Source organism: Mustelus asterias, chromosome 5 (genome assembly GCF_964213995.1).
Source record: "Mustelus asterias chromosome 5, sMusAst1.hap1.1, whole genome shotgun sequence".
Taxonomy (NCBI): domain Eukaryota; kingdom Metazoa; phylum Chordata; class Chondrichthyes; order Carcharhiniformes; family Triakidae; genus Mustelus; species Mustelus asterias.
This window is the reverse complement of record NC_135805.1, coordinates 138,741,168-138,885,346: the sequence shown is the minus strand read 5'-3', so window position 1 is coordinate 138,885,346 and position 144,179 is coordinate 138,741,168. Positions and strand designations below refer to the sequence as shown.

General features: G+C 43.3%; 2 protein-coding genes across 7 annotated transcripts in view; both read left to right on the top strand.

Annotated features, from left to right (window-relative positions):
* The window catches only part of heatr5b (HEAT repeat containing 5B), a 94,551-nt gene extending 80,524 nt beyond the window's left edge, over window positions 1–14,027 (top strand). For all 3 annotated transcript variants that reach the window (XM_078213381.1, XM_078213383.1, XM_078213382.1), the window contains 4 exons: window positions 8,190–8,414; window positions 9,213–9,364; window positions 11,008–11,221; window positions 13,313–14,027. In XM_078213381.1, coding sequence (XP_078069507.1) covers window positions 8,190–8,414; window positions 9,213–9,364; window positions 11,008–11,221; window positions 13,313–13,620 — 899 coding nt within the window. In that variant the 3' untranslated portion in view covers window positions 13,621–14,027. The remainder of the gene's footprint in view (window positions 1–8,189; window positions 8,415–9,212; window positions 9,365–11,007; window positions 11,222–13,312) is intronic.
* A 23,461-nt stretch (window positions 14,028–37,488) lies between these two features.
* strn (striatin, calmodulin binding protein) lies at window positions 37,489–132,878 on the top strand. Of its 4 annotated transcripts, none has more exons than XM_078213376.1 (18): window positions 37,492–38,025; window positions 78,516–78,619; window positions 87,909–87,982; window positions 96,002–96,080; window positions 97,397–97,567; window positions 100,381–100,531; window positions 101,455–101,593; window positions 109,417–109,527; window positions 111,452–111,595; window positions 111,751–111,887; window positions 116,222–116,397; window positions 118,370–118,417; window positions 118,516–118,637; window positions 120,881–121,048; window positions 121,809–121,946; window positions 124,612–124,716; window positions 128,168–128,254; window positions 130,220–132,878. In XM_078213376.1, the coding sequence occupies exons 1-18, from the start codon at window positions 37,780–37,782 to the stop codon at window positions 130,387–130,389; spliced, it is 2,370 nt and encodes a 789-aa protein (XP_078069502.1). In that variant the 5' UTR covers window positions 37,492–37,779; the 3' UTR covers window positions 130,390–132,878. The 4 variants fall into 4 exon arrangements, with proteins under 4 accessions (XP_078069504.1, XP_078069502.1, XP_078069506.1 ...); XM_078213377.1 differs by having other exon boundaries at window positions 37,494–38,025; window positions 111,781–111,887; XM_078213378.1 differs by lacking the exon at window positions 109,417–109,527 and having other exon boundaries at window positions 37,489–38,025.
* The last annotated feature ends 11,301 nt before the right edge of the window (window positions 132,879–144,179 follow it).

Genomic DNA, 144,179 nt, shown 5'->3' with positions numbered 1-144,179 from the left:
TGCCTCACAGTGGTTAGTGCTGCTGCCTCACAGTGGGTTAGTGCTGCTGCCTCACAGTGGTTAGTGCTGCTGCCTCACAGTGGTTTGTGCTGCTGCCTCACAGTGGGTTAGTGCTGCTGCCTCACAGTGGTTTGTGCTGCTGCCTCACAGTGGGTTTGTGCTGCTGCCTCACAGTGGGTTTGTGCTGCTGCCTCACAGTGGTTTGTGCTGCTGCCTCACAGTGGTTTGTGCTGCTGCCTCACAGTGGTTTGTGCTGCTGCCTCACAGTGGTTTGTGCTGCTGCCTCACAGTGGTTAGTGCTGCTGCCTCACAGTGGTTAGTGCTGCTGCCTCACAGTGGTTAGTGCTGCTGCCTCACAGTGGTTAGTGCTGCTGCCTCACAGTGGGTTTGTGCTGCTGCCTCACAGTGGGTTTGTGCTGCTGCCTCACAGTGGTTTGTGCTGCTGCCTCACAGTGGTTTGTGCTGCTGCCTCACAGTGGGTTAGTGCTGCTGCCTCACAGTGGTTTGTGCTGCTGCCTCACAGTGGGTTTGTGCTGCTGCCTCACAGTGGGTTTGTGCTGCTGCCTCACAGTGGGTTTGTGCTGCTGCCTCACAGTGGGTTTGTGCTGCTGCCTCACAGTGGGTTTGTGCTGCTGCCTCACAGTGGGTTTGTGCTGCTGCCTCACAGTGGGTTTGTGCTGCTGCCTCACAGTGGGTTTGTGCTGCTGCCTCACAGTGGGTTTGTGCTGCTGCCTCACAGTGGGTTTGTGCTGCTGCCTCACAGTGGTTTGTGCTGCTGCCTCACAGTGGTTTGTGCTGCTGCCTCACAGTGGTTTGTGCTGCTGCCTCACAGTGGTTAGTGCTGCTGCCTCACAGTGGTTTGTGCTGCTGCCTCACAGTGGGTTAGTGCTGCTGCCTCACAGTGGTTAGTGCTGCTGCCTCACAGTGGGTTTGTGCTGCTGCCTCACAGTGGTTTGTGCTGCTGCCTCACAGTGGTTTGTGCTGCTGCCTCACAGTGGGTTAGTGCTGCTGCCTCACAGTGGTTTGTGCTGCTGCCTCACAGTGGTTTGTGCTGCTGCCTCACAGTGGTTAGTACTGCTGCCTCACAGTGGGTTTGTGCTGCTGCCTCACAGTGGTTAGTGCTGCTGCCTCACAGTGGTTTGTGCTGCTGCCTCACAGTGGGTTTGTGCTGCTGCCTCACAGTGGGTTTGTGCTGCTGTCTCACAGTGGGTTTGTGCTGCTGCCTCACAGTGGTTAGTGCTGCTGCCTCACAGTGGGTTTGTGCTGCTGCCTCACAGTGGTTTGTGCTGCTGCCTCACAGTGGTTTGTGCTGCTGCCTCACAGTGGTTTGTGCTGCTGCCTCACAGTGGTTAGTGCTGCTGCCTCACAGTGGGTTTGTGCTGCTGCCTCACAGTGGGTTTGTGCTGCTGCCTCACAGTGGTTTGTGCTGCTGCCTCACAGTGGGTTAGTGCTGCTGCCTCACAGTGGTTTGTGCTGCTGCCTCACAGTGGGTTTGTGCTGCTGCCTCACAGTGGGTTTGTGCTGCTGCCTCACAGTGGGTTTGTGCTGCTGCCTCACAGTGGGTTTGTGCTGCTGCCTCACAGTGGGTTTGTGCTGCTGCCTCACAGTGGGTTTGTGCTGCTGCCTCACAGTGGGTTTGTGCTGCTGCCTCACAGTGGTTTGTGCTGCTGCCTCACAGTGGGTTAGTGCTGCTGCCTCACAGTGGGTTTGTGCTGCTGCCTCACAGTGGTTTGTGCTGCTGCCTCACAGTGGTTTGTGCTGCTGCCTCACAGTGGTTTGTGCTGCTGCCTCACAGTGGTTAGTGCTGCTGCCTCACAGTGGTTAGTGCTGCTGCCTCACAGTGGGTTAGTGCTGCTGCCTCACAGTGGTTAGTGCTGCTGCCTCACAGTGGGTTTGTGCTGCTGCCTCACAGTGGTTTGTGCTGCTGCCTCACAGTGGTTTGTGCTGCTGCCTCACAGTGGGTTAGTGCTGCTGCCTCACAGTGGTTTGTGCTGCTGCCTCACAGTGGTTTGTGCTGCTGCCTCACAGTGGTTAGTGCTGCTGCCTCACAGTGGGTTTGTGCTGCTGCCTCACAGTGGTTAGTGCTGCTGCCTCACAGTGGTTTGTGCTGCTGCCTCACAGTGGTTTGTGCTGCTGCCTCACAGTGGTTTGTGCTGCTGCCTCACAGTGGGTTTGTGCTGCTGCCTCACAGTGGTTAGTGCTGCTGCCTCACAGTGGTTTGTGCTGCTGCCTCACAGTGGTTTGTGCTGCTGCCTCACAGTGGTTTGTGCTGCTGCCTCACAGTGGGTTAGTGCTGCTGCCTCACAGTGGTTAGTGCTGCTGCCTCACAGTGGGTTTGTGCTGCTGCCTCACAGTGGTTTGTGCTGCTGCCTCACAGTGGGTTAGTGCTGCTGCCTCACAGTGGGTTTGTGCTGCTGCCTCACAGTGGTTTGTGCTGCTGCCTCACAGTGGTTAGTGCTGCTGCCTCACAGTGGGTTAGTGCTGCTGCCTCACAGTGGTTTGTGCTGCTGCCTCACAGTGGGTTTGTGCTGCTGCCTCACAGTGGGTTAGTGCTGCTGCCTCACAGTGGGTTTGTGCTGCTGCCTCACAGTGGGTTTGTGCTGCTGTCTCACAGTGGGTTTGTGCTGCTGCCTCACAGTGGGTTTGTGCTGCTGCCTCACAGTGGGTTTGTGCTGCTGCCTCACAGTGGTTAGTGCTGCTGCCTCACAGTGGGTTTGTGCTGCTGCCTCACAGTGGTTAGTGCTGCTGCCTCACAGTGGTTAGTGCTGCTGCCTCACAGTGGGTTTGTGCTGCTGCCTCACAGTGGTTTGTGCTGCTGCCTCACAGTGGTTTGTGCTGCTGCCTCACAGTGGGTTTGTGCTGCTGCCTCACAGTGGTTTGTGCTGCTGCCTCACAGTGGTTTGTGCTGCTGCCTCACAGTGGGTTTGTGCTGCTGCCTCACAGTGGTTTGCGCTGCTGCCTCACAGTGCCAGGGACTCGGGTTCAATTCCCAACTTAGGGAGTCTGCACGTTCTCCCCGTGTCTGCGTGGGTTTCCTCCGGGTGCTCCGGTTTCCTCCCACAGTCTGAAAGACGTGCTGGTTAGGGTGCATTGGCCATGCTAAATTCTCCCTCCCTCAGTGTACCCGAACAGGAGCCAAAGTGTGGCGACTCGGGGATTTTCACAGTAACTTCACCGCAGTGTTAATGTAAGCCTGTTTGTGACACTAATAAATAAACTTTAAAAAAACAAAGAACTCAGTTGACCCCTCAGCCTTCCCATTTCTCTTGGGGGAAAAACTCCCAGCCTATTCGATCAATCCTGATAGATCTAACCTCTCAGTTTTAGTATCAAATGTGTAAATCAGTTTTGCGCCCTCTCTGGTACCTCTATCGCCTTTCTTACAAAATGCAGAGCAGAACTGTGCAGCAGAGAGCTGCACATGCTCCAAAGAACGGGTGTTCCATACGGAGCGACTATGCCTTGTGGTAGTGAGTTCCACAAAGGACTATGCTCTTTTCTCATTCATGAACTTATCAGGTTATTAAGCAGTGGATGTTTATGGTTTGTAGCAGAGAGTCACACTGCAAGACTGACTCAAGATCTTGGAATGCAGCACGCTGAGTCGAGTTGTTTGCTGGGGCAGGGATCACGAGATTGAACTTATCTAGTTGGCACGTAAGATGAGGAAGGGAAATGCGAACCATGTTCTCGGGTTTCTTTCTCAAGCTGCAGAGCAAAACATCATCTCCAGTGACTGAAAGAATGGAGGGATGAAGGCAAGTGTGTAAAGAAAAAGTACCTGCATTTACAACATGCCCTTCGCGATCTCAAGCTGCCTCAAAGCATTGCAGAAGTGTAATTGTAATGTAGGAAACACAGCAGCCAAATAACCAACAGTGAGTGAGCTCTCCCATAAACAGCAATAAAAAATTAATCTGCTCTTTACTGATGTGATAGGATCATTATTGACCGGGAAACCAAGGAGAGCAACCACCTTCTTTCTCATATCCTTGGGATCTTTTGCGTTCACCTGAGGTGAACGGTGGGTGGCACAGTGGTTAGCGTTGCTGCCTCACAGCGCCAGGGACCCGGGTTCAATTCCCGGCTTGGGTCATTGTCTCTGCGGAGTCTGCACGCTCTCCCCGTGTCTGCGTGGGTTTCCTCCGGGTGCTCCGGTTTCCTTCCACAGTCCGAAAGACGTGTTGATTAGGTGCATTGGCCATGCTAAATTCTCCCTCAGTGTATCCAAACAGGCACTGGAGTGTGGTGACTGGGGGATTTTCACAATAACTTCATTGCAGTGTTAATGTAAACCTACTTGTGACACTAATAAATAAACATTAAAGCTAAGCTTTAAACTCGATGCAAAATATCCCATGGCACGACATGAGAAAGAACACGGTCGTTCTCCTTGATTTCCCAGTGGGTCTCAGTTTAACAGCTGAAACAAGGAGGTGGTGGCTTAGTGGTATTGTCACTGGACTAGTAATTCCAGGGTAACGTTCTGGGGACCCAGATTCAAATCCCACCACGGCAGATGGTAGAATTTGAATACAGTCAATAAGGGTTTGGAATTAAAAGTCTAATGATGACCATGGAACCATTGTCGATTGTCGTTAAAACCCATCTGATTTACTGCTCTGGTCTACATGTGACTCCAGATCCATGGCAATGTGGTTAACTCTTAAACTCCCCCTTGAGACACTCAATTGTATCAAACTGCGAGAAAGGCAATAAAGGCTGAAACTGGGCAGACTACCTGCTATCAATCTAGACACCAGAATAGAATCCCTACAGTACAGAAGGAGGCCATTCGGCCCATCGAGTCTGCACCGACCACAATCCCACCCAGGCCCTATACCCTCAACCCCACATATTTACTCCACTAACTCCTTGACATTAAGGGTCAATTTAGCAGGGCCAATCAACCTAACCCGCACATCTTTGCACTGTGGGAGGAAACCGGAGCACTCGGAGGAAACCCGTGCAGACTCCACAGAGACAACTCGAGGCTGGAATTGAACCCGGGTCCCTGGCACTGTGTGACAGCAGGGCTAACCACTGTGCCATCGAATGACAACGGCAAACGCAGCCCTATCGACCCTGTAAAGTCCTCCCTACCAATATCTGTGAGCTTGTGCCAAAACTGAGAGAGTTGTCTCAGACTAATCAAGCAACAGCCTGACATTGCCAAAATACACTTGACCTCATCCTCGCCAACCTGCCTGTCGCAGACGTATCTGTTCATGACAATAATGGGTAGGATTGACCACCGCACAGTCCTTGTGGGGACAAAGTCTCGCCTTCACATTAAGAATAACCTCAACCGTGTTGTGTGGCGCTATCACTGTGCAAAATGGAATAGATTTCAAACAGATCGAGCAACTCGAGGCTGGGCATCCATGAGGCAAAAACAGAAAATTCTGGGAAATCTCGGCAGGTCTGACAGCATTTGCGGGGAGAGAATCGAGCCAGTGCTCCGAGTCTGGATGACCCTTCGTCAGAGCTGAGAGCCAAGAGAATCAGCAGAGATTTATACTGTGAGGGAGGAGTGGGGGGTTTGAATGGGACAAAGGGAATGTAAATGATGATACAGAAGGCTAAGAAGGTGCTAAAAAGTGTCCATTAAGTGATCAGAATGCACGAATGGCAGAACAGAGGTACAGATTGTTAAAGAAGGAATGTGGCAGTTTCCTCAGGCAGCCCTTTAACAATCTGTACCTCTGTTGTGCCATGAGGCGCTGTGGGCATTGGCAGCAGCAGGATTCTACTGAACCACAATCTGTAACCTTACGGCCAGCATATTCCCCATTCTGCCATTACACTACCACAAAGCCAGGGGATCAACTCTGGTCCAATGAGGATTGCAGGAGGGCCTGTCAGGAGCAGCACCAGGCAGACTTAAAAATGAGGCATCAACCTGGTGTAGCAACAGCACAGGACTAACTGCATTCCAAACAGCAGCAAGTGACAGACGGAGCTAAGCAATCCCACAACCAATAGATCAGATCCAAGCTCTGCTCTGCTGCATCCAGTAGTGGACAGTTAAACGAATCACCGGAGGAGGAGGTTCCACATATATCCCCATCTTCAGTGGTGGAGGAGCCCAGCATTTCAGAGCAAAGAAATTAAGGTGGCACAGTGGGTTAGCACTGCTGCCTCACAGCGCCAGGGACCCGGGTTCGATTCCCGGCTTGGGTCACTGTCTGTGCGGAGTCTGCACGTTCTCCCCGTGTCTGCGTGGGTTTCCTCCGGGTGCTCTGGTTGCCTCTCACAGTCCAAAAGATGTGCTGGTTAGGTGCATTGACCCGAACAGGCGCCGGAGTGTGGCGACTAGGGGAATTTCACGGTAACTTCATTGCAGTGTTAATGTAAGCCTTACTTGTGACAAATAGATAAAAGGCTGAAGCATTTGCAGCAATCTTCAGCCAGAAGTGCCGAGTGGATGATCCATCTCGACCTCCCCCAGTGGTCTCCAGCATCATAGATGTCACTCTTCAGCCAATTTGATTGACTCTCTGAACTCCCACTATCAACTTCTGTGGGGGGGATGGCCATTTACCAGAAGCTGAGCTGGACTAGCCATATAAATACTGTTGTTACAAGAGCAGGTCAGAGTCTGGGAATCCTGCGGCGAGTAGCTCACCTCCTGACTTCTCAAAGCCTGTCCACCATCTACAAGGCCCAAGTTTAGAGTGTGATTAAATACTCCCCAGTTCCCTGGATGGCTGCAGCTCCAACAACACTCAAGGAGCTTGACACCATCCAGGACAAAGCAGCCCGCTTGATTGGCACCACATCTACAAACATCCACTCCCTCCACCACCGACGCTCAGTGGCAGTAGTGTGTACTATCTACAAGATGCACTGCAACAACTCACTCCTTAGACAGCACCTTTCAAACCCATGACAGCTTCCATCTGAAAGGACAAGGGCGGCAGACACGAGACACCACCACCACCTGCAAGTTCCCTTCCAAGTCACCCACTCCTGATTTGGAAATATATCGCCATTCCTTCGCAGTCGCTGGGTCAAAATCCTGGAACTTCTTCCCTAACAGCACTGTGGGTGTACCTACACCACACGGAGTGCAGCGGTTCAAGAAGCCAGCTCACCACCACCTTCTCGAGGGCGATTAGTGATGGGCAATAAATGTTGACCTAACCAGCAATACCCACATGACAAGAATGAAGTTTTTAAAAAACACACCTCTAACAATGTGGCACTCCCTCAATACTGCACCGGAGTGTCAGGGTAAGATTTTGTGCTTCAGGCTCTGGAGTGGGGCATGAAACTACAATCCTCAGACTGACAGGTGGATTGTGCTGGACAATGAGCCATAGTGACACTAAAATATGGCAAAGTTGAGTGGTCAATTAATCAAATCTTCCAACGGTGATCGTTCTGTGTCGATATCTTGTTAGATTGACTTAGTGTGATATGAAATTCTCCCAGATGTTTCCTTTTGAGAACGGGGTTAATGTGAGGGCTTTCTACCTTTTAGTCATTTAAATTGTAGAACAATTTTAGCAGCACGTCTTCAAACTGAGGGCGGTACCTGTTAGTGTTCTCCACTTGATTCAAGCTCCTCGCTTATTAATGCGTGGTATACACGTGCGGATGTCCACTCATATTTTTATTCACTTTTGCTGCCTCAGTCTAATTTTACTCCACAGAGTATGATTTTTTTAAATCTTCCTGTGTGCCACAAATGTTTCCAACACAACAGAAGAAAGCCACTCAGTGCTCAGTTTCCACGTTGGTGTAAGCTCTCCCGCTGGACCCGTGTACCTTTATCCCCTTTACCTGCTCCTCCCTGATGTCTCGTTACAGAATCATACAATGTAGGAGGAGGCCATTCGGCCCATTGAGTCTGCACTGACCACAATCCCACCCAGGCCCTATCCGTGTAAGCCCATGCATTTACCATAGCTAATCCCCCTGACACGAAGGGGCAATTTAACACGGTCAATCCACCTAACCTGCGCACCTTTGGGAGGAAACCGGAGCACCCGGAGGAAACCCATGCAGACACGGGGAGAACGTGCAGACTCCGCACAGACAGTGACCCAAGTTATATTTTTCCTTTCAGTTCAGTTCTCTGTAGAAGATGTGACAGTGCCTGCCTCGACCACTTGTGGTAAAATATCCAATTTTCTTCACCGTGTGTACCTGCTAATGGCTTGCATTTGGTTCACTTTTCACAGGAAGCATGACTGTACTACCCACAATACTTTATCTGATCACCGCTGTGCTGAGGGAGACAGCAGTGAAGGTGGCTGATAACCACTTGTCACTGCCAGTCAGTGCCGCACTGCAGGGGATCAAAACTATCATCACATCTCCACTCGCCAAATCAGATCCCATCCAGAAACCGTGGAAAGATCTTATCTGCAGCTCTCTGGCTTCCATCTTGGAGTATTCCAAACCAGGTAGGGCGCACAAGGTGCAGCCTAATGAAAGATGTTAACTTTATCCCGCCGGCTGGTGTTTGAGAATTGTGGCTCCCCTTCATCGCGCACTGTGACCAGTGAAGGGGTGGCTGCTTTTTGCAATGGATAACCCAACATTCGAGGCCACTCACTTTCTCCAGCAGCCGTGGCCTCGCGCCCAGCCAGAGGGTGAGATATGGGGTCGGCAGCATTTCCCATACAGGGAATAGTGTGTCAGGGTGTTTGCTCAGCGGCCCAGGCACGGAATCCAAGGGGATTAGCCATCCTGGCTGATGATGGATGTCAAGCCACATTAAGATGATGCAAGGGATTTTGGGATTGATGGTGAGGGGCGGAGGGGGGGGAGGGAGACACTAGGATTGGGATTGGTGGTGAGGGGGGGTGATTGGGATTGGGGGTGAGGGGACACTGGGATCTGGACTGGTGATGAGGGTGAGGGGACACTGGGATCTGGATTGGGGGTGAGGGGGGATTGGGATCGGGATTGGGGGTGAGGGGACACTGGGATAGGGATTGGGGGTGAGGGGACACTGGGATAGGGATTGGGGGTGAGGGGACACTGGGATAGGGATTGGGGGTGAGGGGACACTGGGATCTGGATTGGGGGTGAGGGGGGATTGGGATCTGGATTGGTGGTGACGGAGGGGAACACTGGGACACAGATTGGGAAGTGGCTTTCCAGTCTCTTGTCCTGGGGTTTAGTGTGAATGTGAGTTGGGGGCCGTGTCCTGTGCTAATTGTGTAATGCCCCGCTCTGCCCCCCTCTCTCTCTTGTAGATGAATCAAAGCCCAGTATGGATGAAGTCAGCATGCTCACAGCCATTACCCTCTTCCTGCTGTCTGCCAGTAACGAGATTGTCGGGATCTCCTCTCTCCAGAACTGCTGCATCGAGAGATTCGGTAGTGCTTTAAATTCCAGAGACCCCTGGGTAAGAGGATTGTGTTTAAATCCCAGCACTGAGTGAATGAAATGGAAGTTGACGTTCGTCTCTGCCTGGGAAAAGTAATCCTTGGATCGGGCAGACTTGTGAGGATCTCCGCTCGTATTTTTTATTAACTTGTAGTGTCCCTGTCTCATTTTACTCCAAAGAATATTCCCATGGGGATAGATCCTCTTCCCTCTAACTCCATGGTCCCCGTCCCCCCCCTCCCCAGCCTGGCTGCAGCCCTCTTTGTCCTGACTTGATTCTCTGACTCAGCACAGTCGCAGCTTCCAGATGTACACTGATGCTGCTCTGCTGCACCTGCTCTCCCCTAACCGTGCTCCTGTGATAGCACAGTGGTTAGCACCGCTGCCTCACAGCGCCTGGGACCCGGGTTCGATTCCCGGCTTGGGTCACTGTCTGTGCAGAGTCTGCACGTTCTCCCCATGTCTGCGTAGGTTTCCTCCGGGTGCTCTGGTTTCCTCCCACAGTCTGAAAGACATGCTGGTTAGGTGCATTGGCCATGCTAAATTCTCCCTCGGTGTACCCAACCAGGTGCCAGAGTGTGACGACTAGAGGATTTTCACAGTAACTTCATTGCAGTGTTAATGTAAGCCTATTCCTGACGCTAATAAATAAACTTTAAACTTCCCTCTGTTCTGGAACATCACCTGACTGTCGGGCCCACTAGCCCAATGTCCTGTCACGGACAACAAAAACCTGTTGCTCCTGACTCCCAAATCCATGTTATCCAGTTCTTTTCCACCCACACCCAATCCTTGTCTCTGCTGCCTCGTTTGGGCTAAAGCAGCTCAGAGCCAGCCTCTCCGCCCTGGGGCCAGGCTCTAGCCCCCCCCCCCCCCCCCCCACCACTGTCCTGGGGCCGGGGCCTCCCTCCTCCTCCCTCCCCCCCCCCCCCCCCCACCCTCTGCCCTGGGGCCAGGCCCTCCTCTCTGCTCTGGGCCCAGACCACCCCCCCTCCCCTCCCCGGGGCCGGGCCCTCCTCTTCCCCCACTACGGGGCCAGGCCCTCCTCCCCCCTCTGCCCTGGGACCAGGCCCTCCCCCCACCAGCCTTATGTGGGATAATCACGTTTTCAGCCAATGTTTTCTAAGCAGCCTGTTAATAAATTTTGTGGAACTTCTCGGACAATCTCCTTATGGTAGTGGGGGCTGTGGGGTGGGGAGCGATGGATGCATCAGGCATGAAGTGTAGGAGGCTGTTCAACTTCAGTCAATCTGGCAAGGTATTATTCACTACGACAAATACTTCACCCATCCCTTACATCACTGCTAGAAACAGAAGGAGGCTATTCAGCCCCTCGAACCTGCTGTGAATTTCCACTGTCCTTGGTGTGAAAATGCTTTTACACCTAAACAGCGGAGTTCTAATTAAAGATTACGCCCTTTTGTTTTCGATTCCCCCACCAGAGGCAAAACTTTACGTGCATGCATCTCCTTCCAGTGCCCAGGCCAGGTCAGGAAACATTAACTCTGCTCCCCTCTCCGCAGATCCTGTCTGACCTGCTGAGTGTTTCCAGTGTTTTGTTGGTTCTGTTATTAATACGTATATAATGCTGATTTGACGTGCATGTAGGTGCTGAAAGCCCCAATGTGTGGCACAGAATTAAGAGCCTCTTGTCCTTTGTAGGTTCAAGCGAAATGTTACCAGCTTCTGCTCTCAGTCTTCCAGCAGTCGAACCGAGCCCTCTCCTACCCCTACATTCACGCCTTGGCTCCACTGGTGGTGGAGAAACTAAAAGCAGTGGGGAATCAGAAACCAGACAACAGCGCTGAGCTTCAAGCGATACAGGAAGGAATCAAAGTCCTCGAGACACTAGTGAACCTTGCAGAAGAGCAAAACAGTAAGTGGATCCCTCCTGTTCGGTACCTCTGTGTGATCTGTCTATCAGACCAGGAGCACATGGCAGGCACAGCATTCTGCAATACAGGTAATGCCCAGCGTAAGATGTTGTGAAGGGAGATCATTAACTTCTGCAGGTAACGGTGTTGTGTAATGTGCCCAGACCTTCAGTCCAAAACATCTCTGTCACTGCTCCTCCGCTCCCCTGAATATCTCCAAATATCCTCTTGACTTTGATGAGTCCGTAAGACATAGGAGCAGAATTAGGCCACTCGGCCCATCGAATGTGCTCCCCCATTCAATCATGGCTGATATTTTTCTCATCTCCATTCTCCTGCCTTTTCCCCATAACTCCTGAGCCCCTTATTAATCAAGAACCTATCTATCTCTGTCTTAAAGACATTCAATGACCCGGCCTCCACAGCCTCTCTGGTAAAGAGTTCCACAGATTCACCACCCTCTGGCTGAAGAAATTCCTCCTCATCTCTGTTTTAAATGATCGTCCCTTTAGCCTGAGGTTGTGTCCTCTGGTTCTAGTTTTTCCTCCTCGTGGAAACATCCTCTCCACATCCACTCTCTCCAGGCCTCGCAGTATCCTGTAAGTTTCAATAACATCCCCCCTCATCCTTCTAAACTCCAATGAGTACAGACCCAGAGTCCTCAACCATTCCTCATACGACAAGCTCTTCATTCCAGGGATCATTCTCGTGAACCTCCTCCGGACCCTTTCCAAGGCCAGCACATCCTTCCTTAGATACTGGGCCCAAAACTACTCACAATACTCCAAATGGGGTCTGACCAGAGCCTTATACAGCCTCAGAAGTACATCCCTGCTCTTGTATTCTAGCCCTCTCGACATGAATGCTAACATTGCATTTGCCTTCCTAACTGCCAATTGAACCTGCACGTTAACCTTAAGAGAATCTTGAACAAGGACTTTCCCTTAAGGAGAACAATCCCATCTTCTCCAATCTATGTACATAACTGAAATCCATCATCCATGTAAATTTTCTCTGCACCCTCCCAAAATCTTCACATCTCTTCTGAAATGTGATGCTAAGAATTGAGCAAAATACGCAGGTTGAGACTATTCATCATCATACTTTTGCAGACAAGTCCAGGATCCCAAATGTCTTTTTTAAATCTCTTTCTTTACCTGCCCTGATACCTTCAATGGTTGAAGCTGTTGTTTCTCCCATGTAAGGCACGATATAGACACGCATACAATGCCAGCAAGCTGATGGTTTCTAAGGCCTGTCTTCCCAGCACTTGAAATGAAATAATTGCAATGTAGGCAGCCAGCATCACAAATAGGCTTACATTAACACTGCAATGAAGTTACTGTGAAAATCCCCTAGAGGGGAACAGAGTTAATGTTTCAGGCTGCTGACCTGGCCTGGCCTGGGCACTGTTCGGGTACACAGAGAATTTAACACGGCCAATGCACCTAACCAGCACGTCTTTGGACTGTGGGAGGAAACCGGAGCACCCGGAGGAAACCCACGCAGACACACGGAGAACGTGCAGACTCTGCACAGACAGTGACCCGAGCCAGAATCGAACCCGGGTCCCTGGTCCTGTGAGGCAGCAGTGCGAACCACTGTGCCGCCATGATGTCCAAATCTTGAAGGTTATGAAATAGTTTAATAGGATAGATGCAGAGAAAATATTTCTGCTCATGGGGGATTTCAAATGTAAGATCAACCCAACAGAGAATGAAGCTTCTTTAACCAGAGAGCAGTGAGAAGGTGGCACTCACTACCACAAGGCATGGTTGTGGCAAGTCACGTAGATTCATTTAGAATAATAACAGGGAAAAAGGAACAGGGCAGGTGGGTCTGGAGTCACATGTAGGCCAGACCAGGTAGAGAGAGCAGATCTCCTCTGAAAGGCAGCAGTGGAGCAGATGGGTTTTGACTACAATCTGCCAGTTTCATGATCATTATTGAGGAAACTTGTGTCTCCAATCATTAGGCAAGCCTGAGAATTATTCGTTATGCGAGCATTCTGGTGATTGTATGCAGTCACTGTCACGGGTAGATGTGATTTAATGATTATTACCCTAACAAAAGCCTCCTTCCTTCATTCTCAGGAACCCAGCTGCTTGCTCTCTTGGTTCCCACTCTCATCTCATACCTGCTGGATGAGAAGACTTTCAGCTCAGCCTCCACAGCTTCCAATGGTCTTCATGAACTGGCTCTGCAGGATCTCATGCGCATTGGCCCCCTCTACCCCAGCGCCTTCAAGGTGGTGATGGGGGCAGCGCCCGAACTCAAGTCCAAGTTGGAGGCAGCGATCCGAGCCAGCCAAGCCAGCTCGCGGGCAAAGGCTGCCTCCCAGCAAGCGAAGCCAGCCGTACAAGCCGCGCCCACCATCAAGCTGAAGACCAGCTTCTTCTAGAACAGGCGGAGGTGTTTTCATACTGACTTTAAAGACCATTGAATGGTTGTACTTCCCAATACTGCGATGCGAGTGTGTGTCGACCCCACCCCCCAATGTCCTCTGTACAGGTTTATGGTTTCTGTTAGCTATGTAAATGGTTCAATAAAGAAAGAAATTTGGGTTGATTGGTTTAAAAAAAAACTGTTTTGTGTATAGGTATCACAATTATATCGCAAAGTATGTTATAAATAAAGATGAAAAGAGTTTTGTAAAGGAAGAGAACTGTAATATTTTTTATCATTTACAGTGACCAATCTGCTTCACTAAAAATTCAGTGCGTTAGTTACTCTCTTGATGATATATTTAACTTCGTACATGGAAAACTTTCCTTGTAGAAATAAAAATATCCTCCGTGGCTCCCTGTAGCACAGTTGCCTGATACTGTTATCTTTTGCTCACATTTTCTTGGTATCTTGTTTTAATTCAAGATCAGTTACATTTCACCCTAAACACTCCACTCATCTGTTTCATTATTTTTCATATCTTTCTGGCTAACTATTTTCTTTAAAGTTAAAGTTTATTTATTAGTCACAAGTAAGGCTTACATTTACACTGCAATGAAGTTACTGTGAAAATCCCCTAGTCGCCACACTCTGCACCTGTTCGGGTACACTGAGGGAGAATTTAGCATGGCCAATGAACCTAACCAGCACATCTTTCGGACTGTGGGAGGAAACTGGAGCACCTGGAGGAAACCCACGCAGACATGGGGAGAACGTGCAGACTCTGCACAGACAGTGACCCAAGCTGAGAATCAAACATGGGTCGCTGGCGCTGTTGAGATAGCGGTGCTAACCACTGTGCCGCCCTTACCATGTCTCAGATTTAACGGTTCCACCCAGAGGTCTGAATATAAATGCTACAATTGAAGCATACGCCATTTTCCAGGATGTATCAGTAGCATTAAGTCTGTTGAAACACTGATTATTTTCCGTGACTTATGACAGTTTGTGCTGTGTATTTTCTTTGAAAAAAGGGGAGAAATTTCAAAAGCTTTATTCATCAACAGCAACTTCCATTTGTATAGCACCTTTAACCGGATAAAACATCCCAAGGCTCTTAGAAACATAGAAACTAGAAGCAGGAGGAGGCCATTCGGCCCTTCGAGCCTGCTCCGCCATTCATCTTGATCATGGCTGGTCATCGAATTCAATATCCTGATCCCTTCTTCCCAGATCCCTTTAGCCCCAAGAGCTATATCTAATTTCTTCTTGGAATCACACAATGTTTTGGCCTCAACTACTTTCTGTGGTAGTGAATTCCACACATTCACCACCCTCTGGGTGAAGAAATTTCTCCTCACCTCAGTTCTGAAAGGTTTACCCCTTATCCTCAAACTATGACCCCTAGTTCTGGGCTCTCCCACCATCGGGAACATTCTTTCTGAATCTACCCTGTCTAACCCTGTCAGAATTTTATTAGTTTCTATGAGATCTCCTCTCACTCTTAACTCCAGTGAATATAATCCTAATCATAGTCTCTCCTCCATATGGCAGACCTGCCATCCCAGGAATCAGCCTGGTAAACCTTCGCTGTACTCCCTCTAGAGCAAGGACATCCTTCCTCAGATTATGACACCAAAACTGCACACAATGCTCCAGGTGTGGCATCACCAATGCCCTGTACAATTGCAGCAAAACATCCCTATCCCTATACTCAAATTGTCTCGCTATGAAGACCAACATATCATTTGCCTTCTTTACTGCCTGCTGTACCTGCAAGCTTACTTTCAGTGACTGATGCACGAGGACACAAAGGTTTTGTTGAGTAGCCACCTCACTCAATTTACACCCATTCAAGTAATAATGTCTTACTATTATTGCTACCAGAGTGAATAACCTCACATTTATCCACATTATCCACATCCCTGCAGATGCCCACACACTCAGCCTGTCCAAATCAGGCTGAAGCATCTCTGCATCCTCCTCACAGCTCACCCTCCCACCCAACTTTGTATCATCTGCAAGTTTGGAAATAATGCATTCTGTTCCCTGTTCCAAATCATTAATATATAATGTGAACAGTTGGGGTCCCAGCACAGATTCCTGCAGAACCCCACTAGTCACTGCCTGCCAATTGGAAAAAGACCCATTTATGCCAACTCTTTGCTTCCTGCTAACCAGCTTTCTATCCATCTCAAATCCCACGTGCTTTAACTTTATATAGTAGTCTTCCCCGGAGCATTATCAAGCATGTTTTGACAACCACAGGAGATGTTGGGACAGATGATTAAAGCTTGGTCAAAGATATAAGTTTTAAGGGGTGTATTAAAGACAGAGAGCGGGGTGCCTGCGAATTTTACACCTTTAGGGTTTCGGCAGCTAAAGACCTGCCCTGTCGTTGCTGCAGCAATTAAAATCGGAGTTGTGCACAAGGCCAGGATTGGAAGAGGGCAGAGATTCCAGATGGGACTCCAGAGATTGGAGCAAAGCCATTGTGCGATTTAAAGGAAAGGATGAGAATATCAAAACCAGCCATTGTAGGTCACCCAGACAGATATACTGAGTGAACAGGACTTGATTCAAGTGAAGCTCATAAAAGAAGAAAATTATTATTTTTTTATGACAATCTAATAGTGCCGTGGACTGGATTTATTTAATTAATTGAATTTAAATTGCCCAGTTGCCATGGTGGGATTCAAACTCATGTCACTGGATCATTAGTCTAGGCCTCGGGATTACCTTTCCAGTAATTACTGTGTTGCCATATCCATGAAGGGGTAGTGAGGAGGGTGTGGGCAGAGGATTGAGAATGAGGGGAAAACAAGGATGGATGGGGAAAGCTAGAATCATAGAATCCCTACCATACAGAAGGAGGCCATTCGGCCCATCGAGTCTGTACCGACCACAATCCCACCCAGGCCCTATTCCCATAACCCCACATAGTTACCCTTCTAATCCCGCTGGCAGTGGGGTCAATTTAGCTTGACCAATCAACTTAACCCGCACAGAGTTTCAGATGCACATACAAAGGTAGGAGACAGGGCTAGAGCAAAAGCAGGGTCAGAATGGGGGGGGGGAGTGAAGTGCGAGGAGATCATTGAGGGCCAATCTTTTCTATAAATTACTCTTTGAAAGGCAACTTGAAGTGATTCGTGGCTCATTGTACTGCTGTGCTGTAACAACCAAAAGAAAAGTGTTGTACAGAAGGACGAGAGAGAAAGAAAAACAGCGAGACAAAACGCGGAGAGAAAAAAGAGACCATATTCTTGCCTGGAGATTCACCAGTAATTATGAAAGTAATCAGCACTCCGTCTGCAGCACTAGATTCAGTTTTGGGAACTATGCCTCAGAAGGATACATTAGCCTTGGAGTAGGTGCCTCACTGATTCACAGGAATGATACTGGAGTTAAATTGAGAACAAATTGCACAAACACTCTTTATATCCCTTCGGGTTTTGAAGGTTAAACCCTGGGGAGAGTTTAAGCTAACTAGGCAGGGTGATGGGAACCAGAAGGAAGCAATAGAAAGGAGAAAGACTGTGCACAAAGGATTGAGAGAGACAGATAGTACTAGAGGTAGAAATAGTGAAGTGTTAGGTTGGATTGGATTAAGAGGGAATACAAGAAAATGTACATAAGTGCATGAAGCATGATACATAAGATTGGTGAGCTGCAGGTACAAATGTTCACATAGATATGTATTGAGGTGATTCCTGAGACTTGGCTCAAAAGAGGACTGAGTGCTAAATATCCTGGATGCAAGGTGGTCAGGAAAGAAAGGAACGGAGTAGCGGTATTGGTTAAGGACAATATTACAGTTCTCGAGAGAATGCCCAGGAGGGTCAAGGACATAATCTATCTGATTAGAGTTAAGAATCAGTGGAAGAGTTGGATTGGTTGCTTTGCCCTAATGTTTATAAGTCATCAGGATTGGATGAGATGCATCCAAGGATACTGAGGTGTAATGACTTCAATCAGGCCATTGAGGTTGGCCTATGTTTATCAGGAATCAACTGATGGGCCACTCAGGGAGTTTTGCCTTGTATTTAACCGGGAGTGTCAGTTCCTCTGGCACTCCCGAAGGTAGACTGCTGACTGAGAGCACTCTGTACTGCTGTTGGAATCGTAAATAAAGGGATTTTGGTGAAGGGACTTCTGCCTCCGAAGACTTAATACATGAGGGGACTAAGGGTAGAAATTGTAATGTAACTGGCCATAATCTTCCAATCCCCCTTAAATACAGGAGTGGTGCCAGAGTATTGGAAAGTTGCAACTGGCACACCTTTATTCAAAAATGTGTAAGGATAAACCCAACAATGGCAGATAGTCAAGTTAAACCGGATGGTGGAAAAGTATTTTGAAAGGATAATTAAGGGACAAAATTAACAGTCATTTGGATAAGTGCAGATTAATTAAAACCACACGGATTTGTTAATCACAAATCATATTTAATTAAATTGATTTGAGTGATTTTATTTTATTATTGTCATACATATTGGCATACAGTGAAAAGTATTGTTTCTTGCACACTGGAGATAAGAGGGTTGATCAGGGGAATAGAGATGATGTGCTGTATATGGATTTCCAAAAGGTGTTTGATGAAATGCCATTTAAGAACATAGGATACAGGAACAGGAGAAGACTAAAACAGAAAATGCTGGAAAATCTTAGCAGGTGTGACAGCATCTGTGGAGAGAGAATAGAGCCAATGTTTCGAGTCTGGATAACCCTTCGTCAGAGGAGGAGAAGACTATATGGCCAACCGAGCGAGCTCTGCTATTCAACACAATCATAGCAGCTCTTGGGCTTCAACTCCGCTGTCCCACCTGCTCCCTATATTCCTTGATTCCCTGGGAGAATCTGTTTATCTCAGCCTTAATTATATTGTAAGAAGTGTCACAACACCAGGTTAAAGTCCAACAGGTTTATTTGGTATCACGAGCTTTCGGAGCGATGTTCCTTCATCGGGTGAGTGACATCATCGGCATCCACAACCCCCTCGGGTAGAGAATTCTAAAGATTCACAACCCCAGTGATTAGCACTGCCGGGTTCGATTCCCGGCTTGGGTCACTGTCTGTGCGGAGTCTGCATGTTCTCCCCGTGTGTGCGTGGGTTTCCTCCGAGTGCTCCGCTTTCCTCCCGCAGTCTGGAGGACGTGCTGGTTAGGGTGCATTGGCCGTGCTAAATTCTCCCTCCGTGTACCCGAACAGGCACCAGAGTGTAGCGACTAGGGGATTTTCACAGTAACTTCATTGCAGTGATAATGTAAGCCTACTTGTGACACTAATCAGTAAACTTTAAACTTAATTATATTGAATGAGGCGGCATCTACAACTCTCTGGGGTGGAGAATTCTAAAGATTCACAATCTCTTGAATGAAGGAAATTTCTCATCTCAGTCCTAAACGATTGACCCCTGAAACTGTGCTCCCTTGTTCCAGACTCACCAGAAGGGGAAACATCCTCTCAAGCCCCTTTATAATCTTGAATGCTTCAACAAGATCACCTTTCATTTTTCAAAACTCCAGAGAATATAGACCCAATTTACTCAGCTTTTCATCTTGAGGAGATGGGGGGATTCCCTCATTTTACCCCCAATTTAGTTAACATTGGCTGCACTGCCTCCAATACAAACATATTCTTCCTTAAATATGGAGATCAAAAGTGCACACGGTATTCCAGGTGTGGTCTCACCAAAACTCTGCAGTTTCAGCAACACTTCTTCATTCTTATACTCCAATCCCCTTGCAATAAAAGTCAAATTGCTTTCCTAATTACTTGCTAACTTTCTGGGGTGGCGCAGTGGGTTAGCACTGCTGCCTCACAGCGCCATGGACCTGGGTTCGATCCCCAGCTTGGGTCACTGTCTGTGCGGAGTTTGCATGTTCTCCCCATGTCTGCGTGGGTTTCCTCTGGATGCTCCGGTTTCCTCCCACAGTCCAAAGATGTGCGGGTTAGGTGGATTGGCCATGCTAAATTGTCCCTTGGTGTCAGGGGCACTAGCTAGGGTAAATCCATGGAGTTATGGGGATAGGGCCTGGGTGGGATTGTGGTCGGTGCAGACTCGATGGGCTAAATGGCCTCCTTCTGCACTGTAGGGATTCTATGATAACCTTATTTGTTCCTTGTATAAGCACATCCAAATCTCTCTCAACATAAACATTTACCAGTTTCATGCCTTTCAAAAATACTCTGCCTTTCTATTCTCACTGGCAAAGTGAATAACTTCACACTACCTCACATCTGCCCAATCGCATAACCTGTCTGTATCTCTTTGCAGCCTCTCTCTCTGTCCTCCTCAGAGCTTGTATTCCCACCTAGCTTTGTATCATCATCATACTTAGATACGTTACTTTCTGTCTCTTCGTCCAAGTCAGTAATGTGGATTAGAATTAGATGGGACCCCCAGCACTGTTCCATGTGGTACATACGGCCTGCCAACTGGGAAATGCTACATCTATCCCGACTCTCCGCTTCCTGCCCTTGTCAGTGAAGTTAACGCCTATAGAATAAAAGGGAAAGTGGCAGCATGAATTCCAAGTTGGCTGAGTGACATGAAACAGAAAGTCATGGCGAATAGAACATAGAACATTACAGCGCAGTACAGGCCCTTCGGCCCTCGATGTTGCGCCGACCAGTGGAACCAATCTAAAGCCCCTCTAACCTACACTATTCCAATATCATCCATATGTTTATCCAATAACTATTTGAATGCTCTTAATGTTGACGAGTCCAGTACTGCTGCAGGCAGGGCATTCCACGCCCTTACTACTCTCTGAGTAAAGAACCTACCTCTAACATCTGTCCTATATCTCTCACCCCTCAGTTTAAAGCTATGTCCCCTCGTGTTAGCCATCACCATCCGAGGAAAAAGGCTCTCACTATCCATCCTATCTAATCCTCTGATCATCTTGTATGCCTCTATTAAGTCACCTCTTAACCTTCTCTCTAACGAAAACAACCTCAAGCCCCTCAGCCTTTCCTCATACGATTTTCCCACTATACCAGGCAACATCCTGGTAAGTCTCCTCTGCACCCTTTCCAACACTTCCACATCCTTCCTATAATGCGGCAACCAGAACTGTACGCAATACTCCAAGTGCAGCCACACCAGAGTTTTATACAGTTGCAACATGACCTCCTGGCTCCAAAACTCAATCCCTCTACCAATAAAAGCTAACACACCGTACGCCTTCTTAACAACCCTATCAACCTGGGTGCCAACTTTCAGGGATCTATGCACATGGACACCCAGATCCCTCTGTTCATCCACACTACCAAGTATCTTACCATTAGCCCAGTACTCTGTATTCCTGTTACTCCTTCCACAGTGAATCACTTCGCACTTTTCCGCATTAAACTCCATTTGCCAACTCTCAGCCCAGCTCTGCAGCTTATCTATGTCCCTCTGTAACCTGCCACTTCCCTCCGCACTGTCTACAACTCCACCGACTTTAGTGTCATCTGCAAATTTACTAACCCATCCTTCTACACCCTCATCCAGGTCATTAATAAAAATGACAAACAGCAGTGGCCCCAAAACAGATCCTTGCGGTACACCACTAGTAACTGAACTCCAGGATGAATATTTCCCATCAACCACCACCCTCTGTTTTCTTACAGCTAGCCAATTCCTGATCCAAACCACTAAAAATCACCCTCAATCCCATGTGTCCGTATTTTCTGCAAAAGCTTACCATGGGGAACCTTATCAAACGCTTTGCTGAAATCCATTTACACCACATCAACCGCTTTACCCTCATCCACCTCTTTGGTTACCTTCTCAAAGAATTCAATAAGGTTTGTGAGGCACGACCTACCCTTCACAAAACCGTGCTGACTATCCCTAATCAAATTATTCCTTTCCAGGTGATTATAAATCCTATCTCTTATAATCCTTTCCAATACTTTGCCCACAACAGAAGTAAGGCTCACCGGTATATAATTACCAGGGTTGTCCCTACTCCCCTTTTTGAACAAGGGGACAACATTTGCTATCCTCCAGTCTTCTGGCACTGTTCCAGTAGACAATGACAACCCAAAGATCAAAGCCAAAGGCTCTGCAATCTCCTCTCTAGCCTCCCAGAGAATCTTAGGATAATTCCCATCCAGCCCAGGGGACTTATCTATTTTTACCCTTTCCAGAATTGCTAACACCTCCTCCTTATGAACATCAATCCCATCCAGTCCAACAGCCTGCATCTCAGTACTCCCCTCGACACTGTCCCTCTCCAGTGTGAAACTGACGAAAAATATTCATTTAGTGCCTCTCCTATCTCTTCAAACTCCACGCACAACTTCCCACTCCTGTCCTTGACTGGCCCTAATCTTACCCTAGTCATTCTTTTACTCCTGACATACCTATAGAAAGCTTTAGGGTTTTCCTTGATCCTACCTGCCAAAGACTTCTCATGTCCCCTCCTGGCTCTTCTTAACTCTTTCTTTAGGTCCTTCCTGGCTAACTTGTAACTCTCAAGCTCCCTAACTGAGCCTTCACGTCTCATCTTTACATACGTCTCCTTCTTCCTCTTCACAAGAGATTCAACCTCCTTAGTAAACCACGGTTCCCTCACACGTCTGCTTCCTCCCTGCCTGACAGGTACATATTTATCAAGGGCGCGTAGTAGCTGTTCCTTGAACAAGTTCCACATTTCAATTGTGCCCATCCCCTGCAGTTTCCTTCCCCAACCTATGCCAGCTAAATCTCGCCTAATCGCATCATAATTTCCTTTCCCCCAGCTATAACTCTTGCCCTTTGGTATATACCTATCCTTTTCCATAGCTAAGGTAAACGTAATCAAATTGTGGTCACTGTCACCAAAGTGCTCACCTACCTCCAAATCTAACACCTGGCCTGGTTCATTACCCAGTACCAAATCCAATGTGGCCTCGCCTCTTGTTGGTCTATCTACATACTGCGTCAGGAAGCCTTCCTGCACACATTGGACAAAGACTGACCCCTCTAAAGTACTCGAACTATAGCTTTTCCAGTCAATATTTGTAAAGTTAAAGTCCCCCAGTACAACTACCCTGTTACTTTCGCTCCTATCCAGAATCATCTTTGCAATATTTTCCTCTACATCTCTGGAACTTTTCGGAGGTCTATAAAAAACTCCCAACAGGGTGACCTCTCCTTTCCTGTTTCTAACCTCAGCCCAAACTACCTCAGTAGACAAGTCCTCATCAAAAGTCCTTTCTGCCACCGTAATACTATCCTTGACTAACAATGCCACATCTCCCCCTCTTTTACCACCTTCCCTGCACTTACTGAAACATCTAAACCCCGGAACCTGCAACAACCATTCCTGTCCCTGCTCTATCCATGTCTCCGAGATGGCCACAACATCGAAATCCCAGGTACCAACCCATGCTGCAAGTTCACCCATCTTATTCCGGATGCTCCTGGCGTTGAAGTATACACACTTCAAACCACCTTCCTGCCTGTCAATATACTCCTGCGACCCTGAAACCTCATCCATGACCTCACTATTCTCAACCTCCTGTACACCGGAGCTACAATTCAGGTACCCACCCCCCTGCTGAATTAGTTTAAACCCTACCGAAGAGCATTCGCAAATTTCCCCCCCAAGATATTGGTACCCCTCTGATTCAGGTGCAGACCATCCTGTTTGTAGAAGTCCCACCTACCCCAGAAAGAGCCCCAATTGTCTAGGTATCTGAAACCCTTCCTCCTGCACCATCCCTGTAACCACGTGTTCAACTGCTCTCTCTCCCTATTCCTCTCCTCACTATCACGCGGCATTGGTAACAAACCAGAGATAACAACTCTGTTTGTTCTAGCCCTAAGCTTCCACCCTAACTCCCTGAATTTCTGCCTTACATCCCCATCTCTTTTCCTACCTATGTCTTGAGTACCTATGTGAACCACAACTTGTGGCTGGTCCCCCTCCCCCTTAAGGATTTCGAAAACACGATCCGAGACATCATGGACTCTGGCTCCTGGGAGGCAACACACCAACCGCGAGTCTCTCTCGTTCCCGCAGAATCTCCTATCCGTCCCTTTAACTATGGAGTCCCCAATGACTAATCCTCTACTCCTCTCCCCCCTTCCCTTCTGAGCCACAAGGACAGACTCTGAGCCAGTGACCTGTACACCATGGCTTACCCCTACTAAGTCTCCCCCCCCCAACAGCATCCAAAAGTGTATTTTCACCAATTTCTGCTACATTTCTTGTTTCTCCCCCCACTTGGATGGCTCCCTGTACCTTGGTGCAGCGGTTAGTTTGCTCATCCTCCCTTTCCCTACCCTTCTGAGCTGCCGGGCCGGAGGCACGGCCACTGTTGCTTCCCCCAGGTAGGCTGCTCCCCCCAACAGCACTCAAACAGGAATACTTATTTTTAAGGGGCACAGCCACTGGGGTACTCTCTAGTACCTGACCTTTCCCCTTCCCCTTCCTAACCGTGACCCACTTGTCTGTCTCCCGTGGCTCCGGTGTGACCACCTGCCTCTAACTCCTCTCTATCACCTCCTCATTCTCCCTAACTAGACGAAGGTCATTGAGCTGCAGCTCCAGTTCCCTAACGGGGTCCCTTAGGAGCTGCAGCTCAACGCACCTGGTGCAGATATGGACGTCCGGGAGGCTAGCTGACTCCAGGAGCTCCCACATCCGACACTGAGAACAACAAACTGGCCTCACAATCATAATTCCCCCTTTCTTCCAATGACACAGGAAAAACTGTCTAAACCTACCCCACCTCTGCCTGTCTACGCCGAAGCCCGATGAGCCAAAGCCCGTCAGCTCCCACTCCACTGCCCGCTACAACGCTGCCCGCTTAATAGTGCAGCCTACTTATATACCTCGAGCGTGCTGAAGAAACATTTAGACCCTTCCCACAACCCCCAGCGTCCTACTTCCGGGTTAGAGTTCAAAGTTTTTTTCTTAAAAACACCCGCGAAAAAGTACTTTAAACTCAATTAAAAGTATTATTTTTTAAATTAATAATATTTTAAAAGTAGATCTCTTACCCCAGCACTCCTACAATAAATCTCTCCTCTGTCTCACTCTGGCTGAACAATGAGAATGGTTGTCTTCAAACTGGAGGAACTGGATATAGCCTGGGGACCCCCACTTCTTTTTAATCGATATAATGACCTAGACTTGGGTGTATAGGGCACAGTTTCAAATTAGTGGATGGTATTGTGAACTGTGAGGTGGATGATGTTGTGGAAGTTGAGTTTGTGAAGATGTAAAGAAAATGCTAGAAGGACAAAACGTTGTGTGGTCCCATTAAAAGCTGGTTTTGTTTCAGTGCTTGGAGGTTTAAAATGCAAAGTACACCCAAAGTTCCAGGCTGAAATATTTGTATCCAAGGCAAGACAGCAGGGTTGTCTTGGTAACAGGATTCAGGCATTTGAATGTTAGAAGAATCTTAGAAACCCTACAGCACAGAGAAAGGCCATTCGGCCCATCGAGTCTGCACCGACCACAATCCCACCCAGACCCTACCCCCATATCCTTACATATTTACCCACTAACCCCTCTAACCTACGCATCCCAGGACACTAAGGGCAATTTTAGCATGGCCAATCAACCTAACCCGCACATCTTTGGACTGTGGGAGGAAACCGGAGCACCCGGAGGAAACCCACGCAGACACGAAGAGAATGTGCAAACTCCACACAGACAGTGACCCAAGCCGGGAATCGAACCCAGGTCCCTGGAGCTGTGAAGCAGCCGTGCTAACCACTGTGCTACCGTGCCGCCCCAATGTTTTGAATTTTACCCAATCAATTTAAAGCAAGCACTCAACTACCAAGAACCTATAAGATTTGAATTTGATTTTGTTGACCAGTCCTAGGGTAGGAAAATTGATAGGTCATCACAGGTATAAAAGAAAGGGCAAGGGGGAAACGTGGGAGTTAGCAACTGTCACCTCTCAAGTTGAGAGGGAGAGAGCAGCTCTCCTCCCTGCCAGCTGTGTATATCTCTTAAGAGAATGCACTATCTAACCAGCGAAAGGTACCAATTTTAAAAGAACTCTCCGACGGGGAATCCGCAGAAGAACTCCAAAAGTTTCTGAAAGCCACAAAACCTGGTTGTATTTTCTGAGAGTGACAGAATTCCATGATCATATTTTTGGTCATTGAATTAGTATTGTATTTATTTTATACAATACAATCCCTACAGTGCAGAAGGAGGCCATTTGGCCCATTGAGTCTGCACCAACCACAATCCCATCCAGGCCCTATTCCCATAACCCCACATATTTATGCTGCTAATCCCCTGACACTAGGGTTAATTTATCATGGCCAATCAACCTAACCTGCACATCTTTGGACTGTGGGAAGAATGATGTGGAGATGCCGGCGTTGGACTGGGGTAAACACAGTAAGAAGTCTCACAACACCAGGTTAAAGTCCAACAGGTTTATTTGGTAGCACAAGCCACTAGCTTTCGGAGCGCTGCTCCTTCATCAGGTGAGTGGGATTTCAGTTCACAAACAGGGCATATAAAGACACAAACTCAATTTACAAAATAATGATTATTGTGCCATTATTTTGTAAATTGAGTTTGTGTCTCTATATGCCCTGTTTGTGAACACAACTTCCACTCACCTGATGAAGGGGCAGCGCTCCGAAAGCTAGTGGCTTGTGCTACCAAATAAACCTGTTGGAATTTAACCTGATGTTGTGAGACTTCTTACTGTGGGAAGAAACCAGAGCACCCGAAGGAAACCCACGCAGACACGGAGAGAACGTGCAAACTCCACACAGACAGTGACCTGAAGCCGGAATTGAACCCGGGTCCCTGGCGCAGTGAGGCAACAGTGCTGCCCACCGTGCTGCCCTTATTTGAACAGCATTCCAGTCGAATCTTATTCAGTATGTTACTTGTTTAGTTAAAGTTCCCTGTTAGTTAAATAAATAAATTGTTAAATGTTCATTTCAAAGTGAGTGTCAGGTATTTCTGTTAGTTAACCACGAAACGTTACTGAAGAACAGTTCACACCTTCCCACACACTTTTAACAGATTACGAGGTGAAGTATTCCTCTTTGGGAGATTCGGCGTTACGTCTTAAAGGGGAAATACCTCCATGTCGTAACAACTGTAGTAGACATTGGCAAACCCCCCCAGTCCTGTGCCACAACTTTCAATGTTTGAAAGATTCTGGTCAGAGCCTCTGCTATGTACTCACTGACTCAACTCAGCATCACACCCACTTTCACTGCCACCAGTACACTCAATACTGCTTTCAGATCAATAGCCCATCTGATCTCATTCTTGCCGCTCTTGTAATTTCTAATCCCCACCACCATGCTATTCTATAATTACTAAGACAAAACCTTCATTCAATCTCCTTTGCTCACTATCAGATATCCTTTATCATCTTTAATCATCCTTGCCCTTTCCTTAAAGTATTATTTATTAGTCACAAGTAGGCTTACATTAACACTGCAATGAAGTTACTGTGAAAATCCCCTAGTCGCCACAGTCCGGCGCCTGTTCGGGTTACACTGAGGGAGAATTTAGCACGGCCAATGCACCCTAACCAGCATGTCGTTCGGACTGTGGGAGGAAACCGGAGCACCCGGAAGAAACCCACGCAGACACAGGGAGAATGTGCATACTTCACACAGACAGTGACCCAAGCTGGGAATTGAACCCGGGTTCCTGGCGCTGTGAGGCAGCAGTGCTAACCACTGTGCTGCCCTCTAGTTTGGTCCCCTTAACTAATAAGAGGATATAATTACATTAGAAGGGTCACACAACAGCTTCCTGGGATCAAAGGGTAATCCTATGATAAAAAGTTGGGCAGGTTGTATCTGTATCCATTGGGAGAATTTAGCACGGTCAATGCACCTAACCAGCACGTCTTTCAGACTGTGGGAGAAAACCGGAGCACCCGGAGGAAACCCACACAGACACGGGGAGAACGTGCAAACTCCACACAGACAGTGACCCAAGCCGGGAATCGAACCCGGGTCCCAGGCACTGTGAGGCAGCAGTGCTAACCATTGTGCCACCATGCCGTCCTTAATGTCTGAGGCCTGAATGATGTTTGTAAGGTACGGTATATTTGTTACCACAGAAAACAGTTGAGGCCAAAACATTGTCCTGTCAAATTCAGTCCTCCCATTTCTGGTTTTTCATCATCAAAGCCACGACTTTCCTCTCGCTGCCTCTCTGCATCAGTTCCACCAAGTCCCCATGCGGAGTCCCTTTAAAAAGGAGTTCGATAGAGCTCTTGCGGCACAGGGAACAAAGGATATGGAGGGGAAAGCGGGAAGAAGCTATTGAGCTGGATGATTAGCTATGATCATGATGAATAGCAGAGCAGGCTTCAAGGGCCGAATGGCCTCCTCCTGCTCCTATTTTCCACATTTCTGCGTTTACTCATTATATGTTTAGAAAGTGCATCAAAAATAAGAAAGAAAGACTCACCATTATACGGTATATTTCATGAGCGAAGGACAACCCAAAATGCTTTGAAGCCATTGAAGTATTTTTTTTACTGTAACGCAGCAACCAATCTTAGTGTACACAAAATCCCAAAGGGAGCAACTTGGCAATGACAGGGTAATCTGTGTTGGTGATGCTGGTTAAGGGATAAATATGGCCAGGATATTGGGGAGGACTTTTCAGCTCTTCTTCAAATCGTGGCTTTGAATCTCTAGCGCCCACCTGAGAGGGCAGTGAGGGATCCTCTGTATGCTTAGCTCTATTTGTTTCATTAATGCAAAGGCTTCACTTTAAGATATTTCTGTCTACGCAATTACATTTAAATGCTAAGCTTTTAAAGTTAACTTGACCACATTTTAAAACTGGCATGCTGGGATTAGCTAGAAAGGTTGACTGCATTTTTTGAAAGTACAATGCCAGCAAAGACAGGCTTTTTCATAAGCCAAACAAAGTTTCTCATAAACAGCAGCTTTTCATGGCCGCAGCTGTAAGGTCTCATAACAAGCTACAAAATCCTGCTTTTGCAGACGGAGCCAGCATGTACAAAACAATTTCAAATTCATATTGTAGTCACAGTTCCATGTTCAGTTAGTTCAGTCCAGAGTCTGTTTTGAGTGCTGCTTTAATCAGCACAGGACTGGCTTTTGCCACTCTCTCTGTATCTCTCTCTCTCCTGTTTCTTTTCGCTTTCTGTAATGTGCTCAATAAAAGGGATTCAACTTCATACCGGTGCCATCTCCATCTATTCAGAGGAATGAATGGACCCCACAGGTAGACAAGGCCTTGGTTTAAGGTCTCATCTGAAAGATGGCGGGTGGGAACTTTCCCGCCGATGGGATCTTCCTGGTCCCGCTGATGGCGCGGCGGGTGACCCGGCAGCGTGGGGTGGATACAATGGGAAATCCCACTGACAGCGGCAGGACGAGGAGATCCCGCTGTCGGCCTACAGCGGGCCGCCTCCCACTGCCGAGGAACAGATCACGGTGGGGGAGGGAGGGGTGGAGAGAATCCCACCCAGTATCGCTGACAGTGCAGCACTCCCTTAGTACTGGGTTGGGAGTACCATAAAGCTGTTTGCTCAATTATCTGGAGCAGGACTTGAAAATTGAAATACAGCTTTTACACACAAGAATTAGGAGCTGGAGTAGGCCATTTGGCTTCTCACGTCTGCTCCATCATTTGATAAGACCATGGCTGATCTGAATGTGGCCTCATCCCCCACCACCCGCCACAACTCTCCCTGACTCCCCTATCAGTCAAAAACCTGTCTAACAGCCTTGCATCTACTCAATGACCCTGCCTCCACTACTTTCTGGCAAAGAGAATTGCAAGCCCTCTGAGAAAACAAAATTCCCCCTGTCTCCATCTTAAATAGGAGACCTCTAATTTTTAAACTGCATTCTTCATTGTAGTCTCTCTCACAAGGGGAAACATTCTCTCGGCATACACTCTGTTAAGTGCCCTCAGGATCTTCTAGGTTTCATAAGACCATAAGATATAGGAGTAGAATTAGGCCATTTGGTCCATCGAGTCTGCTCCGCCATTCAATCATGGCTGATAAGTTTCTAAACCCCATTCTCCCAACTTTTCCCCATAACCTTTGATGCCCTTGCCAATCAAGAACCTATCTATCTCTGTCTTAAATACACTCAATGATTTGTCTTCCACAGCCTGCTGTGGCAATGAATTCACAGATTCACCAGCCTCTGGCTGAAGAAATTCCTCCTCATCTCGGTTCTAAAGGGTCGTCCCTTTACTCTGTGGCCGTGCCCTCGGATCCGAGTCTCTCCAACTAATGGAAACATCTTCCCCACGTCCACTCTATCCAGGCCTTCAGTATTCTGTATGTTTCAATGTGATCCCCCTCGTCCTTCTAAACTCCATCGAGTACAGGCCCAGAGTCCTCAAACGCTCCTCATATGTCAAGCTTTTCATTCCCAGGATCATTCTCGTGAACCTCCTCTGGACCCTCTCCAAGGCCAGCACATCCTTCCTTAGACACGGGGCACAAAATTGCTCCCAATACTCCAAATGTGGTCTGATCAGAGCCTTATACAGTCTCAACAGTACATCCCTGCTCTTGTATTCTAGTTCTCTCAAAATGAATGCTAACATTGCATTTGCCTTCCTGACTGCCGACTGAACCTGCCCTGAACTAGAATTCCCAAGTCCCTTTGTGTTTCCGATTTCTGAATTCTCTCCCGATTTAGAAAATAGTCTCTGTCTCTATTCTTCCTCCCAAAGTGCATAACCTTGCACTTTCCATGTTGTATACCTTCTCCACTTTCTTCAATAAATGACGCGTTATGAGTGGAATTTTCGAATGAATGAAAGCTGAAAGGAGCTTTACAAATATAAGGGGGCGATCTTACTGGCTTTTCATGCCGGTCGATTGTCATGGCAAGCCAATGAGATTGGGCGAGAGACACAAAATTGGGTTTGTGCCCGGTTTCTTGCCGCTCACAATGTTGCCGTCACTGATTTGCCGGCAAAATTGCTTTGCGCTCAGAAAGGGCTCAAAGCCAATTTCAATGTGCATTCGGTAATTCACATCTAATCAGTGAGTTGCAGACGCTATCGGCCGGGCTCACTTGTCCTTACCTTCTCACAAGTTGAAGTCCTCACCAGCGAGCATCACATATGGTTCCCACCAACGGGATTGGAGACCAGTGGAGCCCCTTGGATATCCTGGCAAAAACTGCCAGCCTGGCACCCTAGATTGACGATGGGGTGGGCTGGGGTTCAGCCGGGACGACGATGGGGGGGAAGGTGGGGATCGGCCAGAGTGGCAATTGGAGGGGGGGGTGGGGGAGATCAGCCGGAGTGACGATTGGAGGGGGGGGGCGAAGATCAGCCGGAGCGGTGATTGAATGAGCTGGACATCAGTTCGAGCAGCAATAGGGGGAGAATTGGCTGGGGCAGCAATCATGGAAGTGGGGATCAGCAATATCCAGGGCAGTGATTGAGGGGGGTGGGGTTCGGCGATGTCCGGGGTGATTATTGGGTGGGTGTGATGTCTGTGAGGGGGGGGAGGTGGTTGGAGTGCACTGGGAGATCAATGGTGCCCCTAGAACTCAGCAGTCGGCTTCCCAGCGAGAATAGGTTTCGCCCCACCCCCTACTGGCGAGAATCACATCTGGGTTCTTTTTGCCATACGATAACGATTGAGAGCATGCCCGGCGCGATTGTCTCCTGTTTTCACACCCATTCAGCACTCATGTTTTTTGCTAAAATCGACCCCTAAGGATTTCTTTGTGAGTCATAGAGTCTGAAGAAAGGGCAATCATATGCATTAGCAAAATAATGTTTTTATATGGATTTCAAAATCAGAGTGGAGTTTACAATCAGGTTTTCAACAGGGAATGTTATAAAATCCATTTTCTTCTTCAGTTGACAGAAGAATTTTTCAGGTGGGGAAATTAACCTAAAGGTCTGTTTGAGAACATCCCAAGCATGCCCCATTGTCATAGAGATAAGCTGTGGGATATGGGGGGTTCTTTTGTTTTATTTAAATGACTACTTTATGTCTGTTTTACTAAGGAAGTTACAGGAAATCTCCCAGATATAGTGATCTAATGGACTAGGGAGAATGCTGAGTTGAAGGAAATTGTTATAAGTAAGAAGCTTGTATTAGAGTAGTTTTAATGGGGCTGAAAATGGATAAGTTCCCAGGAACTGACATTATGCATCCAAGAGTGTTGAAACAGGTTGAGATAAGTGGCTGATTTGTGGTCATCTTCCAACATTCTATAGATTCTGGACTGGTTCCTGAAGATTGGAAGGTAGTAAATGTCACCCACCTTAAGAAGTGAGGGAGGGAGGAAACAGAGAACGACGGACCTGTTAACTGTACATTAGTAGTTGGGAAAATGCTGGAACCTATTATAAAGGATGTGATAAATGGGCACTTGGATAATCATGATCTAATTGGGCAGAGTCAGCATGGATTTATGAATGGGAAATCATATTTGACAAACTTGTTGGAGTTTTTTGAGGATGTTACTAACAAAATTGATAAAGGAGAGTTGATGGATGCAGTATATCTAGATTTTCAAAAGGTTTTTGAGAAAGTCCCCCACAGGAGATTGATTGGCAGAATAAAAGGACCTGGGATAGGAGGCAACATACTGTCATGGATTCAGGATTGGCTAAGGAGCAGAAAACAGGGGGTAAAAGTAAACAGGTCATTCTCAAATTGGCAGGCTGTGGCTACTGGGGTATCACAAGGACTTGATTTGATTTATTATTGTCACATGTATTAATATACATGTTATACAGACAAAGCATACCCTTCATAGAGAAGGAAAGGAGAGAGTTCAGAATGTAGTGTTACAGTCATAGTTAAGGTGTAGAGAAAGACACGAAGTAGGTTCTTGGTAGCAGGGAAGAAGCTGTTCTTGAGTCGGTTGGTACGTGACCTCAGGCTTTTGTTTCTTTTTTCCCGATGGAAGAAGGTGGAAGAGAGAATGTCCGGGGTGCGTGGTGTCCTTAATTATGCTGGCTGCTTTTCCGAGGCAGCGGGAAGTGTAGACAGAGTCAATGGATGGGAGGCTGGTTTGCGTGATGGATTGGGCTACGTTCACGACCTTTTGTAGTTCCTTGCGGTCTTGGGCAGAGCAGGAGCCATACCAAGCTGTGATACGTGGTGCATCTGTAAACGTTGGTGAGAGTCATAGCTGACATGCCAAATTTCCTTCAGTCTTCCGAGGAAGTAGAGGCGTTGGTGGGCTTTCTTAACTATAGTGTCGGCATGTGGGGATCACATCAGGTTGTTGGTGATCTGGACACCTAAAGATTGAAGCTCTCGACCATTTCTACTTCGTCCCATTGATGTAGACAGGGACATCTTCTCCACTATGCTTCCTGAAGTCGATGACTGTCTCTTTGTTTTGTTGATCAGTACTTGGTCCCCAGCTGGTCGCAATATATATCAACAATTTGGGTGTGGGAACAAATGTAATATTTCCAAGTTCATGGATGATACAAACCCAGGCAGGAATGTGTGTTGTGAGGAAGATCTAATAGGAAGAATTGGATAGACTTAGTGAGTGGGCAAGAACATGGCAGATGGAATATAATGTGGAAAAATGTAAGAACATAAGAAATAGGAGCAGGAGTAGGCCATCTAGCCCCTCGAGCCTGCCCCGCCATTCAATAAGATCACGGCTGATCTGATAGTGGTTTAGTTCCACTTACCCACCCGCTCCCCATAACCCTTAATTCCCTTATTGATCAGAAATCTATCTACCTGTGACTTAAACATATTTAACGAGGTAGCCTCCACTGCTTCAATGGGCAGAGAATTCCAGAGATTCACTACCCTCTGAGAGAAGAAGTTCCTCCTCAACTCTGTTCTAAACTGACTCCCCCTTATTTTGAGGCTGTGTCCTCTAGTTCTTGTTTCCTTTCTAAGTGGAAAGAATCTCTCTGTCTGTACCCTGTCTAGCCCCTTCATTATCTTATATGTCTCTTTAAGATCTCCCCTCAGCCTTCTAAACTCCAACGAGTACAGGCTCAATCTACTCAATCTCTCCTCATAAGCTAACCCCCTCATCTCCGGTATCAACCTGGTGAATCTTCTCTGTACTCCCTCCAAGGCCAATACATCCTTCCGCAAATAAGGGACCAAAATTGCACACAGTACTCCAGTTGTGGCCTCACCAGTACCTTGTACAATTGCAGCAAGACCTCCCTGCTTTTATACTCCATCCCCTTCGCGATAAAGGCCAACATTCCATTTGCCTTCTTGATCACCTGCTGCACCTGACAAACTGAGATTTTGCGATTCATGCACAAGGACCCCCAGGTCCCTCTGCACATTTAAATAATAGTCCATTTTACTATTATTCCTTCCAAAGTGGATAACCTCACACTTGTCAACGTTATACTCCATCTGCCAGATCCTCACCCACTCACTTAGCCTATCCAGGTAATCCAGTCTGGTAGAAGGAACAAACGTGCAGAGCATTTTCGAAATGGTAAGAAATTAAAAAGTGTAATGTACAAAGGAACTTGAGTGTCCTTGTCCATACGTTACTGAAATCAGGTACAGCAAGCTACTAGAAGAAAAAGAACAAAGAACAATACAGCACAGGAACAGGCCCTTCGGCCCTCCAAGCCTGCGCTGCTCATGTGCCCAACTAGACCATTCGTTTGTATCCCTCTATTCCCAGTCTGTTCATGTGGTTATCTGGATAAGTCTTAAACGATCCCAGCGTGTCCGCCTCAATCACCTTGCTTGGCAGTGCATTCCAGGCCCCCACCACCCTCTGTGTAAAATACGTCCCCCTGACATCTGTGTTGAACCTTGCCCCCCTCACCGTGAACCCATGACCCCTTGTGTTCGTCACCTCCGACCTGGGAAAAAGCTTCCCACTGTTCACCCTATCTATGCCCTTCATAATTTTATACACCTCTATTAGGTCGTCCTTCATCCTCCGTCTTTCCAGGGAGAACAACCCCAGTTTACCCAATCTCTCCTCATAGCTAAGACCCTCCATACCAGGCAACATCCTGGTAAACCTTTTCTGTACTCTCTCCAAAGCCTCCACGTCCTTCTGGTAGTGTGGCGACCAGAACTGTTCGCAGTATTCCAAATGTGGCCTAACCAACGTTCTATACAGCTGCAACATCATATGCCAACTTTTATATTCTATACCCTGTCCAATAAAGGCAAGCATGCCATATGCCTTCTTGACCACCCTCTCCACCTGTACTGCCACCTTTAAGGATCTGTGGACTTGTACACCCAGGTCCCTCTGTGTGTCTATACTCCTGATGGTTCTGCCATTTATTGTATAGCTCCCCCTTACATTAGATCTACCGAAATGCATCACTTCACATTTATCTGGATTAAATTCCATCTGCCATTTCTCCGCCCAATGTTCCAGCCTATCTATATCCTGCTGTATTCTCTGACAATGTTCATCACTATCCGCAACTCCAGCAATCTTTGTGTCGTCCACAAACTTACTGATCACACCAGCTACATCTTCCTTCAAATCATTTATATATATCACAAACAGCAAAGGTCCCAGTACAGAGCCCTGCGGAACACCACTAGTCACAGACCTCCAACTGGAAATTAAGAAGGCTAATGGAATGTTAGCCTTTATTGCAAGAGAATTTGAGTACAGGAGTAGTGAGTCTTGCTTCAATTGTATAGGAGTTTGGCTAGACCACGTGTGGAGTCCTAGTCCTCTTACCTCAGAAAAGATATTATTGTCATAGAGGGAGTGCAACAAAGGTTCACTAGACATGTTCCAGAGATGGTGGGAGATTCTTATGAAGAGAGATTGCGAAAAGAGGGCCGTGTTCTCAAGGGTTTTGAAGAATGAGAGGCAATCTCATTGAAACATTCAAAATACTCAAAGGGATAGACAGGGTAGATGCAGGTAAGATGTTTCCTTTGGTTGGGGAGTCTAGAACCAGGGGGCACAATTTCAAAATAAGGGGGAAAGCCACTTAGGATTGAGATGAGGATAAATTTCTTCACTCGGCCTAGGGAGAATGTGGAGTTGAAGGAAATTAGTATAAGTAATACTTTGATTTGATTTTATTATTGTCACATTGCGTGCAGTTCTGGTCACCACACTACCAGAAGGATGTTGCCTGGTCTCGAGGGCATTGGCTACGAAGAGAGGTTGAATAAACTAGGATTGTTTTCACTGGAAAGATGGAGGCTGAGGGGGAGACCTGGTAGGGATCTACAAAATTATGAAAGCCATAGACAGGGTGGATAGTCAAAGGCTTTTTCCCAGGGTGGAAGTGTCAATTACGCGAGGGCACAGGTTCAAGGTGAGAGAAGGAAAGTTTAAGGGAGATGTGCTGGGGAAGTTTTCCATGCAGAGAGTGGTGGGTGTCTGGAAAGCACTGCCAGAGGTGGTGGAAGCAGGCACATTAGCAACATTTAAGAGGCATCTGGAAGGGTACATGAATAGGGAGGGGATAGAGGGATACGGACCCAGTAAGGGCAGAAGGCTTTTTTTTAGTTTAGTTAGGGCATCGTGATTGGCACAGGCTTGGAGGGCCGAAGGGCCTGTTCCTGTGCTGTATTTTTCCTTGTTCTTTGTACATTTTGGTATACAATGAAAAGTATTGTTTCTTGCGCGCTATACAGACGAAGCATACCGTTCATATGTACATAGGGAAGACGGAAAGGAAAGAATACAGAATGTAGTGTTAGTCATAGCTAGGCGGCAGAGAAAGATCAACTTAATATGAGGTAGGTCCATTCAAAAGTCTGACAGCAGCAAGGAAGAAACTGTTCTTGAGTTGGTTGGTACGTGACCTCAGGCTTTTGTATCTTCTTCCCGATGGAAGAAGGTGGAAGAGAATATTCCGGGGTTCAAGGGTTCCTTGATTATGCTGGCTGCTTTTCCAAGGCAGCAGGAAGTATAGACGAAGTCAATGGATGGGAGGCTGGTTTGAGTGATAGACTGGGCTACATTCATAACACTTTGTAGTTTCTTGTGGTCTTGGTCAGACCAGGAGTGATACCAAGCTGTGATACATCCAGAAAGGGTGCTTTCTATGGTGCTTCCGTAAAAGTTAGTGAGAGTCATAGCAGACATACCGACTTTCCTTAGCCTTTTGGGAAAACTAGAGACGTTACACAGAGGGTCGTGAATCTTTGGAATTCTGTACCCCAGACGGTTGTTGAAGCTCATTGAGTAGGTTTAAGGTAGAGATTGATAGGTTTCTGATTAACTATAACATCTGGGGGTATGTCAAAGGGAATGAAGTGGTATTGAATGATGGGGCAGGCTGGATAGACTGAATGGCGGGGTAGGCTGGATGGGCTGAATGGCGGTGCAAGCTGGATGGCGGAGCAGGCTGGATGACGGGGCAGACTAAATGGCAGGGCGGGCTGGATGGCGGGGCAGGTTGGATGGCGGGGCAAGCTGGATGGGCTGAATGGCCGAGCCCAAGGCTCCATGTTCAAGATGGCTGCCGCTGAGCGCGGGACGCCTGATTGCGCAGCGCGGGACGCCCGGTTGCGCTGCGGGGGAATCCCGCCTGCACGCACCACGTGAACTCGCGCCGACTCCGCGGACCGATTTCTTCATGGCCAGGGAACCAGGAGCAACACGCGCAGGCGCGAAGGGGGCGGGGGCGGGGGCGCGAGGGAGCTGGTGACAGTTGGGGAGGTGTGGCCTGTGTGACGTCATTGGCGCAGAGCGGAGGGTGATTTGAAGTAAAGCGCATGCGCTTCGAAGAGCGGGGTCTGGAGACGAAAAGGGGCGGGGACTGGGGAGAAGGCGGGGTCTGAACAGGAGAGGCGGGGGGGTCTGGACAGGAGAGGAGGGTCGAGCGATGGGTGGGTGGGGTCTTGGAGGGGGGGCGTGGTCTGGATTGGGGTCTGGCGGGGACGAGGACAGCGGCCCGGTGGGCGGGGTCTGGAGTGGGGGCGGGGTTCCAATGGGAGATGGCAGTTGTGGCAGCGGGCGCATGCGCGCGGCGATGGGGGGTGGGGCAGGCTAACCGTCAGTGGTGACAGTGGAGTGAGCGGCGGCAGCAGCGTCTGGAGCACCTCCTGAGCCGCCCATAGCCATGGAGCGCACAGCGCGGTTCAAATCCTAACCAGCGGCCCCGTACGCGCAGCCAAGCACAGCCAGGGGGGTGGAGGGAGGGAGGTCTGACCTACCGACCGGGGCCAGGCGGGCGGGGCGGCGTCACCGTCACCGCGGTCGCTACTATAAGCTGTCGGCGTGGAGGCCGAGGGGACGGACGAAGGGTTTTGGGGCCCAGCCATGGACGAGCACCCGGGAGCCGGGGTGTTCTTCGGCAATAACTCCGTGCTGAGCGGCGGAGCGGGGGTCGGCGGCGGAGGAGGAGGCCCCGGGATCGGCGGCAGGAACCCGCAGCAGCCGGGGGCCGAGGGGGAAGCTCAGAGGCCGCAGTACAACATCCCGGGGATCCTGCACTTCCTGCAGCATGAGTGGGCCCGCTTCGAGGTGGAGAGGACGCAGTGGGAGGTGGACAGAGCCGAGCTGCAGGTAAACGTGAACCCCCCCCCCTCCCGGGCTAGGCCGCACTTCAGGCCTGGACCCTCGATTACTGCCCCCCCCCCCCCCCCAAACCAGGGGTAAGGGCAAGCTAAAATGGCGGTCAGTCCTCCCCTCCTGTCAGACAGGGGGGAAAATGGATGTTTTTTTGTGTGTCTCCCCCTTTGGCAGTGACATTTCAAACCAGAGAAACCCCCTGCATCACTTAGTGTCTGTGCAAGCAACCACATCTAATAATAACTTTCCAATGGCTAAGCCACTTGGGGGGGGGGGGGCGGGGGGGGAATGTTAGTTGGCAAAGAACAGGGGAGTGCTATTTGTTTGTGTCAAAGAGCCAGTACGAGCACACTGGGCTGAATGGACTCCTGTGCTGTGCTGTAAGGTTCTGTGAAATGCCATAGATCTACGTATGATGATGGTCAAGATTGTCAGTAATCAGAGGCCATAGATTTAGTTTTAGTCAAAGTGTAAGTATGATTCCATTCTGACATTTAGCTTAATAAATTAGTTTACATTAACACTGCAATGAAGTTACTGTGAAAATCCCTGAGTCGCCACACTCCGACGCCTGTTCGGGTACACTGAGGGAGAATTTAGCACGACCAATGCACCTAACCAGCTTGTCTTTTGGATTGTGGGAGGAAATCCACGCAGAAACGGGGAGAGCATGCAAGTTCCGCACAGACAGTCGCCCAAATCGGGAATCGAACCCAGGTCCCTAACCACTATGCCATCCTGCTGCCCTACATGGTTCTTTCAAAGAGCTAGTGTGAGCACAATGGGCCGAATGGACTCTTGCATTGTTCTGTGAAATGCTACAGTTTTACGTATGACCATGGGAAGATGGTCATGATTGTCAGTAACCAGAGACATAGATTTAAAATTATTGGCAAAATAGCTAGAGGAGTGATTGAGATTTATTTTAACACAGCGAGTTGTCATGATCTGGAATGCATCGTCTGAAAGGATAGGAGAAGCAGCTTTACTAGTAATGAGAATCAGATAAATACTTCTGGGTGGGAGTGCAGAACTGTAGAGATATGGGGCAAAGACCAGGAGAGTAGAACTAACTGGAAAGTTCTAACAAGGAAGAGGAAGTCCAGCGAGATGTGTTGTATGATTCTGTGATGTGTTTGGGAAAATTGAATAATTGCCCTCTGCCCACCCAATCCAGTATGCTTTTCCATAGCTGTTTTGGTCATTCAGGCTGCGTGGGGTGATCTGGGTTAGTTGGCATCTGCTGGAATGTTGACAGTTTTTGTGGAGCAGCTATAAATGTCAGTGATTTAATTTGTTGGTAGAGAAGTGAGGAATTCATATTCTGAGTGTTGGAGGAGGGGGCATCAGTAGAGATTTAAATCTCATGGTTTGGCAATCTATGGTTGATGTTTTATGTGTTGTGTTATCAGTGAATCATTGCAACCAAAGGTTACACAATGACATTCCAGAGGAAGTAAAACAGTTCTGAATAGCTAGATGTGGTTATAGTGCAGAGGATTCCTGATGACTTTGGACAAATTAAGCATCCAGAGTTCCCAACCCTCCAAAAATTGATTTGAGATGTTTTTCATCAAGATATACCAACCGGAACACCTTTCTCTTAAATTGTCAAATTCATTTCATTTGGGTGATGATGTAACAGTTTACACATCTAGATGTGGGCTGAATCTTGCATATTTAACAGCGTAGCACAGCACATAATATTTCTTGTTCAAAACAGCATTTTAGCAACTTGCATTGTGCCTTTTAATGTCACATTTTTCCATGATGCTTCGAAGGGATATTTGGAAAAACTGACAAATTTGCAGAAAGGATTGATGAGATTGTTGAATGTTGTAAGAAAGAGGACAGAACGATAAATGAGGAGCAAAAAAATCTTTGCTCCAGTATTTCGGATTAGGACAGTCCCCAAAATTAGATCTTGATTGCACACGTATCTTGTGAACTCTCCATCACTTGCGTATTATCAGGAAGTAACCATGGGATACTGTTGATGCAGTTGGTTCTATTAATATGCCTATTGCATTGTTTTCAGGATCCCACAGGATATGAGGCAATCCCAGCTATTCTAATTGTATAAATAAAAATATATGAAAAGCTGAGACTTCAATTTACTCTTCTATAATCATATATGTAGAGTTTATAATATTCCAAATAGGTCAACTTTGCTGCTTCAGCACTCAGCCTTTGAGCACTGTTGCTAACTGAGGTAAATTATTGACTTGCCTATCAATTCAAGAGCTCTTCTGGCTCAGTATTGATACTCAGATTTCTGTAAAATAATTGTTCCCTGACTCATTGAACTATTGGAAATATGCTGCATAGAACAACTGTTTGCATTTGTAAAGCACCTTTAACATAGTTAAACATCCCATCTTGCAGCTTTAACCAAAATTTGCCACTGAACCGCTTGGTCAAAGAAGGAGCAACGTAAAGGAGGAGTAAGAAATGGAGTAGTTTGAAGTTTTTAAAAGTTTTATCTATTAGTGTCGCAAGTAGGCTTACATTAACACTGCAGTGAAGTTACTGTGAAAATCCTCTAGTCGCCACACTCCAGCGCCTGTTTGGATGCACTAAGAGAATTTTTTAAGCATGACCAATGCACCTAACCAGCATGTCTTGGACTGTGGGAGAAAACCGAAGCACCCGGAGGAAATCCACGCAGGCACAGGGAGAACTTGCAGACTCTGCACTGTGACCCAAGCCAGGAATCGAACCCAAGTTCCTGCCCCTGAGAAGCAGCAGTGCCAACATCTGTGCCACCATGAGGGAATTCCAGACTTGAGGAACAATTGCCAATAACAGAATTTAAATTAGGGGGTACTCGAGGCCTGAGTTGGAGCCTTTTTTGGGATGTATGTGTTACTGGCAAGGCCAGCATGTGGTACCTATCCCTAATTGCCCTTTAATTGAGTTGGCATGCTAAACCATTAGTTAAAAGTCATTCATTTTGCTGTGTATCTGAAGTCATGTTATGGCCAAACTGGGTAAGGGCAATAGATTTCTTTCTGTAAACCCAGCTGGTTTTTCAGAATAATTGATGATAGCTGCTTTGTCCTCATTCAAATTCCACCGGCTGCCATGGGATTTGAACTCGCGTCCTGAGAGACTTGGCTTGGATCTCTGGATTAGTAGACCAATGACATTATAAGAATGCCACCATCTCTCTGAAAGGAGTGCTAATATCTCAGCTGGTTGTAGGAATGGGCAAATCCATGGAGGAATTTTGAAGCAAGGATGAGAATTTTAAAATTGAGATATTGTTTATCTAGAGCCTCTGTAGGTCAGCAAGGAGTGTTCAGAACAGGCAGCAGAGGTTTGAGGGTCTCAGGTTTATAGGGTTGAACAATGGAGCCAGGAGGGCGTTTGGAAAGTCGAGAGTCAAGGTAACAAAGGCATGAGGGTTTCAGCAGAGGCAAGGGTGGAATTATGCAATGTTAGAGGTGGAGACAAGTGGCCCTGGTGATGGCACATATATGTGGTTGGTAGCTCATCTGAGTTAGAATAGCAACATCGTGAGGAGGGGGGGGGGTCACGTGATGTAAATACCGGAATGGCTACGTTTTCACGAGCTCTGTACTCATCCTTTCATCCTTTTTACTTATCCTGATGCATGGCCCATAATTTCCTAATCCTGGTCTGTATACTCTGTGATATGTTCCCTGAAGATCCTGGTTAAGTTTGGGTGACGGGGAACCAAGCAAAATCAAGAAAATCCTCATCTGATCAAGGCAGTGGGAGTCTGCCGGTGTGGAGCCTTGCTCACATTGGTGGTTTAGCTGTTGAGCGGGTTCATGCTCTGGTAATGTTATAAGCATTGAGGTGATGGTTGACATTGAGAGTAAAGTTGTGGATGATGGTTTCAGCCCCCGGCACAAATCATTGGCGCTCATATCCAAAAGAAAGTTGATGAAGCGGAGGAAAGAATCCTGCCAGTTGTGAGGGCAGTTTCCTTGGTGGAGGCTCACCATCGGTCCTTGGAAATCCTGCTGCATGGTATGTCAGACATCCTGGCTAATTCACAACAACGGGACCGGAGAAGGAGTATCCGTGCACCCTATCTCCTGAGGGGAGCGGAGGATAAATTCCTGGCTGAATTTGAGAACTGTCTGCCATGCTTTTGTAATCTCGCTTTGAAGGCTGGGCGGATCAAGCTCAAAGAGGCATACTGTATCCAAGTCTGAGATCTGGGGTTGGTTATATATCCCCACCACTGGTCTTGCATTGTCTTTACCGTTGGTGTTCATCGAGAAGGGCTGGAAGTGGCCAGATGTGACGGGACCTCACCACCTGCTGAGGCCTAGATTCCTCTCTACCAGCCGAGCCTACTGGGCGACGACACAATGAAGATGTGGAGACCTCGGTGAAACTGTGGATGGATCCTTAATGTTGCTCAACAATCCTGTCAAGGCTTTGGCCTTTTCAAGCTCCGTGGATGTCTATATAATGGTGCAGTTCATCACTATTGCCAAACTACTCCCCTTGTGATTGTAATCCTGATTTTGTGATGTTGTCTTTTATTGTGACCAAGGGTGTTTGATATATGAGCATGGAGATGTATGTCGCCTGTTATTCTTTGAAAGCCAGGGACATACATTTATTTGTAGTGGAATGAGAGAGTCGAATGTGTTACCGTTAAATCTTGGTCTTTCCATTTGGTACTGGGGGAGTGGGGTGGTTAAGGGGATCAGCACACCCTGCTTCTGGCCATGTGTCACATTCAAATCCTTAGGCTCTAGTGTTTGTAATGTGGAGGTATCTACTTTGCTTGTGGACTGATAATGGGTCTCCATCATTCTATTAGGGAGTATGCTGGAATGGTTGTATGGCATCAGGATTGAGCGATATTGTAATTTTGGAAGTTTATATTGTATCCTTTATTTTAATTGGTTAATAATAGTAGCGCCACAGCAGGATGGTGGGAAAGTGGTTTGTTATAGAGGTAGTGGGTATGGCCTTATATGGCCATAATGGATAAGCAAAACCCCCCCTTACAACTAATGGTGTTGTATTTTTGTTATTGAGGTTAAAGAATATTTGTTGGTCTCCTGTGAAAGCAGACGGATTGTGTATCCTGGAAAAGAGTGAGTTATGTTGTGATTAATACCGCCAGCATATCTAGAATTGGGGGAAGTACTTACTACTTCACTCGAGTGTGGTCGAGGAATTCTTGGTTGTCTAGTCTTTCCTATATTTTGGTTTCTTATATCTTCCTTGGCTGTATGGGATGTGACGTTGGCTACTTGGTAGTTTAGCTCCTGGAATGTATGTTGAGGACATCATCCTGTTGGGAGGAGGAGGTCGTTGTCCTTTCCTGTAATATCCTGACAGTGGATGTCTGGATGACTTCCTCCTGTTGCTAGGGTTTCCTTGATGGATGGGAAATGGGTGAGATTCTGTTGATGGTGGGGCTTGAGTGGCGCCTCCATATGACTGCAAATAAGGAAGGTTTGCTTTGTTAGAAGCTCGGGGGTAGTTTGAGTACTCCTAGCTTCAGCCCTTCTCAAAAGTGTCGTCGTTCTATGCTTATCTTGGCTAGGATTATCTGTTCCTAGATCTTGTGGATAATATATAAGATGAGGGAGTAGTTGTCCTCCCCTGAGATGTCCCATTTTGGGGACTTCTGAACAACTCTCTTGAGGTTTAGGTTCTCCTAGGGGGGCAGTATCCTTTGTCTGCAGGGCCTGAGTATGAGCCTAGATACTTGGGCTTTGCATTAGTTGAGTTTCTCCTATGAGGTTTTGTAGCTCTGATCCTGATATCCTGCTTGCGAGATAGTACACTGTCAAACCACATCTTGTGTCTGTGGACTTATCCTGGCGTTCCCCTCTCTCCCCGAGGTTTCCTTTTGTTATCTGGGAAAGTGGGGTGCTGACATAGGCTTAGATGTTGCTGATAATGAATTCAGATCATCACACAAGAAAGATAGTTGTTGAGTACTGGGATTTTGGCTGAAGTCCAATTTGCCCTTGTTGGATTGGACCAGTGTAGTATGGTGACAGTGTTGTAGATTGCTCACAACATATCAATCTGTATTTTGTTCTTTTATGCCTGCACTCGAGGAGAGGAAAATTTTAAGTTTCACATCTTTCTGTTACAGTGCAAATTATACACTGATTTTGTGCTCCACTGCTGAAGCTGGTTTCGGTGCACTTTGTGCCTTCTGACAAATTTGTGAAAGTGGTAACCTCCTGGCAGTGTCAGCTGAACACATGCACTTGTAACAGAGCTTGTTAGCAGCTGCAGGACAGCTAGTTACTGCAGAAATACTGCTGGAGAAACAGCAGGAACAAGATGCATTGAACGTGTATTGTGTCACAGCAGCACTATTCTTTATTTGTTACATTAAAAGGATTTACTTCCTGATGTCTGATTAACTTGGCATATTTAATGGTTAGTTTTAATTAAGGCACTTTATGCACTTTGGATCTTGACCCTTTGTTAGCAGTAGATTTGTTTCCTGCATAAGTGACGCTTCCATAGTCAAGTTTGTTCTTGTGAAATGGCACATGCCATACATGCAAAACCTCTATTAAGGCATAGTGTATATGATGAGGCCATTCTCCTTTGAGGTATGCACTAGAAACAGTATGAGATGTCACCATACATTCTTGATCTCTCTGAACCACTGATGGACTATTTTGTTCTGGATAAGCTACTAATTTGAGTTAGCTTCTGTTACTGAGAAGCACAAAAGGAACAGGAGATAGATTACAGAATTCACTTAACTTCATGCCATCTGTTCTGTTCAGTAATTTTGAGTCATGAGTTCATGACAGAAAGCTATACATGAGAAATGAATCTCATTGAGTCTTTTATAAAGCTCCCAACCTGCAAAACAGCATCAGAGACTGAAGAACATGGGCTGCCACTTGTGATAGCTCACTCGCTAATACTTGTAAAGATGGATTATATAATTTCTCATGATCTGAAACTTAACAGACCTTCATGTCCATTATAAAGGGTGGCAAGTTTCAAATGAGTTGGTGCAGGCGTCGACTGGGGGTATCAGGTAAATCAGCAAATGGTGACTTTTAAAACTCGACTTGTAAATATAGAAAACTGGAAAGTTTTGGAATAGGATGACTGAGCAGATGATAATGATGCTTTGAGGCTTGATTTCAAAGTACAAGTGCAAAAATATGTAGGTTATTGCATTTTGAGCATCGGAAGAATGAGAGGAACGCTCATAAGAGCAGTGGCCCTGTAACAAGAGAGTTGAGAAAGGGGTGGGTAATGCTCCTCTCAGCTGTGGACTCTAATCACAGAATTCTTAAAAAAATTATCTTGTCCTGGACTGTAAGGGAAGTACTGGTAACCCTTGCTAGTTGGAGCAATATTAAAGTCTTGTGCAAACTTGGGATTATTTGTTGAGGTATGATGTACAGTTTTATGATACTAGTAACTGCTCAACAAAAATGCAAGAATAAAATGCTGCTTTTCTATTAGATTACAAGAAAGGAATTAAAGTTTAATTTCAAAGGTGATTTATTTGATTATTTGTCTGGTTGAACAATCAGTGAAAACCATAAATGGAATCGGAAAGATTTTTTTTCTTGATCAATTTTTGTTCTGCCAGAATTCACTATTACTTCAATGGTGTCCTGTTTTTGTACGAGGAAATATTTTTTATTGTAATGGAAATTAATGCATTTTAATTTGCATAGATCAGAATGTGATTCACAACCAAATTGACGAGGGATTGAAAATAATTTCAGCAATTTGGGTTTGGGCCTCCTTTACTCCTTTGTTCCAGAAAGACGGTAATTGTGTTGGTACTAGAAACTTGCTTGAGAAATGAACCAAAGGTGTGCCTGAACAGAAAAAATACTTTGAGCTGTGTCTATTGCAGCTTCAAAGTGGAAAATGACTTCAGCCAGGGCAGCAGGCTGGGCATGCAGCAGGGTGCTGAGATGTCAGTACACCCTCCAAATCCACAGTGTCGCTGTGAAAATCTGAATGTAAATCCTTCTACCAAGAGCATTTGTCCTCTGATGATCCCAGAAGTATCTGGCAGTGTGCCAGCAGAAGATAAAAAATGGAAAATAGAACTTGAGCATTGTAGGGTAATGTGGGAACAAGAGGTGATTTGATAGGTTTCACAGAAGGTCTGGGGAGCCAATAAGGAGCTCCGTGGTATTGATTAAATTACAGTAAGAAGTCTCACAACACCAGGTTAAAGTCCAACAGGTTTATTTGGCAGCACTCGCTTTTGGAGTCTCACTCCTTCATCAGGTGAGTGGAAGTTGTGTTCACAAACAGGGCATATAGAGACACAAACTCAATTTACAAGATAATGGTTGGAATGCGAGTCTTTACAGGTAATCAAGTCTTAAAGGTACAGACAATGTAAGTGGAGAGAGGGTTAAGCACAGGTTAAAGAGATGTGTATTGTCTCCAGACAGGACAGTTAGTGAGATTTTGCAAGCCCAGGCAAGTCGTGGGGGTTACAGATAGTGTGACATGAACCCAAGATCCCGGTTGAGGCCGTCCTCATGTGCGAAACTTGGCTATCAGTTTCTATGTTGTGGAGATGCCGGCGTTGGACTGGGGTAAACACAGTAAGGAGTCTAACAACAGGTTAAAGTCCAACAGGTTTATTTGGTAGCAAACACCACTAGCTTTCGGAGCGCTGCTCCTTCGTCAGGTGAGTGGGAGTTCTGTGTGGGAGTTACGGTACACTTGACAGAACTCCCACTCACCTGACGAAGGAGCAGCGCTCCGAAAGCTAGTGGTGTTTGCTACCAAATAAACCTGTTGGACTTTAACCTGGTGTTGTTAGACTCCTTACTGTATCAGTTTCTACTCAGCGATTCTGCGTTGTGTGTCGGGTCGTGACTGCAGTCAGGGACATTCAGCTTCTGATCTTCAGGTAAGCGTTCTCCAAGGCGGCCTGGGCTTGCAAAATCTCACTAACTGTCCTGGCTGGAGACAATACATACCTCTTTTTAACTTGTGCTTGGCCCTCTCTCCACTCACATTGTCTGTACCTTTAAGACTTGATTACCTGTAAAGACTCGCATTCCAACCATTATTTTGTAAATTGAGTTTGTGTCTCTATATGCCCTGTTTGTGAACACAACTTCCACTCACCTGATGAAGGAGTGAGACTCTGAAAGCTTGTGCTGCCAAATAAACCTGTTGGACTTTAACCTGGTGTTGTGAGACTTCTTATTGTGCTTACTCCAGTCCAACGCCAGCATCTCCACATCTTGATTAAATTATATTTGTGCTACGAGAGGACACAGGTTTAAGGTGCTGGGGGGTAGGTACAGAGGAGATGTCAGGGGTAAGTTTTTCACTCAGAGGGTGGTGGGTGAGTGGAATCGGCTGACGTCGGTGGTGGTGGAGGCAAACTCGTTGGGGTCTTTTAAGAGACTTCTGGATGAGTACATGGGATTTAATGGGATTGAGGGCTATAGATAGGCCTAGAGGTGGGGATGTGATCGGCGCAACCTGTGGGCCGAAGGGCCTGTTTGTGCTGTGGCTTTCTATGTTCTATGTTCTATTATCCATGTCGACAGAACCATTTCTATAAAGTTTACAGAATTGAGCCTGAAATTGGAAATTGTTCCATTGCAGCAAGGTGAATTGGTGAAAGAGAAATATAAATAATGAATATCCAGCATACGTGGTGATTCCTGATAGAGCATGATGGTCTTTAAGCCACTTTTTAAGAGCAAATATATGTACAGGCAGTCCTCAGACTTGGGAAACATTTAGTTCCTGAAAGCCATGTTGTAAGTTGAAACGTTTGTCTGAACCGATTTTCCCCATTGGAACAATGGTATAAATGGGGAATTGGTTCCTGAACCAAGGCTGGAAATTACTCCTGGGGAGCGGTGTTGTAAAATGGTCACCGCTCTTACCCTGTCAATTTGCTGAGGCGACTGTTGATGCCTGCATGCCTTAGCACCAATTTCTCGATTAATGTAGTGAAACTATTTGACCGATCGGTTGTCTGTTTAACTTTGAATTTCTGAGAGTCCTAGTACATACTAAATAGAAGATAAGTGTAGAAATGCATTACAATTGTAGCGGTTGCACAAAAAAAGTTAACAGAATAAAACAATGTTTCCAACCTAATAAAGATGGTTTGACCTGTCCAATCATACAGATAGTACACACAGAATGTCAATGTGCACATATGAACGTGCTGGTGTGGCACTGTAAAGTCAAAACTGACGTAAAGTCGAAATGGGATGTCAATTTATAAATTTTGTAAGTGCCATTTGTCGTAACTCCAATGTTGTAAAATCAAACACTGTAGTTTAGAATTGGATGGGTAACTTGGAACACAGTAAGAAGTTTAACAACACCAGGTTAAAGTCCAACAGGTTTATTTGGTAGCAAAAGCCACACAAGCTTTCGGAGCTGCAAGCCCCTTCTTCAGGTGAGTGGGAATTCTGTTCACAAACAGAGCATATAAAGACACAGACTCAATTTACATGAATAATGGTTGGAATGCGAATACTTACAACTAATCAACTCTTTAAGAAACAAAACAATGGCTTTTGCTACCAAATAAACTTGTTGGACTTTAACCTGGTGTTGTTAAACTTCTCACTGTGTTTACCCCAGTCCAACGCCGGCATCTCCACATCATAACTTGGAACACAGCAGTGCTCCTTCACTGGAAGGGAGTATTCACTTGGGAATACAAGAAATAGGAGCAGGAGTGAAAAAAAGTAGACCATATGGCCATTCGGGTCTGCTCCATTATTCCGTTTGATCATGGTTAATCTTGGGCTTCAACTCCATTTTCCCACCCATATCCCTTAATTCCCCGAGAGACAAAAAGATCTGTCTATCCCAGCCTTAAACAATGGAACATCCACAATCCTCTGGGGTAGAAAATTCCAAAGATTCACAGCCCTTTGAGTGGATTAATTTCTTCTCATCTCAGTCTTAAATGATGGACCCTAATTATTAAATCCTAAATGAAGAGACTGTTTCAGGTCATTGCTTATCTAAGCCACATGCCTTTTAACAGGACCTATCAATGTCCTTAGTGCATGTGGAGGACTTGGGAAATATTGTACTCGCATTGGAAAGTATTGGGTAGTTCAAGTCATAGACTTGTAAAGAGAAGATATATTCAATATATTCTTGGGAAAATCATTAATGAGAAGTTATGTTCAATATAATTTAGTAAATTGCATTTGGCAAGCAGTTAATGTAAATTCAGCTTCACATAGGGGGCTTGACTGGATATAAGCAATTACAATGTAAAACCTGGAGAAGGAAAAGTGGTTAGAAACTGAAAAAGCCATAAATTAACTTTGTATAAGTCATACAGTGGACTTTTATCATTTGTTTATGTAGTATGCTATCTGTGTAGTTGCAAAGGTTCTGTTGAAACATTCCTGATGTTGGAGTATTTTAACAGTATTAAGCTTCATGTAGGGGCTTGAATCGCACAAACACAGTTTTCATATTTTAAATTCGCGTACCATCCCTCAGGAAGCTTGTATTGACCTGCAGAGGTTCAGTGCCAATTCACCAGAATGGTGACTAGGGCTTAGATGGTTAATTAAATAAGACAGTTTAGAAATGTGGCTTGCATTGCTATGAATATAGGAGAATAACGGTTATAGAAACTAGAAGCAGGAGGAGGCCATTCAGCCCTTCGAGCCTGCTCCGCCATTCATTTTGATCATGGCTGATCATCGAATTCAATATCCTTATCCTAACCCTCATCCCTTGATACCTTTAGCCCCTGCCTGACCTACTGAGTATTTTAAGCATTTTTTTGTTTCACATTTCTAATATTTTGCTTTTGTGTTGAGGGTTGATCTGTTTGTGTTTGTAATTAAAAGATTTGACAGGTTAGGTTCAGAGAATTTCTCCCCCTTGGTGGGAGAATCTGGACTACGAGGGAATAACCTTGGAATTCAAGCTATCCATTTAGTGCTGAATGCAGGAAAGTTCTCACAGAAGTGTAGTGGAAATTTGTAACACTCCCCAAAGGTCATGGATGCTGAGTGTCAATTGAAATTTTCAAGCTTGAGATTGACATTTTTTTGTTAGGTAAGAGTATCAAATGACATTGAGCGATATGCCAACCGAATCCAAACCAGTTGATGAAGTCGAAACCAAAACACAGAGCTGTTCTTTACTGAGAATTTATTGACTGTTCAGTCACATAGCTCTCCTTGCCCCAAGTGCCTCAACTGTCCCTTATTTCTACGTACCCGAAGTACTGAATTAAACAATGCCCTTCATCTATGTATCTTATCAATGGAATTGACATACTAACAGGTTACCCTTTTTTAAAACAAATTTTATAAGACAAAATTCACAAATCAAAGAAAACAATGATTTTTCACACTTCATATAACCCATTATAATACATAATCAAGACTAAATCAAGTTTCTGTGTCAATGAAGTGTAGGAGAAATGTGTTTTTGTCTTTATCTCATATCTTCAAGTCAATTGCTACAATTTCGCTGAAGCTTCTGGGGGCTCACAACGGGGCCTTGATGGGGTCCTCCCATATTTTTTATATATATCACATTTCTCACTTTTATAAGAAATATAGTCATCATCCATTACGCATGCTGGCACAATGGTTAGCGCTGTTCCCTCAGCGCCAGGGACCCGGGTTCGATTCCCGGCTTGGGTCACTGTCTGTGCAGAGCCTGCACATTCTCCCCGTGTCTGCATGGGTTTCCTCCGGGTGCTCCGGTTTCCTCCCACAGTCCGAAAGACGTGCTGGTTAGGTGCATTGGCCATGCTAAATTCTCCCTCAGTGCACCCGAACAGGCACCGGAGTGTGGCGACTAGAGGATTTTCACAGTAACTTCATTGCAGTGTTAATGTAAGCCTGTTTGTGACACTCATAAATAAATATCCTTTAGTGGAAGTTTTTACCTTTGACAAGTTGGTTGGGCAAACTATCAATGTATTTTACAAGAAATTTCATTTTTCCTTAACTCCTACCCTCTGATGTCATCACCTCTAACGTCATGATTAGAACAATATAACGTCCCGATTGTGTAAACTGTAAATCTATAGATTCCCCAAAAATAATCTCCTGAGATCATGTTCCATATCTAATTTTATTTGAGCCCTTTTCATTGAGTACTCAACATTAAGACTATTTCACTGGATACAGCATCAGTGCAGATCAATTGGTTTTTCCTGGCAATTTAACACAGAATGATCACTGTTTAGTGATTCGTGGTGTTATCCCCAAACGTGAAGTACGCACAACTTTCATATACCTTCAGACTTTACTATTTAGAGAATCAAAGTTATGCTTTAACCAATCCACACCAAATACTGTGGACCTGTATCCACTGTCTAACACAGCGCAATTGAATGAGTCCGCAATTGTTCCAGGATGACAAAATATGGCTTGGGAGCAGTGAGACCTTTGGAAATGATTAGAAATTGAAGCATCGCCATCAGATGCTGCAGTTCTAAATGCCAAAAACCTGGATGATGCTAATGTGATGCAAACATGACAGTCTGTCCAGCTTAATATGTTCAAGAAGTATGCAAATTGCATGTGAAATCTCATTTGTTAAAAGTACTCAAAAATAGACACTTCGGATATTTATTTCACAGTCGTCAGAAAGTATTTAATATGTGGAAAAGGTGTATGTCTATCATGGCTATCAGAGCAGTGATGCTTTGAAATGTGCAAAAAATGATTTTTGTTGAAAATAGAAGAAAGACTCTTCCTTAACTGTCCATTCATGTGTAGGCGTGAAATGCTTAATGTGGCACAGGACAGGAAGGCAGACCCTAATCATAATTCAGTTACACTGATCTATTTCAACATACCCCCAAGGATAAAAATCACAACAGCTTCCTTTCCTTTATCCTGTAAATGCATGCAGCATAGTGTATCCTGGTCAGCTTATGTTCTGTTTTCATAGGCTGAATCTGAACCAGACAACAGGTGCAGAACTGCACCTCGAATGTAAAAGACTGAATTGTCAGGAACCACCGCTTAGCAGGGTCTCTGTTACATCAGTGTGCTGTGCTTCTCTTGGATCCCTGTCTTCAATTGATTAAACTGGGTAAAGTCAATGTTTCCAAACTGGAGTCACTACCGTTAGTGGCAAATTTTTAAAGTTTCTTCGTTTGCCTTCATGTCATAAGTATTAAGAAAAGTCAGTGGTTCTTCTAAAGCATCGGCCATAACGGGTTATAGAAACAGCTGACCATATGCTAGCAGACAAAGAAGTGTATTAGTTTTAAAAGTGCCCAGTGTCTAGCTATGTAGACAAGCATACCAGGATTTCCAAAATACTTTCGGAAACATTTTCAGGTTTTGCACCTGATTAAGAAGGAAACTTAAATATTCATTGCAATTGATAGCACAATATTTTATCTGAGTCAACATTGTGACACTAAAACAATAATCTGCATTTATTTTATAAAAAGTGCACTAGAGATTATTGTGAACGTGTGCATACATTCTACCTGGTATTGTGTTATATTGTGATTACTTCATCGCGTGTTTGAACCAGGGCAGGACTTACTCAGTTAATGGTAGGGCATTTGGGAGAGTTACAGAACAAAGAGATCTCGGGGTACATGTTCATAGCTTCTTGAAAGTGGAGTCACAGGTGGACAGAGTGGTGAAGAAGACATTCGGCATGCTTGGTTTCATCAGTCAGAACATTGAATACAGGAGTTGGGAAGTCTTGTTGAAGTTGTACAAGACATTGGTAAGGCCACACTTGGAATACTGTGTGCAGTTCTGGTCACCCTATTATCGAAAGGATATTATTAAACTAGAAAGAGTGCAGGAAAGATTTACTAGGTTGCTACTGGAACTTGATGGATTGAGTTATAAGGAGAGGCTGGATAGACTGGGACTTTTTTCTCTGGAGCATAGGAGGCTGAGGGGTGACCTTATAGTGGTCTATAAAATAGTGAGGGACATAGATAAGGTAGATCGTCAATACCTTTTTCCAACGGTAGGGGAGTCTAAAACTAGAGGACATAGATGAGAGAGGAGAGATACAAAAGTGTCCAGAGGGGCAATTTCTTCACACAGGGTGGTGAGTATCTGGAACAAGCTGCGAGAGGTAGTAGTAGAGGCAGGTACAATTTTGTCTCTTAAAAAGCATTTAGATAGTTACATGGGTATGATGTGTATAGAGGGATATGGGCCAAATGCGGGCAATTGGGATTAGCTTAGAGGTTTAAAAAAAAGGGCGGCATGGACAAGTTGGGCCGAAGGGCCTGTTTCCATGCTGTAAACCTCTATGACGCTACCTATGACTCTGTCTTGCATTTCGGTTGTGTATATCTGTTCATTTCCTTGTTTATAATTGCAGTATTTATGGGCCCCATTCCCAACCTGATCAGCTTTAACCATGTTTTGAACTATCAAAAAGGAAAATATTTGAGAGCAAAGTGCTAGCTCAAAGGGACTGAATCAGGATTCCCACTCGAGGCAGCAGGTCGGTGACAGAAGAAATCAGAAATGGTGAAACAGCTGAGAAAAAGTACAGAAACTGAGTAGCAATCAGGCGGAATAGATAAGGAGGAAAAGGACAGACAAAAAGATTGAGATGGGAGGAAGCTGGCAGCAGAATGATAAAAAAACATTGCTCTAAAAGTAGAAGATAGTGTACATAATAGATGTATATAAACAGAGTGTAATGCCAACTTAAGGAAAATGGGTAGTAGAGCTGCCTGTCTTGTTGGGAGAAGTTGGAAATACTTCACAGCAGTTAAGTTTAAAAAAAAATCATATCCCTCATTTATAACTGGTCTTACAAAATGTGGCCACTTGTATATTGCAAACATGGTCAGCATGTAGTTGCTAAAGAAGAAATTCTGTACGCTCAGCCCCCATTCCTTTCCAGCCGAGGCTCTGACATCCCATTCCTCTCGTCCTCATGTTGTTTTGTAAGATTATTTTTGCTTAATTACTGTATATTGAGATTTATTTCATTTTTATACAATTCACACAAAAAAGATCATGATTGCAGCATTTGTGACGATTTTGAAATTCAAATACATCAGTCCTTGTGTTATGTATTTGTATGGGAAGGGGAGCATTAGCTTAAAGGTTGATTTTCCCCAAAACGCTTTGAAATGAATTGCAGATTTGGTTGTTGAATCTTATCTCTCGAATATACAAGAAGGAAGTTACAGGAAGAGCGTTATCATAACTTTGATTTGCTTATTGCTGAAAACACTTTGAAGATTTTTCCAGAAAGCTGACTTTTTTATTGTAAAATGAGGCAATTCTGCGCAACTAATTTTCAAATCTTTTTCTCTTGGACCATTTCTCTTGTCCTAAAAATGAGAATTTAAATCTTAATTGTCCATCATTAGCAGCTGGGTCTTGTATTGTTCATCAGCGAGCTCTCCAACTGCCACTAACTGTTATATATGCACTGTTTCATTTTTATTTCATAAAAGGTATAATGTAAAAGTTTGTTTTCATTACTTTTTAGGATCTTTTGGTTGCCAGTACACAGGTGTCACTTCAAAGCCATTTTAAAATGGCTCAGTCAAGTTAACTTGTATCGGGGTGATACTGCCAAATTCTGTAAAGATTTACTGTTTGCAGCAGATGGGTTAATTAATTTATCCATGTTTTATTTCAAGAATAATCTAAAAGCTTGTTAGTATCAACTTTCTTTCTTGCTTTACTCTATTACACTGGCAAAATGCTAGTATTTAACAATTTTGACAGGGCCAAAAGGATTCTCCAGCCAGGAGAATCTTTAACACCCATTATGATGAGTGTTGAATGGAAAACTACCATTGACCTCTGAATTGTGCTGAACTCCTGTTCAGGAAGCAGCGGTACAGTTGTTATTGTCCCAAATCTGGGTTCCTATTCTTGATTGTTATTCAGTGGATCCTATTTGCCAGTGCATGGTTGTCATATATTCTGCCAGCACCTGTCCAGTATCATGAGTGAAGCAGGAGATAGTGGGAACATTGTCCTCATGTGTCTCCTAAGCAGCCCAATATGAACCTCTGTCCTTGTGGTTAGAAATTTGAAGGGTGAAGTGACGTATGGGAGGTAGAGATGAAACACAAAATTAAGTTGTAATTCATTGCAGTTGATACCATCTCTACCATTTAGCTACTGATTTGTACAAGACTGTGAATCCCAACTCTCCAGTTCAAGGAGAGTTCTGTGTTTACATGTTTAAGGCATGAACAGCCTTCCCCTCTCAATGTTGGATGTATTAATTGTAGATGGGAGTTTACACACTCAAAACAGTTAAAATGACTCCCGTGTAATTTAAATGTTCTGTTATATTCTATGCCAAAATGGTTTTAAGACCTCCTGGGAAGTCTTCCGTCACTGTTCTGAAAACAAGTTGGTGCCTGACCCTGTTTTACTGTCACCTTTGCATCTCACAAGTGGAAACTGTTCATACTGTCCTTTTGCACTTCTGAAACGTTTATTGTTTTTCCGTGTGTGTTCTTTTATTTTTTTAAATGTGCTTTATACTGTATAAACGGCACCATATTTCCACTTTGGCTATTGTCTCTGCACTCCTAAATCAACTAATGTACTGATTGGATAACATTCTTTCTCTGTTTACCTTCTCATTCTTTCCTAATTTTGACCTCAAATTTTCAATCATTCCTCAAAGCTATAACTTCTCATTTCTGGTATAATTTTCTGTTTCCAATGTTTAATTACGGTGCACAACGGGCAGTGTACAACAGTGTCACTATCTTTTAAATAATGAGTTTAAATGACAGCCCCCCTCAGACGGATCCTGTGGCACCATTCAAAGGAAAAGAGAGTTCTTTCCAGTATCCTATCTAATATTTATCCCCTGAACAGTATTGAAAACAAATTTTCTGTTAAGTTATCTCCTTGCTATTCAGGGACCTTACTGTGCACAGATTGACTGTCACATTTCCCTACAACTTTAACTCCATTTTGAAGTGCTTTGGGGTAATGAAAGGTGTAATAAACATAACTCTTTAATTTCTTTGTAAGAGCTTTCTCTGTCGCTCTCTCTCTTGTACTTTTTCTCTTATTTTGATAAGAGCGTGTCCAGTATTGCAAGTAATACTTCCACACTGTTTTAACCAATACCTAACGCAAACACTGCATCATTTATTTTATTTTCAGTGTAGCTATGGCTAAAACCTAGTATTGTATTTGTTTGTTTTTTATGCCTTTTTTAGTGTAATCGTCCCTACCTCTTCCTTGTGCAGAGTTGTTCGAACATAAAATGGGGGTACTGAACCAGAGCAAACCATATCCTGAAGGGGAGAAACATTCAGAGTGGAGACAGATGCAAGTTTGTGGGAAAGGAGGGCGGTGGGATTAGTTTTGAATTATTTCACGTGACAGAGCCAAGATGTGCTGAATAACTTCCTTCTGTGCTGTAACCCTGTTTGGTTCCCTATGATAAAATTATGACCTATTCACTGATGCCCTGTTTAGAATAGTTTTTTAAAAAATTGCCCAGAAATTCTACAGTTTCAAATGGAGTTGATAATGTGAGGAGAGTTGGCTTTACAACAGTCTATAGCTTGAATAGCAGCATAAGTGAAATATTGCAATATAGCTGGTATTGCATAACTAACACACCCACTCTATATGTAACTATGCAGTTCCCTCCTTGAAGGTGTGCCTTCAGTGGGTGCTTGAACAAACAGACTTAGACTTGTGAAACAACTGACAACATTCTCTCCACTTCCTTCTCTCTGAATGTCTTCTCCATTAGACAATAAAAATCCTTTACTATGTATGTATCTCAAAAGTTACAAAAGTCTGCTCAAGTAGCTTCAACATTTACAAGTTAAAGGTAAAATAAGCTCTAATAAATGAAGGGGAAGCACAACTGTTTCCGGAAGAGTGGGGAGCTGCCTCTTAAAATGTGCTTTCCTACATATCTTTGGGTGTATTGTGGCCTGAATTATAGAACATAGAACAGTACAGCACAGAACAGGCCCTTCGGCCCACGATGTTGTGCCGAACTTTGTCTGAAACCCAGATCAAGCTATTTTCTCCCTATCATCCCTCCATGTGCCTATCCAATAGCTTCTTAAATGTTCCTAAAGTTTCTGACTCCACTACCCCTGCAGGCAGTCTATTCCACACCCCAACCACTCTCTGAGTAAAGAACCTACCTCTGACATCCTTCCTATATCTCCCACCATGGACCCTATAGTTATGCCCCCTAGTTACCACTCCATTCACCTGAGAAAATAGTCTTTGAACGTTCACTCTATCTATCCCCCTCATCATCTTATAAACCTCTATCAAGTCTCCTCTCAACCTCCTCCGCTCCAAAGAGAAAAGCCCAAGTTCCCTCAACCTTTCCTCATAAGACCTACCCTCCAAACCAGGCAGCATCCTGGTAAATTTCCTCTGCACTCTTTCCAGTGTCTCCACATCCTTCTTATAGTGAGGTCACCAGAACTGCACACAATATTCCAAATGTGGTCTCACCAAAGTCCTGTACAGTTGCAGCATAACCCCACGGCTCTTAAACTTAAACCCCCTGTTAATGAACGCTAACACACTATAGGCCTTCTTCACGGCTCTATCCACTTGAGTGGCAATCTTCAGAGATTTATGGACATGAACCCCAAGATCTCTCTGTTCCTCCACATTCTTCATAACCCTACCTTTGACCCTGTAATCCACATTTAAATTTGTCCTACCAAAATGAATCACCTCGCATTTGTCAGGGTTAAACTCCATTTGCCATTTTTCAGCCCAGCTCTGCATCCTATCAATGTCTCTTTGCAGCCTACAACAGCCCTCCACCTCATCCACTACTCCACCAATCTTGGTGTCATCAGCAAATTTACTGATCCACCCTTCAGCCCCCTCCTCCAAGTCATTTATAAAAATGACAAATAGCAGAGGACCAAGCACTGATCCCTGTGGCACTCCGCTGGTTACTGGTTTCCAATCCGAAAATTTTCCATCCACCACCACCCTCTGTCTTCTGTTAGATAGCCAGTTACCTATCCAATCGGCCAAACTTCCCTCTATCCCACACATCCTTACTTTCTTCATAAGCCGACCATGGGGGACTTTATCAAACGCCTTACTAAAATCCATGTATATGACATCAACTGCACTACCTTCATCTACATACTTAGTTACCTCTTCAAAAAATTCTATCAAATTTGTGAGGCAAGACTTGCCCTTCACAAATCCGTGCTGACTATCCCGGATTAAGCTGCATCTTTCTAAATGGTCGTAAATCCTATCCCTGAGGACCTTTTCCATCAACTTACCAACCACCGAAGTAAGACTAACCGGCCTATAATTACCAGGGTCATTTCTATTCCCTTTCTTAAACAGAGGAACAACATTTGCCACTCTCCAGTCCTCTGGCACCACCCCCGTGGACAGTGAGGACGCAAAGATCAATGCCAAAGGCTCTGCTATTTCATCCCTTGCCTCCCAAAGACTCCTCGGATATATTTCATCAAGCCCAGGGGACTTATCAACTTTCAGTTTATTCAAAATTGCTAGTACATCTTCCCTCCGAACATCTACTTCCTCCAGCCTATCAGCCTGTGACACCCTCTCTTCCTCAAAAACATGGCCCCTCTCCTTGGTGAACACTGAAGAAAAGTATTCATTCATCGCCTCTCCTATCTCTTCTGACTCCATGCACAAATTCCCACTGCTGTCCTTGACCGGCCCCAACCTCACCCTGGTCATTCTTTTATTCCTCACATAAGAGTAAAAAGCCTTGGGGTTTTCCTTGAACCGACCCGCCAAGGACTTCTCATGCCCCCTCCTAGCTCTCCTAAGCCCCTTTTTCAGCTCATTTCTTGCTAACTTGTAACCCTCCATCGAGCCAACTGAACCTTGTTTTCTCAACCTTACATATGCATCCTTCTTCCTCTTGACAAGACATTCCACCTCTTTTGTGAACCATGGTTCCCTCACTTGGCCATTTCCTCTCTGCCTGGCAGGGACATACCTATCAAGGACATGCAGTATTTGTTCCTTGAAAAAGTTCCACTTTTCATTAGTGCCTTTGCCTGACAATTTTTGTTCCCATCCTATGCTTCCTAATTCCCGCCTGATTGCATCATAATTACCTCTCCCCCAATTGTAAACCTTGCCCTGCCGTACGGCCCTCTCCCCCTCCATTGCAATAACAAAAGACACCGAATTGTGGTCACTATCTCCAAAGTGCTCTCCCACAACCAAATCTAACACTTGGCCCGTTTCATTTCCCAGTACCAAATCCAATGTGGCCCCACTTCTTGTCGGCTTCTCCACATATTGTGTCAGGAACCCCTCCTGCACACACTGCACAAAAACTGCCCCATCCGAACTATTCGACCTATAAAGGCTCCAATCAATATTTGGAAAGTTAAAGTCCCCCATGACAACTACCCTGTGACCTCCACACCTATCCATAATCTGCTTAGCAATTTCTTGCTCCACATCTCTATTACTATTTGGGGGCCTATAGTAAACTCCTAACAATGTGAATTGCAATGGAAAAACAGGTAACCTGCAATGTTTTGTTGACTGGATGGGCTGACTGCTTATACAGTGTGAAACTTCAGCAAACCAGGGAGCTTACTGGGAACTTGGGCTGTTAGGGTTATGTTTGTTATGGGCAAGTAGAATAGAACCTAATGTTTAAGTTCTTGGTTTCATTGCACTAGCTGGGAATGGGGTACCAAGGGGGAGAAGCAGTCTGATGATCAGACTCGCTGAAGACTGAGTAGCTGGCTGGATATTGCAATAGAGTTCAGGTTCTGTGGACATTGGTATCTCTGAGAAGCAGGAGATACTGGAAGAGCTGATAAAAGGCAGGGGCAGGGAACCTACAAGTTTTTTAATGGGAAATACTGTGTTAATAATGGGATTCATTTTATCCTTAGTTTCTTGGTTTTCTCCTTGCTGTGTTTGTTAGCTTAAGAATAGTTTCTTTTAAAAATATATCATCCTCAGAATTGGGTCTGTGCCTGTATAATGGAAAAGTGGTTTCTGCATTTGCGTTTGTTGTTCAAATATACAAAAGTTCAAATGTACCAATGGTACATTGGTTTGTTTTGGGGCATACAATCCTCAAGTGCAAGAAGTAATTTGCATGTGTTTGATGACTAATAACATGACAGCTGAGGATAGCCCTGACTTTAAACAGAATTTGACATTCACTACAATGTGGTTGTTGGTGTTATTTTTGGATATTCCCTCTGAGCAAACTGCCTTCTGAAAGGTGAGGTTGAGTTCAACAAAATAAAAGCCACTTTCATTCATTTCCCCTTCACCATATGCCTTTTGAAAGGAACACTGCCTCCAATCCCTTCGATGGGATTGGAGGCAGCGTTCCTTCCCTTTCCTGGTGTGTGTTTCGTGTGAGAGAGACTAGCTGCAAGTAGCAGCTTTCAGAAAAGATACCTTGGCTGCTGAGAAAAGGGTGTGCTCCTTCTTTAGAGTCTGGAGAACCAGGTTTGCGTGGAAATTCTTGAAACCTAGTTTCTCTAATATTTTAGGTCCCAGTGCAAGATCCTTTTGTCTCTGAAGTGCAGTCCTTCCAGCCTACCCCTTCCCCCACCAAGCTTATTATCACAGGTTAGAAAACCAGTTATAATAGCCCATAACGGTACATTGGAAGTTAGTATGGTAAAGGCTGACTTGCCTTGTGTTTTTTAATATTGTTAAACGTTCTCTGGTTCACTTATAACCTCTTACAGATTGCTAGTGTGAATCCCCATCCTCCTCCTCATCTGCATTATAGCACATTGGTATGCATCCAAGCCAGATTCCAGTGGAAATTGCTAACTGTTGATCCGATGAGATCAGATGCTACTGAAATCAGTTGTTTCAGATGTCTGTCCACTGTATTAAATGTACCACTTGTTTCATGAAGAATCTACAGAAACTAGTTCTGATCAGCATTATTTGGCATCAAATAATTTCACCACATTAGAAAATACAGTACAGTGGGCTAACATGAATCTGGTTGGGTAAAACATTTAGAGGAGCATATATATATATATTGGGAAACAGGCTCCCATTAAGAGATTGCTCGTCATTGGAATTTTTAAATAAAATAATGCTCTGTTTTCAAGTTTAAAAACAAATGTGCTCAACAACTAGAGGAAATTTGGCATAGCTGAATGAGACATTTTCCTGTTTCAGATGCACAGTAACCATAAATCATCTTGTCAAAGTAGTAGAATGGCCTGAAGAGGAAATCCTGTACTCTGCCAGATTTTTGAGAGGAGGGAAGGAAGGAAGACAGAGCAAGAGGTGTTGGAAGAGAAAAACTAGGTTTGGAAGTAGGAGTTTTTGAAGTGGTGTTCTGGGCCAGGAGCCTCCAATCTGTACTGGGAACCTGGGGCACCTAAAAGCTGCTTCTGGGCCAGAAAGTCGATTGAGCATTGGAAAGTCAGGTAGGCTGGGATGCCCAATTGCAAACAGATTGGTTGGTGGGTTCAGCGACAAGCATACAGCAGACTCTTTCATCAAACAAGTGGCAACAGCAGGTTTAGGAGTGCTCCGTTTATAACAATTTGGAAAGTGATTTAAGATTTATTAGAGGTTTTGCGAAAAATAGTGAATGGAATAGTGGCGTAAATAGGGAAATGGCAAAATGTAGCGTAAGTCATTGTATATACAGAATATTAACCCATTGGAACCTGAACAAATGAGTGGTTAGTCGCTTTGTAGAACTTGAATATTGCTGAAAAGAGACATCTTGCTGAAGCTTTTCATCTTATACTCATCAGGTCAAACTAAGAATGCAGAATCTCAAATGATCACAGCAATTTATACTACAGGAGAAAAGGCGTGCTAGTCGGTTGACGATATAACCAAGGTTGCGGTGTTACCATGGAGAAAGCAACTGGGAGCTTTGGGCTCCTCATGCTTATGGGTAATTCAAAAAAGGTATAAGGCTTTAACATCCCCTTAGTTTGTCGAGGTCAGGTCCCTGCGTATGAATGTATGCACTTCTCACAACATAAATGAGCCACTTTACAAGCTCAACCAATCATAAATTGGTTGTTAGTGTAATTAGCGTACTCAGGATTGTTCAGCAAGAGCTGTTTAATGATCGAACCACATCCAATAGTACACGTTGTTGGTTTTGCAAGTGCGGGCTGGCTGTATGTTGACTATTTCGAACAACCTGCGGAATGTGGATGGCAATATGCCTCAGTGATTGGCTGATCGAATTAAACAACTCTAATAGCTATACTAAGCACCAATTTAAGGTAATCAGTCAAGTTTGCAGTGTGGCTCATACAAGCTTGCTAAAAGTGAAATACATTTATATACAGAGCTCTTGTATACAGGGGAGTTTTTTGAAAACAAAAGGAAAATGTTCAAGCCTTATGCCTCTTTTTGAATTCCCAGAAACATGGGGAGTCTATAGTTCCCCATTCCTTTCTTTAGGGCAATGCCTTGGCCACATTTGACTTGCCAACCAATCAGCATTCCTTTTCTCTTGTAGTATAAACTGTTGTGATTCTTTAAAATTTAGCTTGTGTTTATCCTGATGTGTGCAAGATGAAAAGCTTTAGCAACATGTCTCTTTTCAGCAACATTGAGTGAACAATGAAAGGATGGGCAGGTGGGACATGATGTATTCTTGGGAAGTGATCATTGAGTGGTGGACTGTTTACACATCTGGGTACACAACTGCAATTCATTCAAACCTTCACATTTCACTGTCAAACCACAGAGAATTGTAAAATTATTTATCTGAGAAGCATTTTTTAACATTTAATTGATTCAACTATTTTGTTTCTTTGGGAAATGGCCTTTAGGATTTCTGACTTGTGTTGCCTGAGCTAAAAGTGTACCACTTAATATTATAACATTTTCCATGTATTTTATTTTCTAAGGTGGAAATACTCAAGAAGTGAGACATTTTGTGCTTGGAGTCAGGCTATTACTGCATGACAGAATTGTTTTGATAAATGGAGGGGGGATTCTGCACAAGCTAGGGTATCACCATATGCCTCGCGCTACCGGATAACTCTGGGCTGAAATATCAATTGCAGTTTCAAGCTTTAGCTGTTGAGTGAGGCTGAAGTCTCATGAAGCTATTCTAACGTGTGAAAGACAATTTTATATGCTGTAGGTAAGCATCACTATATTGTTCAAAATGCTTATCCCATACTTCAGGTGAAAGCAACAAAATGGTGTGCAGGAACAGTTTAAAAATTATTCAGAGCATGTAAAAGGTAGAACACAACACGTGCATAAATCAAAAATTTGATTTTAAATAGTGTTAACAGCAGCAATTTCTGTTGCAATTATTCATGGTGAGCAAGTTAAGCCATCGGCAATTTATAAAATGTTGTAAAAGATTTATGGAGGCTGTGCCCACAATGCCCATCTAATACACTAAAAGTAGAAATGGTGCTTTATCTAAAAAGATGGTGACAAAATATTTGTTAATATCAGAATTTTATTCAGTGCTGCAACAAGATTCTTGGTTCTAGTGTGAATTTATTGATAAGCTATTAACACGTAGGTGGTTCTATAATAAGAACAAAGAAAATTACAGCACAGGAACAGGCCCTTCGGCCCTCCAAGCCTGCACCGACCATGCTGCCCGACTTAACTAAAACCCCCAACGCTTCCAGGGACCATATCCCTCTATTCCCATCTCATTCATGTACTTGTCAAGACGCCCCTTAAAACTCACTACCGTATCCGCTTCCACTACCTCCCCCGGCAACGGGTTCCAGGCACCCACCACTCTGTGTAAAAAATCTGCCTCGTACATCTCTTTTAAAACTTGCCCCTCGCACCTTAAACCTGTGCCCCCTAGTAATTGACTCTTCCACCCTGGGAAAAAGCTTCTGACTATCCACTCTGCCCATGCCTCTCATAATCTTGTAGACTTCTGTCAGGTCTCCCCTCAACCTCCGTTGCTCCAGTGAGAACAAACCAAGTTTCTCCAACCTCTCCTCATAGCTAATACCCCCCATACCAGGCAACATCCTGGTAAATCTTTTCTGTACCCTCTCCAAAGCCTCCACATCCTTCTGGTAGTGTGGCGACCAGAATTGAACACTATATTCCAAGTGCGGCCTCACTAAGTTTCTATAAAGCGTCAACGTGACTTGCCAATTTTTAAACTCAATACCCCGGCCAATGAAGGCAAGCATGCCGTATGCCTTCTTGCTTACCTTCTCCACGTGCATTGCCACTTTCAGTGACCTGTGTATCTGTACACCCAGATCCCTTTGCCTATCAATACTCTTAAGGATTCTGCCATTTACTGTATATTTCCTATCTGTATTAGACGTTCCAAAATGCATTACCTCACATTTGTCCGGATTAAACTCCATCTGCCATCTCTCCGCCCAAGTCTCCAACTGATCTATATCCTGCTGTATCCTCTGATGGTCCTCATCGCTATCCACAAATCCACCAACCTTTGTGTCGTCCGCAAACTTACTAATCAATCCAGTTACATTTTCCTCAATCATTTATATACATATTACAAACAGCAAAGGTCCCAGCACTGATCCCTGAGGAACACCACTTGTCACACCCTCCATTCAGAAACGCACCCTTCCACTGCTACCCTCTGTCTTCTTTGACCGAGCCAGTTTTGCATCCACCTTGCCAGCTCACCTCTGATCCCATGCGACTTCACCTTCTGCACCAGGCTGCCATGAGGGACCTTGTCAAAGGCCTTACTGAAGTCCATGTAGACAACATCCACTGCCCTACCCTCATCAATCATCTTCGTCACTTCCTCGAAAAACTCGATCAAGTTCGTGAGACACGACCTCCCCTTCACAAAACCATGTTGCCTCTCTCTAATACATCCACTTATTTCCAAGTGGGAATAAATCCTGTCTCGAAGAATCCTCTCCAATAATTTCCCTACCACTGATGTAAGACTCACCGGCCTGTAATTACCTGGATTATTCTTGCTACCCTTCTTAAACAAAGGAACAACATTGGCTATTCTCCAATCCTCTGGGACCTCCCCTGTAGCCAGTGAGGATACAAAGATTTCTCTCAAGGCCCCAGCAATTTCCTCCCTTGCCTCTCTCAGTATTCTGGGGTATATCCCATCAGGCCCTGGAGACTTGTTTACCTTTGTTTCTCAAGAACCCCAATACCACCTTTTTGATCTCAACATGAGTCAAACTATCTACACATCCTTTCCCAGACTCATCATCCACCAAGTCCTTCTCTTTGGTGAATACTGACGCAAAGTACTCCGTTAATACCTCGCCCATTTCCTCTGGCTCCACACATAGATTCCCTCCTGTGTCCTTGTGTGTGCCAACCCTCTCCCTGGCTACCCTCTTGCTCTTTATATATGTGTAAAAAGCCTTGGGATTTTCCTTAATCCTGCTGGCCAATGCTTTTTCATGATCCCTTTTAGCTCTTCTTACTCCTTGCTTAAGTTTCTTTCTACTTGCCTTGTATTTGAAACTACAATGATTGAAATGTTGAATAATCACTAAGCATGTCACAACATTTTTTTTTTTGAAAGTTAAATTTTTTGTTTCATCGGTTTGAATCGGCGCTAATGCTTCAGTACAGTTCTTGATGTATCATCCAAGTTCTGTCATGATCACAAATGCAAACTGATGGGTACTATTGGACATACTGACTTACTAAAATAGAAGAATATTCTATTTTACTGCAAACATTTTGCAGTTTTTGTGAGCACATGTCAGAAATTGGTGGTTGTTTTCTGCCAGATTCTACTCATTGGTTCAAGCAAAACGGACAAATGGCGACAGGCTTGGTCTTATTGGTGTTGATCTTCCTAAAATTAGTTTTGATGACTGTCTGACAAGTTATTGAAATGCGGATAGTAAATTTGATTTGATTTATTAGTGTCACGTATTAGAATACAGTGAAAAACACTGTTTCTTGCACACTATACAAAGCATGCCTTCCATAGAGAAGGAAAGGAGAAGGCTCAGGATGTAGTGTTACAGTCATAGCTAAGGTGTAGAGAAAGATCAACTTAAATATGAGGTAGGTCCATTCAAAAGTCTGATGGCAGCAGGAAAGAAGCTGTTCTTGAGTCGGTTGGTACGCGATCTCAGACTTTTGTACCATTTTCCTGATGGAAGAAGGTGGAAGAGAGAATGTCCGGGGTGCGTGGGGTCCTTGATTATGCTGGCTGCTTTTCTGAGGCAGTGGGAAGTGTAGACGGAGTCAATGGATGGGAAGCTGGTTTGCGTGATGGATTGGGCTACACTCTCAGTCCTTTGTAGTTTCAAATGTTTATTGTTAATCCTATTTTCAATTAAGCAAGAGGCCAAAGCGAAGGCAGGCATCCACAATAGAGAATCTTTACTTTAAAACCAATTTATTTGACCTATTTTTAATAAATTTATATTTCTATTCAATAATGGGTACAAAGAAAATGGACCATTTAACAACAGCTACATAAACCTGTATAAAGTATTGGGATCAAATGTGTGCTTCATAAAAGGTTACAAACTATGCAGTTTTGAACAAAATGGATCAGATGAATTGTCATGATTATTGGTTTTCAGTTGCTATAGTGCAGCAAATGTTTGATCTTTTGGTTACCGATAATTCAAAATCCAACTTTTTGGGCCTTTGCAAATGCATTTTTTATGTACAGTATATTCAATAAGTAAAATTTTCATTGTTCTTTATGCAGCTGTCAGTTTTCAACTTTGCACTTTTTCTCCCTTTCCACTGGTGAGACATGCGTGCTTTCACATTATCTATCAATGGTTAGACAGTACAACTTGTATGTTTCAGTGGATGGCATCAGTATTTGGCAAGCCACTAGGAGGCATGTTTGAACTTTGTCATGTTCTATGTCTCCCAGTTTTTTGGCAGTTATGAATAAGATGATGCTCTGTACACCAGTTCTGTTGCCTACTGTAGAAACCTACAAGCTGTGCTGTCATTTCGTGCCTAAAAATAGGTACTTAAACTTTAGCAAATACCTCACAAATACTGAACTGTTGCTTTGTTGCATATTAATGTCTGTCAGTCTGTGTCTCTCGCCAAAAGCTCAGGAAACATCTAATAGGTTGAAACAGCCTGAACCTATCAGAAAATACTTAACCACTTCTCGTTTCCTGAACCCATTTCAAAGTTCCTGAGGTCCTATTACTTTCTCATTTACCTTCCAGTACTCTATAATAGCATTTTATTTCCTTATTTATCACTCAGTAAAACCCACACTTACCAATGAGCTTGCATCTAATAACTTCCTTTGATTCAGAAGCTTAATACAAACTGATTACGTATTTTTAAAAAAATCAAGGCAAGTTGTGAGCTACAGTAATTAAACTCTTAGGATTTGCATATTGCTGGCAAGGTTGGCGTTTATTCTCCATCTGCAGTTAGCCAGTAGCAGTTGATACAACTGTTGACGTCAGAAAGCAGAATCATTGCCGTGGGTTAGAGTGACAACAGGTAAGAATGACAGGTTTCCCTTCCTACAGGACAATAGCGAACAAGTTTGGCACTTATGATCTGTGTCATGGTTACTTTTGCGAATGCTAGCATTTTATTTCAAGATTTTTAAAAAATTTAAATTGACTCGGGCTTTGAACCGCCATGTAGGGAGAGTTTGGAGCAGGGCCTGAAAACAATGATTTCAGTTTTCCAGATGTTTAATTGGATAACCAAAACACTGCACTGTCTTTTAACATAATCTGGAATAATGGTGTATAAAATGTCATATCGACAAGTATAATATAGTGCCCATAGGAAGAAAAGGGTGATCCAACTACTCCAACATTGTTGAAATAGCTAAAAAATCAATTTGAGATACCAAGGGACTTTAGTAACTCATTAAAATCAATGCAGAGTAAATAGAATACTGAATTATGTGGCAGTATAGGAGGAAATCATTCTCAAAACAGTTTAGCGCCTACGCAGAACAGTCATTGAATTCATATCCATTTTGAGTCAGAAGTGCAAGGGATGTTCAAACCCATAAGATGCAGGAATAGGAGTAGACTGTTCAGCTCATCGAATCTGTTACACCATTCAGCGTGACTCGTCTGATATGATCATCATCAACTCCCGCCTTCTCCCCATAACCCATGATTTCCCTACTGATTAAAAATCTGGCTATCCCAGCCTCGAAGACGGTTCAAGAAAAAGCTTTGTCTCAGGTGAGGGAAGGCTGGGGAAATTTGTGAACTGAAGCAGCTGAGAGTGACCAATGTACAGGTATTAAGATAGCAATTACTAAAGTTTAAAGTAAATTGAAGGTCGATAAGTCCCCTGGGCCTGATGAAATGTATCCTAGGATTCTTTGGGAGGCGAGGGATGAGATTGCAGAGCTTTTGGCTTTGATCTTTGGGTCCTCGCTGTCCACGGGGATGGTGCCAGAGGACTGGAGAGTGGCAAATGTTGTTCCTCTGTTTAAGAAAGGGAATAGAAATGACCCTGGTAATTATAGACCGGTTAGTCTGACTTCGGTGGTTGGTAAATTGATGGAAAAGGTCCTTAGGGATGGGATTTACGACCATTTAGAAAGATGCGGATTAATCCGGGATAGTCAGCACGGATTTGTGAAGGGCAAATCGTGCCTCACAAATTTGATAGAATTTTTTGAGGAGGTAACTAGGTGTGTTGATGAAGGTAGGGCAGTTGATGTCATATACATGGATTTTAGTAAGGCGTTTGATAAGGTCCCCCATGGTAGGCTTATGATGAAAGTAAGGAGGTGTGGGATAGAGGGAAAGTTGGCCGATTGGATAGGTAACTGGCTGTCTGATCGAAGACAGAGGGTGGTGGTGGATGGAAAATTTTCGGACTGGAGGCAGGTTGCTAGCGGAGTGCCGCAGGGATCGGTGCTTGGTCCTCTGCTCTTTGTGATTTTTATTAATGACTTAGAGGAGGGGGCTGAAGGGTGGATCAGTAAATTTGCTGATGACACCAAGATTGGTGGAGTAGTGGATGAGGTGGAGGGGTGTTGTAGGCTGCAAAGAGACATAGATAGGATGCAAAGCTGGGCTGAAAAATGGCAAATGGAGTTTAACCCTGATAAATGTGAGGTGATTCATTTTGGTAGGACTAATTTAAATGTGGATTACAGGGTCAAAGGTAGGGTTCTGAAGACTGTGGAGGAATAGAGAGATCTTGGGGTCCATATCCACAGATCTCTAAAGGTTGCCACTCAAGTGGATAGAGCTGTGAAGAAGGCATATAGTGTGTTAGCTTTTATTAACAGGGGGTTGGAGTTTAAGAGCCGTGGGGTTATGCTGCAACTGTACAGGACCTTGGTGAGACCGCATTTGGAATATTGCGTGCAGTTCTGGTCACCTCACTATAAGAAGGATGTGGAAGCGCTGGAAAGAGTGCAGAGGAGATTTACCAGGATGCTGCCTGGTTTGGAGTGTCGGTCTTATGAGGAAAGGTTGAGGGAGCTGGGGCTGTTCTCTCTGGAGCGGAGGAGATTGAGGGGAGACTTAATAGAGGTTTATAAAATGATGAAGGGGATAGATCGAGTGAACGTTCAAAGACTATTTCCTCGGGTGGATGGAGCTATTACGAGGGGGCATAACTATAGGGTTCATGGTGGGAGATATAGGAAGGATATCAGAGGTAGGTTCTTCACGCAGAGAGTGGTTGGGGTGTGGAATGGACTGCCTGCAGTGATAGTGGAGTCAGACACTTTAGGAACATTTAAGCGGTTATTGGATAGGCACATGGAGCACACCAGGATGGTAGGGAGTGGGATAGCTTGATCTTGGTTTCAGATGAAGGTCGGCGCAACATCGTGGGCTGAAGGGCCTGTTCTGTGCTGTACTGTTCTATGTTCTATGTAAATTCAGACGTCTAGCTGAACTGCCATATGGGTATATAAAGTAGTAAGATGTTTGATTCTTACATGCTTAATTTCACACTTCTGTAGACCACTTTAGGATCAGTAATTGCTAGTTCAACATTAGTGCTTTCTATTAACAGTCTTCACATCTCTACCGGCGGAATTGAAGGAACATGGTGGGGAATCATGAATCTAGTGAAGGTATTTTTAGATAAAGAACACTTGAGAAATTAACGGACCCTGATGGCGTACAGCATGGTGTTTTAAGAGGTTGCTGCAGAGATAATGAATTCATTCCATTTAATTTTCCTGAGTTCCTTAGATTTTAGAAAGGTCCCTGTGCTTTGAAAGGTAACAAATGTAACTCAATTCTTTGAGAAAGGAGGGATAAAGAGCACAGGAAATTAAAGACCAGTTAGTCTGACATCAGTAGTTGGGAAAATGCTGGAATCTGTTGTTGGGGAGATTGAACAAAGGACTTTGAAAAATTATCATAAGATTGGGCAGAGTTGTCGCAGATTTATGGAAGGGAAATAGTGTTTAAATTCTGTCAAGAGTTCTTTGAGGTTGTATCCAGCATAGGAGATTTGGGGAAACTAGTGGATGTAATGTATTTGAATGTTCAAAAAATGTTTTTAAGATGGTGCATTTGAGGTTACTACACAATCAGGATTCATGGGATTAGCATAGATTGAGAATTGGTGAACAGATAGGAAACGGAGAGCAAGAATAAACCAGTTCCTTTCAAGTTGCCAAGCTGTTACCCGTATGGTGCAGCAAGGACCATTGCTAAGCCCTTGGCTATTTGCAATCTACATTAAAGACATAGATGAGGGAAGTAAGTGTACTATATCCGTGTTTTCTGACAATGCAAAGTTAGGTGAGAAAGTTGGCAGCCATCGCTCAAAATTGAGGGTAGCATCCATCCGGCTTAGTGAGTCTTCAGATGACTGAGGAACCTGCTTCTGGATCCACAAGTTTTTCTACAGTGGGGCATGTTGCTGCGCAGGAGAGTGGAATTCACAGCCCTGGGCTATTTTGCCTCACCGTAAGTCGCTGAGCCTTGAACGGGTACACTGAAGGAGAATTTAGCACGGCCAGTGCACCTAACCTTTCGGACTGTGGGAGGAAACTAGAGCACCTGGAGGAAACCCGCACAGGGAGAAGGTGCAGACTCCGCACAGACAGTGACCCAAGCCGGGAATCGAATCCGGGCGCCTGGCAGAGGCGGCAGTGCTAACCACTGTGCCACCGTGCCGCCCTGTGCCAGCATGCCGTGGTAACAGTGGGTGGATTGAGAGTCTCCAAAGTACCAGGAAAGTGCTGAGCATGGTAGGTCGCAAACAATTGTGCTTTAACATTTGCTTCCAAGGTAAAAGAAAGGTGGTGTCTCAGGAATAGCATTTCTATCTGGATGCAAAACACATTTACATTGCCATGGAGATGAGTTTTGAGGGGAGAAGAGTCTAAGATCCTAGATAAGTTTAGGAGAGGGAGAACAGTTATAGGTTCACCAAACAGGAATTTGCATAATGGTTCGTGCTCCAGTTGAAAAGATTGAATTCATGATGAGATAAATGGAGGTTGGTAGATTTGTCGAGTTTGCACTAGGAGGAAGAACCTCTGGGGAAAGAAATCTCACTGTGAAAGACTGTTCTGTGATTAAATATTCCCCGGCTGGGAAAGGAAAAGAACAGAACAGCAGAGGAGAAATTTCTTCAAAGGAAATCTTTGGAATTCTTTACTCTAGAGATATGATCCATATCATTCAGTATATTCAAGAGAGGTTGATAGATCTTTGGATGCAAAGTCAATCATGAATATGGGGAGTTGAGGTAGTGTAGAAGATTAACCTTGATTTTTATTAAATGGCAAAGCTAAATTCAAGCCTAATGACCTACCCCCAGCTCCTTTTTTCTTGGGCATTTCGTTGATAACTCAACAGGGGAAAAAAGGAAATCATTGATACCAGATTTTTACCAATCTCATGGAGGCAGTATATACTGGTAATTTACATAACCGTGTGGTATATACTGGGGAATGGACCCATAGATTTCAATCCATCACTCAAGAAATTAGGGAAGTAAATAATTCCAACACTAATGAGTATTGTGTGTACAGTTCCTGAGGAAATAATAGACCCATAGTCCAGAGTACGAATTACAGTGACGGTTAAATCCTATATTCACAACATGGGATTTTAATGGTCTTCTGATGATTGTCATAGAATCCCTATGGTGCAGGAAGAAGAGGCCATTTGGCCCATTGAGCCTGTGCTGACAACAATCCCACCCAGGCCCTATCCCCATAACCCCACATATTTACTCTGATAATCTTTCTGTCACTAAGGGACAATTTAGCATGGCCAATCAACATAACCTGCACATCTTTGGACTGTGGAAGGAAACTGGAACACCCGGAGAAAACCCACGCAGACATGGGGAAAATATGCAAACTCCACAGACAGTGACATGAGGCTGGAATTGAACAGGGATCCATAGAGCTGTGAGGCAGCAGTGCTAAACACTGTGCCACCGTGACGTTTTCATTGTCTTAGTTAGGAGACAGTGGTTTATTGATTTTTTTTTTAGCTGAGTAAGCTCCATGAGTTTTTGACCAATGTTTTGGGCTTTCAGATTCTGTGTTTCAGACTGCTTTTCTATGAAAATCATAAATCAATATCTTGCTATAATTCAACAATTGGAAAAGGGGAGCAGAGCACAGTTGTGGTTCCCCTGAATTCATTTCCACAAAGCGTATTTAAAGGATCAGCATCTGTAATACATTTCCGAATCATAGGATCATGACCATGCTGCGCCTCTGCAAGCGTAACTGGCCTAGTCCCATTTCTCTACTTTTTTCCTCAGTGTTGCAAATCCTTCCTCTTCAGATAATTATCCAATTCACTTGAAAGCCACATTTGAATCTGTCATCAGTGCATTCCAGATCCGAAATGGTTTTATATCTGTAACGAATTAGGAATAGGGCAGGCCACTCCACCCTTCGAACTTGCTCCACCATTCAATAAGATCATGGCTGATTTGCTTTGATTTATTATTGTCACATATATTAGTATACAGTGAAAAATATTGTTTCTTGCGTGCTATACAGACAAAGCATACCGTTCATAGAGAAGCAAAGGAGAGGGTGCAGCATGTAATGTTAGTCATAGCTAGGGTGTAGAGAAAGATCAACTTAATGCGAGTTAATTCTTGCATTCAAAAGTCTGATGGCAGCAGGGAAGAAGCTGTTCTTGAGTTGGTTGGTACGTGACCTCAGACGTTCGTATCTTTTTCCTGATGGATGAAGGTGGAAGAGAGAATGTCCGGGGTGCGTGGGGTCCTTAATTATGCTGGCTGCTTTTCTGAGGCAGCGGGAAGTGTCGACAGAGGCAATGGATGGGAGGCTGGGTTGCGTGATGAACTCTGTTCACAAGCCTTTGTAGTTTCTTGTAGTCTTGGTCGGAGCAGGAGCCAAGCTGTGATACATCCAGAAAGGATGCTTTCCATGGTGCATCTGTAAAAGTTGTTGTTCTGATTGTAACTTCAACTCCATGTTATCACCACCCACTTGCTTATCAAGAATCTATCTACCTCTGCCTGAAAAATACTTCGAGTCTACTTCCACTGCCTTTTACTCATGACCCTCAGAAAAAAAATTCTCCTCATCTCAGTTTTATTAGGAGGAGGTGGTTAAGAAGGCGTATGGTGTGCTGGCCTTTATCAATCGAGGGATTGAGTTTAGGAGTCCGGGGGTAATGATGCAGCTATATAAGACCCTTGTCAGACCCCACTTGGAGTACTGTGCTCAGTTCTGGTCGCCTCATTACAGGAAGGATGTGGAAAAGATTGAAAGGTTGCAGAGGAGATTTACAAGGATGTTGCCTGGATTGAGTGGCATGCCTTATGAGGATAGGCTGAGGGAGCTCGGTCTTTTCTCCTTGGAGAGACGAAGGATGAGAGGAGACCTAATAGAGGTATATAAGATGTTGAGAGGCATAGATCGGGTGGACTCTCAGAGGCTTTTTCCTAGGGTGGAAATGTCTGCCAAGAGAGGACACAGGTTTAAGGTGCTGGGGGGTAGGTACAGGGGAGATGTTAGGGGTAAGTTTTTCACACAGAGGGTGGTGGGCGAGTGGAATCGGCTGCCGTCAGTGGTGGTGGAGGCGAACTCAATAGGGTCTTTTAAGAGACACCTGGATGAGTACACGGAGCTTAATAGGATGGAGGGTTATAGATAGGTCAAGAAGGTAGGGATGTGTTCGGCACAACTTGTGGGGCCGAAGGGCCTGTTTGTGCTGTAGTTTTTCTATGTTTTTATGTTTCTATTAGGTGATCTCTTATTTTTAAATAGTGGGAGAATCTTGAACAAGGGGAAACGTCCTTTTCATATCCACCGTGACAAGGCCCCTCAGGATCCTGTATGTTTCAATCAAGTCACCTCATTCTTCTAAACTCCAGTGGATACAAGCCTAGTCTGTCCAACCTTGCCATACCTTCATATTAACCTTTTGCAATTCATGCACTAAGATACAAGCTCTGCTCTCACTATTCGACAATATGCTTCTTTTATATTCCATCAAAATGGACAATTTCTCATTTTCCCACATTATGTGACATTTGCCACCTCTCTGTCCACACAACCTATCCATATCCCTATGTAGTCTCCTTGAGTCCTCATTCACAATTTACTTTCCTACATACCTTTGTGTTTTCAACAAAGTTTGCAAACATCTGTTTGGTTCCTTCATCTAATTAGGATCATAGAATCCCTACAGTGCAAAAGGAGGCCATTTGGTCCATTGAACCTGCACCGACAACAACCCCACCCAGGCCCTATCCCTATGTTTACTTTGCTCGTACCACTGACACTAAGGTTAATTTAGCATAGCCAATCAACCTAACCCGCACATCTTTGGACTGTGGGAGTAAACCCATGCAGACACGAGGAGAATTTGTAAACAGTGACCTGAGGCCGGAATTGAACCCGGGTCCCTGGCACTGAGAGATAGCAGTGCTAAACACTGTGCCACCGTGCTGCCCCAATTCATTCATATAAATTGTAAAAAAGTTGATTTGATTTTATTGTTGTCACATGTTTGGAATAGAGTAAAAAGTGTTGTTTGTTGTGCGCTATACAGACAAAACATGCCATTCATAAAGTACATAGGGGAGAAGGAAAGGGGAGAGGGCAGAATATGATAGTGATAACTAGGACGTAGAGAAAGATCAGCTTAATATGTGGTAGGTCCATTCAAAAGTCTGGCAGCAGGAAAGAAGCTGTTCTTGAGTCAGTTGGTATGTGATCTCAAACTTTTGTATCTTTGTCCCTATGGAAGAAGGAAGAGAGAATGTCCTGGGTGCATGGGGTCCTTGATTATGCTGGCTGTTTTCCGAGGCAGTGGGGAATGTAGACGGAGTCAATGGATGGGAGGCTGGTTTGCGTGATGGACTGGGCTACGATCACAACCCCTTCTTGTGGTCTTGGCCGGAGCAGGAGCCATACCAAGCTGTGATACCTCCAGAAAAGATGCTTTCTATGTGAATCTGTAAAAGTTGATGAGAGTTGCAGTGGATATGCCAAATTTCCTTTGCCTTCTGAGAAAGTAGAGGTGTTGGTGGGCTTTCTTAACTATAGCTTCAGCGCGGAGGGACAGGTTGTTGGTGATCTGGACACTTAGACATTTGAAGCTGTGGACCTTTCCACTTCATCATCGTTGATATAGACAGGGGCATGTCCTCCATTACACTTCCTGAAGTCGATGACTATCTCCTTTTCACTGGCATTGAGGGAGACATTATTGTCGTTGCACTATTTCACCAGATTCCCTGCATCTTTGCTGTACTCTCTCGTTATTGTTTGAGATCTGACTCACTACGTTTGTGTCATCAGCAAATTTAAAAACGTTGGCTATGCAGTCACAGGTGTACACGGAGGATAATAAGGAACTGAGGATTTGGGGCACCGGTGTTGAGGGTAATTGTGGAAGAGGTGTTGTTGCCTATCCTTACTGATTACAGTCTGTGGGTTAGGAAGTCCAGGATCCAGTCACAGAAAGAGGAGCTGAGCCCTAGGCCAAGGAGTTTGGATTTGAGTTTTGTTGGGATAATGGTGTTGAAGGCTAAGCTGTAGTCAATAAATAGGAGTCTGACATGTGTCCTTTTTATCCAGGTGTTCCAGGGTTGAGTATAGGGCCAGGGAGATGGCGTCTGCTGTGAACCTGTTGCAGCAATAGGCGAACTGTAGTGAATGCAAGTAATCAGGGAGACCGGAATTGATCCGTGCTATGACTGGCCTTTCGAAGCACTTCATAATGATGGATGTCAGAGCCACCAGGCAGCAGTCATTAAGGCACACTGCCTCGCTTTACTTTGGTACAGAGATGATGTCCGTCGTCTTGAAGCAAGTAGGGACCTCAGATCGATGTAAGGGAGAGCTCAAGGATGTCTGCGAATATCCCCACCAGCTGGTCCACACAAGGTCTGAGTGCTCATCCAAGCCTGTTGCTTTCTGTGGGTTAACTTTCAAGGCCAGTCTGACATCTGAACCTGCTAAATGCATGCAAGTTATTGAGAATGGAGCTCTGTAATTGATGGTGTTGATTGGCATAGCAGGGTACCCACATCTTTGGTTATATTGGCTTAGAATATCTCTCCTACATCATTTTCCTTATGTCTCTCACATTTTCCCCCTCATTTCTGGTGTACCAGTGTGAAACTTCCACCAGTTTTCTCTTCCTAATTTTGTTAATCCCAATTTATTTTACACATTGTTGGACTGCGGTGATATAACCTCACTCACTTCAGTGACCTTTTTAATATTGCTTTCAATATTGCTGCCATTTAAATTTTGTCATGGAGTGACTGATATTTTGCTGATACTGCAAATTTCAATTTTTATTTGAGTTATTGTCATGTATTGGAATACAGTGAAATGTATTGCGTGCTATCTGACCAAAGCATACTGTTCATAGAGTACATGGGGGAGAAGGAAAGGAGAGGGTACAGAATGTAGTGTTACAGCTGTTCTTGAGTCGGTTGGTATGTGATCTCAGACCTTTGTATCTTTTTCCCGACACACTAAGATGGAAGAGTGTATGTCGGGGGTGCATGAGGTCCTTGATTATGCTGGCTGCTTTTCCGAGGCACATTCTCTTCCTGTGCCATCAGATGAGTTACTGCCCCTTTGTTCTATTGTGCCTACAGGTTAGCAGTTTCTCATTTTTAAAAAAATGCATGTTGCACCTAGGACAGTCCATCTGAAATACCCTCAAATCATCAAACTTGGAAAGAGTCTTGCAAAGTCGTGCAAAACCCTGTGAATTAAATTGCTGTCTATTGAGAATTTGTGGAAAGAGCAGAGGCTAACTCCTCAGGAGTTGTTTTCCAATTAATTTCACTTTATTTAAATTTTGCTCAATTTTGGGCCCTGTTGATCTTTGGAATTGTGAATTTCTCAGTGACAAAATAGCTCAGCTCAGATTGACACGCTCCATGTGAACTGCTACTTGCTCTGAATTGTCACTGGGTTATCCATAGAATCCCTACAATACAAAAGGATGCCATTCGGCCCATCAAGTCTGTACTGACCACAATCCCACCCAGGCCCTATTCCCGTAACCCTCATTTACCCTGCTAATCCCCCTGATGTTAGGGTCAATTTAGCATGGCCAATCAACCTAACCCGCACATCTTTGGACTGTGGGAGGAAACTGGAGCACCCGGAGGAAACCCACACAGACACGGGGAGAATGTGCAAACTCCACACTGACAGTGATCCGAGGCCGGAATTGAACCTGGGTCCCTGGCACTGTGAGGCAGCAGTGCTAATCACTGAACACCATTTTTATAGCCCATGATGAGGCATTAATACATGATGTGAAATGCGTTATGTTGGCTAGATGTGGAATTTTTAGCCACCAATTTACAGGTACTCCTTTTCAAGATTTAGAAAAATCTTTCTATTCCAAGATTTAATGTAAATCTTGCAATCATTTTGAAGCTCTGTTTTATCCATGTGAAACAAATATCCTGATTCACCAATCGATTGCTAGCTAATCAGTTTGGCTAATGTACTTTGGGAAGGAATATGTGAACATCTCTGGTAATATAATCATTCTTAACTTTTCCCATAGATATGAAATTACTGGCAGGAAAACTGGGAAGGGCTGTGTCCTGTATGACTCAACCCAGAGTTTCTCACTGAGGGGTGGATTATGTAATGTAGACATGTTTATATCCATCATGTGACCCCAGTTTATAAAGAAGCAATGCAGACCAATAGTAACCATTTGTAATTGTGTATCAATTCAAGGTGAATTATAGATTTTTCAATACTTGTGTACTTAAAATATAAATCAAAAATAAATATTTTCCTCTTCCACGTCTTAAAGATATGGGTTAATGACGAAAGCTGAATTGAGTCTTGCCAGCAATTTATATGAACAGTCCAGTTTTACTTTCTGTGAGAAGGCGCTCCTTCTCCACCATTAAACATGATCCTTGCCATTGTGCTTAGCTTATAACTAACTGAAATTGTGCTAAAAGGTTTGAATGTCCTTGATCTTTTATTACAAGATGGAGTTTTTGATTTAAAATGGCCTTTATTTACAGCGACATTGACTACCAATTTTACCTTTGGTGTGTTTTCACTCTACCAGAAAAATCATTAATTGCTTTGAAATCTTTTAAAAATGTGCTAACCTCCATCTTTTCCCTAATTTTGATTGAATTTAGGTTAATTCTCTTTTTTTTTCCCCCTTTCAGGCGCAGATTTCTTTCTTGCAAGGGGAGCGGAAAGGCCAGGAGAACCTGAAGAAGGATTTGGTTAGAAGAATTAAGATGCTTGAATATGCTTTAAAACAGGAAAGGTATGACTTTTTAAATTTTTCAATGATTCTGTAATCTGGATGCAGTTAATGTACTTCAGTAGAATAAACTTATAAATACTTCCCTTTAAAGATTCCCATTATTGTGAAACAAATACTATTAATGGTTCCTCTAGATTTATATCTGTTCAAACTGATCACACAATGTTCTAACAGTTTCAATGCAGAATTATAGCTTAAGTTTCATATTTGTAATCCCAAAAAAGCATCAAGTTTATACACAGCTTAATGCTTTAAAATAAAGGCAAAATATTCTGGAAGTATTCAGCTTTGTTAACTCTGACTATATATCAGATTTCCAGAAGCCTCATTATTTTGCTCTTATATCAATGCTTTGAAGGCTGTGTTGTATTTCTATTTGAATTGAATCTGAAAAACTGTTGTATTGGCTCCAGAGGTTTATCTGTTTCTATTTTAATTAGCATTCAGAATAGGGCAGGCAATAGAGTTAAGGTCACAACCAGATGAGCCATGATCTAATGGAATGGCGAAGGATGTCTAAAGGGCTTAATGTCCTAATGGTCCTAATTCTTATGTTCTTATTACCCACGTCCAGCAAGACCTGGATGGTATTTGGGCTTTGGCTGATGAATGGCAAGTAATGTTTATGTCACACAAGTGCCAGGCAATGACCATCTCCAACAAGATAAAATTAAACTATCTTCCTTTTATATTCTATCACTGAATCCCTACCATCCACATCCTGTGGGTTACTTTTGACCAGGAACCAAACTGAACCAGCTGAATAAATACTGTGTCTACAAGAGCAGGTCAGTGGCTGGGAATTCTGCAGCGAGTAAGTTGCTATTAGACATCCACCCCATCCCACCCCACCCCAACTAAAAATGTTTAACATCATTCAGGACAAAACCACCTGCTTGATTGGCAACCTGTCCACTTAAAACATTCACTCCCTCCACCACCAGTGCATAATGGCATCAGTGTGTACAAGGTAAAAAACAGGATGAGTCCTAAAAGCAGAATACAGGGAGCTAGCAAGAAAGTTAAGAAATCAGACCTCAAAGGTAGTGATCTCAGGATTACTACTGGTGCTACGTGCTAGTCAGAGTAGAAATGAGAGGATATATCGGATAAATACGTAGCTGGGGGAGGGTTTCAGATTCCTGGGGCATTGGGATCGGTTCTGGGGGAGGTGGGACCTGTACAAATTGGACGGGTTACACCTGGGCAGGACTGGGACTGAGACTGATGTCCTAGGGGGAATGTTGGGGAGGGTTTAAACTAATATGCCAGGGGGATGGGAACCTATGTAAGGAGTCCGAGCAGGCGGGAACAAGGACAAAATGTGGGGAGAATGTTCCAACTACATCAAAAATCAGGAAAAAAGTTGAAAGGAAGGAGAACTCCGGAGATGTTATTAATGGAAGTGTTAGAATTCAAAAAGAAGGTACAAAAACTAGCATAAGGACACTTTATCTAAATGCTCATAGCATTCGAAACAAGGTAAATGAGTTGATAGCACAAATTGTGAACGAGTATGATTTGGTGGCCATTACAAAGACATCACGACTGGGAGTTGAATATCCAGGGGTATCAGACTGTTTAGAGGGACTGACAGGAAGGTAAGGGAGGTGGTGTAGCTCTGATATTTAAGGATGATATCAGGGCAGTAGTGAGATATGATATAGGTTCTATGGGGAAAAAAAAGGCTGGATCCATTTGGGTGGAAATTAGAAATAGTAAGGAGAAAAAGTCACTGATAGGCGTAGTCGAGAGGCTACCAAATAATGACATCATGGTGGGGCGAGAAATAAACAAAATAACTGATGCGTGTAAAAATGGTACAGCAGTTATCATGGGGGATTTTAATCTACATATCAATTGGTCAAACCAGGTCAGTCAAGGCAGCCTTGAGGAGGAGTTCATAGAATGTATCCACGATAACTTCCTTGAACAGTATGTAATGGAACCAACAAGGGAGCAAGCTATCCTAGATCTGGTCATGTGTAATGAGACGGGAATAATTAATGATCTTGCAGTTAGGGATCCTCTTGGAAGAAGCGATCACAGTATGGTTGAATTTAAAATATAGATGGAGCGTGAGAAGGTAAAATCCAATACCAGTGTCTTGTGCTTAAACAAAGGAGACTATAAAGGGATGAGGGAGGAGTTAGCTAAGGTAGACTGGGAGCAAAAACTTTATGGTGGGACCATTGAGGAACAGTGGAGGACTTTCAAAGGGATCTTTCACAGTGCTCAGCAAAAGTATATACCAGTGATGAGGAAGGACTGTAGAAAAAGAGATAATCAGCCAAGGATTTCGAAGGAAATAAAGGAGGGTATCAAATTGAAAGAAAACGCATACAAAGTGGCAAAGATTAGTGGGAACCTAGAGGATTGGGAAATCTTTAAAGGTCAGCAGAAAGCCATGAAAAAAAGCTTTAAAGAAAAGTAAGATGGATTATGAGAGTAAACTAGCTCAGAATATAAAAACAGATAGCAAAAGTTTCCACAAATATATAAAACAAAAAAGAGTGGTTAAAGTAAACATTGGTCCTTTAGAGGATGAGAAGGGGGATGTAATAACTGGAAATGAGGAAATGGCTGAGGCATTGAACAGGTATTTTGTGTCAGTCTTCACAGTGGAAGACACAAATAACATGCCAAAAATTGATGACAGGAAGACTATGGCAGGTGAGGACCTAGAAACTATCATTATCACGAAGGAGGTAGTGTTGGGCGAGTTAATAGGACTAAAGGTAGACAAGTCTCCTGGTCCTGATGGAATGCATCCCAGGGGACTAAAAGAAATGGAGGGAGAAATGGCAAATGCACTGGTGGTAATTTACCAAAATTCGCTGGACTCTGGAGTGGTTCCCGCAGATTGGAAAACAGCAAATGTGACCCCACTGTTTAAAAAAAGGGAGGTAGACAAAAGGCTGGTAACTGTAGGCCGGTTAGCTTAACTTCTGTAGAAGGTAAAATGCTTGAATCTATCATCAAGGAAGAAATAGCGAGACATCTGGATATAAATTGTCCCATTGGTAAGACTCAGCATGGGTTCATGAAGGGGAAGGTCACGTTTGACTAATTTGGTGGAATTCTTTGAGGACATTACTTGTGCAGTGGACAATGGGGAACCTGTGGATGTGGTGCATCTGGATTTCCAGAAGGCATTTGACAAGGTGCCGCACCAAAGACTGCTACATAAGATAAAGGTGCACGGTGTTATGGGTAATGTATTAGCATGGATAGAGGATTGGTTAACTAATAGAAAGCAAAGAGTGGGGGTAAGTGGGTGTTTTTCTGGTTGGCGATCAGTGACTAGTGGTGTGCCTCAGGGATCAGTGTTGGGACTGCAATTGTTTACGATTTACATAGATGATTTGGAGTTGGGGACCAAGTGTAATGTGTCAAAATTCGCAGATGACACCAAGATGAGTGGTAGAGCAAAGTGTGCAGAGGATGCTGAAAGTCTGCAAAGGGATATAGATAGTCTAAGTGAGTGGGCGAGGGTCTGATAGGTGGAGTACAATGTTGGTAAATGTGAGGTCATCCATTTTGGTAGGAATAACAGCAAAATGGACTATTATTTAAATGGTAAAGAATTGCAGCATGCTGCTGTGCAGAGGGACCTGGGTGTCCTTGTGCAGGAATCTCAAGGAGTTGGTTTGCAGGTGCAGCAGGTAATTAAGAAGGCAAATGGATTTCGTCCTTTATTGCTCGAGGGATGGAGTTTAAAAACAGCAAGGTTATGTTGCAGCTGTATAAGGTGCTGGTGAGGCCACACCTGGAGTACTGTGTACAGTTTTGGTCTCCTTACTTGAGCACTGGAGGGGATGCAGAGGAGATTCACTAGGTTGATTCCGGAGTTGAGAGGGTTGGCTTAGGAGGAGAGACTGAGTAGACTGGGGCTATACTCATTGAAATTCAGAAGAATGGGGGGAGATCTCATAGAAACATACAAGATTATGAGGGGAATAGATAAGATAGAAACAGGGAAGTTGTTTCCACTGGCGGGTGAAACTAGAGTAGGGGGCATGGCCTCAAAATAAGGGGAAGCAGATTTAGGACTGAGTTGAGGAGGAACCTCTTCACACAAAGGGTTGTGAATCTGTGGAATTCCCTGCCCAGTGAAGCAGTTGAGGCTACCTCATTGAATGTTTTTAAGGCAAGGATAAATACATTTTTGAACAGTAAAGGAATTAAGGGTTTTGGTGAGTGGGCGGGTAAGTGGAGCTGAGTCCACAAAAAGATCAGCCATGATCTTATGCATGGCGGAGCAGGCTCGAGGGGCCAGATGGCCTACTCCTGCTCCTAGTTATGTTCTAAGATGCACTGCAAAAACTCACCAAATCTCCTCTGGCAGCACATCCTGGCTTAAAGCTCTGAAAGCTTGTGGCTTTGGCTACCAAATAAACCTATTGGACTTTAACCTGGTGTTGTTAAACTTCTTACAGCATCTCCAAACCCATGACCTCTTCCACCTTGAAAAACCAAGAGCATCAGACCACCTGCAAGTTTCCCAACAAGCCATATGCCATCCTGACTTGGGACTATATCGCTATCCCTCACTGGATTAAATCCTGGAAACTAAGAGGTTATCTTATTGAAACATGATTTCTAAGGAGATTTGACAAGGTGGATACTGGGAATATTTTTCCCCTTTTGAGGGAGTCTAGATCAAAGGGCACAGTTTAAAGATGAGTCTCGCATTTAAGAGAGATGAGAAGGATCGTTAGACTTTGGAGTTCTCTACCCCAGAGGGCATGAGGCCGAGTCATTGAATATATTCAAGGCTGAGTAAGATAGATTTTTGATCGCCAAGGGAGTCAACAGTTATGAGGTGGCGAGCAGGAAATTGTAGTTAAAGCCACAATCAACTCAGCCCTGATCCCCTCGAATGGTGGAAGAGGCTCGAGGAGCCAAATGGCCTACCCCTCCTCCTTATGAACTCAATGGACTCTCGGTGTAATGACACCAGATGGGCTGCAGCAGTTCAAGAAGGTGGCTCACCACCACTTTAGGCAATTAGGAATGATGAATAAAATGCTGGCATTGCCAGTGACATTCGTATCCTATGAAATAATTTAAAAATTGTGATCAACAGCATCCTGCATGGTTCACAAGTATTGCACCCACAGATACTCAAAGAAATAATGGCGAGGCTAATATACTCACTTATTATGGAGTAAATTGGACAGCAGCTTCTGGCTTTTGCACATATGCATTTAAACATGGAATCCTGGAATTTGCTGTCAGAGATCCCCACAGTTTTCCACAGAGTATGCTGCAGCAGTTGACGCTGATAAGCTCAGCATTGAAAGACCTAGTTGTGTGACATTGTGGTACTTAACTCGTTCTTCACTAAGGATGGCATGAAAAGTTAGGGTTGATGCTAAAGGGTTAAGTAACATTTTTATGGCCTGATGATTGATAAGTATTGCTAAACAATCTGTCTGACTCTGACAATTTAATTTTGCAAATTTGGAATCCCACTCTTTGTAGGTTGATTAGTGTCAGCGCGTTTTAAAAAGTAATTAATGTCCCTTATCTCTCTCTTCCTTACTCCCATTTGTCTTCTCCAATCTTTATTCTACTCCCCTTAAGTGATTTAAATCTAATTTATACTTCCTGCATTACACTCTGCATACCTCAGTGATAATTCTTCGATCTGGTTGATTGAAGAATCGGGCTGTTTCTTGCTCTGCTCATAACAAATAACAGTTCCCTTATGAAGGATGCTATTCTGAATCAGACATTGGATTGAGCTTGCCCCTGTAACCTGTGGCTGGCTGTCAGTGAGTTGAACAGTGAAAATTCCATGTGGGTGGCTTTCTTTGAGGGAGGAAATAGAAGAGACACTTCTATCCATGTATAAAAGTTCAATAGGGAAAGGAGTAATTGTAGAGCACTGTTTAACCACCGATTAATGCAGAAATCTAGTTTCCAATAATGAGCTATGGGTTAGATAGCTTAACTTAGTAATCAGACAGATGCTAAAATCATTGCTAAAAGATCAGATAAGAATCCGATACAAGGAAGATTGCATTTAACAAGCTTTATTAATCCTTAACAAAATAAGTGTAGGGCAGGTTAATGCAGTGGATGTGTTTTTTTTTTTAATTGATTCATGGAGCGTGGGTGTTGCTGGCAAGACCAACATTTATTACTCATCCCTAATTGCTTTTGAAAAGGTGGTGTTATGCTATGGTCTTGAATATTATTAAGCGACTAGCTAGGCCAGTTAAGATCGACCATATTGCTCTGGGTCTGGAGTCGCATGTAGGCCAGTCGAGGTAAAGAGCAAAGAAAAGTACAGCACAGGAACTGTCCCTTCAGCTGTCCAAGCCGATCATGATGCCCTAACTAAACTTTTTTTAAAAAAAGCCTGCCCTTACTTTGTCCGTATCCCTCTATTCCCTCCCTATTCATGTAACCATCCAGATGCCTCTTAAATGTTGCTAATGTGCCTGCTTCCACCACTTCTGGCAGTGTGTTCCACGCACCCACCATTCTGTGTTGAAAAACTTCCCACGCACATCTCCCTTAAACTCCCCCCCTCACCTTGAACCTGTGCCACCTTGTAATTGACACTTCTACCCTAGGAAAAAGCCTCTGACTATCCATCCCGTCTCTGCCACTCCTAATTTTGTAGACCTCTATCAGGCCTCCTCTTGGCCTCCGTCTTTCCAATAAAACAATCCTAGTTTATTCAACCCCTCCTCATAGTTAATGCCCTCGAGACCAGGCAACATCCTGGTGAACCTTCTTTGCACTCTCTCCAAAGCTTCCATGTCCTTCTGGGTAAGGATGACAGGTTTCCTTCCCGGGAGGGCATTAGTGAACCTGATGTGTTTTGAAGATAATTTGATAGTTTCATGGTTACTGTTACTGATCCTAGCTTTTTATTCCAGATTTATTGATGAATTTAATTAAAATTGCCAAGCTGTCATGGTCATTAGTCCAGGCCTCTGGATTCTAATACAGTAATATAACCACTATGTTGTTGTATGTTCAATTACAGAATTTCTTTCTTGAGGTGCCACATAAGTGACTTCTGACAAAGGTCAGGTGGATGCTAGATTGCAGAATATACAGAAAGTTGGCTACAAAAGAGAGTGCGATTAAGAATTGAGGAAAATATACATTGACAAAAAGTGAGAAATGTGTCCGTTTGGGATTGGTGCTGGGATCAGTGTTCAGCATATACAGAATTGATTTGAGCCAGGAAACTTGAATGTTGAAATTAATGTTGAAATGTGCAGTTGATAGAAAATTGACGGATAAAGCTGAAGACAGCATCTAAAAACAGAAGTACATAACCAGGCTTCCAGGAGTGGGTGGATAAATGGCAAATGAAATTCAGTGTTAGATGATTCATTTTAGTAGGAGGAGATGCCTTGCAACTGTACTCTGGCTCATTGAATATGTTATGTTGCCATGTGACTTTGGTAGATGCAAGTATATACAATATATAATGAATACATCAAATCAAGACTCATGTAATTAAGTACCTGGAAGATGAAATGAACAATAAACAGACAAACGAAAAATCTTCCACAGTATATTTATAATAATTACAGATGTACCCACCTAAATGACAAAAACCCTTCAGAGTCCTTAACATAAAGTAAACATTTGAAAAAAAAATTTACTTTGCTAGTATCTGTCAAATTTGGAAGCGAGGGAAGAGTGGTATTGAGGTTATGTGGTGCGGCATTTTATAGGAAATACTTCTCTTTTATTTTTAATTTTAAACTATTCAAAACTTCCTGTGGTTTTGCATGTGGTACAAAAAATCTTCAAAATGTCACACAAAGGAAGAAGGATTCTGAAAGCTCGGTGTCTTAATGCAGAATGGAATTCAACTGGCCTATTTAACCCAGATACTTGCCATTTTTTATTGTTTTTCCCTTGGTGTGGAGTCTAGAACTAGGAGTCACGGTTTCCGAATAAGGGGCTGAGATGAAGAGAAATTTCTTTACTCAGAAGGTTGTGAATCTTTGGAGTTATCTACCCTAAGAATATACTCTCAGTAATTGAGTAGTATATTCAAGATAGAGGTCAGTGGATTTTTGGACACTGAGGAAATCGAGGGATATGGGGATGGTACAGAAAAGTGGAGTTGAGGTAGATGAATAGCCCTGACTGAGCAATCAAAGGGTCATATGACCTACCCCTCTTTCTAATATTCAGTTGCAGCATCCTGTTGCGCTATTGTTTTACTTTTTGGTCTGAAACTAATTTAAAGTGGAGTCACAGGTGGACAGAGTGGTGAAGAAGACATTCAGCATGCTTCGTTTCATTGGTCAGAACATTGAATACAGGAGTTGGGACGTCTTGTTGAAGTTGTACAAGACATTGGCACGGCCGCACTTGGAAAACTGTGTACAGTTCTGGTCACCCTATTATAGAAAGGATATTATTAAACTAGAAAGAGTGCAAAAAAGATTTACTAGGACTTGATGGTTTGAGTTATAAGGAGAGGCTGGATAGATTGGGACGTTTTTCTCTGAAGCTTGGAAGGCTGAGGGGTGATCTTATAGAGGTCTATAAAATAATGAGGGGCATAGATCAGCTTAGTCGTCAATATCTTTTCCCAAAGGTAGGGGAGTCTAAAACTAGATGGCAGAGGTTTAAGGTGAGAGGGGAGAGATACAAAAGTGTCCAGAGGGGCAATATTTTCACAGAGGGTGGTGAGTGTCTGGAACAAGCTGCCAGAGGTAGTAGTAGAGGCGGGTACAATTTTGTCTTTTAAAAAGCGTATGAACAGTTACATAGGTAAGATGGGTATAGAGGGATATGGGCCAAATGCGGGCAATTGGGACTAGCTTCGGGGTTTAAAAAAAGGGCGGCATGGACAAGTTGGGCCAAAGGGCCTGTTTCCATGCTGTAAACCTCTATGAACTATAGGTATGGTCCTCCGGCTCTCTGAAAATCCTTCTCTAAAGCTTGTCTTGTCTTTATTTTTGACAGCAGTTCTATGGTTTGTAATTTTTTTGTTGTGTAGGGAATAGTTTGGATTTTGCATTATTCCTTGAAGGATTTGTGTGTGCTGCATTAATTCAGGATTAGTACAGCATTCATTCAAGAAGAAATTAGCTCTTGGGCTAAAGGAATCAAGGGGTACAGGGGGGAATCCGGGATCAGGATATTTAATTTGATGATCAACCATGATTGTAATGAATGGCGGAGCAGGCTTGAAGGGCCGAATGGCCTACTCCTATTTTCTATATTTCTATAACTTGTCAGTTTCTAGTGAAAAATCAGTTGCCCCAAATAAACATTTTCCCCATCTTCCTTTCAGAGCTAAACATCATAAGTTGAAATATGGGACCGAGCTGAACCAAGGGGATGTGAAGCCTCCAAATTATGACTCTGGTAAGATATGAATGCTGAGGATTACATTTCACAAAAAAAGTAGCAAACACATCTTTAAGTATCACCAAATTGTTTTTGTCAATGAGTTGTGAAATCGAGCGTTAGGAATGGCATGAGGTCTAAACTAGGTTCATGGTGTAAGTAAGAAGTAAATGAATTAGATTGAAAACTTGTACTTGTATGGGACAGTAGGAAGAATCATCCTTTGATCAAGAAGATCGAAGCTTTTTGCCTTGCACTCATCATGATAGCTCACACCAGATTACCAAATTGTAATGGAGGAACAGTTTATGCTGTATGAGAAGAGAATGCTAATTGGTTGGCAAGTGGACTCTGATTGGTGGAGGCATTGCAATGGAGAATGCAGCATGGAACATTTAGCTGATCCGCTTTGTTCATATTCAACCTAGACAGGTCCACTCTGCTTGGTCAAGGAATTTCCCTTGGGAATGAACCGGGGAAAGACAGTTCCTTAAGTCTTGGTTTAGATTTTTTAAAAGAGGTACAAGGTGTGGACGTATTCCTTCTGTCTGCAAAGGACAGGGCTCTGTGAAAATATGTGGCTTTGAGCATGCGTAAGTGAGCCACACTGCGAACCCGACTGACAATCTTAACTATCAGTATAATTCTTAGCACAGCCAGGATTATTTAGGTATTGTCCAATTGCAGAATCACATCCTAATATTGGATGCTGCATTTTGAGTTTAGCAAGCACAGGCTGATTTGGCTTGGTTAGTACTTTTGATAGAATCCCTACAGTGCAGAAGGAGGCTATTTGGCCCATCGAGTCTGCACCAATACTCTGACAGAGGATCCCACACAGGCAGTTTGCTGTAACCCCACATATTTATGCTGGTAATCCTCCTAATGTACACATCTTGGGACACTCAGGATCAATTTAGCTTGGGCATCACATCTTTGGAGTGTGGGAGGAAACTGGAGCACCCAGAGGAAACCCATGCAGACACAGGGAGAATGTGCAAAATCCGCACAGACACTGACCCAAGACCGGAATTGAACCCATGTCCTGGTGCTGTGAGGCTGCAGTGCTAAGCGCTGTGCAACCATGCCGCTTTCAACTTTTGCCTGTTGCGAACAGCTGAGGCATCTTCTGTTTGATACAATGTGCCAGTTGTTAGGACATATAGCCTATATACCTGGCATCACATTTTGTGTCACAGGCAGAACATCTTTTTGGCTTGGCTGCATCATGTTAGTGGCAAATACCACTCGTGTGGCTATTGCATAATAACAGTGTGCTTCAAATTCCTGGATAATTTGAGGTACACAGGTCACTTTTCAGGGCCGAAAGTGAAGGCCTAAGGCCCCTTAATGAGTTCTGTGATATACAGCAAATGATCTGATCAGGGTAACCATAATCCTGCAAAATGGCTTTGATGTGCCTTCATAGAATCATAGAAACCCTACAGTACAGAAAGAGGCCATTCGGCCCATCGAGTCTGCACCGACCACAATCCCACCCAGGCCCTACCCCCATATCCCAACATATTTTACCCGCTAATCCACACATCCCAGGACACTAAGGGGCAATTTTAGCATGGCCAATCAACCTAACCCGCACATCTTTGGACTGTGGGAGGAAACCGGAGCACCCGGAGGAAACCCACGCAGACACGAGGAGAATGTGCAAACTCCACACAGACAGTGACCCAAGCCGGGAATCGAACCCAGGACCCTGGAGCTGTGAAGCAGCAGTGCTAACCACTGTGCTACCGTGCCACCCTAATTATTTCCACATCAAACTTGCAAGTTGAGAAAATAACTCTGGGCCTTATTTACCAGGTCACATATAAGGCCAGTCTTATAGCGCATGGAACTGTAGGAATCCCAATGCACATGTTGATCAGTGAAGGAAGGTTTGAGGTTGACAGTAGTGGAGAACCTGTGGCAGATTTCTCAACCAGCATGTTGAGGAAAGGGAGCTAGCTTGACTGCTCCATTCCAACGGTGAATTTGAGCTCCGAATGAAGACGATTAAGGTGTTTAATAAAGTTCTTGTGTGAAACTACGGACTCAAATATAGCAAACATATCACCTGCTTGTCGAAAATATGCTGGAGGTGGGAGGTTAGTTGTTCCACCAAAGGTGGAAGTCTTGGGGAAACTAGTGAAGATGTTAGCAAGAGTGTGGCCGTGAGGGGAGCTCATGGTAACAGCATCTATTTGGGCAGACATGGTGTATCCTTCTCATGCAATACACATTGTTGTTTCCCTCGTTACAGTTTGGTCATTTCTTGTGAGCTATCCTGATGTGTGCAAGACGAAAAGCTTAGCCTGTCTTTTTTATCCAATACTCAAGTTTTGTTCTCCCAAATGACTAAATCTGTAAGAGTTCAGGAAGCATTAGTATTAGAAGCTACTCTTCAATTTTCTTGATTTTTGGTCCCCTTTTAAAATATACATATATACATTTATATTTTTTTTATATAGATATATATGAGTAGACCCAGGTATCCCTCTTAACCCTGAGACAGTTCCAGAAACATGGCATCAGACATTAAGGGGGGGGGGGGGGGGTGGTCTATGCTGAGTGGATTGTCACAAAGCTTGTTATTGTGGCACCTACTGTGTCTGTGTTTACATCAACAATCTTGATTCAGAAGTTCAGTGCCAACTGGTTAGATTTGTCAACAGTGCGAAATGCTCGAGTGAATCTGCAGAGGCGGATAGGGAATGAGCAAAATGAGTTGGATTAAATATGTAAGTGGGTGGAGTACTGACATTTAATAGGGACAAGTTTAAAATACTGGACATAATAGTACTCAGTGAGCATTGTGAAAATAGCTGGTGTTTTTATTGAAGTTAGCTCTCAACATGTCTTTTGTAAATGTCAATAAAATTGATGCAATTTTGAACTATGCAAGAGCACTTTTATTTATGCAGCACCATTAACAGCTTTTTATATCCCAAAGCGCTTAATTTTGGGGTCAGCCCAAGCAAAACTGGGGAGAATGTCAGGGACGGTGAATGTTAGAATTGTCACAAAGGGAGGCCTCAAATGGGAACATTTGTAACAAGATTGAGGAAGTTTTGGGATGTGAGAACAATTTAGTTTAAACCTCTGCCATTTGGTAGAAAAGAGCAGGGCAGGGATAGGAGATGGTGTGAAGGAAGAGAATGTGCAGTAGATCAGTTCATAGTGCAGAGGTGAAAGGCAAGAAGGCTGTAAAGTTAGGCAGAAGTGAAGCTGGCAAGGGGTTTTAACATGGGGATTTTGAAATCTTGCACTGAGAAACTGGGAGCCGGTGATGATTGACAAGGAAAAGAGATTGGAGAGTGGAACAATATGGGATTTGATATGGTCGAAAGAGTTCAGGCTGCCACCTCCAGCTAACACAGGAGGTGCAAAACTTCATTGCACCGATTGACCAAAACCTATCACCAGGATTGTTCTGTAACCAAGAGTTTGTTCTTGCACCTTTACCACACTGCCATCATCTGCTCCTGCCTCTTCCTTTACTACCATTAAAATTATAGGCTGCGCCCTTTTTCCAGGTTTAGGTTCAACTTCTGTAATGTGCTTCTAGCTAACATTTCCTCTAACCTCCACAAATTGCACCTGCACAGTATTAACAGCTCCACCATTTCCAAAAATTATTAACTCTTTATACCCTGAACAGTTGACTTTAGGCACAGTGGTTAGCACTGCTGTCTCACAGCGCCAGGGACCCGGGTTCAATTCCCAGCTTGGGTCACTGTTTGCACGCTCTCCCCGTGTCTGCGTGGATTTCCTCCGGGTGTTCCAGTTTCCTCCCACAGTCTGAAAGACGTACTGGTTAGATGCATTGACCCAAACAGGCACTGGAGTGTGGCGACTAGGGGAATTTCACAGTAACTTCATTGCAGTGTTAATGTGAGCCTTGTGACTAATAAATAAACTTTAACTTTAGAAACTTAGTTCTCAATTTCAGTTTCTTCTATCTTCCTGACCTTTCCTGCTGCAGCACACTTTTCGTCCAGTAACTTTTTCTCCGACACTTTGAGTAACTTTTTTCTGTTATTATACATTTGCTTTTCTAGAACTCCACAATCCTGCAAAAATACCTTCTCCTTGCCTCCCCCAGACGCTCCCCGCATCTTTCTTCTTCCATCTTTCTTGATATGCCATTTATCCTCCACAGTTCAATGCATATAATGTCTTCCTGTATATGAAAAACACTAGCGAAAATGAGGGATTTGCAGTGCACATTTCAGCGTCTTGCATACTGCCACATATTCCCACATACAGTAAATAAATGGACCAAGTTGTTGGTGAAAGTGTAGATTACGAAGTCCTTCCCTGAGAAGAATATGAAGTTAGAAACACATCTCTTCATAGAATAGCATCTTAAACTTTAAAGTTTATTTATTAGTATCACAAGTAGACATACATTAACACTACAATGATGTTACTGTGAAAATCCTCTAGTCGCCACACTCGGCGCCTGTTTGGGTACACTGAGGGTCAATTTAGCACGGCCAATGCACCTAACCAGCATGTCTTTTGGACTGTGGGAGGAAACCAGAGCACCTGGAGGAAACCCACACAGGCATGGGGAGAACATGCAGACTCCGCACAGACAGTGACCCAAGCCGGGAATTCCCTGGTCCCTGGTGTTGTGAGGCAGCAGTGCTAACCACTGTGCCACCAAGTGAATTTTCGTGATGTTCCTCTCCAGTCTCAAAAGGTTTCAATAAACTTGATGCTAATGCAAAAAAAACACTGCACTGTTGGATGTGATTGTACAAGTCATTGTGCAAAACTGGCGTAAGCTGCTGTCCTGCATAAATGTTTTATGATTCTGTTTTGGGCATCAGTGCCACAGTTGATTAGACTCTGACCTTTGACTTCAAACGAGTTTGAATCTAGCTCATATTAACTCATGAGATGAAAGTCTGTTCCATCTGACAATATGGAAATGGCTTGGGACTGTCAAACCAGTTTCCAGTAAGCGTGGATCACATTCTTTGCTGCTAAAACTGGTCACCGGATTTGGATAAGTTCCTCCAGTCATTTTTGATCACCTGCGGCAGTTTACCAATCCTACAGGGTTTTTTTTAATCAACTGGGTCTTCTGTGGAAAACTTATGGATTAATAAAGAGCCCGCATTCATTCCTTGTAAAATAATACCCCACAGGTCCAAAGGCAAGAGCCAGTGGCAAGCAACTCTCAAGTGTGCTCAGGGATGTTGTTTATGGTAACCAGCTAAAACTGTACAACCTGCCAATCCATAACACTGATGTTTCTACTGCATATCCAATTCTGACCATTCTACTCATCAGATATTGGCTGGTATGATATGTTGAGTTACATGGGCATAATTACAGTCCTCAGTGATGCTGTGCCCATTTCTAATAAGCTTGATTCTTTACAATAATATTCCAGCCACAGGATGCCTGATACGAGAAATAACAGCCATATACAGGGGTAGGTGCTTCTCATGGAGCAATAGAACGGTTGGTTAAGTGCACAACACCGGGTGACTGGAAAGTGTTTCATTTCCCAGCAGCGTCGTTGATCAACTTGAGCATAAACTTCACCAAGATTTTAAAAAATGAGTTTCTGTTCTTTGTGATGACACATGCAGCATCCTGAGAGTGAAGTGCAAAAAGGTCATGCAAATGAAATTGCAAATTTAATCTGTTTAAAAATTAAATTCAAACCTTCAAATTAATCATTAGTTAAAAATAGCAATATTTAAGCAAGTTGCTGAAACGATTCTAGTGCTGACAGTGGAAACACTATTTTATATAATACACTGTGATAAAAGCAAAATACTGTAGATGCTGGAATCTGAAACACAAACAGAAAATGCTGGAAAATCTCAGCAGGCCTGACAGCATCTGTGGAGAGAGAATAGAGCCAATGTTTCAAGTCCGGATGATCTTTGAGGTCATAATTTTCTGTTTTTGTTTTATGTAATAGTTACTTAAGGTTCATAAGGTTAAATCTCATGGGATTCAGGGTGGGGTATCTAAATGGATACAAAATTGGCTTGCGAGTGTGGTTGTAGAGAGTTGTTTTCAAACTGGAGGCCTGTGACCAGCTGTGTGCCTCAGGGATCAGTGCTGGGTCCACTGTTGTTTGTCATTTATGTTAATGATTTGGATGAGAATATAGGAGGCATGGTTAGTAAGTTTGCAGATGACACTAAAATTGGTGGCATAGTGGACAGTGAAGAAAATTATCTCCAATTGCAATGGGATCTTGATCAATTGGACCAGTGGGCTGACAAATGGCAGATGGAGTTTAATTTAGACAAATGTGAGGTGATGCATTTTGGTGGATTGAACCAGGGCAGGACTTACTCAGTTAATGGTAGGGCGTTTGGGAGAGTTACAGAACAAAGGGATCTAGGGGTACATGTTCATAGCTCCTTGAAAGTGGAGTCACAGGTGGACAGAGAGGTGAAGAAGGCATTCGGCATGCTTGGTTTCATCGGTCAGAACATTGGATACAGGAGTTGGGAAGTCTTGTTAGAAGTTGTACAAGACATTGGTAAGGCCACACTTGGAATACTGTGTGCAGTTCTGGTCACCCTATTATAGAAAGAATATTATTAAACTAGAAAGAGTGCAGAAAAGATTTACTAGGATGCTACTGGGACTTGATGGATTGAGTTATAAGGAGCGGCTGGGTAGACTGGGACTTTTTTCTCTGGAGCGTAGGAGGCTGAGGGATGATCTTAGAGGTCTATAAAATAATGAGGAGCACAGATCAGCTAGATAGTCAATATCTTTGCCCAAAGGTAGGGGAGTCTCAAACTAGAGGGCATAGGTTTAAGGTGAGAGGGGAGAGATACAAAGGTGTCCAGAGGGGCAATTTTTTCACACAAAGGGTGGTGAATTTCTGGAACAAGCTGCCAGAGGTAGTAGTAGAAGTGGGTACAATTTTGTCTTTTAAAAAGCATTTAGATAGTTACATGGGTACGATAGGTATAGAGGCATATGGGCCAAATTGGGATTAGTTTAGGGTTTTTTTTTAAAAAAAGGCGACATGGACAAGTTAGGCCAAAGGGCCTGTTTCCATGCTGTAAACCTCTGACTCTATGACTTACTGGAGCGGTGTCTGTCCCTTAGCAATTGAAGAATCAAATGTATAATTGCTGCTGAACAGGTGGCCAGCATTTGGAGTTGCATGTGAGGTAGCCTTGCACTATTTCAGTTTTTGTGGTTATAAAAGTATCTCACTTTTCACATTCTCAGGAAGTCCTAAACCACTTCAGTGAATAAATTAGTTTTGAAGTGCAGTCACTGTTGGGTAAGCAAATGTAGAAGCCAGTTTGTACACATGGCAGCGGGATCACAACAGCAAATGAGATAAATGGTTAGTAAACCTGTTCTTAGCTATTAGTTGAGGGATGAATGTTGGCCAGGACAAGGGGAATTCCCTGCTCTTCAGCTGCTGCCATTTGTTCTTTTATTTTCACCTGCAGCAGGCAGATAAGACCTCAGCGTAACATCAGAAAGATAGCTCCTATCAGTGCAGCATTCCTTCCATACCACACTGGCATATCAGTCCGGATTGTGTTGGAAGTGCAGGAGTCAGTATAAATTAACCACTGCAAAATTAATATTTAACTTCAGTTTTGAAGTGTTATGGAAAGGCTAGACGGATTACCCATGCTAAATTGCCCCTTAATGTCAGCAGGATTAATGTGGTAAATATATGTGGTTACGCGGATAGGGCCTGGGTGGGATTCTGGTAGGTGCAGGCTTGATGGGCCGAATGGCCTCCTGCACTGTTGGGATTCTATGAAAGCCCAGGACAGTCTAATGTTGAAAGGGAGCTGTCTTGTTACCTGTTCTTTCTAATGTTACACATGTAGCTATCAGGAAGACACTAGTGACCAGAGCTCTGCTTTCCCCTGACAGAAGGTGTAATTGTGGAAATGTAACTTCTAACTGTTAGCTGACAACAATTTCCGTTTGACACCTGATTCCAATTGTGCCTGCAGTAAGATTATTAATAAGTAAATTGAGGAGTGAGGAATTCAGTTTGGATCGTTGCTTTTCTAGATGAAGGAAATGAAAACGAAATACAGACAACACAAAATAATCAGTTAACGTGGAAGCAAGGACGACAACTCCTTCGTCAGTGAGTATCTGCAGTCAGCTTCATTTCAAAAATACTTGTTGATTCTGGTGTCTTCAGTGTCTTACCTTGTATTGAGAGAGCTGTGAACTGCTTTTCTTCCTTGTTCAAAATCGCATGTGTAAAATTGGTAGAATCTGATTTTAAACTAAATTGTAACATTTTAAGGTGTTAACCTTATGGCTGTATTTGCTTCCGGTGCCTTGCATGTGCTGTTTTATGCGCAGCCACCATCTTTACAGGGGGCAGTATGCACAGGGCGGTCATTATTGACCCTGAAATTGAAAATATTACCTTGCTGGCCACATCCAAGTGAACACTTTTTAAAATGTCTTCAATGGACAGCTCACCCCAATCCCCTCAGGGCTGGCAATAGCAAGTGGCACAGTCTGCCCATCCTTGCCCCCTACCCCCAATTAAAATGTTGCATCAAGTTGGTGTCTTTTTCGAAATATATTAAAAGATGAAATATTGAAAGAAATGGCTTGGGGGGGCGGGAGGAGAGAGAAGAGAGCAACAAAACAGGTGAACAGAGACCAGGAAATGGCTGCACCCAGTGTGCCCACATAGCGCGGGGCTCTGGGAATGTTGCATTGATAGAAATTTCAGACAAGTCATTTGATTCGTTCAAAGGAATGGTCCACTTGGTTGCATTTCTTTTGTGGTATACATCATGTTGGGGATACATAGGCAATGAAGTAAGTTATTATTAAAATGACTGCCAAAAAGAAGCTGTCAGTGCCATTGGATACTGTGCCTGCGCTAAAGCACTGGGCGACCACCTTGTGCTTGTAGAAGCCAGTGTAGTATTAAAGATCATTATGTGCAGAATCAAAATGAAATGTGATTCTGGGTAGGATGCTCACTGCTCTCATGTTAAAGGTCTAGTGGGTTCAGTTTACACGTATTAAAATTCAGTGCTTAAATATCTGCTGTTTCTGCTTCCCCCCCCCCCCCCCCCCCCCCCCCCCCACCCCCGAAACAATCTAAACAAGTAAACGGCTGAGTTTCTTAGTGCAAACAATGCAATGAATGGTGAATTGTTAACAATAGCCCTGTGCTGGGATCTTTCATTTTCCCAGTGACTATAGAGGCTGGTACTGAAAGAGACGCATCACTTTGACCCTGCAGCTGGTACGGGTGACTTTTCTTTTGCTAGTGCCCACTGCAGTGTAGCAAAGGATTTGTGGTGTGTATATTCTTCGTCTTTTCTAACTGTTGCATCAATTGTAGCTGGTCTATTTTGCTGTACAAGCTGGGATGAGATTTCAAGATATTGTCACTAAGCTTACAAATGCTCCAATTCACTATTTCCCCAGATACTTGCAGGAGGTGGGTTGCACAGACACCATAATAGACGTGAAGTCAAGGCGAGCACGGGCACTACTTGGCCTCTCCAGTGATGATCTAGATAAATTATCGGAAAACAAGAATCTGGAGCCTGTTGTAAATGGTGGTGAAACTCTAATAAAAGGAACAAACATGATTGGGTAAGTGTTGACAATTAATATCACCAGTGTACATTTACTTTGTTTAAAATCTTCCGTTTAATTCCTTTGTGTAAAATCCATTCTCCTTTGAATGTAATAGTTCTAAGATTTTTAAAATATACTATCATTGCTGTGCATCCTTGGGTTTTACACTTGTGCAACGTTCGGATTTTGCTTTTTTAAAGATTCACTATAAACTAACAGGTAAGCTTTTGAATTTAAGCCATGGCAGATGTTTCCCAGTTCTGTGGCACACCTGGTTGCTTTACCCTGTAAGTTGACTGGACTTCATGCTGGCCCAGTCGTTTAAATTCTTTCGACCTTTTCCACTGGATCCAACAAATATTCATAGGCGTGTTCCTTATTTTGTCAGTGTACAAACAGAGATCATAAACCTAAACTTCTTAACATTGAACTAAAACGTTTGAGTTGTTAAGTTATTGTTACCTTTTTTGGGTTGTTATAGGTTTACTATCCTCTATGGCTGTGTCCCTTATTAAACAAAACATAACTCCAGTGTCACCATTAATGGGAAGTAAAATGATTCACTCTATTATAGGATCCCTACAGTGCAGAAGGAGGCCATTTGGCCCATCGAGTCTGCACCCACCATAATCTCACCCAGGCCCTATCCCCATAACCCCACATATTTACCTTGCTAATCCCCCCCCCCCCCCCAGGGTTAATTTAGCATGGCCCATCCACCTAACCCGCACATCTTTGGACTGTGGGAGGAAACTGGAGCACCCAGAGGAAACCCACACAGACACAGGGCGAATGTGCAAACTCCGCACAGACAGTGACCCAAGGCCAGAATTGAATCTGGGTCCCTGGCGCTGTGAGGCAGCCACTGTGCCACCATGCCGCCAGATCCGGAATTAATCCAGCAATTAACAGAATGGACAAAAGCTGTCTTTTACCCATGGTTGGAGCAAAGGTTCATCTGGATTTACTTGCTGTTGCTGGTATTGGCCTAATGTTTAACAATTAGTGTTAGTGTGATGTGGCCTTACTCAAAGCGTGCTGCTCCTGGCTTAGTAAGATGTGGACTTGTGATAAACTGAGTATTGCATAATGTGTATCCCACAACATTGAATAGTGTGAGATCAATGTGTACTTTGATGCCTTTTCTTGTAGCATGTATTTAGTTTTCGGTACAGGTATGCCCCTTTTAAAATGTATTCTAACAGTACATTTTTGTTTTGGTGAGATTTGTAAATTAGGGAAGTTATTTGAATAGCATTGCCTCGGTTTTCATTTCTGCATGGCTACTGTACAAACCAGCTGCCACTTCTCCCCCCCCCCCCCCCGCCCCCCAACCCCTCTGCTTCCTGCTCACCACCCCACTCAGTCCCCATCCCAAGCACTTGTGCGTGAGAGCTTGGGAGAGGGGCAGTGAAAAGCAGGAAGTGAGCAAGGGAACAAGAGAGGCAGCAAGTGCAAGGGAGAGTGGCAAGTAGGAGAGTTGGTGTAGGGAGGCGGAAGGATTGGGAGAAGTGGGGACAGAGTAAAGCAGTGGTTCCCAAAGGGTGCGGCACGCCACACTGGTGCGGCAAGAGAGGATGGCAAGTGTGGCGGGAAGATTCAAGGACAATCAAAGAAGCATTTAAACATGGATTAGATATTTTTCCAAAGTGATTGTTTTATACTTTCTGGATGTCCCATGATCATATTATAAAGTAGTTGTGTTCTATGCTATGAATCAAACGCTGCTCGGAGTTGTTTTTTTTTTAATGTATTTCTCCTCGATAAAAAAATTCGGTGTGGCACGAGCAAATTTTTATTCCGAAAGTGTGGCCCAGTGAAAAAAGTTTGGGAACCACTGGTGTAAAGCATTAGTGAGTTAATAGAACTTTTGGACCAGATAGTTTCAATGCAATCAAATTTGAAATTAAACATCAGGAACGTAACTCTTCCTTACACGCTCAAATTTACCATGCTGTTTTTTAAAAAACAGTTTTGGGGAACTAAGTAAGGGATAGTTGTGTTATGATATTACATTAATATGTTCCTGTGGTAAGGAGGAGGCGTTTTAATTTAATAGCCCTTATAAGAATAGTTAGTGAACCTATACCACTTATTTTGCTTTGTTAATCAGAGTTATATACTTGACGAGGAGAGATCTTCATTGTTTAGCGCTACATGGGAAGAGCAGAGGGAATGGAATGGATTGAATTGCTATGCAGAAAGCTGGCATGGACTGAATGGCCGCCTCCTGTGCCGTAACAGTTCTATGAATCTGAGACCAATGTATAACTTTTTCAAAACAGTAGCATCATGAGTAGAATTACTTCCTTTTGTGCTGTAATATTAGATAAGAATATCTTGTGGCGTGCTTCCGGGCCAAACAGTTACTCTGACTGCTTTGTATTTTTCTACCAACTGTTTTTTAGTCAATTTTGTGAAACAAGTGATTACACTCCTGACTCTCTCTTATAACATTGCATCTGTAGGTCTGATGCACATCTCTTGGAAAAGGAGTGAGAAATACATGGAAAGGAATTTACGTGTTGTATTACAGGAAAAGAGAAAGAACCAGTTCCCACCAAGAGCCTTTCACTTTCCTCCTAATGGACTGTGACAGAGCAGATATGATCAGATTTGGGCACAGCTTGCTTATTGTCTGTAGAGTAATGCATGGGGGTGGGAAAGGGAATCACTGAAAAGAAAGGATGTGATATGAACCATGGCACCTTGCAGAATTTTACATTTTACAGAATAACAACATGCTATTTTCCCCTCAAATCTGTTAGATTTGTTTGAAAAAAATGTGAAAGATTATATAATATATGGTTTTGTATTTTTTTCTAAAGAAATTCCGGGGAGAAAGTTAAACCGCTTTCGAGTGATTCAGCAGATGTACTGGAAACATTGACTTTCCTTGAAAATGCGGCAGCGGAATTTAGTGATGAAGATGAAGACGATGAAAATAATGGCAGAGAGAGAACGATTAGCGATAGTTCGGTAGGTTAGATGATTGGGTAGGTGGAGAAATGTGAAGTAATGTCTCAATTTGTGGTAAATGTTCAGGTTGAATTCTGTAAAATTTTCTCCTGAAGATACTCTGGTCCTATTATCACGTTGATCTACTCTTCCTTCCTTGTCGAATATCTCTTTTTTTAATGTGTAGACTCTTTATGAAAATGTTATTTTCCATTTTGATATCTTTATGACTTTACACTAAGGGAGGTGACACCAATTGAATTCTGACCAAGCAGGCTGGGAGGGAGAAGGGACTGGAGGAAGAAAGGAGGGACGGAAGTAAAGAGGAGAAAGGAAAGAGAGAAGGGCTGGTGGCAAATTGAAGTATAAACAGAAAACTTTAATCTACACACCTTTACCAAGATGTCAGCTGCTGTGCAGCAAATAGTTTGGCGCAGCGCTGTCTGGTGGTGTGTATTTAGGATTGCAGTGAATGTTAAACTAAGCATAACAGCAGCTGTCAAAATGTCAGAGGAGGGGTAGTTAAGTAAATGAATCACATAACATTCTTAAGTAGCAATGCTTGTTTAATGTGCAATACACAGTTGTATAATGTGTACTACACAGTTGTACGTATTTTGCACTGCCCGCACATCAACAGAGTAATTTTAGAACATAACCTCTGAACAAGCCTTTATTCTGAAGTTATACTTGTGCATGTTAAGAATGAGTGAATATAATAGCTGCTACAAAACACATGAAGGCTATTTTAAAATTTCTTGCAATGATGAAAGATATTGCTAACTGGCGATTTTTGATAACTATTTCCACTGTGTAGATTTTAGAGGTGCTGTTGAAATCTGCAATGTGTGGAACCATTTGCTTGGTTCACCTTGGTTGCTATTTATATAATGCAGTATGATCAGCATGCTTGTTAATTGTGCAAATTGTCATCTTTTAAACAGTTTGTTAATAAAGGAGTGTTATCGGATCCAATGGAAGATATGGACACTGAGGAAGCGCTGAGAGAGTTTGATTTCTTAGGAACTTCAGAAGATGAAGGAGCAGGGGAGTCGAGAAGTGCAGGCGATGGAACAGAATGGGGTAAAATTTCTAAATATCTTGTTACCAAGCAGGCAATTGCCCTTAAAAATTTTGTTTAATGTGAAAAATTGTTGCACATGTAAGGCATGCATTGTAAGGTAAACTTAAATATTAAGTGTATCTGCATAAAGTATAAGTAAGCATATTAATGACAATCTTTCTAACATGGAAATTATCACTTCATCTCCTTGGTGTAGCAGATCATCTCAAATTACTGAGCTCAAGTGGAATTAGAGAATATGTAGCGACTTGTGTGGTGCGAATGTGTATGTATGTGTGCTGAGATGCACGTATGGGTGTTTCTACTCATGTGGAGTGCACATAGGCTGGTGAGTGGGTGCGGGCAGGGGGCGTGTGCACACAGGTGCATGTCGGTATGTATATCAGAGGGGTGTGTGTATGGGGCAGTGTGTGTGTGTTGGGGCGTGTGCACACAGGTGTGTCGGGACGCTCATGTGGGTGTGCGTGTTGGGGTTGTGTGTCAGCTCCTGCATGGATGTGTGCGCATGTTGGTGCACAAGTGGGCGTGCAAGGGTGTGTTCATGCACATTTGGTGGGTGGGAGCACGTACAGGTGGGAGTGCACGCATGGTAGGTGCATGCTCACGTGTCAGACATGCATCAGTGTGCCTGTGTGTTGGGGGTGCAAGTCTGTTTGTGTCGGGTGTAGGTGTGTGTCGGGTCTGCATGCACGTATGTGTGTCCATGGCTGTCCATATGTTGGGGTGTGAGGAAGTCTGTCTGCTTTTGTGAGGAAGCAGATGGATTTATCATACTGATAAATTTAGAATTGTTCTATTTTGCCAGTGACCTAATTTTTTTTTTAAAGCCAGTTTTATCCAAAAAGAATCAATTGTACTTCTGGATGATGGTACTTAGAGTGCTGAAATTGTTGGTGATGAGTATGCTGCTGTCTGTGTATTTTTAATCTTCTGTTAAATTAGGGCTCTGCATGATTTTTACTGAGCATAGACACAGTCAAATTGATGAAAAGGGCATTGTGTAGCTTATTGAAGATCACTGCAGAATATGTGGGTATAATTAGTTAATTTGAAAATATTTGTTGACCAGGCTGTGGTGTGGTGCATGGGATGTGAGGGCCAAGAGGGGAAACTATAATGATCACACTGGGAGAAGGTGGCTGTGGCTTTTGCTGTATCTTTATGGATAGAGTTCCCTTAGCATTTTGAAAATTGCAGAACTGTGGAATTTTACTGCTGAGCATGTCTGTGCTGACACTTTGCCAGAATAATTCAAAACTCTCTCTCCCTTCGCCTTCAGAGTTCAATATTTGTCTGATTTTTCTTTAGAACATGCATCTGCATCTCAACCCATTGCTCATCTACATTTAGCATCACCGGTTACTCCATCTTCCCTGCTGGTATATTTATGTTCTCACTTCCTCCCATCAATGTGCAAAAGATATTTTGAATTTTGCTACCACATGTTCATTCTCAATTAGACCCACATCTTCGCCTCAGAGGTGTTCTACTCTCCCTTAACTTTTCTACTTGTTGTCCTCTTTCATATTAGCTCCTTTCATCTTTTCACCTTGGCATTCTATTTATTCCTCATGATTATCTTTAGTACTGTCATGTCTAACTTTATTATATGCCTCCTTTTAAGTTTTAGTTTGGCTTTAATCTTCCTATTGATCCATGTAATTCTATATTTAGTCGCATTTCATTTTTGCCTTAAAGGAATACATTTACTTTGTACTCTGTGCATCTACCGTTGAGGATTTCCTCATTGCTGATCTTCCCACCCAGTTGTAAAATTTTCAAAATGATTGTAATCATTTTTATATCCTTGTGATAAATTGGAGCTTGAAAATCATTGGTGTTGTTTTAATGCACCCTGCAAGGCAGCATCTAGACTTGGGCTGATAGTAGCAATGTAACATCCATGTCTCACACAGTGCCAGGCAATAGCCATTTCTAATGAGAGTATGTGCATATCCCCATGAAATGCAATGGGATTGTCTTTGCTGAATGCCCATCATCAGCATCTTGGGAAATTACCATTGACTTAACTCGATCAGCAACATGATTATTGGAGCAGGACAGAGACTGGATATTCTGTTGCATTTGTCTCACTACCTGACTCCTTGAAGCACCTCCACCACTTGCAAAGCAGAGGTTGTGATTGAATTGGCTGGATATAGTTTCCTTTTCCTGTAGTGAAGATACCTGGCACATTTCATAGAATCCCTACAGTGCAGAAGGAGGCCATTCGGCCCATCAAGTCTGCACTAATTCCACCCAGGCCCTATCCCTGCTTAGTTACCCTGCTGACCTCTCTAACCTATCACACCCCGGGACACTAAGGGTTAAGTTAGCATGTCCAATCAACCTAACCTGCACATCTTTGGACTTTGTATAAAGATCGATGGTAACTCGATAAGGGTAAAATAGGGACAAGAAATACCTTAAAATAAGGCAGGATCTGGGAACAGCTCCTTGCAGGCAAGTCTGCAGCGGAGTTGGGGGGGCGGTGGCATTCAAAAAGGAAATGGGGAGAGTACAGATTCAACATGCCCCCTATAGGGGGAAATGTAGGAGCAATAAGTTCAGGGAACCCTGGATGTTTATGTAGGAAGTGCAAGAGGGAACTTAAGAAAGCAATTAGAGCAAAAAGGGGGCATGAGAAAGGATTTGCTATCAAGATTAGGAAGAATCCTAAGATATTCTATAAATATATTAAAGGAAAGAGGTTAGCCAGAGAAAGAATAGGCCATTAGAGACCAAGGGGGTAATCTGTGTGAAGCCGCAGGACATTGGAAGGGCGTTAAATGAATTCTTCTCATCAGTCTTCACTCGGGAAAAGGAGAACATGTGTACAGAATTCAGGAAAAGGGACTGCGAGGACATTGAACAGTTTGACAAAGTGAGGAGGCAGAGAAGGCTCTTTTTAAAAAATGGACAAATCCCCAGGGACAGATGAATTGCATCCCAGGCTGCAGTGGGAGGTGAGACAGGAAATTGCAGGGGCTCTGACACAAATTTTTAACTCCTCTCTGGCCACGTGAAGTGCCACAGGACTGGAGGACGACTAATGTGGTTCCACTTTTCAAGAAGGGTGGTAGAGATGAACCAGGAAAATACAGACCAGTGAGTCTCACGTCAGTGATAGGAAAACTGATGAAGAAAATTCTGAAGGAGAGAGTTAATCTCCACTTGGAAAGGCATGGGTTAATTAGGGATAGTCAACATGACTTTGTCAGAGGGAGGTCATGCCTAACAAATCTGATAGAACGTTTTGAAAATGTGATTGAATGTTTGGATGAGGAAAATGCAGTTGATGTAGTTTATATGGATTTTAGCAAAGCCTTTGACAAGGTCTCACGTGGGAGACTGATTGAGAAGGTTAAAGCACATGGAATTCAGGGAAACCTGGTGCGATGGATCCGAAACTGGCTCAGTAATAGGACACAAAGGGTGGTGGTTTGAGTGACTGGAGGCCAGTGTCCAGTGGTGTACCACAAGGTTCAGTGCTTATTGTTTGTCATAAACACAAATAATATAGATGATAATGTGGGGAGAATGAGAAGCAAGTTTGCAGATGACACCAAGATTGGTGGGATGGCTAATAGTGAAGAAGGTTGTAGAATACAGGGAGATATAGATAGGTGGGTCAGGTAGGCAGAGCAGTGGCAGATGGTTTTTAAGCCTGATGTGTGAGGTGATGCACTTTGGAAGAAGTAACAAGACAAAGTAATATTTAATGAATGACAAGATATTAGGAAGCTCAGAGGAACCGATGGATCTTGGGGTACTTATTCACAGATCCCTTAAGGCAGCAGAGCAGGTGAATAGGTAGTTAAGAAAGCATATGACACACTCGCTTTGATCAGTCATGGCATAGAGTAAAAGAGTAAGGAGGTAATGTTGGAGCTGTGTACAGAACGTTATGATACATTATAACATTCGACAGAACATTGGTTAGGCCACAGCTGGAGCACTGTGTGGCGTTCTGGTCACCTCACTATAGGAATGATGTGATTGTTCTAGAGGGGATACAGAGGAGGTTCACCATGATGTTGCCGGGGATGGAGCATTTGAGTTATAAGGAGAGTCTGGATTGTTTTGGCTTGGGTTGTTTTCTCTAAAGCAGAGGAGGCGGAGGGGAGACATGATTGAGGTGGACAAGATTGAGGGGTATGGACATGGTGAATAGGAAGTAGCTATTCCCCATGGTTGAGGGGTCAGTCACCAGGGGGCATCGTTTTAAGGTAAGGGGCAGGAGATTCAGTGAGGATTTGTGGGGGGGGGGGAAATTCACTCGAGGATGGTGGGAATCTGGAATGCACTGCCTGGGAAGGTGGTGGAGGCCGGAAACCTTACAACCTTTCAAAAATATTTGGATGAGCACTTGTCCCTGGAACAAGTGCAGGAAAACGGAATTAGCCCGACTTTACTGGTAGTTATTGTCGCTGCAGACTCGATGGGCCAAAGGGCCTTTTCTGCACTGCGTGACTTTGACTGTAGATGCAGTGCACAATTTATCATCTGAGTACCATATCCAGTGAAGCACCAGTGATGTGAAGCATGGATTCAGATAGCAGCTGATAACTTCTTACACTGTTTAATAGGTGGGAACATCTGGAAATCCCAAAATGTTAAGTTTTTAAAATAATTTTTAATTTGATTCTAAAGTTGAACTGATCAAGTAACCACAGGATGGGATTACATTTTCGATTTTAGTGGGGTGGTAGTGACTGAGGCTGAAGAGCACTCCACATCCAAAGGTGGAGCAGAGGAAGGAGTATGTAGAGGACATGGAAGTCACATGAGAAGATGCTTGCAGGAGCGTAGCCCTCGAGGCAATTGTGGTGAGGCCTTGAATAATGTATGATTGAAGACAAAGATTTTTGAAATATATTGGTTGGGAAGGGAAGTCAGTGAAGACTAGTAGATGCAACTGGTGCTGGAGCAGCAAGATTTCTATATTTGTCTAAAGAATGTTCAAGAGAAGAGCCAAGATGGCCGACTGTTTTGCCAACAGTGGTGAAGGGTGGCAATGCGCAAAGGCAGGAATAGAACATTGAAAGACATTGGATAGCACAAGGGGCTGAAAAAGATTGTGAAGCTAGAGTTGGGCAAGGCCATGGAGGTATTTGTAGATAATAGGATTTGAAATTTGATTTGGAGACTTAAATGACAGTGTTCAAGAGGGCAGATGTAAGAAGCATAGTTTCAGTTGAAGGTGAATAGTGCCGGATGTAGCAAAAGTGTGAATCAGCATGGGAGTGAAATGTGGATGAGTTGATGGAGTACCCTTGGTGATGAATCTCTTGTGTAGATCATGTGACTTCTGAGTTTGGGGTGTGGAATCCAACGTTCCCTCTAAGCTGCTGGATGCACAGCAATCTAAAAACCCCTACACGGCTGGGCATAATCAACCCCTTTACAATGCTGTAGATCCACAACCACACAAAAAATAGAGGCTACGCAATCCAAAACAACAGCAGGAGTGTTGGTTCAGGCTTGCATTCCCTTTGAGGGCATGCACAGATCTATTAACTGTGGTGATGGAGAAGGGGGATCTTACTGAGTCATTGATTAATGAGTTAACTTAAAACATCCATATTGTATGTCAGTCCAACATGGGTTGTTTTGTGACAGCCTTCTGTCATATAAAACAGTGGTTTAGGCCATGAACTTTGTTAAAGGCCAGGAGCCACACTCTGGCATGGAAGACTGTGGGTTGAGCAGTCAGCCTCCAGAGGACACCGCAGTTGGTGACTCTCCCAGTTGTCAGTGTCAATATCCGCCACCTACATAATTCTCTTGCAGGTGTCCTTGTAGTAGAGGTGTGGATACCCAGGAGATTATGACCCAATGACTCGTTCATCATTCAGAAAGTGTACAGTAGTCATTCACCCAATGAATGTGGCTGGGCCAGTGCCGACCTTGTTGGTTTCGCAAAGAATGTAAGCTGATAGAAGTAGCACACTCCAGGACCTCTGAGTTGGTGACCTGAACCTGCCAAGAGATGTCGAGAATACATCTGAGCCAGTGAAGCTGGAAACTGTTCAGTCTTCTCTCCTGTCTACAATACGTTGTACAGGTCTCAGCACTGTAGAGAAATGTGCTGAAGATGCCAGGTTGGTGGGCTTGCAGTTTGATGTTCTCAGTCAGTTTGCTGTTGTTCCACACTCCCTTACTCAGCTTGGACAGCCAGCGGGCAAAAGCTGCAGCTGTTGTGTTGATTTCCGCATCAAGTAACAGATTGCTGCTTGTGGAGCCCAGATATGTGATACTATCAACAATCTCCCATGCCACATAATCAATGCTGATAGATGGCGGTGCAACACCATCTTGGGGCATGATATTTGCTGTCTTGATGTTCAAATCGAACTATTTCCAGGTGTGAGATAGTCAGTCCATTTGCTGCTGAAGGTGTTCCCTGATATGGTATATTAGTGTGGCATCATCAGTGTGACCGATAAGGACTTGGATCTCAGGTGAGCAAGACTGAAAGCTTTCCATCAATTCTGGTATGTAAGCAGCGACTTGCTGTAGATGAGCTGAAGACGTGACAGCAGCAAAGAGAAGAACAGCATGTCAGCCCCTTAATGCAAGCCTGTTCAACCCCACTGTGATCTCATAGGATTTTGACGTCGTCCTGTCATAGCTGACTTTACCCATGTTGTCACAGAGGCGATAAGATTGAGCAGTTGCTCTGGTGGCAGCCAGTTTTCTCCAGCTTAAATAGACCACTTCACATGGTCGAAAGTCTTGCTGAGATAGTGAAAGCAATATATCGTGGTCTTTGTTCGTGGCATTTCTCTTGCAGTTGTTGGACGATCACGTCAATTGTAGATTTTCTGATTCTAAAACCAAAGCACTCGGATCTGGGATAGTGCATTCAGCCAGAACCTGTAGTCTGACAAGGGCAGCACGTGTAAATACACGATGCTTAACAAGGAGATGCCTCGATAGTTATTGCAATCACTGCGATCGCCCTTATTCTTGTATGGCGGGACATCTGCTCATCTTACTGAGTCAGTGATCAATGAATTATCTTCAAACATCCATGTTTGATGTCAGCCCAATATGGGGTTCGTTGAAGTTGTGTAACCTGTGTGTTCAATTGCTGGGAAAGGGAATTGAAGCCGTGATTAAAACAGGGCTCTATTTCAATCTGCCTTTACAGGATGTTGATTCTGACCAGAAGGCATGTCGATGACTTTCACTTGCTAACATCTATGTGATCGTGGTTTGATCTAATAATATGCAAACGGTTAACATGACAAACATGAGTTTACAATCTAGCTTGTAATGCTGTAGAGAAGCTTCATAGAATATTGTAGTCAGTGTTATGGATGGCAACAGTGCCTATGAGATGATCAAAAGTGCTTACATATGTGTTTTTTTGTCTATTGATTTGTAAAAGGCTGAATCACATAGTTGCTGTCTGAAATCTGATAAGTGAGCTTGGATATGATCGTATACAAGTCCCATCCCCCCCACTCATGGCATTGGCTGCCTTGTTCCTGGAATATCCAACACATATGTTATCTGAGGCTTGTGTTTTGATGTACCTGATGATTTAATCTTAAATTGAGGATTCTCAATAACAATACTTTTTTTTGATTATGGTGAATTTTATTTTGACTATTGAAACAAATGAGTCTTCCTGAGAAGGTTCCTGTGGAACGAGATAACAGTTTTGTTCTAACATTAACTACACTTTGCGACTGAGTTGTTTGCAATGATGCTCTGTTTTTAAATGAAAATGTTGGAACTGTCCTACATGTGGTGTAAGAGTTGGATTGTCCCAGAAAGCAATCTCTGATTTGTTTCACTGTGCTGTGTTTAGACAAGGAAGATGCATGTCCCACACCAGAGAGCTGGGACGTGGACCAGGGACTACTAACCAAACTCAAGGAGCAATACAAAAAGGAGCGAAAGGGGAAAAAGGGGGTGAAGAGTAAGTGCGTATAAAATCTGGTATACTTTTCGTAAACCCTCTTTTACCACTCTTTCAAAAAAAAGTATCCAGATACTCTTCCTGTTCCTTTTAAAATCATCTGCTCACTCTCAGCTACTCTTGATCTTCCTTGGTTTCACTTTTTTTTGGAAGTTGCTACTCAAAACTTCTTTTTTTTCAGTATTAGCCTGCTGTTTTACTTTGCAATTTTTATTTCTTCCTTTTAATGGATAAGATGGAAACGATTTCAAGTCATAGATTTTGGGTTTGTGTACTGAAGGGCAGTCAAACGTCAGAACAGATGAAAGGTAAGCAAAGGAACAAAAAATGGAAAATTATTTGGTCAGTTATTAACATGGTTGGAGGTTATTCCAATTTCAACTGGGATGGGTGACTGATTGGGAGGGGAAACTTTTCTAATGGAGTACAAGTTTCAATATTGTGACTGGAGCTATATCTTTAAAATATTACTATTTAATGCGACTATTTATTACATATATTCTACAAAAATATCAGCACTCTATTCAAAATTGTAGAGAACAGAATTCATCTTGGTAATGACTTGATCCAAGGTACCCAAACCCATGAGTGCTTTGACTCATCCAGTTTGTGGGATAGAAAGACACTTCTGGAACTCAAAAGGATGAAGCTCTGGATCTGTGCTTGGTCCCTTCTCGTTGCAGGTTTAAACCATCGATGACAAAGCCCTGAACTAATGGTATCAAATCTGAAAAGGATGCTGAAGTGGATGGAAAAGTTCTGTCTAAGCAGTCAAGGGAATGCAGAATGAATTTATTCCATCTTTGTGCTGTGCTCTGATATTTTAGTCCTGGTTCCAGTAGTATTAATAGAAGAAATTTGTTCGATTTCCACTTAGCACTGAGCGGAAGGCACCTTAACATACATGTGAAAACCAAACCAAAAAAGATGCTGCGTTGGGCAGGATAGTGATAATGCCCTTCACTTCATAATACTTTAATCAATAGCCCTTCATAATCCGTCTCATCATGAAACCTACCCTAGAGGTCGGTTTATTTTGTTTTAGGGCAGTTTAAAAGTAGGGTTACTCACATTGGGTAGTCAGTCATGTTTTTCGCTGTCCACTCTTCTGCTTGTCAGATGGCAAAACTTCCATCAATGCGTGTCAATTCAATATCTGAAATTTATCAGAAAAATTTATCTTTATTCAATTTCTACATTTCTGCAAAATATAGACTAGTGTTGACAAGCAATTATCCAGGCCTGGCTAACAAAGGAGGTAACACTTTCCATGTTAATGTCAATTAATGGGTCATCCTGTGGTCAAAACATTATATACATGATCAAAATCCAACTTAGATGCTTGAACATGGAGTATCATTCATACAGTGCAAATAGGCATGATCATACATTTAGCCTTAAATATCTTCAAAAGGGAGCACGGATATGGATCAAATACACAATTGCAGTGCAGTAGTCATTAAGAAAGCAAGGAAGTTTATTGGTTTTCTATACGTGCTTTGCATGTTGTGTGTCCATCAAAATTTAATATACCTCAACAGCGTACGGGAGCTTTATATGTACACTGAGGTAGTGGAAGAGTAACTGATTGCTGTCAATCTCTGGAAGGCTCAGTGTTCCTGTTTCCTACTTTGTTTGATAGAGTATTTATTTGGAGATGGGTAGAAGTGCAAACCAAAAATGAAGGCAGCTATATCTGGGTCAAGATTTGACATAATTGAAATTACAGTTAAAATAGAAAATTTAATAACATTTTCTTTTTTATGCTTATTTTGCTTTGATTCATTTTTCCTCTTGTAATAAAATTGAATCAGTATTTTAAGAAGACAAACTTGGAAATGTGCAGATAAATCATTCTTTTCTTAAGTGATAGAGGGACACAAGATCCAACATTACTTATAGCTCTATTTCTGTTCCTTAACAGGGCCAAACAGATCTAAGTTGCAAGATATGTTGGCTACATTAAGAGATGTGGATGAGCTTCCTCCACTGCAGTCTTCAGTAAACTCACCCCCAAGGCCAGCTACCACACGACTGACTGAGCATGAAGCTGGCAGGACAGAAGAAGGTAGGTGAGAGGAAAGCTGGACATCTTGGGAAAATATTATACACTCATGAATCGGTGTGTTTTTATTTACAGCATACTCACTTATTTTGAATTTAATTTATTTGAATTAAAACTTTTGGTGATCCAGGTAAACACTTAAATACTGTTCTTTCTAGTTGATGCATTGACCTTTTCCCCGGGAGCAGGAAAACCCTTTATCATGGGTACAAATGAAGCACTGGAGAATGCGTTGGGCCTTGGAGAACTGGCAGGCCTCACAGTCGCTAATGAAGCAGACCCTCTAAATTATGACGTAAGTTAGAATTTCCATCAGTTTATCAAACCTGTTTTGTAAGTGTCATTAATAAAATTCTAGTACAGCCAAGAACTGCTGGGGGTGTAACTTTATGACCAGCCAATATGAGATTGACCAAGGGTGATTATCTTCAAGGAAGCATCAAAAAAAACACTTGGCTTCTTCTTAATGGTGTTTCATGATGGTGCAAATTATAGGCAAGCATCTATTCCTTACCACTCTGGCATTGCATCCTGTTCCCTACAGCAAGAGGCATTTAAAATTCTCAACCTGTATAATTGAACATCAGAATTTCTGGCTTGGCTAAATTGGTAACATTCATTTGGGTTCAAGCCCTACTCCAGAACTTAGAACATCATTACAACACTGAGTGTGTTCTCTCTTGATGAGGGTACCATTCTTTGGATCAGACTTCCACTGAGGTCTACCTATTCTTTGAATGTTAAATATTCTATTGCTCTAGGCAAAGAACAGCAGGGTGCTGTCCCAGGCGTACTGGCCAACATTGCTCCCTCAATCACCAATACAAACATGCCAACTGACCATTTACTTGCTGTTTTGGAGACCTTTCTTGGTGGAATGGACTGCTGTTTGCCTGTAAAACAATGATAACTGCACTTTGCTCAAGTAATTAGCTGGATGTGAAATGCTATGGGATATCCTGAGGACAAAGTGAGGTGCTATAAATATAAGTTCTTAGTTTCTAACAAGGACCGGTTTGAATAGATGTGTTTATCTAGGATGTTAGTGGGAAATTCTGCCAGGGAAAGGAATGTGGATGACAGGTTATGAAGGAGGATGTGAGATTCCAGTTAATTAGCAGATTCTGCATTTTACAACTAAACATATATAAGGGGCAGCAAGGGAACTGCCAACTAAGGAGCCATATTTACCTGCAACAACCAATAATTAGTTTAATGAAACCATGCCAGCTATCTCTCTGTGCATGATGTTTCAGCTACGTGCAGGCCCCTTGCTGGTAGGCTGCAGCTTATACATGATCATCACTGAGTTCTTGCCAGTTTTTTCACAGAATCCCTACAGTGCAGATGGATGCCATTCGGCCCATCAAGTCTGTACTGACCACAATCCCACCTAGGCCCTATTCCCGTAACCCTCATTTACCCTGCTAATCCCCCTGACGCTAGGGTCAATTTAGCATGGCCAATCAACCTAACCCGCACATCTTTGGAGTGTGGAAGGAAACCGGAGCACCCGGAGGAAACCCACGCCAACACAGGAGAATGTGTAAACTCCACAAAGACAGTGACCTGAGGCCGGAATTGAATCCAGTTACCTGATGCTGTGAGGCAGCTGTGCTAACCACTGTGCCGTCCCAACACTCACCAAACAGGGGGTTGGAAATTAAACCAATTTGGAGCAGGCTGGGAATGAATGGATTTCATAGGACAAAAATATTAGAAATTATAAAGTTCTAGCCTTTGGATGGGACATTAAAACATAGCACCCATCTGCTGCTCGGGTGAATAGTAAACATTTTGTGGCACGATTTGGTGAACATTGTTCTTCCATATTATGCAAACATTCATTCTACAATCAGAAGTCAGAAAGCAAAAAAAACTCATCATTTATGAAAGTACTGTTTGTGGGATCCTGCTGTGTGTACACTGGCTGCTGCATTTTCCTACATCAGCAGTGACTGTACTTCGAAAGTAATTTTTGTGAAGCATTTTGAAATATTTCAGAGGCTTAGAATTTACAGAGTCACATACACAGAAGAAGGCCATTCAAAGTAAGGTTTATTTATTAGTTACAAGTAAGGCTTACATGATCTCTGCAATGAAGTGAAAATCCCTTAGTCGCCACACTCTGGCGCCTGTTCGGGTACACTGAGGGAGAATTTAGCATGGTCAATGTACCTAACCAGCACGTTTTTCAGACTGTGGGAGGAAACCGGAGCACCCGGAGGAAACCCACGCAAACTCCATGCAGAGAGCCAAGGTGGGAATTGAACTCGGGTCGCTGGCGCTGTGAAGCAGCTGTGCTAACCACTGTGCCGCCCTCAATCCGTTGTCCACAAGAGGTGGTGGCACAGTGATATAGTCGAAAGGGATGTCGAAAGGAAATGAATAAAAATAAGTTGTTTTTCCAGGGTTGCACACAGCAATACCCTGGAGATTGATCTTCAGTTCCTGAAGACTCCATGTCAATCCTAACCCTCAGCGCATCTGCCAAGTGGTGTCCAACAAGGTGCAGTGCTGATTCATCAGTTAAGGGATGGTGGAAAGTGGTAACCAGCAGGAGGTTTCCTTGACCTGATGCCATGAGATTTCATGGAGTCCAGAGTCAATGTTGAGGACTCCCTGGCCCACTCTCTCCCAATCGTATTCCACTGTGCCACCACCATTTCTTGTGGTCATATCCCAGGGATGGTGATGGAGGAGTCTGGAACATTGGCGTGAGAAAGACTTAGCCTGGCTATCCCTCCCAATTTTGGCAGAAGTCCCCTTGCAATGTCGACTGGGCAGGGTGTGTACCTATATTATTTCCGGTCCATTGATCAATGCCTAGTGATTCATCAGGTTTCATTCTTCTATGACTTTGCTGTGGTGATTTGCTACAACGGATTGGCGTGCTAGGCAGATGCATCTGCCCATTTCAAAGGCCTGCTGTGGGTTTAGAGTTTCACGTAACCCAGACTGGATAAGGGGGGCAGATTTCCTTCATTAAAGGAAGGACACGAGTGAATCGGGTGGGTTTTTAACAGTCTGGTGACTTCATGATATCATTACTGATACTAGCCTTTTAGTTTGGATTTAACACCCCCCCCCCCACACACACACACACACAAGCCATGGTGGGATCCAGAGCATTAGCCCAAGCCTCTGGTTTGCTAGTTCAGTAACATTAACACAAGACTGCCTCTTGCCCTACGCTGTATGCATTGCAAATATTGCATATTTTTATCTTTCATATGTTCTCTGTACTGTATTCAGGTTCTTCCTCTGTATTTTCAGTTTAATGACTGAATTATGACTTGCATAAAGCCTCCCCTTCCAAACAGAATTTTAACGATGTTATTACTCCTGAGTGTTAGTGTTAATTTTAGTGCTTGCGTAATGGTATCTGGTATCATTGTTACATGTTGTAGTTTAGTAATCCTAGATTAGTAACTATTTGTTTTCTCAAAAATTTTGTACAATGAATGCCTGTGTTCACTGCTTCTGAATTAGTGTTGTCTGCTGATTTGTGCAAAATCGTTCAGCTAGCTTACAACAACACAATAGAAATGCAATAAGGCAACTCTAAAATACAGTAATCACTTAGGTGAACGTCGGAAATAGGAGCCAGAGTAGGCTATTCAGCCTGCTCCACCATTCTGTGATAATAGTTGATTTTCTATTTCAATGCCATACTCCTGTGCTCTCCCGGTACCCCTTAACACCTTTAGTGTCTAGAAATCGTGTATCATTTTTAAAAATACATTCAGTGATTTGACCTCAACAGCCTTATGTGGTAGACAGAATTCCACAAGTTCACCCTCTGAGTGAAGAAATTACTCCTGATTTCAGTCCTAAATGGCTTATCCTGTACCCTGAGATTGTGACTCCTTGTTTTCCTCTCTCTCCTCCTCCCCCCCCCCCCCCCCCCCCGCCCCCCCGCCCCACCAGCCAAAGGAAACATCTCTAGCCAATCTGTCCAGCCATGTCAGAATTTTATATGTTTCAGTGGGGAGGGAGTTCACACAGAGGCAGATGATTGTTGTATGAGGAGAGATTGGGTCGATGAGATCCCCACTCATTCATCTAAACTCCAGTGAATACAAGCTGAGTCAACCCAATCTCTCCGCCTCAGATAATCATCCACGTCTTATGTAAACTCTCTCCTTCAATCTTCATCAGAAACTGATCATTTACCTCATACAACAAAAAAATGTTATTAAGAGGAATCTTGATAAAGCAGGGAGAAAATGTTTCCAGTGACAGGGAGAATGGTAATCAGTGGACAAGGATTTAAAGACAATTAACAAAAAAAACATGGTTGGAAATAATGTTTATTCAGCAAGTTATGATGATCTGGAATGCACTGCCTGAAAAGTTGGTGAAAGCAGACTAAGTAATAGCTGCCTATAGGAAATTGGATATAAAGTTGAAAAGGAGAAATTGCAGGGCTGTGAGGCAGGAACAAGGGATTAAAACTAATTGGATAGCTCTTTCAAAAAGCTGGCACGCTAGACTGAATACTCCTGTATTATTCTATTGCATCTTTAAAAAAAAAATGATGAAAATGAAAATCCCAATTAATCCAATGTTTGGGAGCTTGTTTGTATTTCTCTAACTACTTTCTGAAATGTTTTTGGGGTTTTACAGATTACTAATAATAAAGATGCATTAAGAAAGACTTGGAATCCTAAATTCACATTACGGAGCCATTTTGATGGAATAAGAGGCCTTGCTTTTCATCCAGTTGAACCTGTTTTGGTAACTGCCTCAGAAGATCACACTGTGAAGTTATGGAATTTACAAAAGACTGCTCCAGCAAAAAAGTATGATGATGAACACAATACATTCTTAATATTTTTTGATGTACAAAGTGTTTAAGTCACTGGATGAATTTGAGTTGTTCTGTATTAGTATTTGGACTATTAGTAATCCATTTCTTCCATCATTCTAAGATCATCAAAACAAATATCATATTAGAATTGTTGCCATTAATAAATTAAGTCAGAGTACAGAAGGACAACCAATTCTCATAGATTGGACTCTGGAAAATATTGGAATCCTCTAGTCTTTTGACATCATTGTAAGATGGCTCATCTGTTGACATAGTGGCTATGCTGATATATTTTAGCAAGTCCAAAAAGTAGCAAGAATGTGCCCTTGTATAATACTTTTACTCTGAGGTGCTTCATAGTAAAAATATTATACAAGGGCAGGATGGGAAGGTTAGAAAATCAAGGCACCCCGTAGGAGTTATGGGAGATAACAATTATGGTCAAAGAGAGAGGTCTTCAGGGTTGAGGTGCAGGCTGAGGAGTTGAGGGAGTACAATTCCAGGGTGTGTGGGTTTGATGGTGAATTGGTGCGTCACCAGTAGTAGACTGAAGAATTGGAATCAGAGGGTGAGAGCTGGGGCATGGTGCTTGAAGAGAATAGTGTGAAAATATGTCATTTAAGGATTGTGTGAGAAATCTGTTTGTTAAAGTCGAGGAGCTAGTGGAGACCATTGAGGACAAGATTGATGGGTAAATGCAACTTGGACAGGAAAGGATGGGACAGCTCCTTCCTTAACATTATAGTTCCATTTCAAATACTACATGAAATTCTTTGTACTTGTTGCTCTACTCAAAGCAAAGCTTTTCGGAATCTTTCCTTGGATGGATCCTTGATCACAACCCAAAGTATTAACTAGCCATTTCTCTCTTCAGATGTTGACAAGTCTGTTTCAGATTTAGAGAGCTATTTTTGATTTTATTTCAAATTTGAAATGAGCTGTTTCTATCTCTAGAATGCCAAGATGATGTCTTCCCTCACTGTTGCAATTCAATGTTTTAATTTGATCTAAAACTGCTTTCGTATGCCATATACACTGTGTCATCTACCTTTACATGGATGATTTTCAGAATAGAATGGCTTTTACACGTTGTTTTCAGAATTAGATCTTCAGTCCAGATTTAAGAAATCCTGACACTTGAGGCAGAAAATGACATTGGACTTGCATAACTGGGCATTGAGCTGTTCTGTGTTGAATCCCTCCACAGCTGATTTTAGTGCAAGGCGGTGGAACTTTCTTTAATTGAGAAACTACAGTAAGGGGCTTGGGAATTGTGCAGAAAATAATCAAGATGGAAAAGAATAAAAGCTGAAGTCAAGCAGAATGTGAAGGAGGACAGAGTGTGAGATGAGTTGATTTGTAATTGGTATTTTTCAAGATGTGGAGGACTGAGTGCTGGATGTATTGAAGATTCTGCAGGTTGAAGCTGGGCAGGTTAGTGGGGCGAATGCTGGAGGAGTTGTGGCTAATGGACAGGTTGGGATGGAGGTGATGTGTTTTGCTTTGTGTGCACAGTTTTTACGCAGTCGCTTGTCCTTTAATTGCTTGCAAAGTATTACTCCGGTAAATTGATTAGCTGCAGTCGTGTCTCTTGCAATTTTATATAGTTTATTCTGCAAAACTGGAAATAAACTCTGCTTGAGGTCAATGTTTTTAAAAGCCAGAAAATTGTACAAGGGGTGAAAGATTGAGATCCTTGAAAATCCGAGGAAATGGTGATTTCAACACTCGGGAGAAAGAAGACGGCGTATGGGAGAATATTTGGAGCTTGAAAGCAACAAGAAGAAATTATGGTTTCCGTTATATGAATATTATTGGCCTGATTCATTAGGCAGGAAAAGATGAACATGTTGCAGAAAGTCAAACTATAACTTGCAGTTAAGACTTGTACATTTTATTCCAATAAAGGTGCACCTCAAGCTCAGGATGCATCGGCAAAGTTAACAGTTGTTTTTATTCCACAGGAGTACCTCATTGGATGTAGAACCGATATATACGTTCAGGGCTCACAGGTAGGCCTGAGTAATCTGTTCCATATAGTATTCAATACTCTGCTCAAATTATATAGTGAATGAGAGAGATTTACGTTTGTTTCCCTTGTGTTGGATAGAGGCCCAGTGCTGTGTGTTGTGATGAGCACCAGTGGAGAACAGTGTTTCAGTGGCGGTTCTGACGGGTTAATCCAGTGCTGGAATGCTCCCAATCCTAACATTGATCCCTATGATTCATATGGTGCGTATGGCTACATTGTCAGCTGTTATATTAGTATATTGTAATTCCTGAGGCTTGCATACAGAATTACTTGTATTCTGGTTATAGGAATGGCAGGAATAAGCCATTCAGCTCCTTAGGTTCTACCATTCAGCGAGATCATGGATAATCTGTGTCCTAACTCCATCCGCCTGCCTTGGTTCCATATCCCTTGATACCTTCGGTTAGCAAAAGTCACGGAATCTCTGATTTAAAATTGAGTGAGCTTCCACTGCTTTTTGTGGGAGAGTGTTCCAAACTACTTCCACCCTCTGCATGAAGAAATATTTTCTAACTTACCTCCTGAATAGCCTCGCTCTGATTTTAAGGTTGTCGCTTTGATCTAGACAGTCCCCACTGTGTCGATTCCTTTCAAAATTTAAAAATGAATCAAATTGCCCCTTAATCTAGGGAATGCAGGTTTTATGCAGTTCTCTCCCTTGAAACATTGGTAACACACTGCTGCATTCCTTTCTAAGGTGGGTACATCCTTTCTAAGGTACAGTACTCCAGGTCTGACCAGGGCTTTGTATAAATATAGCAAAATTTCCATCGCTTTATATTCTAGCCCTATTGATATAAAGCTAACTTTCCATTGCCTTTCTGATTGCTTTACTTGGGTCCATCCTCTTTTGCTTCAGAATGGATGACTCACTTGCCTGCAGTGGAATCCATCTACCACAGTTTTGCACACTTAATGTAATTTAATAATGTGTCTCTAATTTTAAGCTCCTATTTACATTACTTACCTGCCAGTGGTCATTGTGTGATTGACAAACTTGGACCTATGACTCTCTCGTGTTCTCTATATCGTTAATAAACGTAGTGAGTAGATAAAGGCCCTAGTATAGATTCTTGAGAGACATCACTTCCATTTCAAGTACATACCTATTTAGTTGCTTGGTAATACAAAACTTGAATATTGCTGGAAAGAGCGACATGTTAGAGTCATAGAGGTTTACAGCATGGAAACAGGCCCTTCGGCCCAACTTGTCCATGCCGTCTTTTTTGTAAAACCCCTAAGCTAATCCCAATTGCCCGCATTTGGCCCAGATCCCTCTATACCCATCGTACCCATGTAACTATCTAAATGCTTTTTAAAAGATAAAATTGTACCCGCCTCTACTACTGCCTCTGGCAGCTTGTTCCAGACACTCACCACCCTATGTGTGAAAAAATTGCCCCTCTGGACACTTTTGTATCTCTCCCCTCTCACCTTAAACCTATGCTCTCTAGTTTTAGACTCCCCTACCATTGGGAAAAGATTTTGACTATCTACCATGCGCCGAAGCTTTTCATCTTGCACTCAGAACAAATATAGGAATGCCAAATTTCAAGCAATCTCAATTTATACTATGGGATTCTCTCCAATGATGCCTTCCCTTATCAATGTCCCCTCCCATTATTGCCACTAAAACACAATTAAATGGCCATTAGTTTCATTTCAGACCTTGCTGTGTGCAGCTGTCTGCCAAGTTTACTGCACAACAACAGTAGCCACACTTGAAAAATAATTTATTGGACGTGAATTTTCTCAAGAGATCCTGAATGGTGTGAAAAGTCATGAAAGAAATGTAAAGATTTTTTTCTTTGAATAAGTTTATTTATTATTGTCGCAAGTAGGCTTACATTAACACTGCAATGAAGTTACTGTGAAAATCCCCTAGTCGCCACACTCCGGTGCCTGTTCGGGTACACTGAGGGAGAATTTAGCACGGCCAATGCACCTAACCAGCACGTCTTTCAGACTGTGGGAGGAAACCGGAGCATCCGGAGGAAACCCACGCAGACACAGAATGTGCAGATTCCACACACGCAGTGACCCAAACCAGGAATCAAACCCAGGTCCCTGGCGCTGTGAGGCAGCAGTGCTAAACACTGAGATGCCAGAATAGCTGGATTTTATCATTCTTTCATAGCCTGCTGTTGCTTCCCACCTTTGCAATACGACGACATAATTTCGGGTTTAAGGTGTGTAGTTTTGTCACAAAAAGCCTCTCAAAAAGTGATCTTTTTTCTTTTAATCGTCCTTCATGTAACGACTTAGCCTGCTGTATCCAGACTTTTGTTTGTGTATACTTATTATGTTATCAGATGTCAGGAAATCTCTTGAACAATGTGGCAAGAATGACAGTTTTCAGAGGAGGGTACAAGGGGAAAAGCATTGAGACAAAGCTTGATGGTGAGTTTGTTCTGGTCCATTCTAAGAAGCTGTTTGTTTGCAGATCCCTCAGTGCTTCGAGGTGCTTTGGAAGGCCACAGTGACGCAGTTTGGGGTTTGGTGTACAGTGCAACACATCAACGTTTACTGTCCTGTTCAGCTGATGGTACTCTGCGGCTGTGGAATGCCGCTGAAATTGCACCTTCGCTTTGCATATTTAACGAGAACCGAGGTAGGGGCTGAATTTGCCTCCAGGATCCATCATTAACTTGTACTCAGCTGATTGGCCTCTTGTGGTGCTGAGTTGAGAGCAAGGCCCTTTGGGTTGGGGGTGGTGATGTGGGGATATGTCGACGAGGATACACAGATGTAACTTGGTTTGTATTTTGAAGTCATGCATCCTTATGTTTCCATGATAATTTCCTGTTCCCATATTTCTAGAAAGAACCCAAAATGGTACAGAATGTAATTACACCAGGACAAGTTTTAGTTGATTAATGATGTGGCTGTAGAAGTTGTAAAATGGGCAATGTTGACCAGAAGTGCATTCAGGCATTAGTTTTATGCGTTAAATATCAGTAGTTACCAAAATCAGTTGTATTCCGGTTAACTCATAGGGCACAATGATCAAGTAATAATTTTGTTCTATTCTCAGGTGTTTCTACCTGAAGGTATTAAAATCAAGAGCATTCTGCGGCTTTGAATTCAATCTGAGCTAAAGGAAAATTATCATTGTTCATGATTAATGTGGATGGTTTTGTGTTGCATATACGAGAAAATTTGAGTCTGAACTCCAGATGGGGAATGTCTTTCCCTTCCCCTACCCCAGAATTGTATCTGACCTCCATTACCCATGAAATTTCATCCACTGTGTCTCATTAGAGTTACTTGTATTAAAGATTTTACCGGATATAACTGCAGGTTGATATGTGCAGCATGAAAGCTGCTGCTAATTTTTGTGTAACATAAGTGGTTTTGTTTTCCTCCTGCAGAATCTGGAATCCCTACCTCTGTTGACATAGTCTGCAGTGATCCTTCTCATTTAGTGTCATCGTTTCTGAATGGGCAGACGAGCATATTTGACATGGAGACGTGTCAGCGATTCCTCACCTTTGAGTCCAATATTGATGGTATGGTCCCTGGAATAAGAGACTCCTGGTTATCAGATAAAGCAAGACCAGCAGCACTATAGGCTGTATTGTGAAGGGGGGATTATCGACAGTAATTTCTGACAGCTACTTTTGGGGATCCGTCTTTCTTGAGTTTTTAACTAATTTGAATGATCAGCTAAATTACACTAGCGATGTGACTTTCTCCCACCTGATGCCCTCCCAGGATGAAACTAAACTATATAGTTAACAAATAATTGGCAATCTTTGAGTGAAAATGTAATCTGAAAAAAGGACTAGCTAATTACATTTACTGGTCATCTCTGCCTTTGACAGCAAACAGTTAATGTTTTTCCTGCGCTTAAATGGATTAAAGCTTTCAGTAAGTGATTAAAATTTTGGTTTCTGGGGAGCACAGAAGGTTAGACACTGGCCTTTAGTCTCTGGATACCAATCTATCTCAGACCAGAAATGTGCTTGGTCAGGTCTCAATCCAGCTGTTAGTAGACATACAACCACAGTGCATCTCTAATATGCTGTGGGCTATCATAGGAATAGGCCATTCAGTCTAACCAGTCCATGTTGATAAAAACAAAATATCATAGTTTATGGAGATTGGAAATAAAAACTAAGTGCTGGAAAAACTCAGCGGGTCTGGTAGCATCTGTGAAGTACTCTTCTTCAGAGCTGAACTACCATCCAAGAACCATGATAGGGTTCCCCTCGCCATTCCTGACCTGGCAGCATGCCATTTCAATTCACCACCTTGCTGTGGCTCACATTTCTATCCTCCGCCTGTTGCAATGTTTCAGTGAAGCTCAACACAAGCTTGAGAAACCGCACGTCATCTTCCAATTGGCCACTTTACAACCTTCTGGACTCAACATCTATTTCAACAATTTCAGACCATGAACTCTGTCCTCCATTTTGTATTTTTCCCCCTGTGCCAGTCTATCTGTTATGTTTTGTTTTCAGACAATGCTGATCTTTATTCTGCTATAAGCGCCTTCTGTGGACCAATGCTTTTTTCCTTTACTGCTACCATTCCCACTGTCTTTGCCTTTTGCTCCATGACATCTTTGTAGCTTAACCTCCTCTGCCCTCTAACCTATCTCTGACCTTCCCTTTTGTTCCACCTGACCATCCTTCCTCTTTTAACAGCATATAATCCATCATATTTCTCTCTCTCTCCAGTTCTGATTGAGTCATATTGGACTTGAAACGTTAACCGTTTCTCGCTCCACAGATACTACCAGACCTGCTGAGTTTTCCCAGCACTTTTGTTTTATTTCAGTCCATGTTGATGTTTCTCCTCCATATGAGCAAATAACCCTAAGCAATTTGTCCAGCCTTTTCTTTCATCCACCTATCCAATGCGGTATTGCATGTTGACATAGTTTCTGTCTCAGTTCAAAGTGAATTTTATAGCCTCAATTCTTTCTGGTTAAAGTTCTACCTGTTCTCGATTGTAAATCTTGTATGTTTAATCTTGTGTCAATGACCCTCATTCTAGACCTTGCAATGACAGGAAACAAGTCTGCAAGGCCACTGCAGTATATTCAAATTGCATTTCCATTCTACATCTTGCCAATTACTCAGTTAACAATTAGAGTTTAGTTTCTCATATTAAGCTGGGATAAGGTGGGGAGGAAATAAGTTTAATTTAAATGGAAATTAAGATTAGCCAAAAACTCTCAAGTTTCCATCTATCCTTTCTCAGCCATTGATAGTTTCCAGCATGTCTATCCTATCCCCTTGTAATCTTCAACCTGTACAAAAATGCCTGCATGCCGTTGCAGTAAGAGCCATTCTGACACAATGTTGGGGAAGTTACCTCCAAGTGCTTGGTGCTGACACCAGATCCTAAAATTGGAAACATTCCGTGCTCCAGTGCTAATCCCAAATCTAGCTAAGAAATTTGAAAGGCAAAAGTACATAGTTAGGGTGTGTAGATCAGGTTAGACAGATTTTGGCTGCCTGCTGGGAAGTGAATGTGGAGAGTTGGAGGAGGCTAGCTTGGACTGGATGTTTTACCCCGTGTTTAAAAGCCCACTGGCACTCATTTTTAGCTCATACAGCACGAAAAGCTAGAAAAACTTCTCCAATGTTAGTCTCAGTCCTTTAGAAGCAAAAAAAAAAGACCTTGCATCCAACCTACCCTTTGAATTAGGTCCTTTTTCTCTTGCAACTTCTGTCCCTGGCAAGGCAGCTCATTTCATAGTGAGCTCCAGTAGTACTAGGCTATCATATATGATGTCCTCAGTTACCTAATGTTTTGAGTCAGTTCGTTGGACAGCTGGTTAGTGATGCAGAGTGATGCCAACAGCATGGGTTCAATTCCCATACCAACTGAGGTTATTCATGAAGGCCCTGCCTTCTCACCCTTGCCCCTCAGGTGTGGTGACCCTCAGGTTAAATCACCACCTGTCACCTCTCCCCCCTCAAAGGGGAGAGCAGCCTATGGTCATCTGGAACAATGGCGACTTTACCGCTTACCTTTATTATGTATGATGCTAAGGATTATTCCAATCACATTCTATTTAAGTGAAAAGTCCGTATGTCTGAAATAATATGAATATTTACATTTTATGACTTAAAAGTTTATTTTAGTAAATTGTGGGTTGAAATAAGAATCTAGGTGCTGGTGTAAATTGTTAATGTATTTCTCCCTTATTTGCCCATACAGCTTCATCTACATGTCAAATTAATAAGGTCATTAGTCATCCTACCCTTCCCGTTACTATCACAGCCCATGAGGACCGACACATAAAATTCTTTGACAATAACACAGGTAGGAAAATATTTATTTCTTCTGTTTGCTGTGACATTGTTTGCTGAGACTTGTGGCTTTGAATTGTCCAGACTTTCCCCCCATATAAAGCATTCTGTTAACAGCAGAATTTTCAATCACTGCCACCACCTTCATCGCCTCCCATTTTGTTTTTTCAAAACTTATATTGTGTACATCCCCTTCAGTGCTCTACATTTATGTGGTATGTCATTGATCCGGTTAGTATTAATAATAATTAATAATCTGCCATAAGATTCAATGTATCGAGAAATAAAGCTTTCAGTCATGACCTTTACGAAGAAAGCTCTCCTGATAAACCAGTCAGGTTAATGCCGAAGATTCAGATGTATGAGTAATCTCAATGCAATCCCTTGCTTTTAGTGATTTGTTCTTCTCGTGTGGTCTGGCTCCCATCTAAGAGAATAAGTGGAGTTCTTTTCATGGCACTTGGAATCAAAAGCATAAAACTAGGAAGGGGGTCCAAGGCCAGAAAATAACTGCACTTGGCAATTGTCTCTGCCTTCATGCCCACCAGCATTTGCTACTTAACCCAGTATTGATGTGATGTTTGCCGATGGACAACATTTTTCAAAAAATTCAGACCTTGTCCTTGCCTGGACAAGGGAAATGTGTATGAAGGCGTTCAGACATAACTGGCATTGAAAATAATGTCTCCGGACCACCAGAGAATTCTCTCAGCAGTTTTTGATCCTAATCTAGAAGTTTCCATTTCTTGGGTGAGAGAGAAGGTCAGTAGATGTTAGTTTTCTGCATCTTGTCTCCACGTAGATGGGAGACTGCAGATTTACCCTGATGTGAGGAGATTAAATTTCATTTCCAATTAAATGTTGACATTGGGACTATTACTGCTTGCTTCAGTTGGTGCTTCTTAGCTGTTTTAACAGACCGAGTATGTAAACTTGAACTGGGAGCAAGCACAACAAACATCTGAGGCTGAAGATTAAGGCCATGAACCTATATTTCAAGATTCTTGTGTTTGTCCTGCAGTTCACCCCACTGCATCAATCGTGTTTCAACTGTAGCATAACATTGCTTGATATTGCGTGCTAAGGTCAATTAAGAAACATACTTTGAATTTATTCAAAGCGTACGAAATTATGCCAAGAATGTTGGAGTGCTTTAAAGATGAGTTTAAAGGAACATAGTGGGGAAGCTAAATAAGCTAAGAGCACAGAACCTGAATAGGAGATCAAGAGAAACCAAAAGGTTAAGTGGAGTTGTTTTTGAAACTTTTCTAAATGAATGTTTGGCAACATTTTTTCATTGTGCTATTTGTGTACAATATTATTGTGAGCGTAAAAAGACTCATCTATTCTCCAACGCTGACCCTAAATCAGCCTCCTTACAATGTTAGGTAATGCGACCCCCCCCTTTAGAAAATATTAAGACTCAAACATAAAGACCAGGAGTTAGCATTTGATATTGAGTATTAAATTGTTTTTTAGACTTTACTCTGCCATTTCTCTGTTTTTCCCTTGCACTATTCTTGTAAGTGAATCTTTGCCCCTTATGAAAACAAAATGAAATCAATTCAACAAATTTCACTTCCCGAGGATTTAAATGTCTCCTTCCTCCTGTACAAAAGTATTGAAAACATCGACTACATTTTCAACTTGCTTATTAATATTAAACTTGAACCAGCATCCATAACACAACATTATACAGAAAGATTCACTTAACCACCTCTAGTTATTTGTCTCTATCTTGAACCTAGATAACCTGGTGAAGGTCATCCTGTTTTTCAGAATCAGAAATATCTGACCACTAAGTCAACTGTGAAATGTACTTCAGAGCCCTACTCCTTCCAAACCTGTCCCCAATCAAACAGTTGCCCACAAGTTCAATAAACTGTTAACAATGCAAATAATTGATCTGTGCAGTTAGTTATCACAATGTAGTCTTTGGTGAGATCAGGAAATGACTTTACATTTGAGAACATGACTATATCAAGGCCAATTACTGTCCTGTTGGCCATATGCATTTTCCTCATAATTCATCTTTTGGGGACCACAGTTTCTGCATCACCTAAGGATACTAAAGCTGCAGTGTTATGAAGTTGCGAATGCTATCACATCCAGGGACAGAAGTTTAAAATGATCAGTAACAGCTGTCCTAAACATATAAAAATAAATTATCATTTATATTCTGATGGCACTCCTATTTGCCACAGAATAGTGAGAGGAAAATGAAAGTTAGTTGTGAAGACCGGTGGGATCAAAATCAATCATTTTTAAACTAATCTCTGCTAGTTGGTAAACCAAATGAACAGTGATTGGGTTCCTGTTTCAAGTTTCTGAATGTGCAGAGTTGGTGACAGATTGTACTAACAGTCAGGAAAATGTTCCAATGAGCAGTACTATTCTGTTAAAGTCAAAGCAACAATCGTAGTTATTGAGACAGGTAATATGTATTGATGACAAGGAATTTAATTAAGTTAATGGGAGACAGTTTACGTTTCCACAGTATCTAATGATTTAACGTAATTGACAAAAGAAGCAAAAGCGATATAAGAAAAAGCATTTTGACACGGCGAGTGGTTAGGGTTGGAATGCACTGCCTGTGATGGAGGCAGGTTCAATGGAAACATTTAAAAGGAAATTGGAAAGTTACCGGAAAAGGAAGAAAATGCAGGGTTATGGGGGGATTACACTAAAGGAATTGCTCATTCGGGTGGCTGGTGCAGACATGGTGGGATGAATGGCCTCCTTTGCCATAACAATTCTGTGATCTGATGCATGGCAACACCACCTCAAAGTCACACAGCTTTCCTACTCAGAAATATATCGCTATCATCATCCTGGCTCAAAGCTCTGGAATACCGCGCCTAACAGCATTATGGGTGTATCTGCACTCAAGACTGCAGTCCTTCAAGAAAGTGAGTCACCATCACCACTGAATTGGGGAAGGACAAAAATGCTGACCTTCTCACTGATATCCACATCCCATAAATGACTGGAAAAAAAACTTACACCTGAGTATTTGATAATGAATGCATTACTTTTGATCCTTCCACCCGAAAGGTGAATGAAAGGTAAGTTTTGCAAGGTCTCACAGACAGCAACTAAGTGAACTAGCTTCAGTAGTTTTGGCTACCAGCACACAGGAAAAGATCCTCCTTCCCTGAATAGTGCCACAGAATGTTTTACATAAATCGAAGCAGAATGAATCTTGCTTTGACGTACCATCCAAAAATTAATAGTGCAGAGTTGTTAACTATTTATTGTGCTGAATTATCAGCCTAGGTTATGTTCAAATATACGAATCAAAAAGTATGTAAGGAAATTGACTCTCTGTAGATAGTTACAGCTGAATAGAAAATATATATCCATTATTATATAGACATACACACAAGTTCAATGGGTCAGAAAGCCACCTTCATTGTAGTGCAGCTCTACCATTCCACTAATACGTTTATTGTTTTTATTTCCAGGAAAAGTTCTTCATTCAATGGTAGCCCATTTGGATGCTGTCACAAGTTTAGCTGTAGATCCAAATGGCTTGTATCTGATGTCTGGCAGTAAGTACCCACTTAAAATGCATCAATTCACAATACTTTAGATACCTTAATTATCTGAGTGTGCTCACTTGATATCCCATGTAAACATTGAAGCTCCTGGAATATCTGCCTAATCAAGTTTATTTGGCATGCTTGCTCCAGCTCCTGTCCATGCCAAGGTAGATTTGCATTGAGCCTGTAGTTTCTGAAACGGGAGTGAGGCAAGGATTATTTATGGGGACTTATCCTGTTCCTTTGTGTCGGGTGGCCTTGGATTTTCTGTCCCATATATTCCTGGAAGAATTATGATGCTCCTCTTCTGGAAATGTGATGCACTAGACTAATCATCTTGAACAATAACTAGTGGGATATAGTCATGCTTGTTCTGACTGTGGTACTGCATCAAATGGCTCAAAGGGATAAATACAAAGGACATGGATCTAGTTGTTTCATTTTGGTATCTGGAGGACCTGATGGGTGGCTGTAACTTTTATTCATTCTTTTAATGACTGAGAAGAACAAGTGTATGCTTATCCAAACCATTCCCTTTTGTAAATGTCAGCAGCTTGACATAATAGTAGAGAGCTTCCTTTCGTCCATGTGTGAGCTGAATTGTGGTAGAAAGAAATAATTGTTGCAGGAAGGAGGATAAGTGAGCCTTTTGGCAGATATGTCTTAGTGACAGGTATGCCACATGGCTTGGATATGATATCCAAGACATGGAGATATCTAGCACATAGGAAGCTGTTTATTGTTTCATCCTTCCACTACAGCAAGAGCTATGAGGAAACTCTGCTGCTTGGGACGAGAGCTTCTGTAAAGTGAATACCTGAAAGGTTGATTGGGTAAGAGTTAAAGCTCTGCACTTTTGGCAAGTGGAAGTGCCATTTGATAGATGATCGCATACCTCTAGATGGGTGTGAAAGTTGCCAGGCTAACAACAACTCCGATCTGGTTAAGCAACTATTCATCAAATAGTGACCACCTCTTTGAAGGAGAGATATAAGTTGGATTCTTTCCAGCTGAGTTTGCTTGAAGGTGCTGTATCTATTACTGTGAAACTGATCCTGTCTGACAAACCGGATAATCCTGTACTTCTGATTGGCAATGGCCTGCAGTGCTGCAACACACTTTTAACAATTGCCCAGTCAGCCTGACTCAGTAATGGGAGTTAGAGCAATAGAAGCTGGCAGTCTTCCCTATAGGACACTGCACTGCTGCCTCACAGTGCCAGGGACCCAGGTTCGATTCCCGGTTTGGGTCACTATGTGCAGAGTCTGCACGTTCTCCCTGTGTCTGTGTGGGTTCCCTTTGGGTGCTCCGGTTTCCTCCCACAGTCCAAAGATGTGTGGGTTAGGTTGATTGGCCATGCTAAAAAATTGACCCTAGTGTCAGGGGATAAGCAGGGTAAATATATGGAGTTGCGGGAATAGGGCCTGGGTGGGATTGTTATCAGTGCAGGCCCAACGGGCCGAATGGCCTCCTCCTGCATTGTAATGATTATGATTCTATGATTCAAAAGATGTGCTGGTTAGGTGCATTGGCCATGCTAAATTCACCCTCAGTGTACCCGAACAGGTGCCGGAGTGTGGCAACTTGGGGATTTTCACAGTAACTTCATTGCAGTGTTAATGTAAGCCTACTTGTGACACTAATAAATAAAGTTTAAACGTTATAAACGTTTTATGTGTTCAGGGGATGTGGGCATTGCTGGCTGGGCCAGTATTTGTTGCCCATCCCTAATTGCCTTTGAGTGGTTTGTTCGGCCGTTTCAGAGGGCAGCTGAGAGTCGACCACATTGCTGTGGCTCTGGAGTCACACGTAGGCCAGACCAGGTAAGGATGGCAGATTTCCTTCTCTGAAGGACATGAGACTGTTCAGCAAAGTGACGGATTTCTCTGCATGGCTGACTAAGCAAAACAATCTGACTTTTGATATGTTTCTCAATTACCAATTGTTGGCGTTTCTTTCTTTCCTCTTCCAAAGGTCATGACTCTTCAATCCGCTTGTGGAGCCTTGAGACCAAGACATGTATTCAGGAATTCACTGCACATCGTAAAAAGTTTGATGAGTCCATCCATGATGTGGCATTCCATCCTTCCAAATGTTACATTGCCAGTGCTGGGGCAGACGCACTGGCTAAAGTATTTGTATGACAGTTTTCTGTAGACTACTTCAAACCCTCTCTTATCAATTAGTGTCTATGACACTGCCAGACATAGGGATATCCTTTACTGCCTAGCAATCCTGACACTTGGGTTGCAGAGTCTACAGTTCTGAAACACTTGTATTTTCTGCAAGTTTTTTTTCACCTGGTTTGTTCAGGCTGCTCTGAGTCCAACTGTGCTAATGTCTGAGGGATTTGCTGTTCAGTTCTTCCTTAAGTTAATTCCTGTAATCCTGGGGCTGCCGTGTTTATCCAGGCAGGCCTGGATAAAGTTGGGATGGGGTAGATTTCCTGTTTTTAGAGAAATGAAAATACACCTGGCAACACCTGTATGAAGGGCAACGTCTGTTCTCTTTGCCGGGCAGCTAAGTTGTTTGAGGTAGTGAGGAATGCCAGTAGAGTGGAGTGCCAAGCTGCAGCAGGTGTAGCAACTCCAGGTTAAAGGGAGATATAGAAAGTCCAACATTAGAGTATTTTTGAAGACAAGATGCCAAAATTTGCTAAACAAAAGGAGACCTCTTAAACAATTGTACAATAAAAGCAGAATGTTTACATATGGGATACAATATCTGTAGTCGGTTATTGTTCTAGCTGCCTGACTGTTAGACTTGTGCCAGCAGTGTGATCCGTGAACAGGTTTCTCCTTAAAAGACACTTTTTAAGGTAAATTTGGATCGTAAATAAATTTAATTGCGTAGAGCTACACTTTGTTCAGAATTGTGTATAAATATATGTTCAAGGTATTGTTTAGCACTTACAGAAACACTGACATTTTAAAATACAGTTATATACAGGTATACTTTCTTTTAAAACACAGTAATAGATTTTTGTCTTAAAAAAGGGACTTTAATTCTTTAACAGGTATTTGAATGTCTAGTGCTCTCACAGAACATGCATTTTAATTTCAGATGGCCTGAAGACTACATATTGTAAACACGGCAATGGAATGTTTAATGGTATTATAATGATGGGGCGTTTTTCTTTTGGGTTTTTTTTTGTAATAAACCTTGGCATTAACACTTCCTTGGACTGGTATGTGCACGGTGGGTGAGGGTATGGTAAATGGAGAGCTGCGCTATTTTACTGAGAAATTTTACTGATCCGCTTTTCGAGTGACATGCTTTCAGTAGCATGGGTCAGCTGCAATCAAATACTGCTGGGCACAAGAGCAAGATCATTTTAATGGCAAAGATTTCTTTCTATTGGAGGATAGAATTGGCAAATAATCCAAACTAACCAGATCCTTACTTAAGAAAAAATATTTAACCATTGGACGTATTTGACATTGGTCAACAGTTGCAGCTGTTTGGTTTTTTTTTCAAATCTGGAGTCCCACTTTAAAGTTAGCTTGCTATAATCTCCCATTTCCTGGTCCAGTTGCAAAGTATTTAAGAAGGGAAATAGATTTTGAAATTAATACGTGTGTATGAAGCATCTCAAAATGAGCCGTCTTTAACACCAACAGTGGCTTGTATTTGAAAGGAGGGAGACTAATATAGTGCGAGAGAGAGAGTATTTGATGTGTGTATTGGGCACATTTGCGATGTCTACCTAGATTTTTTTTAAACTGCGATCATGTTTAGGTGGAACTGTATAGCAGAGGCTTCTAAACATCATGATTATTTGAGTCCTACTAAAAGCTAATTTTCTTGTTTAAAAAAAAAAGCTGATTGTTATCCTATGATGTACCCATCTCTTTTCTGAAATGGAGAGTGATAGATTTATTGGTAATAAAAATCCCATCTTTCAGAAAATGATGCATTTGCAGTGTGTAAATTTAGCCAAGGCACCCAATGCATAGATAGTTACCAACAGCGATGCAATGCATCCTGTCACTATTAAACATGGAATTGCAGCAAGACAATTAATTGTCTTCAAAACAATGATGCGACTGTTTAATGTAATGGATTTTTGAGTGTCTTAACTTTTATTGTTAAATGAGCTGTCGTCTCAAGTAAATTTTATTGTACTTTTGGTTGTGTGTGATATGAATAAGATCAAGTGTTCATTCGCTCAAGTTGAAGAGGAGACTTTTCAGCTGGAACCCATGGACTCCTCATTTCTTCGGTGTGACTGATCCCCTTTGATAACTTGGTTCCCTTTCCTTCTATTAGCAATGTGGTCATGAGCTGAACAGTGAAACTGGTTTTTCCTTTTTGTTTCTGGCTGGTCTTTTGAAGGTGTTTCTCCACCCCTTCCTCATGTAGCCTCACACATCCACCCCTCATATTAATGAAATTCACCGGTCAGCTTTTTAATATTCATTTTAGGTGGTGACAGAGGTGCACGATTCCCACTCCCACCTATGTTTAAATGCCCCACTCGGGCTATCTGGGTCCAGTTCTCCAACTGAAGGAAAAGAATTACCTGACTTTCAGAGAGAAGACTCCACTCAGCGGGAATTTTTTTTCATGAGTAAGGTTTGTCAGCCTCTACAATATATTGTCATCCTGTCCATAATAAAGCTATTTTATCATTTGGGCTTGTTAGCTTTGGTTTGTTTGCAACATCACAAAATTAATCTGTTCCAACTGAAGCATTGTGCGTGTGTATGTTTTGCTTGATGCATAAATAATTACCCTTTCCATTTTTTGAATGTGTTCCTCTTAAAGAACTGGACGATACAGAGAGTTCCTCCCAAAGTGATGAGATGGAAGTCTTGATTTGATTTATTATCACATGTATTGGTATACAGTGAAAAGTATTGTTTCTTGCACGCTATACAGACAAAGCATACTGTTCGTAGAGAAGGAAAGGAGAGGGTGCAGAATGTAGTGTTACAGTCATAGCTAGGGTGTAGAGAAAGATCAACTTACCATAAGGTAGGTCCATTCAAAAGTCTGATAGCAGCAGGGAAGATGCTGTTCTTGAGTCGGATCTCTATTCTTGTTCTTGAGTACGTGATCTCAGACTTTTGTATCTTTTTCCCAACAGAAGAAGGTGGAAGAGAGAATGTTCGGGGTGCGTGGGGTCCCTGAGGCAGCGGGAAGTGTAGACAGAGTCTATGGATGGGAGGCTGGTTAGCGTGATGGACTGGGTTACATTCACGACCTTTTGTAGTTTCTTACAGTCATCTAGCTTAGTCAGATTTTCAGCCTCCAACATGACCTGCCCAAGAGAGACTTGGTCCTGTTCCTAGTGCACTTGTCTGTTATAGCAAGCCAGCTATTATTGTGTGCCACTCGCAGTGTTAATATTTCACACCAGCATGGTCACCAAGCATGTCACACTTAACACTTGGGCATGTTGGAGGCTGCAGAATCGGGCTGAGCTGGGTGACTTCTTTTGGGTTGAATGTCACATTTATAATTTAAATCCGATTCTTTGGGAAACTGGAGGAAAAAGACTAACTGAGCCAGCTATCAATTGGGATGGACAAATAAAATGTTGGCCTAGCCAATGACACCCATGGAAACAGAGTATGAACTACTTTGTGGAGTGGGGAAGGTAAGAAAAAGCTTTGTCATTTGGTCACTGGCTGTGGGGGGATGAATAAGTTGCAAATGGTGAGATCCGCAAGTAGATGAGTTACTGTCACTTCGCAAAATGTGCTGTGACCAACAAATTGTGAGTGGGGAGGTAAAGCGCACAGCCAAGGGGAACATGTGATTCAGAAACGAGTCTGCTGTACGTGGAAGAATCGAATAGAAGAATAGACAAATCAACATATGGAAATTTGAACAGCATCTTGGACACTACTTCCCTTCACAAGCATTCACCCTCAGCACCATTGAATGGCAACATAAAGTCTGATATACACATGAATCGTTTGAGAAGGCTGATTGAAGGATGATGATTTGGGACATTGGAATTTTAAAAGTGAATGGATAATTGTGAATCTTTGCCAAGGTGTAATAGCCAGCTCACTGCCATACATTTTCCAAGGGAAGGAATTGGTGTGTACTAGTATCCTGTATAACTAAAGAACCTTCAAGTATCAATAAAAAGTTGCATTTTTACAGTACCTTTCATAACCTCAGTACGTACCAAAATGCAAACACCCAAATTGAGATAATGACCAGATAATCTGCTTCAACAGAATTAGTAAGAAGTCTCACAACACCAGGTTAAAGTCCAACAGGTTTATTTGGTAGCAAATACCATAAGCTTTCGGAGCACTGCTCCTTCGTCAGATGGAGTGGAAATGTGCTCTCAAACAGTGCAAACAGACAAAATCAAGTTGCAGAATACTGATTAGAATGCGAATCCTACAGCCAGCCAGGTCTTAAAGGTACAGACAATGTGGGTGGAGGGAACATTAAACACAGCTTAAAGAGGTGTGTATTGTCTCCAGACAAAACAGCTAGTGAATTAACAGAATTATCCAGGACACCGGGGAGAACCACCTGCTGTGCTTCCAAATAGTTCGATGTGATCTCTTATTTCCACCGCCTCTGAATCATAGAAACCCTACAGTGCAGAAAAAGGGCATTGGCCCATCAAGTCTGCACCGACCACAATCCCACGCAGGCCCTACCCTATATCCCTACACATTTACCCGCTAATCCCTCTAACCTACGCATCTTAGGACACTAAGGGGCAATTTTAGCATGGCCAATCAACCTAACCCGCACATCTTTGGACTGTGGGAGGAAACCGGAGCACCCGGAGGAAACCCACGCAGACATGAGGAGAACATGCAAACTCCACACAGACAGTGACCCAAGCCAGGAATCGAACCCAGGTCCCTGGAGCTGTGAAGCAGCAGTGCTAACCACTGTGCTACCGTGCCGCCTCTTAACATCTTATCCAACAGATGGCACTTCTGAGAGTGGAAGCTGTCTTTCAGTGCAGTGCTCATGATTTTAGCCTGGATAATGCGCTCACGCCTCTAAAATTGAAGCTTCTCTCCTAGGTAAGAGTGCTACCATCTGAGCAGTATAGGGGGGAGGGAATGTGATTCAAGTGGTGCTGGCAGCGGTACCAGGAAAAGAGAAAGGGAAGAATCTGAATTAAACCAACAGGGATCATTGTCCTGGTGAATTGTATAACTAGATCTGTAATTAGGAGCTTTAAACTAAGGAGTGGGGTCAGTTGAAAGGAAATTTAGATTTAATTTAAAGAGAAAATTTAGAGAGAAAAATCCTGGCCATGGAGCAGTACTTGGATAAAGATGAGTGAATTGTGGCAGGAAGGGCCAAAAGGTTTAACAGTATAGTGGATCAATCCCTCTCCCAATAAAAACAGTATAGTGGATCAATCCCTCTCCCAATAAAAACAGTATAGTGGATCAATAAATAAAGCCAAAGAAAGGAGTAATAGCAAAAAAAATCAAAGTCTGAATGTACCAAATATTCAAAAAGGATAGGGCTAGTGACAAAAATAAAGACAAATAAGTTCGATCTAATCCACTACAGAAGCCTGCTAACAAGGTCAGAAACTAAATATTTTAGGATGCATGTCATTGAAAAAGACGGAATGGAAAAAAGAGAGGGTCAGAGTTATGGCTGATAGCATAAGGGCAGTAGCGAAAAGGATTTGGCTCAAATGATCAGGAAGTAGAATCATTGGAATAACAAGGGGCAACTAATGCTGGTGGGATTCATTTACAGGCTTCTTAATAGAAGCTATAACTATGGACAGAGTATTAATTAAGAAGTAATAGGAACTTTTTTAACATTCTGTCGTTGGTGCAGGCACCACTGGGAAGGCCAACTTTTATCCATCCCTAATTCCCTTTCAACAGCATGGCTTGCTTGGTCATTTCAGAGGGAGCAATTAAGAGACACGGTGGTTAACACGGCTGCCTCACAGTGCCAGGGACCCGGGTTCAATTCCAGACTCGGGTCACTGTGGCGTTTGCACATTCTCCCCATGTCTGCATGGGTTTGTTCCGGGTGCTCTGGTTTCTTCCCACAGTCCAAAGATGTGTGGGTTAGGTTGATTGGTCATGCTAAATTGCCCCTTAGTGTCGGGATTTGCAGGGTAAATACATGGGGTTGCAAGAATAGGGCCTGGGTAGGATTGTTTTTGGTGCAGGCTCGAATAGGCTGAATGGCCTCCTGCACTGTACAGATTCTATGAAGAGTCAACTGGGTCCTTTGGGTCTGGGCCACACGTAGACCAGACTAGGTAAGGATGGCAGGTAACCTTCCCTAATGGGTATTAGTGAACCACGACAAATGGAAACGATTTCATGGTTACCATTACTGAGACTAGTTATTAATTCCAGATTCTATTAATTGAAATTAAATTCCACAAGATACCACGCTGGGATTTAAAGTCCTGTTCCCAAAGCTGGTTTGCAAGTCCAGTGCCAGTATCACCATGCTTGTCCTGCCTGTAACAAAGGATATTGCAGTAATCAGGAAGAACTTTAATCTTCATTATAGATGGGACAAATCAAATTGCCAAAAGCATTCTGGATGACAAGTTCACGGACGGTTTCCTAGAACACATCGTGGAACCAAGCAGGGTATGGCTATTTTAAATCTTGTGTAATGAGATCAACCCGGTCTCATTTATAAAGGACCCGCTAGGGCAGAGGAGTTCCACATTGTTCGAGAGTGACGTACTTGAGCCTGAAACTGAAGTCTTTGAATTAAAGCCAATCACATTGGTTTGAGGAGTAAGTTTGGGTAAAGCTGATTTGGAAATAAAATTACATAGAGGTAGATGAGCAATGGCAAACATTTAAAAAAAAACACTTCAAAATTCTCAACAAAACTACATTCTATTGGGAAATTTGACCCAACCCTGGCTGGCTAAAGAAAAGGATAGTATTAGTTTAAAAGAACTGGGTAATATTGTGAAAAGAGCAGTAGTAAGCCAGATGATTGGACGAATTTTAGGATGATTAAACATTAAAGAGGTAGAATATGAGAAGAAATGAGCCAGAAATATAAAAGCGCATTGCAAGAGCTTCTCATCCCTGGAACCATTCCTGTACACCTCTTCTGCACAAACTCCAATGCATTGACATCCTTTCTATAGTGTGATGCCCAGAATTGTACACGATACTCCAGCTGAGGTCTAACTATTGCACAAGTTCAGCGTTACCTCCTTGCTCTCTCCTACTCTATGCTCCTATTAATAAAGCCCAGGGTACTATGTGCTTTATTAACTACTCTCCACCTGTCCTGCCCCTTCAATGATCTATGCACATATACACCCAGATCTTCTGTGCCTGCACCCCCTTAAGAATTTTGCTCATTGTTGTATATTGATTATATTGCTATAGCTTCCTATCATCTTGCACTTATCTGCATTGAACTTCGTCTACCATCTATCAGCCCACTCCACCAACTTGTCTTGTGTCTTTTTGAAGTTCTTCTTCACCCTCTTCACAGTTTACGATACTTCCGAGTTTTGTACCATCCACAAACTTTGAAATTATCCCCTGCACACTAATATCTAGATCATTAATATATTATCAGGCAAAGCGAGGGTGTGGAGCACCACTACAAACCTTGTATCCATGTTGCTACTGTCTTTTATTCCATGAGCTAAATAATTTTTCTAGCTAATCTGTTGTGTGGCACTGTATCGAATGCCTTTGAAAGTCCAAGTACACCACATCAATTAACCTTATCGACCCTCTCTGTTACCTCCTCAAAAAACTCCAGTTAGTTAAACACAATTTCTCCTTTAGAAATCCATGCTGGCTCTTCCTAATCAACCCACAGTTTCCCATGTGACTACTAATTCTATGCCAAATTGTTTCTAGAAACCTGCCCACTACTGACGCTAAACTGACTGATCTGTAATTACTGGAGCTATCCTTGCAATCGTTTTTGCAACATTTACAACTCTCCAATCCTCTGGCACCTCCCCTGAGTCTAAAGAAGACTAAGATTTATGTCCAGCACTCCTTCAATTTCCATTCTCACTTCCTTCAATATCCTTTGATGCGTCTCATCTGATCCCAGTACCTTGTCAACTTTAAGTACTAAGATAAAAGCAAAATACTGCGGGTGCTGGAATCGGAAACAAAAACAGAAAATGTTGGAAAATCTCAGCAGGTCTGACAGCTTCTGTGGAGAGCAAATAGAGCCAATGTTTTGAGTCCGCTCTGACAAAGGGTCATCCAAACTTGAAACGTTGGCTCTATTCTCTCCCCACAGATGCTGTCAGACCTGCTGAGATTTTCTAGCATTTTCTGTTTTGTAACTTGTAAGTACCGACAGTCGGGCAAATTGTGAACCCTTCTAGGGACAGAGTTTCTTCATTTATCGCTGTGGCCTGGGTAGCATCTACCTCCTTTGTAAAGATGGAAATAAAATATTCATTTGCTCTTAGCTATAACCCAATTGCTGTGTAAGTTCCCTTTTAAGTTCCTATCGCCTCCTCCTTTTGCCACCCTTTTACTATTTATATGCCTATAGATTCCCCTTTATGTTGGCTGACAGTTTTTTTTCTCGTAATCCCTCTTTGCTTCTCCAATGTGCTTTTTCACCTCCCCTCTGAACCTTCTGTATTCCTCCCGATTCTCAACAATATTTTCTACCTGACACCTGTCATAAGCGCACCTTTTCTTCCTTGTATTAATTTCTATTTCCTTTTATCATCCAGGAAGCTCTGGATTTGTTTTACCGACCTTTCCCTTTTAAGGGAATAAACCATGACAGTATCTGGACCATTTCTGTTTTGAAGGCAGCCCATTATTCAGCTACAATTGTTCCCGTCAACTTATTATTCCAGTCTCACCGGCCCAGCTCCGTTTTCACCCGACTGAGGTTGGCTCACCCCCAGTTAATTATTTTTACTCTGGATTGCCTATTTTCCTTTTCTATCATCATCCTAAACCTTACAATGCAATGATCACTCTTTCCTAAATGTTACCCCATTGGCAGGTGATCTACTTTGCCCTCCTCATTCCTAAGTACCAGGTCCAACAGTGCAGCCTTTCTTGTTCTACTGGACACGTACTGCTGTAAACATTTTCCTGGATACGATCTAGGAATTTTTGCCCCCCCTCCACCTTTTGCACTACTACTGTCCCAGTCTACATTTACATAATTGAAGTCTCATTTTATAACTACTCATTATAATGTTTGCATCTCTAATTTCCCTGCAGATTTGTTTTTATACATCCTTCTCACTCGTTGGTGGTCTACACCGAGCATGTAATTGTGCCCTTTTTTGTTCCCTACCTTCAGCCAAATAGATTTCTGCCCTCTGGGACATCCTCTTTCTCCAGCACTGTAATGCTCTCCTTAACCAATACCACCACCCCTTCTCCTTTTCTGAACACCTTGTACCCAGGAATATTTAACAGCCAGTCCTGCCCTCCTAGGTCTCTGTTATCACCACAATGCATATTTCCACAATGCAATCTGCGCCTGTACTCTCCAATCTTATTTACGATACCTGTTCACATACATATCGAAAAATGCTGGAATCCATTAATAAAGAGCTATCAACAAGGTGCTTCAATCATACTAGGCAGTCAGTATGGTTTTATGAAAGGGAAATTATGTTTGAAGTATTAAAAGTTTTTTGTGGATGAAAGGGTGGATAAGGGGATTTTTAAAAAATTCATTTGTGGGACATGGGTGTCGCTGGCCGGCCAGCATTTATTGCCCATCCCTAGTTATCCTTGAGAAGGTGGTGGTGAGTTGCCGCCTTGAATCGCTGCAGTCCGCATGCTGAGAGTTGACCCACAATGCTGTTAGGAAGGGAATTCCAGGATTTTGACCCAGGGAGTTTAGGAAAAATGTGTATCTGATGAGTGGTGAGAACATGGAAGTCACTACCACAAGGAGAGGTTAAAATGAATGATTATAGGTGCATTTAAAGAGCCGGTGAATAAGCAGATGAGCGAGGAGAAACTAGAGGGTTAGATTTAGTTGAGGAAAGTTGGGCGGAGGCTCAAATGATCCATAATGATCAGAAGATGCTGGTTGGGAATGAACAACTTTCTTCTGTGTCATTTATCCAATATGAGGAGACAGGATGAAGTTTTATGATTAGAAGTTAGGTGAGTATCGAATTATAGAATCCTGACAGTGCAGAAGGAGGCACTTTGGCTCATCGAGTCTGCACTGACTCTCTGGCAGAGTATCTCACCTAGGCCCTAGCCCAGTAACCCCACACATTTACTATGGTTAACCCACCAAACCTATCCATCTTTGGGAAGACACCGGTGAAAGCAAAAACCTCAAACTGGGAAAATACAAACACCACAAACTGGGAAAAAACACAATCTCAAACTGGGGGAAAGAAATCAAAAACCTCAGCCTCGAAAGAAGCAAAAACCACAAACTTGAATGAAAAAGAAAAGCCAAAGCCTCAGACCCAAAAGAACAAGAAAAGCAAAAGCCCCAACCCCGAAGGAACAAGAGAAACTTGAACATAATAGAGAGGATAAAGTAAGAGTAATTGAGAGGCTTGAAATTGAGCCCCAGGAAGAGAGTTTGGTCAAGGAAGAAAGAGAGAACTTCAAACAGAGGAAGCAATGATACAGTGATTTATGGTTATGGAGTGAACGAGAACTAATAGTCACACTCTGAGTAGTCCTCAAAAACCATAACATTTCTAAAACAAGGGAAGCTGCAGTTCTGATAGATGGGTACAATGCATCACGTGGGCAGCTGTAGACCTCCATTTGTAAATTCAAGGAATAGAAAGTTTGGGAAAATTCTGGCTTTTGGGAGAAGTTTTGAGTGAATAAAAGCAATAGTATAGGGATAAAAGTGATGGTAGAGAAACCAGTATAATTTTATTGCTGTACGATGGGGCAGCAGATAATTGGGAGCTGCAAGTTAAATCAGTGGCAGTAGTAATGATTCCCAAGAAAGGAATGTACAAGTAAAGGAAAGGGGCGATACAACAGTAGCAATAGCGCAGTTGCCTACTACAGTGGTGGCTACAGCTCAGGATCATCAAGGGGATTCCTCCATGGGTACCGTATAAAGTGAGTCAGGTTACTGAAGATTCTGATGAAGGGGATCATCGGACACAACATTGGCTCTGTTCTCTCTCCACAGATGCTGTCAGACTATTTCCTCAGGTGGATGTAGCTGTTACTAGGGGGCATAACTATAAGGTTCATGGTGGGAGGTATAGGAGAGATGTCTGAGGTAGGTTCTTTACTCCGAGAGTGGTTGGGGTGTGGAATGGACTGCCTGCTGTGATAGTGGAGTCGGACACTTTAGGAACTTTCAAGTGGTTATTGGATAGGCACATGGAGCACACCAGGATGATAGGGAGTGGGATAGCTTGATCTTGGTTTCGGACAAAGCTCGGCACAACATCGAGGGCTGAAGGGCCTGTTCTGTTCTATATTCTATGTTCTAGGCTGACTTCTCCAGCATTTTCTGTTTTTGTACTGAAGATTCTAAAGGTTTTGTCTCTAAGTATTCTCTTCCAACAAACCAACTAAACAAATTAATTTTTGGGAGATACTGGGGCAGTTCAGAAATTGGTGGGTGATATGATTTGTGGTTGAATGAACTGTCGAGCATTGACCGGGTTTTGGGGTGGGGTGCTGGTATTCATGGGAGATGAGCCCTGTTTCCTTGTATAAGGTTAATTTACAAAGTGACTTATGATTGACGTATGAGAGATTAAACAGTTTGGGCTTGTACTGGCTGGAGTTTAGAAGGATGAGACAGGATCTGATCAAGGTATATAAAATTTTAAAAGGGATTGATAAAGTAAATGTAGACCGAATGTTTCTTATGGGGAAATCTAGAACAAAAGGTCACAGGATACAGGTTGAGAGGCGGTAGATTTAAAACTGAGATGAGGAGGAACTACTTCTCACAGAGGGTGGTGAATTTGTGGAACTCACTGCCCCCATAGCACAGTGGAGTCTGAATCGTTGAATGGTTTCAAGAAGGAGATAGATATATTTCTGATAAAATAAACAGGAGAAAGGGACATGGGGAACAGGTGGGGGTGGATTTGGGACCAGGGAGAGATCAGCCATGATCTTATTGAATGGCGGAGCAGGCTTGGAGGGCTGAATTTGCCCACTTCTCCTAATTCCTATGTTCCAATGTTAGTAAACAGAACTGTTAGTGTAGGAATTCTTCCTACTTTATCTATTGAAGGTATAGATTTTATACTGGGTAATGATTTGGCAGGTTTGAGGGTATTAGCAGCTCATAGTTTGGGAGAGTCCATTGAGGTGAGTGGGACTGAGATTTTGTAAGAGCAACATCCTGGATTGTCCTCTGAATATGTGGTAGCTCGGGCTTGTCGGGCTGAACAGGATGAGGTGAAATCAGTTGAGGTGGGGGATAATTCAGTTGATCAAATAGATGGAACTTTTTTCAGCAGTTTGAATGAGATAAAAATTCTGACAATAGGGAGAATTCTTTCTCGAGTTTCCTTGATTGCAGCCCAGGAGGCAGATCCGGTTTTCCAGGAAAAAACTGAGGAAACATCAGAGAGGGTTCATCACAGAGTCTCTCGGTGCAGAAGGAGGCCATTCGGCCCATTGAGTCGGCACCGACTCTCTTACTCAGGTCCTCTCTCCCTCCCTATCACCATAACCTTACACATTTATCATGGCTAATCCATCTAACTACACATCTTGGGACATGGGCAATTTTACTATGGCCAATTCACCTAACCAGCACATCTTTGGATTGTGAGAAGTAACCAGAGCACCTGGAGTAAACCCACGCAGACACGGGAGAATGGCTGTGTGGAGTTTGCATGGTCACCCAGGGCTGGAATTGAACCAGAGTCCCTGGTGCCATGAGGCAGCTGTACTAACAATGGTGCCACCATGCTTGAGTGTTGTTATCTATAAAGTGGCATATTGATGAAACCTTCTCAGAGACCAGCGAATAACAGAATGAACAATAGTCAATCAAATTGTTATCCCTCCCAGTTATTGCAGGGAAATTTGAAGAATTGCCCAAGAAATTCCGATGGCAAGAATAAGACAGACTCTTGATAACAAAATGAAACACTTTTATTACCAGGATTACATGAAAACATACATGAATTCAGCCAGACATGTCACAAGTGCCAACTGGTTATGTTGCTTAAGCTAGCTTTATTGATTCCAATACTACTTTCAATCAATAGTCGGGTTCTAGTGCATTGTGTGGGACCTGTTCCCCAAAACCAAAATGGGGCATCTATATCTCCTAACTATCATGGACTTGTCTACTCAATCACAGCACCAGGGGCCCAGGTTCGATTCCCACTTGGGTCACTGTCTGTGTGGAGTCTGCACGTTCTCCCCGTGTCTGCGTGGGTTTCCTCCGGGTGCTCCGGTTTCCTCCCACAGTCCGAAAGGCATGCAGGTTAGGTGCATTGGCCGTGCTAAATTCTCCCTTAATGTACCCAAACAGGCGCCGGAGTGTGGAAATTTTCACAGTAAATTCATTGCGGTTAATGTAAGCTAAAGAGAAAATGCTGGAGAATCTCAGCAGGTCTGGCAGCATCTGTAAGGAGAGAAAAGAGCTGACGTTTCGAGTCCAGACGACCCTTTGTCAAAGCCCCGTTCACTGCCACTTTTCCAGCAAAATTCCAGCATCTGCAGTAATTTGCTTTTATTAATGTAAGCCTACTTTTGACACTAATAACTAAACTTTAAACTTAAGAAAAAAACTACTGCAGAAGTGGCACTCGAAGGGTTAATTCCGTTTTTCACCAGGTAGGAGTCTTCCAGAGAGATTCACTCAGTGCAGGGATTAAATTTTATGTCACCAGATTGCTAGGAGATAATAAGTTTAGGAGAAAAGCAGATTTAATCAGCTGCACACCAGCAAAAGTCTCAGAGGCACGAGAAAGATGAACATTAGAAGCTATGTTTAGAGTTTATTGCCTTGAAATCTTGAGGAATGGGATTAGGGCAATTATTTTTTATAAATTGCC

Bases quoted from the DNA above. Each gene is read 5' to 3' on its own strand.
- strn (XM_078213376.1), top strand. From the start codon at position 37,780: ATGGACGAGCACCCGGGAGCCGGGGTGTTCTTCGGCAATAACTCCGTG. The intron at 38,026-78,515 runs GTAAACGTGAAC...TCCCCCTTTCAG, and splicing joins TGGACAGAGCCGAGCTGCAG to GCGCAGATTTCTTTCTTGCA. The intron at 96,081-97,396 runs GTGAGTATCTGC...CTATTTCCCCAG, and splicing joins GGACGACAACTCCTTCGTCA to ATACTTGCAGGAGGTGGGTT.